Source organism: Rhinoderma darwinii, chromosome 9, assembly GCF_050947455.1.
Source record: "Rhinoderma darwinii isolate aRhiDar2 chromosome 9, aRhiDar2.hap1, whole genome shotgun sequence".
Taxonomy (NCBI): domain Eukaryota; kingdom Metazoa; phylum Chordata; class Amphibia; order Anura; family Rhinodermatidae; genus Rhinoderma; species Rhinoderma darwinii.
In genome coordinates this window covers 69251298-69367372 of record NC_134695.1, presented here as the reverse complement: position 1 = coordinate 69367372, position 116075 = coordinate 69251298, and the positions used below count along the sequence as shown (strand labels likewise).

The following is a 116075-nucleotide window of genomic DNA, read 5'->3' as shown; positions in this document are numbered from 1 at the left end:
CCTCGATTTCTCTGCCATTCCTTTATATCCCAGTAGCTTCCTACACACAATCTGTTCGGATACCACCGCTTCATTTTTCCACCGCCATCCGGTGACGTGTGGAAGCCACATCCATATTAGGATAGATACAAAATCCTACCAAATCTCTGCTATTCTTATATTAAAAAATCAAAAATAAAAGCCTAAGTTATACCAGCACGTTCCAAATCACTGTATACAAGAAGATGTATAACTTATACCAGCTGTACATTTATAATTATACGCAGAAGATACCCAGGTTATACCAGCATGCTCCATATCACTATATACAAGAAGATGTATAACATACCAGCTGTACATATATAATTATATACAGAAGATACGCAGGTTATACCAGCGTACTCCATATCACTATATACAAGAAGATGTATAACTTATACCAGCTGTATATAAATATATAATTATATATAGAAGATACCCAGGTTATACCAGCATGCTCCATATCACTATATACAAGAAGATGTATAACTTATACCAGCTGTACATATATAATTATATACAGAAGATACCCAGGTTATACCAGCACGTTCCAAATCACTGTATACAAGAAGATGTATAACTTATACCAGCTGTACATTTATAATTATACGCAGAAGATACCCAGGTTATACCAGCATGCTCCATATCACTATATACAAGAAGATGTATAACTTATACCAGCTGTACATTTATAATTATACGCAGAAGATACCCAGGTTATACCAGCATGCTCCATATCACTATATACAAGAAGATGTATAACTTATACCAGCTGTACATATATAATTATATACAGGAGATACCCAGGTTATACCAGCATGCTCCATATCACTATATACAAGAAGATGTATAACTTATACCAGCTGTACATATATAATTATATACAGAAGATACCCAGGTTATACCAGCAAGCTTCATATCACTATATACAAGAAGATGTATAACTTATACCAGCTGTACATATATAATTATATACAGAAGATACCCAGGTTATATCAGCATGCTCCATATCACTATATACAAGAAGATGTATAACTTATACCAGCTGTACATATATAATTATATACAGAAGATACCCAGGTTATACCAGCATGCTCCATATCACTATATACAAGAAGATGTATAACTTATACCAGCTGCACATATATAATTATATACAGAAGATACCCGGGTTATACCAGCATGCTCCATATCACTATATACAAGAAGATGTATAACTTATACCAGCTGTACATTTATAATTATACGCAGAAGATACCCAGGTTATACCAGCATGCTCCATATCACTATATACAAGAAGATGTATAACTTATACCAGCTGCACGTCTATATTTATATACAGAAGATACCCAGGTTGTACCAGCATGCTCCATATCACTATATACAAGAAGATGTATAACTTATACCAGCTGTACATATATAATTATATACAGAAGATACCCAGGTTATACCAGCATGTACCATATCACTATATATACAAGAAGACGTATAACTTATACCAGCTGTACATATATAATTATATACAGAAGATACCCAGGTTATACCAGCATGCTCCATATCACTATATACAAGAAGATGTATAACTTATACCAGCTGTACATTTATAATTATACGCAGAAGATACCCAGGTTATACCAGCATGCTCCATATCACTATATACAAGAAGATGTATAACTTATACCAGCTGCACGTCTATATTTATATACAGAAGATACCCAGGTTGTACCAGCATGCTCCAGATCACTGTATACAAGAAGATGTATAACTTATACCAGCTGTACATTTATAATTATACGCAGAAGATACCCAGGTTATACCAGCATGCTCCATATCACTATATACAAGACGATGTATAACTTATACCAGCTGTACATTTATAATTATACGCAGAAGATACTCAGGTTATACCAGCATGCTCCATATCACTATATACAAGAAGATGTATAACTTATACCAGCTGTACATATATAATTATATACAGAAGATACCCAGGTTATACCAGCATGCACCATATCACTATATACAAGAAGATGTATAACTTATACCAGCTGTACATATATAATTATATACAGGAGATACCCAGGTTATACCAGCATGCTCCATATCACTATATACAAGAAGATGTATAACTTATACCAACTGTACATATATAATTATATACAAAACATACCCAGGTTATACCAGCATGCTCCGTATCACTATATACAAGAAGATGAATAACTTATACCAGCTGTACTTATATAATTATATACAGGAGATACCCAGGTTATACCAGCATGCTCCATATCACTATATACAAGAAGATGTATAACTTATACCAGCTGTACATTTATAATTATACGCAGAAGATACCCAGGTTATACCAGCATGCTCCATATCACTATATACAAGAAGATGTATAACTTATACCTGCTGTACATATATAATTATATACAGAAGATACCCAGGTTATACCAGCATGCTCCATATCACTATATACAAGAAGATGTATAACTTATACCAGCTGTGCATATATAATTATATACAGAAGATACCCAAGTTATACCAGCATGCTCCATATCAATATATACAAGAAGATGTATAACTTATACCAGCTGTACATATATAATTATATACAGAATACACCCAGGTTATACCAGCATGCTCCATATCACTATATACAAGAAGATGTATAACTAATACCAGCTGTACATATATAATTATATACAGGAGATACCCAGGTTATACCAGCATGCTCCATATCACTATATACAAGAAGATGTATAACTTATACCAGCTGTGCATATATAATTATATACAGAAGATACCCAAGTTATACCAGCATGCTCCATATCAATATATACAAGAAGATGTATAACTTATACCAGCTGTACATATATAATTATATACAGAATACACCCAGGTTATACCAGCATGCTCCATATCACTATATACAAGAAGATGTATAACTAATACCAGCTGTACATATATAATTATATACAGGAGATACCCAGGTTATACCAGCATGCTCCATATCACTATATACAAGAAGATGTATAACTAATACCAGCTGTACATATATAATTATATATAGAAGATACCCAGGTTATACCAGCATGCTCCATATCACTATATACAAGAAGATGAATAACTTATACCAGCTGTACTTATATAATTATATACAGGAGATACCCAGGTTATACCAGCATGCTCCATATCACTATATACAAGAAGATGTATAACTTATACCAGCTGTACATATATAATTATATACAGAAGATACCCAGGCTATACCAGCGTGCTCCAAATCACTATATACAAGAAGATGTATAACTTATACCAGCCGTACATATATAATTATATACAAAAGATACCCAGGTTATACCAGCATGCTCCATACCACTATATACAAGAAGATGTATAACTTATACCAGCTGTACATATATAATTATACACAGAAGATGCCCAGGTTATACCAGCATGCTCCATGCCACTATATACAGAAGATGCCCGACTTTTTATAGCTTTATCATCCGCCTCGATAGTATGTGCCCATTAACTTGCTATTCTGCACCTGGAGTGATTTTCTTCCAGCATTCTAGGAGGTGGCCAGCAGAGGGAGCCAAACACCCAGTGTTAATATACTGTAGAAGTGCAGGAATTAATATAGGAAAACGAACATTTATTCTGCTTGGAATTTCTTCTTTATCATTTCGGCTTCTCAGAATCTGTCCCAGCAGGAACTTCAATTAAAAATTCCTGCAACTGTTACTAGGGGCATGGGTAAAGGACGGGGTTTAGAGAGCTGTATCTGTGGACCTTCACCTAAATTTGTGGAGATTGATCAATAGTGTGATATGGCGCCAATTGTGCCAAACTTATCACATCGCATATTTGCAGCAGCATGAAACGCATGTTAGACATTTTTCTTAATTGCATGTCATGGTTGCCGTACATTAACACCAATAATTTGGGCAAATAATGGTGCACATAGATGAAATATTTGGCGCATTTTACGACTCTTCTCTTCTGACACAGAGGCAATCATCTGCGAGTTAAACAGCATGGATTCCAGTCTGATACACTTTACCTGCACTGATACATTGTAGCAAACAATCAGGACAGGAGAAAGATTTGAGCTGCCGTTGTACCCAGTTAACAGAGGATTGTGTAGACTGTATACAATTGTAACAAACCCCCAGGATGCAATCCCAGGACCCTCTGGAGACTGAGAATAGATATCAGCATTGATACAAAATTCCTGGTATTGAATAAATAGACATTGACGTTAAAGTTAAAATTGACACCATCCGGCGTGATATTATGTCCCTGTCCCCCAGTAACATCGATCCCCTTCCCTCCCGCACTCCCTCTTCTTCACTTTCAGCATTTGACCCAATAAGGGCCTGTTCACATCAGCGTTGGCTTTCTGTTGAGGGGGTTCCGTCTGAGGTTTCCGGCAGGTTAACCTTCGCTTCCGTTTTCCTCACCATTGATCTCAATGGTGACGGAAACTTTGTTAATGGTTTCCGTTGGTCACCGTTGTGACAGGGTTCAGTTGTTTTGACGGAATTAATAGCGCAGTTGACTGCCCTTACTAAAATCTCCTGGCGGCTAAATCTAATGGTAAATCCTCTCTCCTGATTCTTTTGGATCTCTCTGCAGCCCCTGACACTGTAGACCACCAACTTCTACTTAACATGCTCCACTCTATTGGCCTCCAGGACGCGGCTCTCTCTTGGTTTTCCTCCTATCTCTCTGACCTCTCGTTCAGTGTGTCATTTGCTGGTTCCACTTCTTCTCCTCTTCCCCTTGATATCGGGGTTCCTCAGGGATCAGTCCTAGGTCCACTTCTCTTTTCTCTCTACACAGCTCCTATTGGACAAACCATCAGCAGATTTGGCTTCCAGGACCATCTCTACGCTGATGACACCCAATTATATACCTCTTCCCGTGACATCACCCCTGCTCTAATACAGAACACCAGTGATTGTCTGTCCGCTGTCTCTAACATCATGTCCTCTCTCTATCTGAAACGGAATCTTTCTAAAACTGAGCTCCTTGTGTTCCCACCATCTTGTTCCCACCATCTACTAACCTCCCTAAACCTGATGTCTCCATCTCAGTGTGTGGCACTACCATCACTCCTAAGCAGCACGCCCGCTGTCTCTATCACTTCCATGACTCCTGGGCAGCCGCCCGCTGTCTCTATCACTTCCATGACTCCTGGGCAGCCGCCCGCTGTCTCTATCACTTCCATGACTCCTGGGCAGCACGCCAGCTGTCTCGGGGTTAGCCTTGACTCAGATCTTTCCTTTACTCCTCACATTCAATCACTTTCACGCTCCTGTCATTTTCACCCCAAAAATATCTCCAGAATCCGTCCTTTTCTTACGGAGGAAACCGCCAAAACTCTCATTGTTGCTCTGATTCACTCTCGTCTTGACTACTGTAACTCATTACTAATCCGTCTTCCCCTCACCAAACTCTCCCCTCTCCAATCTATCCTCAATGCAGCAGCCAGGTTCATCTTTATGACCAACCGCTACACCAACGCTTCTACCCTGTGCCAGTCACCTCACCACTACACCAACGTCTCTACCCTGTGCCAGTTACCTCACCCCTACACCAATGCCTCTAACCTGTGCCAGTCACCTCACCACTATACCAATGCCTCTAACCTGTGCCAATCACCTCACCACTACACCAACGCCTCTAACCTGTGCCAGTTACCTCACCACTATACCAATGCCTCTAACCTGTGCCAGTCACCTCACCAGTACACCAACGCCTCTAACCTGTGCCAGTCACCTCACCCCTACACCAATGCCTCTTCCCTGTGCCAGTCACCTCACCCCTACACCAATGCCTCTAACCTGTGCCAGTCACCTCACCACTATACCAATGCCTCTAACCTGTGCCAGTTACCTCACCACTATACCAATGCCTCTAACCTGTGCCAGTCACCTCACCACTACACCAACGCCTCTAACCTGTGCCAGTCACCTCACCACTACACCAATGCCTCTTCCCTGTGCCAGTCACTTCACCCCTACACCAATGCCTCTAATCTGTGCCAGTCACCTCACCCCTACACCAATGCCTCTAACCTGTGCCAGTCACCACCACTACACCAATGCCTCTTCCCTGTGCCAGTCACCTCACCCCTACACCAATGCCTCTAACCTGTGCCAGTCACCTCACCACTATACCAATGCCTCTAACCTGTGCCAGTCACCTCACCACTATACCAATGCCTCTAACCTGTGCCAGTCACCTCACAACTACACCAACGCCTCTAACCTGTGCCAGTCACCTCACCACTCCACCAACGCCTCTACCCTGTGCCAGTTACCTCACCCCTACACCAATACCTCTTCCCTGTGACAGTCACCTCACCACTACACCAACGCCTCTAACCTGTGCCAGTCACCTCACCACTCCACCAACGCCTCTACCCTGTGACAGTCACCTCACCCCTACACCAACGCCTCTACCCTGTTACAGTTACCTCACCACCACACCAACGCCTCTACCCTGTGACAGACACTGCACTGGTTGCCCATTCCCTCCAGAATTAAATTCAAACTTATTACTCTCACCCACAAAGCTTTCCACAGTGCTGCCTACTCGGGCTCTACGTTCTGCCAACGACCTCAGATTAACACCCTCCATAATCCAAACCTCCCGTCTCCAGGATTTCTCTCGTGCTGCTCCGTCCTCTGGAATGTGCTACCCCAGACAATCAGATTAATTCCAAATATCCACAGTTTTAAATGTGCCCTGAAAACACATCTTTTTAGACAGGCCTATAACATTCCCTAATCGGACTCCTTTCCCTGCCTCCCCCCCCAGGGACATTAGTCATCAGAACCTGACCCCCTCATTCAGCAGTATCCCCCACACTCCCTGCACCCTAATACACTTCTTGTCTGTCATACACAGATACTGGCTGGTGACCGGCTCATGCAGCTTTATATTACTACCCTATATATATATATATGATGGCCGGACCGTTGTACTGAACAGGCATTTTTCACATTTTGTGTCTCCCTTATTTGCTCATAGATTGTAAGCTCTTGTGATCAGGGTTCTCACTCCTCTTGTTTGAATTGTAAATTATTTTTGTCACTATGTAATGTCTGATATTGTCTATACAATGTACCCCCTGAATTGTAAAGTGCTGCGGAATATGTTGGCGCTATATAAAGATTATTATTATTATTACATTGACAAATTTGCTTAATTAGCTGAACTTCGGAGAAAAATACTTTATACGCCGTCTACACGTGGATTCTGGAGCAATGTGACATTTCTGTTTCGGCTGGAGGTGCAGTTTAATGTCTGAATATATGAAATGGTAGTCAATTAAAAAAAACAAAGACAAATTTGAGAATTTTTTATGAAAAACTGTAGTCAGATGCTGCGTTATTTCCCAACATTCTAGGTGCAGTACCACTTCTGACCACTTGGTGTGCAAGTAAAGTCTGAACGCTGTCTGCAAAAGTTCTAGAAGGGTTTTGGCGCAGTGTAGAACCAACGTTACTGCAATAAATATCCCCTGTGACGCGGCCCAGGCCCCGCTGCCGGAATTTGACAGATTATAAATTAAACATTTTAACTCTTCGTTACAAATCCAGTGAACAGAAGAGTTTTGTAGCGGACGACAGTCATCGATACCAGACACGAGACAGAAGGTGCATCTGATTGGCCAAGAAATCGCAGTCTAGTTTATTTGCATTTTGTGCATGTAAACTTTTGTCCCTCCCATAACAAGAGCGGGTGTATATAATGGGCGGAGCTCCATCTTGGAGCCGCTTTAGGGTTAATTCACATGTGGCAGATTTGTTACAGAAATTTCAGCGCTGAAAATTTATTCCTTACATCTTTATGAGGCTGTGGGGATGTGCATGGATTTCCGCAAAATCCCATTTAGCTGTATAGGACAGTCACACCCATTTCTGCAAATCTCCTCCACACGCTGCGTAAAAAACCCGCCAAAAAAACATTGATAATCTGACCTGCGGTGCGTTTTTTTTAATCCGCAAGTCAATTTAAGCTTTGGAATTGCTGGTTTTCTGTTGTGGGTTTTGCCTCATTGAATTCAATGGGGAGATAAAACCGCAATAAATAGCAGATGTTATTTTAGCGGCAGAAAAGCTGCGATTCCGCCGCAAAGAGGAAAAAAGGGGGGGTTCAGGGGTTCGGTATATACAGCGATCAGATCAGACAATTATCACCTATCTTGTAGCGGTTTTAGGCCAAACGCACATGATGCGGATTATGTGAACATTTGCCAAGTGTATTTTCCTGCGACAAATCTGCAGCGTAATAAAGTAAATGAGACTTCACATAAGGCCAGATTCACACGAGCATGTGCGTTTTGCGAACGCAAAAAACGCGGCGTTTTGCGCAAAATGGCACTTAATAGCTCCGTGTGTCATCACCATATGATGCGCGGCTGCGGGACTTTCGCGCAGCCGCCATCATTATGACACTCTGTTTTTATGTTTGTAAACATCATTCATTTTACTACTGTAGCGTGCATCACGCGGAAGTGCTTCCGTGTGCCGAGCACGCAACATGGCCAAATATAGGACATGTCGTGAGTTTTACGCAGCGGACATACGCTGCGTGAAATTCACTGACAGTCTGAACGGCCCCATTCACTAACATAGGTCCGTGCGACGCGCATGAAAATCACGCGCGTCGCACGGACGTAAAACACGTTCGTGTGAATAAGGTCTTACAATGTGGCCCAAATTATCCCCTATCAGAATGTTTGCAATGGGCTCGCAACTTTTTTTTCCCCAGAACGGAACAATCAGGGTCATATCATGACCGGCGCAATTCCCTAATATACCGTCACTAGCGATCCGAGCGTCACGTGGGGACAACCTCTGTACAGATGCCCTCTTAGAGCATATAGATGTCATTGGGTCCTCTATTTGGGATCACCCCTCTATGAGAGTCAGCCTCTTTGGCAAAAACTGAGAGAGCCATATATTACATGGACGGCCATTCACCTGAGACGTCTGACTGGCTGCCGCTTCCCTGGACACGCTCGTTGTGGGTGCCAGGCCCCATATAAATGGAGTTGTCGTTGAGGAGACAACCCCTGTAATACAATAAAAAGGTGTTGTCCAGTCTTAACCATTGTATAATGAAAAATTCTGCAACTTTCTAATATATTTTGTGTTTTGAATCCTCCCCATTTTCAAGATCTCTTCTATCTGTCAGTGAATAGAGGCTGAGAGAAGCCCTCCTGGCTTGCTACAATGTATCGGTGTAGGGAAGAGAGATGCAGAACAGGAGAGAGATTTGTGTTGCAGTCTTTCGTTTTTAAGCCTCTGATTGGAAACCAGAATGTTTCTATTCACTGACAGCAAGCTCAAGTTTTGAAAATGTAGAATTAAAACACAATGTAAATTAAGATGTTGCAGAACTTTTCATTCTTCGATGACTTCACTGTATTTATAAACTCTAAGGGAATGTTCACACGGCTTATTTACGGACGTAATTCGGGCGTTTTCCGCCTCGATTTAAGTCTGAAAATGCGGCTCGATAGCGTTGGCAAACATCTGCCCATTCATTTGAATGGGTCTTACGATGTTCTGTTCCGACGGTCATTTTTTTTACGCCCGACTGTCAAAAGGCAGGGCGTAAATAGACGCCCGCGTCAAAGAAGTGGCTGTCACTTCTTCAGACGTAAATGGAGCCGTTTTCCATGGACAAACAGCTCCATTTACGTCCGTAATTGACGCAGCGAAAAAGCGCCTCAACATGCCATGACGGCTGAAATCACGGTGCTGTTTTCTCCTGAAAACAGCACCGTAACTTCAGCCGTAACGGACGCTGCCGTGTGAATATACCCTAAGGTCCATAACTTCAATAGATTCACGAGAGGTGAGGAGCAGAATACACCAGATCTTCCGCCATGACGGAGGTGCAGGAGTCTCGCGGTCATTTCTTAATTATTTCCCATATCTAATAGAAGAAAAATCACCTCTACGCACATCCAGGGGGTAATAATTGGTTAAAATGGCGCCAATTGTATCAAAACGACGCACGTGGTAGAATATATTTTACACAATTCTCTAACCATATTGGACGCACTTCTCTTCCTTCGCCCCATCTACACGTACAACCGTATTTTGTCGGTGAAAGTCTACAATAACTTTGGCGCATTTTGCGACTTCTCAGCCGCACACATTTTTCAAGACACTTCTGAAACCCATCAAGCAGCGTTTCGTACACATAATGCCACCATCATGAAAAACCCCATAGGGAAACGTTGAAGTTAGAGTAACCCCATGTCGCAGCAGGGCCCTAGCCTCATCATCATCATCATCAATATCCATCATCAGGTCACAACAGCCCCTCCACATTGACAGGCAACAGGAGGAATTTAAAGGGATACACTGAGAAACAGCGCCACTGTTGTCTATGGGCTGTGTCTGGTATTGCAGTTCAGTCACATTTACTTGAATACTGCAATACCAGATATACCAAGCTGAATGGGTCAGAGATGCAATATCAGACACAGCCTGTGGACAAGAGTGGTACAGTTCAGTTTCTGGGGGGGGGGGGGGGGGGATAAATAAATCAAGCACCCCCATTACCAAGCTCTCACTCTGTATTGTAAATGGAATGATGGCGGTAACAGGTGAGTATTGAGGAATTGCTATATATGTGATTGTCTAATATACAAACAGGAGCTCCTGCACTGGACAGACATTTCTAATGAACATGAGGATCTGTGCCCCTTCTCTCTGTTATCAGCCACTTAATGAAGTACACCGGATCCCAGCAAAATATGTTGCAATTGTGTTTATTTAAAATAGTTGTAAATATAGAACTTTATACAAATATAAATGTATCAAGAAGAAGAACAACAGTGAAAGTGCAAAAATAAATAGTGTCCATCATTTCCTCTCATCAAAAGTAAATTTAACCCCTTCCTGAAGCGCATATCTGTTAGGAGGGGGGTGGATTACAGAGCAGGTCCATCATCACATATGTCTAACCCCCCACCCCTCCCCAATTCTTGGTATAATCAGCAGCTGATCCAAAACTGGAGACTTAACCCTTCCATATCCAACCTGGATACAACAGACCAAGAAAACTTTTTGGTTAACTCCTTCTGCGCCAAAGAGTTCTGCCAAGTGCAAGTCCTAGTTTACTCGCCAGACCTCATAGTCCATTCTAATAGACAGGAATTCAGTAGATGCCAGTGTCAGTCTATGGAGTCAGGTGCAGGACTGGCCCATACCTGCTGCGCCCTCTAGTGGTCCCCAGCAAAAGTGCACTGAGATGCAGAATCTTCTTGAAGTTGGGGCAGCCTGGAGGGGCAATTCATGAACCATCTGCTTGTCGCTTGGGTAGAGGGGTGGCGCTGGGCACTGGGTCTAGTCACAGTGTGGAGTCAGAGTCACTGGAGTCCAGGCTGTGCCTGAGCTTGGACTTGCAGAGTTGGTCCCTCTGGAGGTGCATGTTGTGGGAGCTTCTCCTGAGACTCTCCAGGGATTGCAGGAAGGATTTTCTGGCTTTCTCCTCCTCAGTGGGGGACAACCCTTCCTCCTCCACCTCCAGGATCTCATCAAAGGTAACCGGCTGGGTCTTGAATCTGCTCTGCCTGGGTCTCCGCAGTTTGCCCTTTCCCCTCAGGGGTCTGGGCTGAATAGGTTGTGGGTATTCCTCTATGGCACCAGTGTAATGTGGCATGACCGCTTTGTAAGTGGAGCACATGCTCAATGGTTCTGCCTGCTTGGCTGACATGACAGCTGAAGACATGATGGAAGTGTGAGGCAGGGGGCTGCTTGATCTGCAGGGGGCACTATGCTGCCAGTGCCACAGGGGAGACCGAATGCCCTGTGCAGGGAGATGAGCTCAGACAATGGGAGGATATCCAGGTATCAGAATGTCCATAGGAGCAGGGCTATGCTGCTAGTCCTGTGTGAGTGCCTCTGTCTCAATGCTCCTGGATGTCTCTCCCCCTCTCCTTTTATAAGTCTTCCCCTCCCCCTCATAGTCCTCCTGATGACACTTTCCTTGTAGAGCTGGGAGTTTGCAGCCTGAATACAATGACGTTTCCTTGCAACTTTTTACAAAACTGGGTGAATTCCCGACCCACAGAGACCCACGGCTTTCCATCCATTACTGAAGACTTGTATCATCCTGTAGGGAATCGCAGCAGGTTCTTTACGAGGGGACGAGCTCCACTTTATACCCAATACCCCTGCTAGAACTTTCTCCTAAAGTTTTTTTTCTTTTTTCAATCAATCAGATTTGACATTCTGGAATCTGGAAAAGCTGGATGACAGCTCCTGTGGAAGTCGTAACAGTGGCTGTATCGATTGTCACCCAGCTCTCCCAGGAACAGATAAAAGTAAGAAACAGCGAAATGGAAATTTGTAACAAATTTTAAAGAAGACAATGTCTTAGCGATTTGTGAAGGGTGGACTGGGAATGGTCTGGGGCCCCGGGCAATAACGATCACGGGCCCTTTACCACCCACCATAGTCCATGGTAATAAGTTGGGAAGGAGCTTTAGTTTGTCTGGGCACAGTGGCAGACTGGAGGGTTTACCAGGTTACTCCCCTTTGACTGCCGGCAAAAAGTCATGGCCACCAGTTTTGCCTCTTAGGGTATGTTCACACGGCGGGGGTCCGTAACGGCTGAAATTACGGGAATGTTTCAGCCTGAAAACATCCCCGTAAATTCAGCCGTACCGGCATGTGCAGGCGCTTGAACGCCGCGTCAATTACGGCCGTAATTAGCGCTGCTATTCATTGGAGTCAATGAATAGCGGCTCCAATTACGGCCAAAGAAGTGACAGGTCACTTCTTTGACGCGGGCGTCTATTTACGCGCCGTCATTTGACAGCGGCGCGTAAATATACGCCTCGTGTGAACAGACAAACGTCTGCCCATTGCTTTCAATGGGCAGATGTTTGTCAGCGCTATTGAGGCGCTATTTTCAGACGTAATTCGGGGCAAAAACGCCCGAATTACGTCCGTAAATAGGCCGTGTGAACATACCCTTAGGGTATGTGCACACACACTAATTACGTCCGTAATTGACGGACGTATTTCGGCCGCAACTCCCGGACCGAACACAGTGCAGGGAGCCGGGCTCCTAGCATCATAGTTATGTACGATGCTAGAAGTCCCTGCCTCGCTGCAGGACAACTGTCCCGTACTGTAAACATGATTACACTACGGGACAGTTGTCCTGCAGCGAGGCAGGGACTCCTAGCATCGTACATAACTGTGATGCTAGGAGCCCGGCTCCCTGCACTATGTTCGGTCCGGGACTTGCGGCCGAAATACGTCCGTCAATTACGGACGTAATTAGTGTGTGTGCACATACCCTTAGTCATTTAAAAAGTATTTGTGCTGCTTTTGATCTATTCGGCTCCCAGAGGATTGTCAGGACTGAAAACAATTGTCTTATCTGTGAGAAGTATTAGGTCTATATAGGTTTTCATCCTCTCAATGTAAGCAATTCACTAACTGCAAGCAGAGATCTTGAAAAACTGATGAATTGTTAGGGTATGTTCACACGGCCTATTTTCAGCTGTTTTTCGGGCTGAAAAACGCCCGAAAAATCGGAAGCAGAACGCCTCCAAATATCTGCCCCTTGATTTCAATGGGAAAAACGGCATTCTGCTCCGACGCGCCGTTTTTTACGTGCCCGTTTTGAAAAGCGGGCGTGTAAAAAAACGGCCGTGAAAAAGAAGTGCAGGTCACTTGTTTGGGACATTTTTGGAGCCGTTTTTTATAGACTCTATTGAAAACCGCTCCAAAAACGGCCGTGAAAAACGCGAGTGGCTTAAAAAACGTCTGAAAATCAGGAGCTGTTTTCCCTTGAAAACCGCACCATATTTTCATTTGTTTTTGAGTTTGCGTGTGAACATAGCCTAACGCTTTGGGGGAAATTTTTTTAAGACTGGAAAATCGTCAGCATGATACAGTAGCCTCAGAGTGGATGAGATTTGAAGATAATTTCATCCACACGCTGCATTAATGGCGAGCGGAAGAATACGCAAAAATTGCTATTCGGAGCGTTTTCTTTTAATCCGCAGCATGCCAATTATATTTGCGTAATCGCTGCTTTTTTGTTGCAGGTTTTCCCCATTGAATTTATTGGGCAGGTAAAACCCGCAACAAATAGCAGATGTTGCGGTTTTTTTTTCCGGTGGAAAAGCAGCGATTCCGCCGCAAAAAATGCAACTACAGAAAAGACAAAAAATCTTTTATTTACCCAGAATTCTGTGTTTCTTGGTCCAGGATTGCCTCCTGGGATGACATTTTATCCCATGTGACGGCTAAAGCCTGTGATAGGCTGGTCTGCAGGACGGCAGAGAGACGCATCGCCACGGCTACGTAAGTATCAAACTTTTTTCTTTACGTCCAGTTTTCCGCAGCGGTAATTCCGGCCGGAAATCCGCACCACAATTTGGAGCGGTTTTTCGGCCAGAATTCCTTGCGGCGCCCAGGGTGGATACGCTGTGTACTTTTACGCAGCGTATGCGCCCTGTGTGAACATAGCCTTATAGTTTCACAGCAGCTGGAGAGCCGCAGGTTGGAGACCACAATGAAACGAACAGAATTTGTCAAAATCACAGAAGCCGGCACATTGTCACGTCAGAGAGCAGCAGTCGTCCCACTCGGTAGCTCATTTTCGGTGATTAGGGCCGCTGCTGTTGTACTGAGCGCTCATTGCCTCAGGTCGGATTGGTGACGTCTTTGGCACTTCTTAACACTTCACTTTACAAAGGATCTTATTTTTCAGAGAAAAACACAGAGAGCCAAGAGGAAAGGAACATAATCACCCGGGGCAGAAATCAGAAAGCTGCTATTCTCCAATATGGGAACCTACCAACTTTCCTGCTGTAAACCTCAAACGTTCCCCTACACGAGGTCACACCGCGGAGCACACGATCTTTAAAGGGGGGTTCCGAGCATGTGGGTGCTGCCCCCTCCCCCAGTATACAGACTGTCTCGGAATTTACTGACAACTGGTAACCCTGGTCAACACATTATATTCCTGGTCAGTTTGGGATATCGCAGGGGTCAGTAGAGGTGGCTCATGTACCTATAATTTTAATATATTTAATCTAAATAGGTTCAGAATTCTTTACAGGTGTCAGAGCTCCATTTTTCTGATACAAAGCTCCAAATCACCTGCTTTCCTTCAGACTGCCATAGTTACATGATAAAATTATATTTGCCTGCAGCCACCACTAGAGGGAGCTCAATGCATAGGGATTTTGACAGCTCTTATTGAACTCTAAAGTCCATATGTAGTGAGCTCCCCCTAGTGGCAGCAGAAAGAATGTATCATTTCCTGAATGGCTTAGAGGGGGTTTCCCTTTCTAGGAGCACCCCTGCCATGATGTCACACAGGTGGTAGTAAGAGAACAGGTTGTGTATACAGATGTTGCAGAGCCTAGTATGTTATTTGAGGCTGGGGCCCGCACACATACTTTTGTACAACTATTGTAGCAGAGTCACATGATGCAAGTCTCGCTCATGCATTTTTTTAACCCCATGTTTTCATTTTTGCTACAGAAAGTATTTAATTGTGTCGGAGAAAAAAAGTTACAGAAAATTAGACACCGGGGTCCCATGAACTGCAACGGTCATGCAGTCAGTGCTACAAGGGTCTATTCACCCATCGTGATCGTGTTGCGGTTTTTACCCCCCAAAAAAACTCAATGGTGCAAACACGTGCATAGACCCTTAAGGGTGCGGCAAAGAGTCTGTGTGTAGCCCAAGCCTATTTTTGGGAGGCTGCATGATTTGTACACCAAAGATACTTCATCTGCAGTCCAATGGAATAGCAGGAATAATATATAGTGATATTACAATAAGTTGAACCAACTGACAAACTCCACTCTGCTGCTCCTGCCACATTATATGATGGTCTGTAATACTACAATATGATAATTGTACACATTATGAGGTCTCCCAGACAGGGAGAAGGGGGATCTGAAGCTGCAAACAGTCAGTTATTCCATCACCATCGGGGTCTATTCACATTTCATGGAGGTATTGCAGCATTTTTCATGAAATCGTGGCAATACCCCTCCCCCCACCCCCCCATATGACTGCAACATGTGAATAGACCCCTAGCAGGACTGAAGCTTATGATGCTGGTGCGGTGGTAGACCTCGCCCCGTTTACAATTACAGCGCTAGTGGGAGGGGGTCACCTATAACACCTTAATGGTGCTCCGACAGGGAGGAGGGGTAGAAGGTAGCAGGAGATGATATTTAGGATTTTTTTTTTTTACGTTTTGGTTGATGCCATTTTGCATTTTCTAGTGGATGACCTTCAGAGCGAGGTGCCGGTCGCTGCAGCGGAGAATCACAGGTCGCCCCTTTGTCTAATAAGATTGCACTGCAAACAAGAAGTTGTTCATTAAAGCAGCTGGTACAGCTCTGCCCTGCAGGTACAGGGCGGGCATTGTGGGTAGAGGCCTTGGGTGTGTATTGTAAGCAAACTGTACACCTTGCCACCGAGCTGTGAATCCGGTTCACACGGCTGTAACTGTATCATGGCCACAACTCCCAGACCTCCCGTGGCTCAACTGAACCAAACCGCCATAGATTTGGTTCAGTGGAATCGGGTTGTATCTTGTATTAAAGTGAATGGGGCTGAGCTGCAATACCACACACAACCTGTGGACAGGGGTGGCGCTGTTTTGGAATGAAACTAGCAATGTTTTTCTAATCCTGGACAACCCCTTTAACTATTCAGCCTCTACCCCTTGCTTCTCTCTATTAGTTATAGTCCACTTCTCGGTGACCGGCACCTTTTCCACCAATGCCCTGCAGAAAAGCGCTCACTGTGGCCCGCACATATAGCATTATGAGCCGCTCAGACACAGCGTCAGATTGGTTGTACATGGAAACGTAAAGGCAGAGCATTGATTTTTTTTTTTAATCCCTAAATTGTGCCTCCTCCCCAATGGCTCCCTAGACAGCCGCCTACTCTGCCTGCATCTCATCTTGACTCTATGGGCAGAATTAGAGCAGTGATGATGCAGAGCTGGGCTGGCGTAAAAGTCAATAGTCACTGGTAGTAAACGTTGCCTTGCTGGGGAGCATTAGTCACTACCTCATTGCCCACATCCTCAGCATGCCCATACATTGAGGGAGTGACTCACTCTTGGCACATGTATGAGAGGTGCCCACTGCTGCCCTCGTCCACCCGAGCTCCAGAGCAGCTGTCAGATGGGAGACACATGAGGATCTGATCTGTACCAGCAGGAATTTATCAGAGACTTTGCAGCTGCTGTGACTCTTTCCGTACAGTGAGGATTTGTGTCATCATCCGCAGATAATGAGATTATAGTTAAAGGGGGTCCTTCAAAATACGACAGCGGTCTCCAACCTGTCCCCCTCCAACTGTTGTAAAACTACTACTCAGTATGCCACGACAGCCGCAGGCTGCAGAACATCATAACACACCTCAGCTGCTGCAGAACATCATAATTCACTTCTCAGTTGCCGCAGAACCTCATAGCACATACCTCAGCTGCTGAACATCATCATTCACCTCAGCTGCTGCAGAACGTCATAGTATGCATCTCAACTGCTGCAGAACATCATCATACACACCCCAGCTGCTGCAGAACATCATCTTACACACCTCAGTGCTGCAGAACATCATAGACACCTCATCTGCTGCAGAACATTATTATACACACCTCAACTGCTGCAGAACATCCTAGTACACATCTCAACTGCTGTACAGCATAATACACACTTCAGCTGCTGCAGTACCTCATAGTACACATCTCTGCTTCTGCAGAACATCATAAAATACATCTTAGCTGCTGCAGAACATCATTATACAGATACACACCTCAGCTGCTCAGAACATCATCATACAGATACACACCTCAGCTGCTGCAGAACATCATCATACAGATACACACCTCAGCTGCTCAGAACATCATCATACAGATACACACCTCAGCTGCTCAGAACATCATCATACAGATACACACCTCAGCTGCTCAGAACATCATCATACAGATACACACCTCAGCTGCTCAGAACATCATCATACAGATGCACACCTCAGCTGCTGCAGACCTTTTTTTTATTTTTAAAGCATGAGGGCGTTTCATTTCAAAAACGTAATACATGGTGACAGGAATTCCCCTCCCCTTTCTCTTTAAAAAGAGGTTCTGAAGCAGCTGATGTGTATTAAGGAATAATGTGCCCTATTGTAAATGATGAGAATGTTCGGTGTCACCTGAGCGTTCCCTGACCTGTATAATATATAAATAAACTCATCCCGCAGCCTCGTGCGTTTTTATGGTCACAGAACTCCTGGGGGGGGGGGGGGGGGGCGACGACATTATATTATATTATTGCATTACACAGATTTATAAAAGTTGGGTGAGTGCTTTTAGGGCAGATGTACGGAGTCGGGTGGGTACAGGCCACCACTACAGGATATACACCATGAATGAATAATTAAAGAGTAAATCCTTAAATCCTCTGTCCTGCAAGAAAATACAAAGTGAGATTCTGGTGAAGATCAACACTAGAGCTGTGACCCTGTCAAGAGGAGAGGACCGGGTACGATGAGGACACTTCCAGGGCACTCTGCTTCTTACCTCTGCTCCATTAGGACACAGCAATAGGAATTTGGGGTAGTTTACAGTCTCACCAGAAGTGCAAGATGATGGTCTGTAGCTCCCATACTTTATACTGCAGCTCTGCTTGTTCAGATTGACAGCTGTGTACAAGAACAAGACCACTACAAACTCACCAGGACATTAGTGTATGGGGACCTGGGTTCACACAGGTCGATAGGGGTGTAAGATCCTAATTTTAACTCTTGTCTTTGGGCTGTGTCTGGTACTGAAGCTCAACCCTATTCATAAAGCCGGAGACTGAGGGTTGTGCTCCTGGCATTCTTTACAATTAGAGTTTCCCCTTTACAAATAAATAGGGGAACATTTACACATCGCTGAGACCCCAGAAATATGTACTGAATCCTACTGGGTGACTGGGAGGAGGGAGCAATGTTACTTCTTTGCTCTGCCTAAAAGGTTCTGAAGTGCTGCATGTCAGGGATTTGAAGCGTATACAGAATCGACTGCCAAAATCTGCACGTAACTGATCTGCATGAACGGCGTCAGGTTTTGCACAGTTGCCATGTGCCCTGTCTGAGGCTGCATTTCCCTAATTCGCTTGAAAATTCCGGTAGCAAATGCAGCTTGTTGTTCATGATGAGGACACACAAAACATTGAGTAAACACATTACATGACTTATCCGTTACTGATCCTGAGTTACATTCTGTATTATACTCCAGAGCTGCACTCACTATTCTGCTGGTGGAGTCACTGTGTACATACATGACATTACTTATCCGTTACTGATCCTGAGTTACATCCTGTATTATACTACAGAGCTGCACTCACTATTCTGCTGGTGGAGTTACTTTGTACATACATTACATGACTTATCCTGTACTGATCCTGAGTTACATCCTGTATTATACTCCAGAGCTGCACTCACTATTCTGCTGGTGGAGTCACTGTGTACATACATTAAATTACTTATCCTGTACTGATCCTGAGTTACATCCTGTATTATACTCCAGAGCTGGACTCACTATTCTGCTGGTGGAGTCACTGTGTACATACATTAAATTACTTATCCTGTACTGATCCTGAGTTACATCCTGTATTCTACTCCAGAGCTGCACTCACTATTCTGCTGGTGGAGTCACTGTGTACATACATTACATTACTTATCCTGTACTGATCCCGAGTTACATCCTGTATTATACTCCAGAGCTGCACTCACTATTCTGCTGGTGGAGTCACTGTGTACATACATTAAATTACTTATCCTGTACTGATCCTGAGTTACATCCTGTATTATACTCCAGAGCTGCACTCACTATGCTGAAATCTCCCAGCATTCCCTGCTTGTTCTGCGTCTGCACACAGCTTACTCTTTTGATTTGCGTTTTGTTGAGTGTTGTCTTTACACCAGAAACTATCTTGTCATCTGATGTAGGAAACATGTACTGCACCCCTGCATTATAGAAGCTCAGCTAAGCTGTAAGGGAAATGTCTATCGACCAGCTTGCTGACTGTTTCCAATAGCAACAAGCAGAATTGTGAATGGATCTCTGGAGTATAATACAGGCTGTAACGTAAGATCGGTATAAGTAATATAATGTATTTATAAAAGCTTCAAGTTACTTTAATAACCCCTCAATTGCTGGGCCCCAAAGGGCCTGGTGCCCTGTAGAGTATCGTTGTGATATCATAAACATTTCCTGTTTACATTTCTTTCTGTAACGTAAACCAAAATATTTTAATTAAGATTTATATGTTGCAAACCCAACCAACGTCTTCCAAGCCACTGTGAGAGACAAGATGGGCATTGTGTACGGAGCGTGGGCTCGGAGTCTGGACTACAATGCAGGTACTGTCCCATCTCAGGACTCACGTAAGCAGGCGCAGATCTCGGGGGGATAGAACCCATCAACAAGCAGGTGTCTACTCAAACCAGAACCCCCTCCGGCTATTGGCAATCCGTTTACACAGCAGCCACCGCCAAAAAAATGGTGGCCGTATTTTCTTGATGTCAACACGTACGTGATTAGTACTCAGCAGCTGAAATCTTAATTAGTTTTCTTTTGCCAGTCTTATCGTTTTGATGGCAATTAAACTGAACGTCTACCTGGATTTTCTCATATTCCTTGTGAATGTTTGCATTCATGCACTGTCGTCACAGTGTCTGACAGTAGCTTCTTATAATTATGCCAAGGAAATGAATGTCACCTTTAAACAGATGAGGAAAAACGAAGGATTAGTCACCTGCGCCAAATCTAAAGCAACTACTACGGTCATCACCCTGCATGAATCGAGGGACAGCTCAATGAAATGTCTGCCTTTACATTCAATGTTTTATTGCTTCAATGCATCTAAACTGAAAAGAATTAGGAAATTTTGCTCCTACCGTTTTAGGTCTACAGCTCCTATGCAGAGCTATGTGTCTCCATGGATACAGACTACGAACAAATCTTGTGTAGTCTGCTCTGGGCAGTCATTCTCCTTTCCATCTGCTCCCTTATGTTTTTGCTTTGCTACTCAATGTTTACTAGCAAGAAGAACGGGACTGCAGAATCCGACTACACACGATTTGTTTGTAGTCTGTAACCATGGAGACACAGTTCTGCATAGTAGTTGTATACATAAAACGGTAGGCGATTTGTCATCAAGACTACTAGCAATGTTGCTTCATTTTTCATTTTGGAACAATAAAAAAAAATATATAGATGGAAAGGTGGACAGATCCTTTAAATATAACCTAACCTGGATACCTCACCAGAAGTAGTCTCCATATGACTTTGTAGGTTTCCAGCTATAAGCTGCTAGACTGAGGTCTATCTAAGAAAAACAATACAGCTCCATATAGTGCCCACTAACAGACTGCTTTGCTTTGTTTTCCCTGCAGGGGGCACTGAAGAGACAACTACAAGGGGCTGTCAAAAAAACTGGACAACCCCTTTAAGTGTCATCATTATAAATAGATTTCTATCCCTTATAATATTCAGAAATTTGATCTGACAGATGGACATACCCGAGCTACACATTTATGAATATATAGTATTAGTATAATAATATCTCATAGTAAAAGGGATTTTCTTCTTTGAAGAATTCAGTAGGTGTGAATAGCTACATGAACTTGTCATCCAGAACAGGACGGATGACCGGTGCAGGATATACGGGGGAATTACTGATGAGAACGCTCAGGGGTTCCTGTCAGTCATTATTAATATCTCTGATGTCATCAGTATAGTCCTGGTTGCTCAGTAACCAGAATATGTCATATAGACCACACTGTACCCTGTGATCGCCTAAGAAGTGTGATTGGAATAAACTGACCTGTAAATGGTGCATCCTTTCTGTCCCAAGATTTCTAAATATAACCCACACTAACTAAATATAACTATAGCACGGACCAAAAGGAGGGAAGGAGATGTAGCGAATTAATACGGCTCAACCAGTTATTATAAATATATTACATATTGTATTATAATTTCATAGTTTGACAGATATGAAGATTCCCTTACCCTTTTTTTTGTACATAGGGTGCAGTATTATAGTAGTTATATTCTTGTATATAGGGAGCAGTATTATAGTAGTTATATTCTTGTATATAGGGAGCAGTATTATAGTAGTTATATTCTTGTATATAGGGGCAGTATTATAGTAGTTATATGCTTGTACATGGGGGCAGTATTATAGTAGTTATATTCTTGAATATAAGGGGCAGTATTATAGTAGTTATATTCTTGTATATAGGGGCAGTATTATAGCAGTTATATTCTTGTATATAGGAGGCAGTATTATAGTAGTTATATTCTTGTATATAGGGAGCAGTATTATAGTAGTTATATTCTTGTATATAGGGAGCAGTATTATAGTAGTTATATTCTTGTATATAGGAGGCAGTATTATAGTAGTTATATTCTTGTATATTGGGGTAGTATTATAGTAGTGATATTCTTGTATATAGGGACAGTATTATAGTAGTTATATTCTTGTATATAGGAGCAGTATTATAGTAGTTATATTCTTGTATATAGGGGGCAGTATTATAGTAGTTATATTCTTGTATATAGGGGCAGTATTATAGCAGTTATATTCTTGTATAGAGGGGCAGTATTATAGTAGTTATATTCTTGTATATTGGGGTAGTATTATAGTAGTGATATTCTTGTATATAGGGACAGTATTATAGTAGTTATATTCTTGTATATAGGAGCAGTATTATAGTAGTTATATTCTTGTATATAGGAGCAGTATTATAGTAGTTATATTCTTGTATATAGGGGCAGTATTATAGTCGTTATATTCTTGTATATAGGAGGTAGTATTATAGTAGTTATATTCTTGTATATAGGGGGCAGTATTATAGTAGTTATATTCTTGTATATAGGGGGCAGTATTATAGTAGTTATATTCTTGTATATAGGGGCAGTATTATAGTAGTTATATTCTTGTATATAGGAGCAGTATTATAGTAGTTATATTCTTGTATATAGGATCAGTATTATAGTAGTTATATTCTTGTATATAGGAGGCAGTATTATAGTAGTTATATTCTTGTATAGAGGGGCAGTATTATAGTAGTTATATTCTTGTATATTGGGGTAGTATTAGGGCGGGTTCACACATAGCGGAATTTCACTTAAATTCCGCTGCGGACACTCCGCAGCGTTAATCCGCAGCGGAGCCGTTTCTCCATTGACTTTCACTTTAATTTAGCAGTGTTCGTTTACACGATGCGTACAATTCCGCTGCGGAGCATAGGCTGCGGAGCGGAATTTGGTGTCCGCAGCATGCTCTGTCTGTTGCGGAGCAGTGGCGGACTCATGGCGGAATTTCTCCATTGACTTCAATGGAGATTCAAAGTTCCGCAATGAAGTCCGCAGCTGTCATGCACATGTCATGTGTGCTGCGGATGCGTCTTGCTTTTTTAACTTGACATTTCTTCATTCTGGCTGGACCTATGTATTTCTAGGTCTACAGCCAGACTGAGGAAGTCAATGGGGCTCCCGTAATGACGGGAGCGTTGCTAGGAGACGTCAGTAAATAGTCACTGTCCAGGGTGCTGAAAGAGTTAAGCGATCGGCAGTAACTGTTTCTGCACCCGGGACAGTGACTACCGATCTCAATATACATGTATCTGTAAAAAAATATATAAGTTCATACTTACCGAGAACTCCCTGGGTCTGTCTCCAGTCCGGCCTCCCAGGATGACGATTCAGTGTAAGTGACGGCTGCAGCCAATCACAGGCCAAGCACAGGCTGCAGCGGTCACATGGACTGGCGCGTCATCCAGGGAGGTCGGGCTGGATGCCGAAAGAGGGACGCGTCACCAAGACAACGGCCGGTAAGTATGAAAGTCGTTTACTTTCACTAGGGAAAGTGCTGTCCCTTCTCTCTATCCTGCACTGATAGGGAGAAGGGAAGCACTTTTCCCGCAGTCCGCAGCAGCTAGTCCGCATCAATGTACTGCACATTTTGTGCAGATCCGCAGCAGAATCTGCAACGCAGATTCTGTGCGGCATGGATGCGGACAGTTGCGGAGGAATTCCGCCATGTGTGGTCATGCCCTTATAGTAGTGATATTCTTGTATATAGGGACAGTATTATAGTAGTTATATTCTTGTATATAGGAGCAGTATTATAGTAGTTATATTCTTGTATATAGGGGGCAGTATTATAGTAGTTATATTCTTGTATATAGGGGCAGTATTATAGCAGTTATATTCTTGTATAGAGGGGCAGTATTATAGTAGTTATATTCTTGTATATTGGGGTAGTATTATAGTAGTGATATTCTTGTATATAGGGACAGTATTATAGTAGTTATATTCTTGTATATAGGAGCAGTATTATAGTAGTTATATTCTTGTATATAGGGGCAGTATTATAGTCGTTATATTCTTGTATATAGGAGGTAGTATTATAGTAGTTATATTCTTGTATATAGGGGGCAGTATTATAGTAGTTATATTCTTGTATATAGGGGGCAGTATTATAGTAGTTATATTCTTGTATATAGGGGCAGTATTATAGTAGTTATATTCTTGTATATAGGAGCAGTATTATAGTAGTTATATTCTTGTATATAGGATCAGTATTATAGTAGTTATATTCTTGTATATAGGGGGCAGTATTATAGTAGTTATATTCTTGTATATAGGGGCAGTATTATAGTAGTTATATTCTTGTATATAGGATCAGTATTATAGTAGTTATATTCTTGTATATAGGGGGCAGTATTATAGTAGTTATATTCTTGTATATAGGGGGCAGTATTATAGTAGTTATATTCTTGTATATAGGGGCAGTATTATAGTAGTTATATTCTTGTATATAGGGAGCAGTATTATAGTAGTTTATATTCTTGTATATAGAGGGCAGTATTATAGTAGTTATATTCTTGTATATAGGAGGCAGTATTATAGTAGTTATATTCTTGTATATATAGGGGCAGTTTTATAGTAGTTATATTCTTGTATATAGGGAGCAGTATTATAGTAGTTTATATTCTTGTATATAGAGGGCAGTATTATAGTAGTTATATTCTTGTATATAGGGAGCAGTATTATAGTAGTTATAGTCTTGTATATAGAGGCAGTATTATAGTAGTTATATTCTTGTATATAGGAGGCAGTATTATAGTAGTTATATTCTTGTATATATAGGGGCAGTATTATAGTAGTTATATTCTTGTATATAGGAGGCAGTATTATAGTAGTTATATTCTTGTATATAGGGGCAGTATTATAGTAGTTATATTCTTGTATATAGGAGGCAGTATTATAGTAGTTATATTCTTGTATAGAGGGAGCAGTATTATAGTAGTTATATTCTTGTATATAGGACCAGAATTATAGTAGTTATATTCTTGTATATAGGGGCGGTATTATAGTAGTTATATTCTTGTATATAGGGGCAGTGTTATAGTAGTTATATTCTTGTATATAGGAGGTAGTATTATAGTAGTTATATTCTTGTATATAGGAGGTAGTATTATAGTAGTTATATTCTTGTATATAGGGGCGGTATTATAGTAGTTATATTCTTGTATATAGGGGCAGTGTTATAGTAGTTATATTCTTGTATATAGGAGGTAGTATTATAGTAGTTATATTCTTGTATATAGGAGGTAGTATTATAGTAGTTATATTCTTGTATATAGGAGGTAGTATTATAGTAGTTATATTCTTGTATGTAGGGGGCAGTATTATAGCAGTTATATTCTTGTATATAGGGGCAGTAGTATAGTAGTTATATTCTTGTATATAGGAGCAGTATTATAGTAGTTATATTCTTGTATATAGGAGCAGTATTATAGTAGTTATATTCTTGTATATAGGGGGCAGTATTATAGTAGTTATATTCCTGTATATAGGGGGCAGTATTATAGTAGTTATATTCTTGTATATAGGGGCCAGTATTATAGTAGTTATATTCTTGTATATAGGAGCAGTATTATAGTAGTTATATTCTTGTATATAGGAGCAGTATTATAGTAGTTATATTCTTGTATATAGGGGCCAGTATTATAGTAGTTATATTCTTGTATATAGGAGCAGTATTATAGTAGTTATATTCTTGTATATAGGGGCCAGTATTATAGTAGTTATATTCTTGTATATAGGAGCAGTATTATAGTAGTTATATTCTTGTACATAGGGGCAGTATTATAGTAGTTATATTCTTGTATATAGGGGCAGTATTATAGTAGTTATATTCTTGTACATAGGGGCAGTATTATAGTAGTTATATTCTTGTATATAGGGGGGCAGTATTATAGTAGTTATATTCTTGTATATAGGAGCAGTATTATAGTAGTTATATTCTTGTACATTTGTATAATACCTATGTACAGACTTCGTAATTACCGTTACATCACTACTGGGTCAGTGAGTTCTACTTGCTCGTAAAGTCCAGAATATAGCAGACATTAGGGATCGCTTCCCCACAAATTGCATCTCTTCTCTTTACATCACATTATCCTTTGCTTTGGGCTCTGCGCAGGTTACACTGTTCTCATCTTCTGTTCCTATTTTTCTTGTCTGTTGATTTATTTCTCTGTATTTTCCATAGATTTATCCATCTTCAAAAATATACACAGACTCTGGGCCCAAAATTGTCTCATTTTATCACTCGGTGGAGTCAGACGTCTGCTCTCTTGTCTGTCTGACATGTACCAGATACACATCTCTGCCTGAGCCAACCGCGGTCCATGCCAATGTATTTCTGGAGCACAGGGGAGAGATGCTGCTGGCAGAACAAGGGTATGGCATACGGGCTCTGTGTGTCTATAGATAGATATGGGGGGGGGGAATCAAATTATCCTGTACTGTTGTGATGCGGGTCGGCACACTGCTCTTTCGGTGGAGCTTCACTTTATTGAGCTCATGCCATGAGGCAGCCAAGTACAGGTACAAACAGTTGTCTATTCCATTGAACTGGGCAACTTCACATGTCTGGGCATTTCTATTGTAAAGACCGGGGGGAAGGAGGTACATAAAGTTTGGGTTCCATCCAAGGGCATATATACCATCGAGTAAGCCCATGCAACTGCTATGGAGCCCCATGAGGAGGGGACCCAACTTTGAGCGGCCACTTCCCCACTTACTTTGGGCCACATTGACCGGCACTGGGCTCCCCTTATCTACAGTGACAGCAATTTTAGGGGGAAAATGGTCAACGTTTAATGCCACCCTCTTCTCCCACAAGGGATGAAATCAGAGTGGGTGAGGAGAACAAGCACCTGCCCGTGTCTCCTGGGATAGGATGAAGTAGTGCCCATTTTGCTGTTTGGCCCTCTACTATGTACACCACTGGTCCCAGTTAATGCCACCCACTTTACCCACCATCTTTGGAAAGGCCGATTGGTACTCATTGGTAGTAAAGACCACTGTCGTTAGGAGCTGGATCTTAGTACAACATGTTGGGTTAGGCTATTAAACGTTGTGATGTGTCATGTGCCCCCGATGTCATCAGACGTCGTTTCTATGACATCCAGGATGTGGTTTGTGTATTTATCCTAATTATAGACTAAGTCCCCCCCCCCCCCCTCGGGTCAGAGTCTTTCCCTCCATCCTTCGTCTTTGCCGGTAACTTGTTTACCTGGGATTATAGGACGACTCATTCTCCGGTCCTCCCGGCCCGTGTTTGTTACCTGAGGTGACCGGGCCCATATTTACTGAAAACGTCAATACCTTAATCTGTTTATGAATCCTACTGAATTCAATTAGATTAAAAATAGCAATGGGCTTTAATAAACAACCAGCGCCTCCGCGAAATTTGGCTCATATCAGTGGAAACCAAAACGTCTGTTTAAGAGTCTATTTATTTATTGTGAGAGATTGTGGATCTTAAAGGGACCTACACCCTAAAGCAAGCCTTCACTTTGCCTATCTACCGTTTTCCTTTGACATAAGATAAAAAGATATTTTTATCAAGAAAATATGTTGATCAAAAAGGGTGTGTGTCTTATATTCCGGGGTCTAGGGGGCCCAGCGGCAGGAGACCCCCCCCCCCTGACTACTTCTATAATGATAAGGCAGGGTGTTGATAAATTGGCTCGATCATAGGAGAACTGTGCGGCTGTACATAGTGCGAATGATCAATGCCGGGAAGAAAAAGAAAACTGAAGAGGAGAGACAGGGCACATGACCAGGCATTAACCCCCTCTAAACCCATTAATCCCTTCACTGCCCGAGACCACCAAGGATGGTGACATTAAAGAGGCTCTGTCACCAGATTTTGCAGCCCCTATCTACTATTGCAGCAGATCGGCGCTGCAATGTAGATTACAGTAATGTTTTTATTTTTAAAAAACGAGCATTTTTGGCCAAGTTATGACCATTTTTATATTTATGCAAATGAGGCTTGCAAAAGTCCAAGTGGGTGTGTTGAAAAGTAAAAGTACAAGTGGGCGTGTATTATGTGCGTACATCGGGGCGTTTTTACTTCTTTGGGTATGTGCACACACACTAATTACGTCCGTAATTGACGGACGTATTTCGGCAGCAAGTCCCGGACCGAACACAGTGCAGGGAGCCGGGCTCCTAGCATCATAGTTATGTACGATGCTAGGAGTCCCTGCCTCGCTGCAGGACCACTGTCACGTACTGAAAACATGATTATACTACGGGAAAGTTGTCCTGCAGCAAGGCAGGGACTCCTAGCGTCGTACATAAGTATGATGCTAGGAGCCCGGCTCCTTGCACTGTGTTCGGTCCGGGACTTGCGGCCGAAATACGTCCGTCAATTACGGACGTAATTAGTGTGTGTGCACATACCCTTTTACTAGCTGGGCGTTCTGACGAGAAGTATCATCCACTTCTCTTCAGAACGCCCAGCTTCTGCCAGATCACGCTGTGACGTCACTTCCCCAGGTCCTGCATCGTGTCAGACGAGCGAGGACACCGGCACCAGAGGCTTCAGATGATTCTGCAGCAGCATCGGCTTTTGCAGGTAAATCGATGTAGCTACTTACCTGCAAACGCTGATGCTGCTGCAGAATCAACTGTAGCCTCTGGTGCCGATGTGGCCGACACGATGCAGGACCTGGGGCAGGAAGTGAGTGACGTCACAGCGTGATCTCTGGAGAACACGGCTGTGTCTGCACTGCCAGAAGCTGGGCGTTCTGAAGAGAAGTGGATGATACTTCTCATCAGAACGCCCAGCTAGTAAAAGAAGTAAAAACGCCCCGATGTACGCACATAATACACGCCCAGTTGTACTTTTACTTTTCAACACGCCCAGTTGTACTTTTACTTTTCAACACGCCCAGTTGTACTTTTGCAAGCCTCATTTGCATAAATACAAAAATGGTCATAACTTGGCCAAAAATGCTCATTTTTTAAATAAAAACGTTACTGTAATCTACATTGCAGCGCCGATCTGCTGCAATAGCAGATAGGGGTTGCAAAATCTGGTGACAGAGCCTACAATGTCCACTGCCCTAGACCACCAGGGGTGCAGGATATAACCCCTACCCCTCGACCACAAGGGTAACCGGCAATAACCCCTCCCCTGCCCTAGACCACCAGGGGCACAGGCAATAACCCCTCCCCTGCCCCAGACCACCAGGGGCACAGGCAATAACCCTGCCCTAGACCACCAGGGAAGACATCAATAATCCCTCCAACAGCTCTCGAACACCAGGGAAGCAGGCAATAACGTCTTCACTACCTTGGTCATCAAGTAAGCTGGCATTAACCACTCCACTACCTTAGCGCATCAGGGTCTGAAAATCATAAAAATGACTTCTCTTCTGTTGTCTGTACTCGGGTAGGTCTTATAGTCCAAAAATATGCAAGTGTGTAAATGTAAAGTCTAGTAAAACCTCCGCAAATCATCTTCATTATCTTGTTTCTGGTTTGTATTTCAGTTCATCTTTACTCCACAATGTCGACAGAAAAGTCTCCAGATAAATGGAAACCGTCAACAAGCTGCTGTTGACTACTGTTATCTTCATTATGTTTTTACATTTAGTACTTTGAGTAGTATGCTGCAGATTAACTGTGGGTCTGGCTCATTTAATAGACAATTTTGTTTTACTTATAAGATATGCTGGTGGTAATGACCCTGGACTGTCCTAAATATCCACAACAGAATACATACACAAATTCTGCTGCTACCTGCAGACAAACCTTGTATGTGTTTAGTAAACAATATATCTAAAAATTGGTATAAATAAACAAACTAAAAATGTATATATGGGGGCATTATACTGGGTATGAGAGAGGGGCTCATATGGTAGTTGCTGAGGGGGCATTATACTATATGGGAGGCATTATACTGTATGGGACAGCTATGGGGGGCTTTATACTGTATGGGGGCATTATATTGTATAGGGCAGCTATGGATGGCAATATACTGTGTGGGCAGCTATGGGGGGCATTGTACTGAGTGTGGGCAGCTATGGGGGACATTATACTGTGGGGTCAGCTATGGGGAGCATTATACTGTGTGGGCAGCTATGGGGGGCATTGTACTGAGTGTGGGCAGCTATGGGGGACATTATACTGTGGGGTCAGCTATGGGGAGCATTATACTGTGGGGTCAGCTATGGGGAGCATTATACTGTGGAGGCATTCATGGGGTCTGTCGGGCAAGGCGGCTGGGCATAGGTGTGTGCAGGGGTCTGGTGGTGATGGTAAACGGGTAGGGGGGGGGGGGACCCAAGTTAAATTTTTGCACCAGGGCCCATGAGCCTTTAGCTACGCCCCTGTATTGACTGATACATTGTAGCAAACTATCTAAACAGAGATTTGTACTGCTGATGCATTTAACTCACAGAGGATTATATAGACTGGATACAACTGTAACAAACCCTTAGCTATGAAAAGTATTAGATTTGTACCGGTTGTACACAAAAAAAGGTTCCTATTCACTGATAGCAAGCAGAGATATTGAAAATGATGAGGAATTGAAACACAAAGTATATGAGAAAGTTGCAGAACTTATTATACATTCTATTTATTCTACGTTCCTTTCAGAATATTCCAAACTCTAAAAGGAACTTTTCCCAATACAATATTTTTTTTATAACGGAATTACTATTGCACTGACAAATTTTACCAAGTGGTTCGAAAGTTGGAGCTTGACTTTAGCAGAAGTTCTGATCCTGTTGTAGTAAGACCCTTTGTATTTGGGGGGGGGGGCTGTGTCACCCCCCGACACTTGTACATGTTGTGAGCCTCATACTGTGCATGCAGAATACGTTGTGTGTTTCTGAGTGGAAGGGGGACGTGGATCTCTACGTGCCAGTGAATAAGCCCACTGTGCTCCAGGCTGTGACTGACACAACTCGGGGAGCAGGAGGAGCAGGGTTTGTTGATGTGACAGCCACCCGGGACTTTTAACCCTTCTTTTGCCTCTGCTGTCCACACATAGGATGCTTTGTTTCTGCAAATTATTTCTATCTATAGAAAGAGACAAGTAGATCTGTGATCAGCAAGCAATACATCAAGTTATATACTCTACCGCTAGGCTTCTCTGCTGTAACTGAAATGTGGTACAGCGCCACCTACAGGACAAGTTTATGCAGAGCATTAATATTATTAAGGGGTATAATTAAGAAAACATTTGACTATTTGAGTTACTGGGGCACGGCTACATTTTTAAAGGAACACTCCAGGAAAAACTGATACACTGTGTTATGTGGACCTGAAGGGGCGGAGCATATCGTCTATCTTTGGTGATCTTTGAATCTCTAGATCTTGCTCCGCCCCTCAGGCACCTCATTATGCATCACTTTTTCTTGGACTATCTTTTTCTTGAAAATTCAGAGTGGGTGTGAATATATAAATGTGCTGAATGATTAATTCGAATGTCCAAATACACATTCCAAAATTTAGCTTTTCTTTATTATACTCCACCGCTCCACTTTATAGTTTTCTGCTTTTTCCAAATTTTTTTTGTTAGAAGGGTCCTTGACGATAAACTGATTACAAAGTGATTGGCGGCTGCAGCGATCAGCTATAATCTGGGGGGGGGGGGAAGCGTCAGGAAGTATTACATTTCTCTGCAGCGCCACCACAGTGGAAATGGAGCATTACACGGTTAATTATTGAAAGCAATGGGTTGTCTATGCAACGTACGGACGTCATGGTCCTCCAGAGTGTGAGACGCTCTGGAGAACATCATGTGACCTAATAGGGCAAATGGACAGCGGTAGTTTTTAAAGGTGAAATTCCACATAATAACATAGGTGGTTGAGCTTTGTATATTAGTCCGGACAGGGTTGCATTTGGGTTTTCCAAAAAACTGGGAAGGGGGGGGGGTTGTATTAGTATTTTCCATTACAGAAATTCTCCTTTTGAGCGCAGTCATAATTTAGACTTCAAGTATTTCTGGATGGATTTATTGTGCAGCGATTGGAGTTTGTTCCATTCCAGTAAATTGATAGATGGAAATGTCAGATTAAGAAGGTCTCGCAAATTTTCCAGTCTGATCTCTGTTGGGGATTTTTTTAATTTTTGGCTCTTAAATGGATTGGAACAATTCCAGAATCATCCGGAAGTCGCCCAAAACTCCAGGGGGGCAAATGGAAAACAAAGACGCTGGTTCCAGAGAAATCACGTCTCCGACTATTTACTCAACTTAATGCAGAGTCGATGTAGAGAAAGATTTGATTGACATTTCTTAACAATCTGCTCATACGTTGGAGGTGGATCTGCCTTCTAATCTTTATTCACTGCCTTCAACAAGATCCACAAATTAATCTCCTGAAATACTCTGTGCTGCTAGATAAACATGCTTTATCTCTACTGCTCTCCACATATAATTTTGTTGCTTCTGCCACTGCCCCCCACAAGATCAGTACACTCCACTCCTGAAATACTTTGTGCTGCTGCTCTCACTATGTGACTCTTAGTCTGTAAGCTCCCACTTGTCTCCATTCCCCCTCACATCATGACACCTCCCCCATTACATGCATAGCATCCCCACATGAGTGGATACGTCACTTTCCCCCACAATATCAGTGCATTCCTCTCCTGAAATACTCTGTGCTATCACAGGCTCCTAGGCTATCCCTGTTTTATCCATTCATGCAAGCACAACAGACCAATGCTGATTGGTTGATTTCTGCAAAACATCAACAATGCCAAAACATCCCTATCACTAGAGCAGCTGTACAGATCCCTCACCCCCGTACTCCACCCCGTACTCCACATATGATCTTCCATCTATAACCAGGGTCAGGCAGCATCGGCAACCATTTAAAATGCTATGGTGAGCTGTTTATAGTCACCCGGTCACTCAGCAAACAAACAAGTGTACACAGACTCTTCCCTGTTCTCCCCTCTGTCCCTCCCTTTGCCTGTCAATCAGGTATTTGCCACTCCCACAGTCACTAAACTTCCCCGATTTTACCGGGAATCACTCTATTTTAACGCTCCCTGACCTGGCAACTCAGTGATATATAGTTTTGACCCGGTTGTCGGGGAGGAAGGCTGAAAATAGGGCGTAGGCACCACAAAAGTTAAAAAAAATCTGCCTGTATACGTGATGTCCTCGTTGCCGGCTCTTGTTCGGCTCTGGGGCGCAAAACATCCTGACACTCGTTTCCGTCAGAACCCAGAACAGCCGCGCCTGGTGCCGATCAAGAGCTAGGAGTGAGGAGGGTCAGTATATCGGGGGTCTGGATCTATTTAAGGGGTCTGTTTTGGGGTCTGAAGTAGGTAAGGGGTCTGAATTTAATATAGGGGGTCGGGATCTATTTAATGGGTCTGGCTTAGGGTCTGAATATATTTAGGGGGTTTGCTCTAGGGTATGAAATTAATATAGAGGGTCTGAATCTATTTAAGGGGTCTAAATATATTCAGGGGTTCTGGTCTGGGGTCTGAAACTGATTTAGGGCTCTAGTCTGGGGTCTAATCTTAATATAAGGGTCTGAATATATTTAGACACGCCCTTTTATAGAAAACACGCCCCATTTAAAGGCCACTGCCATATTTCCCGCGGCCCACTGCTCGAGTATCACCCTGTGAAGGGCTCTCCTACGTTGACATCTCCTTATCGGGAAAGCACTCCCTTTGGTATAGATCACCCACATAAGAGCCCACGTGTACCCTGGGAGCGATACAAACTCCTGTATTATGTTTGCCATTCATTTCAATGTGGGTCTGTCAGGTACAGCCTGGGGCACAGCTCTGCCGGAAGCTTGGAACAAAGATGGATTCAATCTGCCGAATCTGTGACCTGGAACGTGTACTCAGGACTCATTCTTAGGGTATGTGCACACACACTAATTACGTCCGTAATTGACGGACGTATTTCGGCCGCAAGTCCCGGACCGAACACAGTGCAGGGAGCCGGGCTCCTAGCATCATACTTATGTATGATGCTAGGAGTCCCTGCCTCGCTGCAGGACAACTGTCACGTACTGAAAACATGATTACAGTACGGGACAGTTGTCCTGCAGCGAGGCAGGGACTCCTAGCATCGTACATAAGTATGATGCTAGGAGCCCGGCTCCCTGCACGGTGTTCGGTCTGGGACTTGCGGCCGAAATACGTCCTTCAATTACGGACGTAATTAGTGTGTGTGCACATACCCTTAGTAATGTCTCTTCGGAGTTCTTCTTTCTTCCAGGTACTCGTTTTATATCCGAGTCTGCGGGGTTCCTTCTATTGCTATGGTGTGTGCAGAGGGTTGTGTTTTTGCTGGCACCGTATTTGTAGACATTGATTTAATGAATTATTTGTCTTTCCCACAGATCCCGTCTTCTATTAAATTCCTTCACATAGATTCTGGTTGCAGATTTTCTTGGGAGCAATTTCAAGTCTGAATATAAAGTCGACAGAGATTACGCAGATATTTTAGGAAATTATTAGTATCCTCAAACTCAAAAATAGCAGATAAGGGAAGTTCCAACTTTTATACATTTTCTAAAATATCCATATACTGTATTTTTACGTGTATTTTTTTTTTTAACCCTGTGCAGTTTGGAGAAAAAAAATCCTGTTGTGGGAGACCGTCAACAAGCAGGCTGTGTGTGGTTGACAGATCTTATGACGACTGTGCAGAACAATTCATTTCACGGTCACGTGAATATAAATAGTCGAAATAACATATAGATACCAAACATCTGTCCTGTGTATTCATGTGTTCGTGAACGTGGTTTTCTAGAATGAACCTTACCGATTGCACTCCTGTCGACAGTCCTGTGAATCCGCCAAATGTAACGTACTGTGAGAAGTATTGGGTCTGTATGGGTTTTAAGTCTGTAGGTGTAAACACAAATGTTTCCATTCACTGACCGCAAGCAGAGACCTTGAAAATGGAAATAAAGATTTAGAATAATACACAAGGATTACACAAAGCGCTTTTTTTTTTTTAATTAAAACCTAGTTATAGAGTTTTTCACTAGTTGAAGCCCCGGTCGCCTACGAGGGGAATCGGGAAGAAGTCGCCTGCTGGGTTCTGGGAAAAGTTCTGAGTTGTTCTAGCGCCAATCAGCAAGTAAAACCTGGCTCAATCCATGGAAGAACTGATTTATTAGAGTTCAGCTACACACAGTTTTTCATTGACCCCGTGTTCCGCCAAATCATTGCATTGTGCAGTCGGCCGTCCGACTCCTTTATCTCGCTGGATTTATTATTTTCCACTGGATGTGAAAAATCACAAAAAAAAAGATGAAATTCAAGCGATCGTGCTCGGTCTTAAAGGAGTCGAGGTTATATAATAATATCTATATAATGTTATACACTCCTAAGACCAGAGGTCTGTCACCTGGGCCTCTCCACCTGCTGTGAAACTACAACTCCCAGCATGCCTGTCAGGGCTACGGAGTCACAGACCACTGATCGTGAGCCCCAGACCACTGCCTTAGACTGTCACTATCCAAGTAACTATCCGATCAGATCTTGACTGAAAGAAATATCTGCTGGGGGAATATCACAGCACCGATGGCACAGTTTGGGCACTATTTGTCACTTTTGGTGGGAGGCATTAAGTGGGTATTATTGGAAAAATAAAAAAGGGAAACTCATTTAATGCATGAAAGCTACAAAGTTGCACACATAAAATTATCTTAACGGGCAATCAGGTGCAAATCCGGTTCCCAACAAAGTATTCTTCACATCAGGGTAAATGCCCGTGCCCCAATTAGTCTCGTGTTCCCCCTCCCCCAATCAATATATAGTTGAGTTTAAGGGTCTTAGTGACACTGCATGCGAATTATTAGAGCTCCTGTTGAGCTCAATACTAGTAAATCCATATACAGGGAGCTCCCCCTAGTGGTGGCTGCAGGCAGCTGGTATTTTATCATATAACTATGACCATCTTTGGAATAAAGGAATATTTGGAGTGCTATGAAAAACACTGTGTTGACCCTGGAATTGTGGACAGAAAATACGCAGCAGAATACAGTAGCAGCAAAGTGCAACAAACCTCATCCACACGCCGCGTAAAAATTCCGAGCAGAAATTGAACTGCGGTGCGTATCTTTCGTACCGCAACATGTCCATTCCTGCTACGGAAAGTGGACTGAATTGCTCCCATCATTGAGAAAAATGCCGCAAAATCTGCACCATTTTCTGTAGTAAAAAACGCAGGAAATGTTGCATTTTTGACGCAGCGGAATGTCTGCTACTTTAAACGGAATTCTGCAGCAATTCCGTTACGTGTGGACGAGCGCTTATAGTTTATATTTGCGGTGAGCGGCCAGTGCTACAGGCTCGGAGTGCAATTCTATGCAGTATCAATTGGGAGCTGGATGGTGGGGGGGGGGGGGGGGTTTAGCGTGAATATAATACATATCAATGCATTGAGGTCAGCATGTCGGTCACTGCTTTATATTACCCTCAGACAGGGCAGTATAGAAATCTGCCAGATCCGATCTAAGATATTATGTGAAAGTATGGTGGATGCATCTCGCGGAGCTGTCAGGGGGAGGATAGGACCCATTCTGCGTTATGCTATGGGACCTATGATTTCTGTATATACTCCTGGCTGCAGCATGAGCTTCCGCAGGGACAGGATTGAGCTTGTGGTGTGACTTTCAACGGATTCTCTTCCAAAAGCAGATCTGTCTTGCTAAATCCGATGGGTTCATGTGATTTATACTTCAGGGAGGGAAACTGCAGATCCAAACTCGGAGCCAACAATCTTGGAATTGTTTACTCGTATTAAGTCTTCCTTAAAGTGAACCTGTCAGGAGACCGTTGCGCTTTACAAAAGGGACATCTCCTTGATAAACCAGTGTCTGCTGAGAGGAACCAATATACAGCACCCTGAGCTGGAGTTTGGGGTTCTGTATGCAACTCCCACCATCCTCATAAATGCAAAAGGTATAGCAGGAAGAGAGCCCCCCCCCCGCCTGTCAGTGACTCTCCTCCAATCATCATTGGCGACAGCAGGTGCCTGTACAGCAGGTGCTCTCATCGCCCACTGGTTTAACTCTTTAGGGACATTATGAAGATGCCGCTATAATGAGTGCACCTGTCTCTTGACAGGTGCACTTTAAAAATACATTCACATACAGCAATTTTGATGCATTTTCAGTGCACGACCACAACAAAGAGACTCGTTTTTTTAGTTTGTTTTGTATTTTAAATACCTTTTTGTATTCTGAATGTCCCTCTATTCCCGCTATCGGCGATAGCCCCGGATCTAACTGAGAAGATTATGATGGAATTCTAACCAGGACATTTCCAGGACTCCAACCTTCAGATGGGTGAAATATTATATTCACATTTGGCAATTTTGTTGCATTTGTTTTCTGTCAATTGACACTGAAAAATATTAATACCATTTTCATATTCTGAATGTCCCTCCCATCAAGCCTTAGGCCCCATGCACATGAAAGCGCTTTTGCAGCCGCAATTCCCCCGAAAATCCACGGGAGAATTGCGGCCCCATTCATTCCTATGGGGCCATGCACACGACCGTGGTTTCCACGGTCCATGCATGGCCCCGGAGCCCGGACCGCAAAAAGACCGGGCAAATCTTATTACGGCCGTGTTCTGCGGCGATCCGGGCTCATTGAAAATAATGGCCACGGCCATGTGCACAGCCCGCGATACTATAACACTGCCCCCTATATACAAGAATATAACTACTATAATATTGGCTCTATATACAAGAATATAACTACTATAATACTGCTCCTATATACAAGAATATAACTACTATAATACTGCTCCTATATACAAGGATATAACTACTATAATACTGCCCCTATATACAAGAATATAACTACTATAACACTGCCCCCTATATACAAGAATATAACTACTATAATACTGCCTCCTATATACAAGAATATAACTACTGTAATACTGCCCCCTATATACAAGAATATAACTACTATAATACTGCCCCCTATATACAAGAATATAACTACTATAATACTGCTCCTATATACAAGAATATAACTACTATAATACTGCCCCTATATACAAGAATATAACTACTGTAATACTGCCCCCTATATACAAGAATATAACTACTATAATACTGCCCCCTATATACAAGGATATAACTACTATAATACTGCCCCTATATACAAGAATATAACTACTATAACACTGCCCCCTATATACAAGAATATAACTACTATAATACTGCCTCCTATATACAAGAATATAACTACTGTAATACTGCCCCCTATATACAAGAATATAACTACTATAATACTTCCCCCTATATACAAGAATATAACTACTATAATACTGCTCCTATATACAAGAATATAACTACTATAATACTGCCCCTATATACAAGAATATAACTACTGTAATACTGCCCCCTATATACAAGAATATAACTACTGTAATACTGCCCCCTATATACAAGAATATAACTACTATAATACTGCTCCTATATACAAGAATATAACTACTATAATACTGCCCCTATATACAAGAATATAACTACTATAATATTGGCTCTATATACAAGAATATAACTACTATAATACTGCCCCCTATATACAAGAATATAACTACTATAATACTGCTCCTATATACAAGAACATAACTACTATAATACTGCCTCCTATATACAAGAATATAACTACTATAATACTGCCTCCTATATACAAGAATATAACTACTATAATACTGCTCCTATATACAAGAATATAACTACTATAATACTGCCACCTATATACAAGAATATAACTACTATAATACTGCCCCTATATACAAGAATATAACTACTATAATACTGCCCCTATATACAAGAATATAACTATTATAATACTTCTCTATATACAAGAATATAACTACTATAATACTGCCCCCTATATACAAGAATATAACTACTATAATACTGCCCCCTATATACAAGAATATAACTACTATAATACTGCCCCCTATATACAAGAATATAACTACTATAATACTGCCCCTAAATATACAAGAATATAACTACTATAATACTGCCCCCTATATACAAGAATATAACTACTATGATACTGCCCCCTATATACAAGAATATAACTACTATAATACTGCCCCCTATATACAAGAATATAACTACTATAATACCGCCCCTATATACAAGAATATAACTACTATAATACTGCCCCCTATATATAACAATATAACTACTATAATACTGCCCCCTATATACAAGAATATAACTACTATAATACTGCCCCCTATATACAAGAATATAACTACTATAATACTGCCCCCTATATACAAGAATATAACTACTATAATACTGCCCCCTTTATACAAGAATATAACTACTATAATACTGCCTCCTATATACAAGAATCTAACTACTATAATACTGCCCCTATATACAAGAATATAACTACTATAATACTGCCCCCTATATACAAGAATATAACTACTATAATACTGCTCCTATATACAAGAATATAACTACTATAATACTGCTCCTATATACAAGAATATAACTACTATAATAGTGCCCCCTATATACAAGAATATTACTACTATAATACTGCTCCTATATACAAGAATATAACTACTATAATACTGCCCCCTATATACAAGAATATAACTACTATAATACTGCCCCCTATATACAAGAATATAACTACTATAATACTGCCCCCTATATACAAGAATATAACTAATACTGCCCCCTATATACAAGAATATAACTACTATGATACTGCCTCCTATATACAAGAATATAACTACTATGATACTGCCCCCTATATACAAGAATATAACTACTATAATACTGCCCCCTATATACAAGAATATAACTACTATGATACTGCCCCCTATATACAAGAATATAACTACTATGATACTGCCCCCTATATACAAGAATATAACTACTATAATACTGCCCCTATATACAAGAATTTAACTACTATGATACTGCCCCTATATACAAGAATATAACTACTATGATACTGCCCCATATATACAAGAATATAACTACTATGATACTGCCCCCTATATACAAGAATATAACTACTATAATACCGCCCCTATATACAAGAATATAACTACTATAATACTGCCTCCTATATACAAGAATATAACTACTATAATACTGCCCCCTATATACAAGAATATAACTACTATAATACTGCCCCCTATATATAACAATATAACTACTATAATACTGCCCCCTATATACAAGAATATAACTACTATAATACTGCTCCCTATATACAAGAATATAACTACTATAATACTGCCCTCTATATGCAAGAATATATCTACTATAATACTGTCCCTATATACAAGAATATAACGACTATAATACTGCCCCCTATATACAAGAATATAACTACTATAATACTCCCCTCTATATACAAGAATATAACTACTATAATACTATCCCCTATATACAAGAATATAACTACTCTAATACTGCCCCCTATATACAAGAATATAACTACTATAATACTATCCCCTATATACAAGAATATAACTACTATAATACTGCCCCTATATACAAGAATATAACTAGTATAATACTGCCGCTATATACAAGAATATAACTACTATAATACTGCCCCCTATATACAAGAATATAACTACTATAATACTGCCCCCTATATACAAGAATATAACTACTATAATACTGCTCCTATATACAAGAATATAACTACTATAATACTGCCCCCTATATACAGGAATATAACTACTATAATACTGCCCCCTATATACAAGAATATAACTACTATAATACTGCTCCCTATATACAAGAATATAACTACTATAATACTGCTCCTATATACAAGAATATAACTACTATAATACTGCTCCTATATGCAAGAATATAACTACTATAATACTGCCCCCTATATACAAGAATATAACTACTATAACACTGCCCCTATATACAAGAATATAACTACTATAATACTACCCCCTATATACAAGAATATAACTACTATAATACTGCCTCCTATATACAAGAATATAACTACTATAATACTGCCTCCTATATACAAGAATATAACTACTATAATACTGCCCCTATATACAAGAATATAACTACTATAATACTGCTCCTATATACAATAATATAACTACTATAATACTGCCCCTATATACAAGAATATAACTACTATAACACTGCCCCTATATACAAGAATATAACTACTATAATACTACCCCCTATATACAAGAATATAACTACTATGATACTGCCCCCTATATACAAGAATATAACTACTATAATACTGCCCCTATATACAAGAATTTAACTACTATGATACTGCCCCTATATACAAGAATATAACTACTATGATACTGCCCCATATATACAAGAATATAACTACTATGATACTGCCCCCTATATACAAGAATATAACTACTATAATACCGCCCCTATATACAAGAATATAACTACTATAATACTGCCTCCTATATACAAGAATATAACTACTATAATACTGCCCCCTATATACAAGAATATAACTACTATAATACTGCCCCCTATATATAACAATATAACTACTATAATACTGCCCCCTATATACAAGAATATAACTACTATAATACTGCTCCCTATATACAAGAATATAACTACTATAATACTGCCCTCTATATGCAAGAATATATCTACTATAATACTGTCCCTATATACAAGAATATAACGACTATAATACTGCCCCCTATATACAAGAATATAACTACTATAATACTCCCCTCTATATACAAGAATATAACTACTATAATACTATCCCCTATATACAAGAATATAACTACTCTAATACTGCCCCCTATATACAAGAATATAACTACTATAATACTATCCCCTATATACAAGAATATAACTACTATAATACTGCCCCTATATACAAGAATATAACTAGTATAATACTGCCGCTATATACAAGAATATAACTACTATAATACTGCCCCCTATATACAAGAATATAACTACTATAATACTGCCCCCTATATACAAGAATATAACTACTATAATACTGCTCCTATATACAAGAATATAACTACTATAATACTGCCCCCTATATACAGGAATATAACTACTATAATACTGCCCCCTATATACAAGAATATAACTACTATAATACTGCTCCCTATATACAAGAATATAACTACTATAATACTGCTCCTATATACAAGAATATAGCTACTATAATACTGCTCCTATATGCAAGAATATAACTACTATAATACTGCCCCCTATATACAAGAATATAACTACTATAACACTGCCCCTATATACAAGAATATAACTACTATAATACTACCCCCTATATACAAGAATATAACTACTATAATACTGCCTCCTATATACAAGAATATAACTACTATAATACTGCCTCCTATATACAAGAATATAACTACTATAATACTGCCCCTATATACAAGAATATAACTACTATAATACTGCTCCTATATACAATAATATAACTACTATAATACTGCCCCTATATACAAGAATATAACTACTATAACACTGCCCCTATATACAAGAATATAACTACTATAATACTACCCCCTATATACAAGAATATAACTACTATAATACTGCCCCTATATACAAGAATATAACTACTATAATACTGCGCCTATATACAAGAATATAACTACTATAATACTGCCCCCTATATACAAGAATATAACTACTATAACACTGCCCCTATATACAAGAATATAACTACTATAATACTGCCCCCTATATACAAGAATATAACTACTATAATACTCCCCTCTATATACAAGAATATAACTACTATAATACTATCCCCTATATACAAGAATATAACTACTATAATACTGCCCCCTATATACAAGAATATAACTACTATAATACTATCCCCTATATACAAGAATATAACTACTATAATACTGCCCCTATATACAAGAATATAACTAGTATAATACTGCCGCTATATACAAGAATATAACTACTATAATACTGCCCCCTATATACAAGAATATAACTACTATAATACTGCCCCCTATATACAAGAATATAACTACTATAATACTGCCTCCTATATACAAGAATATAACTACTATAATACTGCCTCTATATACAGGAATATAACTACTATAATACTGCCCCTTATATACAAGAATATAACTACTATAATACTGCTCCTATATACAAGAATATAACTACTATAATACTGCCTCCTATATACAAGAATATAACTACTATAATACTGCCTCTATATACAGGAATATAACTACTATAATACTGCCCCTTATATACAAGAATATAACTACTATAATACTGCTCCTATATACAAGAATATAACTACTATAATACTGCCCCCTATATACAAGAATATAACTACTATAATACTGCCCCCTATATACAAGAATATAACTACTATAATACTGCTCCTATATACAAGAATATAACTACTATAATACTGCCCCCTATATACAAGAATATAACTACTATAATACTGCCTCCTATATACAAGAATATAACTACTATAATACTGCCCCTATATACAAGAATATAACTACTATAATACTGCCCCCTATATACAAGAATATAACTACTATAATACTGCCTCCTATATACAAGAATATAACTACTATAATACTGCTCCTATATACAAGAATATAACTACTATAATACTGCTCCCTATATACAAGAATATAACTACTATAATACTGCCCCTATATACAAGACTATAACTACTCTAATACTGCTCCTATATACAAGAATAGAACTACTATAATACTACCCCTATGTACAAGAATATAATTGCTATAATACTGCTCCTATATACAAGAATAGAACTACTATAATACTGCCCCCTATATACAGGAATATAACTACTATGATACTGCCCCCTATATACAATAAAATTCTACTGTAAATCTCGATGTTTGGATAACTTGTAAGAACACTTCTAAATTCAGTGACTGAAGGCATCTTGAGTATAATAATCTATTACAGTTTGGTATACGTCTGATAACGGAGTCTTTATTCTGGTATAAGGACATCGCGTACGTTGTCCTCTTGGGCTCTCCCCGCTATCTTATCGTTGGTCTGGCTCTCGGCCTTGGTGACATTGCATGGAAACACTCCTAGAAATATTTAGACAGAAAATCATTTGTTTTGCCTGGAGAACTCGGAGTCGTTGCCATGGAAATTCACGGGGTTTTTATCAGTTTTCTAACTTATTTTCTTGGCTCGGAGTCGGCGGCTCTTAACCCACTCAGAGAAAGTCTGGGAATACGCAGATGTATGAGTCACGTTAGAGCTCGTGGGGCTCGGGGTAAACAAATAAACACCCGCCGATTACTATACACACGAGAAGCTTCCCATATATAAATATATGATGGTGACACTCATCATTGTCAGGTCTGTTTCGGAGATATGCGCTGACCCCCAGCTAGGCAGCCACAGCCAGCACCATAGCCATGAGCCTGGTGGGGGTCCGCACGAGATTTGCTCCCTCCACTGGATGCCGCTATCATATCTTATGGTGATGCCCCCGCAGTTCATGTCAACAACGCTCTATCGCTAGGGGGACGGCAAACCAGCTTATGGGGGCCACACCAATGAGAAGCTACCATACAGGAGCCTAAGGCTATGTTCACATGGAGGAATTTTTTTAGGCGGAATCTGGTGCGGATTCCACCTGCAAAATTCCGCCTTCCATTAATTTCAACCGGAGGCAGACGCTTCTTTTTCCCGCTAGCTGATTTATTCATATAGCGGACAGTAGAAAGCTTCCTGCCCCATCTTCGGGCGGATTCTGCCCAACCCAACCATTGAAGTTGAGTTGGAATCTTCCTGCTGACGGCAGGAATAATTCCTCGGCGGATTTTGCAGCGGGACCCGCCAAGCAAAATCTGCCATGTGAACAAAGCCTTAATCTTGCACTTGTGCCGCAATTTTCTTAGACGTTAGCCCCACCTATACATAACCTAAGGGGCATCAGTATAAGGGGTGCGGAGGTTGCGTTGGACTCCGGGCCCTAGAGCCGGAGGGGGTGCCAAAGGTTCCTCTGCCCTATTTAAGGAAACCATTGCTATAAATGACTTGTGATACTTGGGGGCCCTGTTACAGATATTGTGTAAGGGTCCTGGTTTTAAGTTACCCCTCTGCCCTCGTCTTTATTACCATGGCCATCCCTCTATAACTATCCCAGCCCTAAACTGTAGATAATATTGTGTTTTCAGTTGGATGCTCCTGAATTGTGCCAAATAAAGTGCCCCTATAATGCCACACATCCTGCCCCGCGCTCTACTCCTCTAACAGGAAGTGACATCTTAGCAGCCAATCAGCAGCTGTTCCCACGTAACGCTCTCTTCCTGCGCCAATCCCTGCAGTCTGACTTCACCACCAGAGAAATCCGTCAGACAGAATGATCTCTGATTGGTCGATACTATAAGAACAGATATGTGGGCAATGCCAGGAATCCAGGACACTTGGGATTGGGGTGTCAGGAACCACAGAAAAGAGGCTGCAATTGACCCTTAGGCCTTACGATGGTCATGGTGGCTCTGTTGTCATATGGACAAGAAGGATCGTCAGCGCTATGTAGATTGCCTCAAGGAAAGTAAGACTTTGCCCTGGGATCGAAGCCAGACTGACAATGTAACTTTGCGTAACAGTGTAGCGGTCCAGTATTGAAATTAAATTAATTGCTGCCTAATCCAGGAATATTCCGCTGGAGCGAGAAAAACACCTCTGGGCTTATTATCCTCCCGCCATGTTAGGCATGAAATATTACAACCCTTACCAACTCTCCCGGACCTTACAGGAGGCAAGTGTCACGGACGACACAGCAACTTCCCGGAAGGCAGCACTCTCTGAAAGTTTCCTCTGCCTGGCGTTGGGAAGCTGCGTTTTCAGACCCTGCCCCAGCATCCAGGCGCACGTTCAGAGGGCAGCGTCACGCTACACTACGTAGCGACAGCAGCCGGAACGGTCTTCCTACCTGCCACTCTGGAAGAAAATTACTTCTATTCTGACACATGGACTTTCGAAGTTACAGGCCCAAAGCCTGAGGCTGCACTACTGAGAGATTCTGAGGACTCGATCTGGTGCAGCGTTGTGTTAAAGAGCTGGTGTGGTTTTAAATCATCATCTATGTCCCCACATATATTCACATTGCTGCCACTCATCAAGCCAGGTAGTAATGGCAGCTACTGGACATCCGGGAGAGTCCAAAAATGTGAACAAAAAGGTTTTCCTTATGCTCCGCCCATTTATATAAGACATGCCCCCAACCTACAGCATTTAAATCCCAAATATTACGCATGACCCCATTCATCACACCCCAAAATGAATACAGACCATATACCAACCCTTAATAAAGATATAGATACCATCCGAATCCAACCCACTATACAGACCCAGCCCAGCCCTTCACACAGACACCATTACCCCTGTATACAGACCGCAGGCCAGAGCACCCTGTTTACAGACCCCAGACCCCAAAATGCCCCTTTACAGACCTCAAACGTTCAGTTTCTCACCTCTCCCGGTTCCTGCACTTCTGTGACGGCACCCAGGAGCGGAGGGAAGTGCAGGATCGGGAAGACCTGAGTATCGGGAGCGACCTGGAGATTCTTCCAAGAGTTGGGAGATCTCCCCCTTAACCCAGACATTTCTAGAGAGTTGGCAAATATGGGTGGTTTGTAGATATTGACATGGACGGTGATTTGAATATACTCAAGATCCCCATGACAACACTTCACGTGTGTGGTGCCTCTGGAGAGGGAGATCCCTCTGAAGCTTCCCACCATTTATTGGTAAGAAGAATATGTCCAGTGGGCCCCACCCCCCGTTCACGGGTCGCATATAGTCGGCCTGTAAGAACATCACACCCTTGTATGGAACTTTGCGTTAACTTGGGTTCTGGTGGACTCCTGACCGCTACCAGGAACATCATTGTTGTTAATTCACAGATAGACATTGGGACTGCGATCAGATTTTGGCCGAATAACTAAAGCTTCCATTTGTCTTGTGATCTAAGTCCAGAACCTCAAGAGCTTAAGATGAATGAGGACTGGGATTATCTGCCTGTCAGGAGCCGGTGATGGTGTTTCTTCATCTCTTCCTTACACGGTCAATCTTTTGCACGTAGAACATAAGGGCGATAGAAACCTCGAAGTACAACAGGTCTATAGGGGATTTATAATGGGGAAAGGGGGGTATTTGTGTTCTAAACTCTATACTGGGTCCCACCACCTCCCCACCTGTGACCTCATTATGATATTGTAGATAAATCCTGTAATGAAATGTCAGCACATGAAGTGTTTAATGATCTGACTTCCTATAGTGTATTTGCTTATTGGCCCCTAGATATAAGGGCCCGACGACAATTGCAACCCCTAAAAGTATCCCATATAATTGTCCTACACTGTGAAACTCACTGTATCTACAACACTAAACTCCGGGACCACCGGCCAATCAGCTCCTAACACAGCAGGTACATATTTCATGTTGTTGCCCTTTAATTGGCACTGGCTGAAACCACTTTGGCAATAAAATGTTATTTTCTAACATGCCCGACTCACACATGGGTATCAACCAGTAGATCAAGCAGAGGCGCGAGGATATAGCACAGCTAGTATCTCTACTTTTTCTCTTTTTTTTTTAACGGGTTTTGTTGCGATAAAATCAATTTGAAGCGAAGGAGCGTATTATGACTCCATACAACTATCGTAAGAGGGCATACCATCGATTACATACAGGGGTATACAGACTACACCCCACAGGAGAGCTGACAGATCCTCTATACTACACCACACAGGAGAGCTGACAGCGCCTCTATACTACACCACACAGGACAGATGACAGATCCTCTATACTACACCACACAGGAGAGCTGACAGCTCCTCTATACTACACCACACAGGAGAACTGACAGCTCCTCTATACTACACCACACAGGAGAACTGACAGATCCTCTATACTACACCACACAGGAGAGCTGACAGATCCTCTATACTACACCACACAGGAGAACTGACAGATCCTCTATACTACACCACACAGGAGAGCTGACAGCTCCTCTATACTACACCACACAGGAGAACTGGCAGCTCCTCTATACTACACCACACAGGAGAGCTGACAGATCCTCTATACTACACCACACAGGAGAACTGACAGATCCTCTATACTACACCACACAGGAGAGCTGACAGCTCCTCTATACTACACCACACAGGAGAACTGACAGATCCTCTATACTACACCACACAGGAGAACTGACAGATCCTCTATACTACACCACACAGGAGAGCTGACAGCTCCTCTATACCTCACCACACAGGAGAGCTGACAGATCCTCTATACTACACCACACAGGAGAGCTGACAGCTCCTCTATACTACACCACACAGGAGAGCTGACAGCTCCTCTATACTACACCACACAGGAGAACTGACAGATCCTCTATACTACACCACACAGGAGAGCTGACAGATCCTCTATACTACACCACACAGGAGAACTGACAGATCCTCTATACTACACCACACAGGAGAGCTGACAGCTCCTCTATACTACACCATACAGGAGAACTGACAGATCCTCTATACTACACCACACAGGAGAGCTGACAGATCCTCTATACTACACCACACAGGAGAACTGACAGATCCTCTATACTACACCACACAGGAGAGCTGACAGATCCTCTATACTACACCACACAGGAGAGCTGACAGATCCTCTATACTACACCACACAGGAGAGCAGACAGCTCCTCTATACTACACCACACTGGAGAGCTGACAGATCCTCTATACTACACCACACAGGAGAGCTGATAGATCCTCTATACTACACCACACAGGAGAACAGACAGATCCTCTATACTACACCACACCACACAGGAGAGCTGACTGATCCTCTATACTACACCACACAGGAGAGCTGACAGATCCTCTATACTACACCACACAGGAGAGGTGACAGATCCTCTATACTACACCACACAGGAGAACTGACAGATCCTCTATACCACACCACACAGGAGAGCTGACAGATCCTCTATACTACACCACACAGGAGAACTGACAGATCCTCTATACTACACCACACAGGAGAGCTGACAGATCCTCTATACTACACCACACAGGAGAGCTGACAGATCCTCTATACTACACCACACAGGAGAACTGACAGATCCTCTATACTACACCACACAGGAGAACAGACAGATCCTCTATACTACACCACACAGGAGAACTGACAGATCCTCTATACTACACCACACAGGAGAGCTGACAGATCCTCTATACTACACCACACAGGAGAACTGACAGATCCTCTATACTACACCACACAGGAGAGCTGACAGATCCTCTATACTACACCACACAGGAGAGCTGACAGATCCTCTATACTACACCACACAGGAGAGCTGACGCTCCTCTATACTACACCACACAGGAGAGCTGACAGATCCTCTATACTACACCACACAGGAGAACTGACAGATCCTCTATACTACACCACACAGGAGAGCTGACAGCTCCTCTTTACCTGTTAGTCAGCTATAGATTCATGGGATGTCGGACAGTATTTGTTTCCTAGTGTTTTGACGCACCTCTGCTGATGTTGGCATATGGTCTGCATATGAAAATTTATTGCAATCTCCATAAAATAACCAGTGTTTCAGAATTTTTTCCATACCCGTGTGGTCCTCAGGATGCTAAATAAAAATAAGTGAACTTGCAAGAATGGAAGGCAAGTGGTAGGACCTGTACTGAATGGACTTATTAACACCATCATAATATCATAGGTATAAATATATCTGACTATTACATTAGAGATGATGCCAGTAAGGTGGGAGAGCTACAATCTGGGCTCCTGCTATTTGATTTTCAAAAAAGTATTAATGGTATTGACTTCACTGTATGTTCCTTTAGCCTCAATGAAAATCATAGAGCTCGACCCCACAGTGTTTCAAAACATAAAAACCTGTAACAGAAGACTTACTGCTGTAGAGGAAATGAACAGAAACACATTATAACTAGGAATTGCCTCATCAGTAAATATCCGTGCTCAACACCAGAATTGATGACACTGGCCCTTTAAATTTCCTTGTAGATGAGTGAAATCCTTCCAGACAGGGTCATCGTTCACAAATATTATGGGTTATTTTGCTGAGAATTTGGGAAGTCGTGCGGAACAGTTTCCATTGACCAGCAGGGGTCCTGAAGGCAAGATGGGGGGGGGGGGGGGAAGAGGTTGCAGCTCCTCGACAAGGGTCTACTGGAAGATTACTGGTAATGACTCCAATAACTTACATAGTCACAACATTTTGCAATTGAATGACAACTGCAGAGCAATGACAGGTTTCTTATTTCCAGGACAGAAAGTCTAATATCTAGAAATGATGGAATTTCAAAAAGAAAAAAATTCCAAATTCCAAAAATATCCCGACTTTGGTTCTTTATCTTTCCGATCCAGCTAATTACTGGTACATTGCAACAAAATATCAAGACAAAAGAGAGATGTGTACTTCTGATGTATCTAGTCTAGACAATCTTCTTTGAGTTAAATACAATAGTAGCAAACCCTCAGCTGTGAGAAGTATGAGGTCCCCACAAGTTTTCAGCCTCCAGACGTAAATGAGAATATTCCTATTCACTGGATAAACATTGGCTAAACTTTTTTTTTTATTAATGTTTGTTTTAAGGGTAATATTTATTTGTATCTGGTAACAGGGCGACCGCTGAGACCGCTGGTGCCCGGTAAGTAAGATGTCAGCAGGATGAACAGACCCCGGCGGTCTAATCTGATGTTAACTTGCTTTAAAATCATTCTCTGGATCTGATTTAATCTGTATAGATGTCGGAGAGCTGACTTTGTCCTTTAACACCTTGGGGCGATATCGTAATAGTGCAGTCCTATGTAAACACATGACAATGTGATAACTCGGCTCTGCTACATCTGTGTATTGGCTTCACGGGTTCTGATCTTAGGGCCTGTGAGGGGTTAAGGGGAGATGGAGCAGCTCTCGTTGGGATGTGTAAACATATTCTTGGCAGGATAAAGGTTTGGTTTTGAAATGTGCTGCCCGGCAAAGCTTCAGACGTAGAGAGAAATCCATCTTCTCTTCGCTGCAAATCCAATTACCAAATACAGCCAGCCAGGTCACACTATTCCAGCGCTACTGGAACGGCACAGCGAAGTCCGCTGCCATCAACATCAAATACGCTTGGCCTTAGGGGGTGCGGTAATTATACACAACCGTCACCACTGCGAATCTTTTCCCCCAGCACACACTGTTACCTAATGCATTGGCTGATCTTTGGTGAATTTCTGCTCATATTTTAGGGAATTACATGATAAGCAATTGCCCGATACATGAAATGTCTCCCGTTACAAGTGGAACCGTTATATAAAGGTCCATTTCAGCCAGACGTAATAAGGCGACTCCTTAGGGTGCGTATTATGGCTGCAAACATTGGCGTAACTAGGAAAGATTGGGCCCCATAGCAAACTTTTGACTGAGCCCCCCCCCCCTATCCTGGGTGCCACACAACTCCCCGCCTTGTAGATAGTGCCCCCCTGTAGATTCTCCCACACAGCGCCCATTGTAGATAGTGTCACACCCACTTGTAGATAGCGCCATACAACCTGCCCTGTAGATATCGCGATACAGCCCCCATAGATAGCACCATTCATCCTCCACCTGTAGATAGCGTCATACAGCCCCCCAACCTGTAGATATCGCCATAAGCCCCCCAACCTGTAGATAGCGCCATACAGCCCCCCTCCTGTAGATAGCGCCATACATCCTCCACCTGTAGATAGCGCCATACATCCTCCACCTGTAGATAGCGCCATACAGGCCCCCAACCTGTAGATAGCGCCATACAGCCCCCCCTCCCTGTAGTTAGCGCCATACAGCCCCCTTCCTGTAGATGGCGCCATACAGCCCCCTTCCTGTAGATAGCGCCATATAGCCCCCCTCCTGTAGACAGCGCCATACAGCCCCACCTCCTGTAGATAGCGCAATACAGCCCCCTTCCTGTAGATAGCGCCATATAGCCCCCCTCCTGTAGACAGCGCCATACAGCCCCACCTCCTGTAGATAGCGCAATACAGCCCCCCCCCCCCAAAAAAAAAAATAGCCTGTAGCATGGTTAAGCCAGGGTCACAGGATAGGGGATACATGTGTGATCGCTTGTCCAGCTGATGGGACCCCCAGCCATAAGGAGAACAGAGAACCAAAAGTTCCCCGTAGTGCTCTATGAGAAGCACGCATCCGCACAAGCGCTCCATTCATTTCTATGGAGCTGCCGGACACACAAGCCGGACACAAACCCCGGAAGTCCCATGCTTCTCATTGAGCACTTCGGGGGACTTTGTTTCCTTATCGCTGCAAAACCTGGACCCTACAGTGGCTCTACTCATCTGGACTTCGATTAATATAGGGTTCTCTGCTGGTCCAAGGTCACGTTGTTGCAGCCATAATAAGACCCTAAAGAGCAGTTTTATTATTGGCATCTGAAATGGACCCTAAACAGTCTGCAGTATGCTCCAAAGCTCCCCCTAGTGGTGGCTGCAGCCAGACCAAATTTTATATGTAACTATGTTTATGCAGGGGATTTGCAGATAATACCGCCATTACAATGCCTAAATAGTAAAGGGGTTAATAGTAAGTTCCTTGGTGGTCCAGGGCAGTGAAAGTTTACATGCTCCACTTTTAGGTTGTTCCTGGGGGTCCAGTCCTTGGGGACCCTCTAGGAAACTTTGGCCTAGGGTAATTGCCCAGTTTGCCAACCCTTTAAAGAGAACCTGCCGCCAGTCTTATATATGTCAAAGTTTCATACTATACAGTGTGCAAAACAAAAACAAAACACCCAACTTGGGACCCCCCTCTATTAAACAGCGTGCTCAGCAGTAACAAAGATGGTCTTTCTGCATGTCCATGCGTTATATAGACCGTTCATTGATTTCAATGAGATCGGTGCAATGCCCAAAGGGGTTGTCCGGGATCAATTTAAAAAAAACGGGAAAATGTCATAAAATAATAAAAGAACAATTACTTACCCGCCACGCCGCCGCTCCAGTTGGTCCTTTTTCACAGTGCTGCGGCAGTGTACAGCAAGAGACCACTGAGGCCAGTGATTGGCCGCAGTGGTGACGAGTTTTGACGGGAACGTCATCGATGTATCGCAGTAAGAAAAGGCCGTCACGGAGCAGAGGCGCTAAAGCCACCTGTGATGGCGCTGCAAGAAAGCAGAACACGCTGGATGTCATTGGGACCCTCCAAGGCGGACCATATCTTTAATAAGTGCCGCTTCTTATTGAGCAGCTATGGACCCCCCTGTGGCCATGGGTCCTCATTCACTACCCAAAGAGTCAGTCTGCCCCATTACATTAGTTGGGCTATTCACAGTATGGACTATGTTGATGCCGGGTGGCTGTGGACTACATAGCGGCTTAGAACATTCAACATGGTGGCGATCATTATCCTTGGCTAGTAGTAGTTGTAACATGGTAACCGGCCCGGTTCAAAGTAGCATTAATGCCAGCAGATCTAGTTTTAGGGTAACCAGCGTAGAGCCAGAACTAGGGCAAGGAAGCCACCTCGGGCACATCGAGATCTCAACGGTCAACATAACCGCCATTGATGTCCATGGAGAGGCTGGCGTACACGTGTGCGCCCCCTGTAGACGGAGATGTGACCGGGTACATCTTGTACAGCTCTGCTGAATATATCAGTGCTACTTATATATAATAGTCGGTGAACAATATATCACAAGATGTTTCTCAGCAGCGCCCTGGCTCCTGCCTGGTACACAAGTGGAGACACTTCTTTTTCTTTTGAGATGCATTAAATGGGCACAAGGCGTTCCACTCAGATTAAAGCTTGTGCTGATTGTATAATCTGCGGACGTCACCCGTCTTGTTGTTTAGACTCCTACATATACACGGACGTCAGCGCGAAGCGGAGAACAAATACCGTTCAGGTAGAGATCACTGCCCCCTCTGCTGGAGAAAGAGCGGAACTTCAATCAATGCTCTTAGGAAGTTTGAAAAACTTTTTAAACACTTCAATTGATTAACCCGTTCATGATACAGCTTATTTAGGGTTAAAGGGGTTGTCCAGGATTAGAAAAAAACATGGCTACTTTATTCTAAACGCAATGCTACACCGGTCTACAGGTTGTGTGTGGTTTTGCAGCTGAATGGAGCTGACCTGCAATACCTGATGCAGCCTATGGACAGGTGTGGCGCTGTTTCTGGAAGAAAGCAGCTAAGTGTCTTTGAGGTTATTTTTTTCTACAGTCTTCACTTCACCACAAGGCCCCCTTCACACAGGCTATTTTCTTACCCCTTGAGAAAGCTGACGGCGAAACGCGCGTTGGGGGCGTTTAGCATGGAGATATTCTGTGTGTGATCCACCATACAATCCACTGGTTTGTACAGCTCTTTCAGCCCTTGATGTAGGGCCATCCTTGTTTAAACGTATGCATTCTATTAGTGCATTTCACGCTACAGTTTGTGTACAATTGTGCGCTTTTGATCAGGTGTGGAGTCCATTTAGGGCTCTTTTCTTACAATATGGTCTGTGATATATAATTGTTTGGATGTAGATTTCTGTACCTTACCGCATCACATGATGTTTGTACTGTGTTAGCATGTTATTTGGATGGTTTACGCCGTATCTCCTCACTATCCGTTTAAATTGTATGTACTACTGTTTTTATCATTTGATGGCCAATATGTTGTTATGTGTGTTATAATAAAGCTCGTTTTATATTCTCATGGTACATAATTGGTGCTGTGTGTGGTTTATTCTCTGGATATACTATTTGTCCTCACATTTTGTTATAGGTATTGTATTTTCTTAGAACGCCAGTTTTTTTTGAAACAACATTACATTATTTTTTTTCGGCGTTTTAACATGCGTTTTTGTTGCCTTTTTTATTTTGTAACATTCTGAACATCGATTAGGCCCCATTCACATCACGTTTTGGCCTTCCGTCTAAAGTATCAGGAAGACTCCCGATGTATACCTCCGACAAAATGCCAAAACGTATCCAACTTAATGGCATACAGTGGTATACGGCCCCCGGCCCTGGAAAACTCCTGACGTTACTGTCCATATATATATATATATACTAATGTCGGGAGCTCCCCAAGGTATAGGCTTAACGTAGACCCGTGACGGATGCCATACATCACCCATACATTTGTTTTCTTTGTGGGATCCCTCAGGATGGAATGGCGTAGTCTACAAGACTATTCCATCCCTATAAAACCCCCCCAAAAAACCAATGTACACCAGCCTGATGCAGACCAAAAGGCCACCGTTGGGATAATGGAGCCCAGTAAATACGCTTTCCGGACGTACGCGATAAATGTAGGGCAATAACGTGATGTGAAGAGGGCTTTGGGCTGTGTTCACACCTGGGAGTCTTTCTGCTTCGTTAGAGGAGCAGAACAAGGGAAAAACGGAAGTGACGGTTCTGTAGCACCACAGACACCAACGTCGACCGACGGAACCCATTGATTATAATCGGCTTTGCATCGGGGTGTCCATGGATTTGCGTTATTGTTTCCGGTAATCGCGTCCTGATCTGCGACAGAGGCAACTAACGGAGCAGAAGAACGCAGATGTGAACAGGGTCTTATTCTGGCATTTATTTATTTTTTAAACGCTGTTAAAGAATGAAAATGCCACGAAAAACACCGCAAAATGCTCATCTGTGCTTGTTCCCTGCGGTGGTGGTACTACAACTCTCAGCATGTCCGGACAGCCTGCGCTTCCTACTCATGCCGCTGTAGTACCATCCTCTGACCACACGAGGGCGCCAGCACACACGCTTGCTGGGAGGGGGAGGTTGTCTCAGTCCCTCCCGGCCGCACAATGACTGACACGGACCAAAGTTATCCCGGAATAATGGCAGCACGCATGTGCATGGACCCGGATGTGATCCACCCCGCCCGGAGCCGCGTCCCCGCAGCCAGACCGGACCGAGCTGTGCCGGACCGTGCCGAGCCAAGACAACCCCAAGCGGGTCACATCCAGACCAAGAGCTCCCCCACCGGGGTGACCCGGAGAGGACAAGCTGGAGAATGCCAAACCCGAGATAGAAATATATAATAATAAATAACTGCAAATTATAACCGCAGCCGGCAATTATAATAACCAGACAACTATTATAAGATCCAGGTGAAATGATGAGAGGAGCAAATATAATAATCGGAGCCGGCAATATTAAGGGCACGTTATAATATCCAGACCCTGCAGTTATAATATCCAGACCCTGCAGTTATAATATCCAGACCCTGCAGTTATAATATCCAGACCCTGCAGTTATAATATCCAGACCCTGCAGTTATAATATCCAGACCCTGCAGTTATAATATCCAGACCCTGCAGTTATAATATCCAGATCCTGCAGTTATAATATCCAGACCCTGCAGTTATAATATCCAGACCCTGCAGTTATAATATCCAGACCCTGCAGTTATAATATCCAGACCCTGCAGTTATAATATCCAGACCCTGCAGTTATAATATCCAGACCCTGCAGTTATAATATCCAGACCCTGCAGTTCTAATAACCAGACCCTGCAGTTATAATATCCAGACCCTGCAGTTATAATATCCAGATCCTGCAGTTATAATATCCAGACCCTGCAGTTATAATATCCAGACCCTGCAGTTATAATATCCAGATCCTGCAGTTATAATATCCAGACCGGGCCGTTCATAATCATCAGACTGGACCATTATAACAATATTGCGTTACAATTACCAAATCTTGTAATACAATAATTATAATAACCAGACCCGGCAGTTATAAGAGGATCCCGGTGATTATAGAATTATATAGTTATAATAACCAGGCTGAACAATCGTAATAAGAACGAGTTATAATAACCAGATCTAATTTTAAGAAGAACCAGTGATCATAATAAGATCTCGTTATAATAATCAGACCCGGCAGTTCTAATAACATCTAGCTATAATATCCTGGTCATTATAATAATCTCCGCTTATAATAACTACATCTATTGATTGAACATTTTCCGGGACCTGAAGTTTCCTTTCATTCCAGAATCTATCGGATTATTAGCTAGCGCTATATTCAGATTATATATCGGACGTCCGGAGACGTTCCACTTCATAGAGTCACGTGACTTCTCGCTTTGCAGCAGCTTTGGTGGTGTTTGGAGGATGGCGATGTGTTGGCTGCTGCTCCGGCGTCCTGTAGTGTAGTCCGTGCGCTGCCGTTTTCTTTCCGTATTTTGGCGTCCCGTTCTTAGAATATGGATTTCCGTGGGAAAAAATACGAGCGAGGCAGCAACTGGTCGGACCCGGAGGTGGTGGAGCTCCTTCAGCTCTGGGGCAACGAGTCGGTGCAGATGGAACTGGAGAGCTGTCTGAGGAACCAGCACGTCTTCAACCGCATAGCGGACGTGTTGCGGGAGAAGGGGATCCACCGGACGGGCGATCAGTGCCGAGAGAAGATCAAGAAGATGAAGCTGGAGTACCGGAGGCTGAAGGACAACAGTAAGACCCTGCGCGGTGGGAGAGCCTGGAAGTTTTATGAGGTCATGGACCGGGTGCTGACCCACCGGCCAACCATCTCCTATGGAGCCATGGGCCCTGGTGGGGTGCTGGGGCCCCCGATCCTGCAGAGTCCCCTCCCGGAGGGGTTTCACGGTCACTTCCCTCAGTATAGTCATACCCAACACCCGGAGCTGATGGAGATCAAATGTGAGGAGGTGCAATCTGATGAACAATGTCTGACCCCCGAGCCCCCGTCCATGACCTATATACATGACTCTGGTGCGGAGCAGGAGGAGGAGCAAAGCATGATGGACAGGGGCCCGCCGGAGTCCCCTATATCAAGAGTGGAAGTGACCGGAGATGCCAGTGCGTCCCCCTCAGGTAAGGAAGCTGCAGTGACCCCATTGTGGGGTTGAATAGAACTCTTAAAGGGGCCGTGTACCTTTTTTGTAACACATATATATATATATAGCTTTTATATGCATGTTTAGCTAAAAAAAAAGGGTGTTCTGCTCAGGGCCCCCACTAATAGCCACGGCCGAGAGCCACGTCCAACACATTTAAGACAAATCCACAACATTAACCGTCTGCCGTGAATCCCCGGCCTAATACAAAAACAGTAAAACTAGATTTCCACCTAATATATAGCAGAAAACAGACAAACTCCACGCCGGTATCAGCCCTGGTTGGATTTGAAGCCCAGGACCTCAATACTATGTTCACACGGCTTATTTTCAGTCGCAAACGCAACGAAAAAACGGCTAAAAATGCGGGGCTGAACACCTCCAAACATCTGCCCATTGATTTCAATGGGAGAAATGGCGTTCCGTTCTCACAGGGAAGTTTTTACCCAGCCGTTTTTAAAAACGGCCGCATAAAAAAAAAAACACCTCGAGCATGTCACTGACTCAATAGAAAAACAGCTCCAAAAACGGCCGTAAAAAAACGCAAGTTGCTTAATAACAGTTGTTTTTTGTTAAGCGTATGAACATAGCCTTAGGCCTCATTCACACGAGTGTATCAGATTCACGTGAATCTGGTCCGGGTGTGTTGCGTTATGCATCAGTGGGCTTTGCGAGTAGCGTGCGTTATTCACACAGCACACGGACGTGATTCACGCTCGTGCGAATGAGGCCTAACCGTGGCAAATAACCGTCCACACTGCACGTAGTAGAGCAGCAGAGTGAGGGCGGTGGCAGACGATCCTAATATGGAAGTTTATTATGGTCCATATTTCACCCGCCACCACCGCGGCTATACTGAACCAATCTCGGTTCACCATAGAACCACACGGGCGTCCAAGTGTCATTATGTTATTATGAATAGTTAAATACGGATGAGATGCGCCCGTCTGACACCGGCCTTACGGTACGTTCACGTGTACTAGGAGCGGTTCGGCAATAAAGCTTTAATAGTACCGCAATGGCAAAAATATGTGTTAAAGGGGATGTAAAATGGAAAGTCCTACAACTAAGGCCCTGTTCACATCTGCATCGTGGCTTCCGTCTATAACAGAAGCCGCAACACCGACGGATTCAAGCAGCGCACGACGGACACCATTGAATTATAATAGTGCTGCATGTGAACATAGTCTAACAGAAAAACTGTCAGTTACCCATAGCAGCCAATCACAGTGCAGCTTTTATTTTTCCAGAGCAGTTTAAGAAATGAAAGCTCTGCTCTGATTGGTTGCTATGGGTAACAAGACCACGTTTTCTCTGCTATGGGTAACAAGACCACGTTTTCTCTGCTATGGGTAACGACCATGTTTTCTGTGCTATGGGTAACAAGACCACGTTTTCTGTCAGTTTTGATAATTTAGGCCCATTGGAGGATTTTTTAAAACTAGTACAAGAGAAAGATGGAGCAGTTGCCCATAGCAGCCAATCAGGGAGCATCTCTTTGGAAAATTAAAGCACCGACCTGATTGGTTTCTATGGGCAACTGCTTCACTTTTCCCTTGCGCTAATTTTCATACATTGAAATCTGCGTTAAAAAAATCTGCAACTAATCCACGACATAATTGACAGGCTGCGGAATTGAAAATCCATAGTATTACCTCAGTTCTGCGTGAATTTTTCTCCTACATGTGGATGGGGATTTGAAAACTGTATTCTACTTTACTACGGAATCGCACCGCAAATCCACAGCAAAATCGCTTCTTCTGATCTTGACCTAGTACTTTTCACAGCTGGGGGTTTGCTACAATTGTATCCAATGAATCTACACAATTCTCTGGCCTAAAAGTCTTAGGGTATGTTCACACGACAGCGTCCGTAACGGCTGAAATTACGGGGATGTTTTCAGGAGAAAACATCCCCGTAATTTCAGCCGTAACGGCATGTGCAGGCGCTTGAACGCCGCGTCCATTACGGACGTAATTGGTGCTGCTTTTCATTGGAGTCAATGAATAACGGCTCCAATTACGCCCCAAGAAGTGACAGGCTTCTATTTACGCCTCGTGTGAACAGACAAACGTCAGCCCATTGCTTTCAATGGGCAGATGTTTGTCAACGCTTTTAAGCCGTAATTTCGGACGTAATTCGGGGGTTAATACGCCCGATTTACGTCCGTAATTAGTGTGTGTGAACATACCCTTAGGCCTTCTTCAGCCTGTGTATTCGACGCGTTTTTGCCACGTTTAACGCGCTGAAAAACGCGTCAAAAACGCTTGCTTTAAGCTTCCCATTGACATCAATAGGAAAACGCACACAACGCGTTTTCTTTACACTCGCGTGTTTAAAAAACGCGTCGTGTAAAAAAAGAAGCGTCGGGACAATTTTTGGCAGGTAAAATGCGCCAGAAATGCGCCTAATTCCCATTATCAATGTGAGTCCTAATTACGCGCCCAAAAACACGGCGAAAAACACCTGTACTTTAAAAAGCGCTTTGCAAAAACGCTAGCATTTTTTAAGCGTTTACACGTTTGTTTTTTTGAGTGCAGTGTGAACATGGTCTTAGTCTACTTGTTCCGGGGGAGTCCTATTTTTGTACATCGTAGCCGGGGAGTGTCAGTAGTATGGCGTGAGCTCAGTCCCGCCTGCTCCATAGGCTGCGGGTGTCAGCTGTCATACACAGCAACTTCAATCACGACCGTTTAACCACTTAGATCCCACGGTCAATAGCGACTTCATCATCTATTATGCAATCCGCTAAGTTGCTGATGGTTTTTCACGGCAGCCTGGGGCCTAGTGAAGGCCCCAGGTCTGCCATATTGGTCCTCCTATTAAAGGGGGGAGCACTATATAGGGGAAAGGGTGTTGTAACGACATCTATAAAGAAGTTACATGACTGAAAAATCAACGCACAATTCCCCCAGCGCCGCGGTCACAAGTGTCACTGAGGCGGGACTTGATGTGCAACTAGTCCTTGGCCCTCCTCACCGCACGCTGCAAGTCCCGCCCCTCCGCTCTTAGTGACGTCTCTAGCGGTCTCCTTATTGGCCACTAGAGCTGTCACTCAGAGCATAGAGTGGCACTTGCGACTTCCGCGCCAGGGAAATGAAACATCGGTTTTTCAGTCATGCAATTTTCATGACCGACACAAAAGATAACGCTGCGCTGCCCTCCCCTATATCGCTCTGTCGGCAGTTTTGAGGCCTCAAATTTGCTGACCGATTCCCCTTGCGCCCTGCCGGAGTCATCACTTCATAGGGAACCGTTAAAACGACAACTGCAGTAAAATACTGTAAACAATAAAAAAAAACACATTGGTATCGTCGCGTCCGTAAAAGCGTCAATATAACGTTATTTATCCTGCACAGTGAACTTTGTAGCAAAAATATATATATTTGGTATCGCGGTAATCGTATTGATCCGCAGAACAAATTTAACATGTCGTTTTTACCGCACAGTAAACCCGTAAACACAAAATTGCTGTTTTTTTTCTTTTCATATAATTAGTGATTGCCAATACGCCTTTTCACGGTGGTCACTGAGGGGCCTTAGGCTAGGCCAGCGCCACCTTTTTACGGCAGCCTAGTCGATGTCCAGCACGGGTCTCCCGGGCAGGCAGGAGCGGGGGCTCGGCTGTCTGATGACAGCCGGGCTCCTGCTCCAACGGTAGCGATCAAAGTTTATTTAGATTGCGGCAGTTTAACCCCTTAAATGCTGCGGTCAACAGCGACCGCTGCATTTAAGTCGTTTGCAGAGGGAGGGAGCTCGGAGCTCCCTCTGTCGCCCATCGGCGGCCCGCAAATGCGATTGCGGGACTCCGATGGCAGCCGGGAGAGCCTAATAAAGACCCCCAGATTTGCCCTGGCTATATGCCTATCAGGCCGTGCCAGATACTAAGCATACGAAAGCATTATATCCGCGATCTAAAGATCGCATAGTCAAGTCCACTAAAAAAATAAATAATAATAAATGTTAAATAAAAATTACAGTTAAAACGAAATGCCATTTTTTTTCCGTTAAAAGGTGTTTTTATTTAGTAAAAGTGTAAAAAATAAATAAAAGTACACACCTATAATACCGCCGCGACCGTAATGAACCAAACCATAAAGTTAACATACGCAAGAAACGATGGCAGAATTGCTGTTATTTTTCCGTTGCCCCCCCAATAAGTCATAATAGCTAATCAGTAAGTCCCATGAAGCCCCAAAAAGAACCAATGAAAACGACGTCTCGTCACGCAAAAAACAAGCCCTCATATCACTACATTGACGGAAAAATAAAAAGTTGCGGCTCTGGGTAATCGACGATGCAAAAACAAATAATTTTAGTTCGAAAGTGTTTTTATTGTGCGAAAGTCGTAAAACATAAAAAAATCGACATATGTGGTATCGTCGTAATCGTACCGACCCACGGAATACAGGTAACGTGTTATTTACGCCGCACGGTGTAAGAACAATTAAAACGTATGGAACAATGGCGGAACTGCTTTCTTTACTATTCCTCCCAAAAAAAGTTAATGGAAAAATGATATGTACCCCAAAATGGTGCCATTCAAAAATACAACTAGTCCCGCAAAAAAAAAAAAAAAAAAAAGGTCCTCACACAGCGATGTCGACGAGAACATAAAAAAAGTTCTAGCTCTTTAAATGCGACGATGGAAAAAGGAAAAAAAAATTGCTTGGTCATTAAGGCCTAAAATAGGCAGGTCACTAAGGGGTTAAACTACAACTCGTCCCACAAAAAGCAAACACTCATACGGCTAAGTCAACGGAAACATAAAACCGGTACATCTAGTGGAAGGCGGGGAGGAGAAAAGGAAAAATGTCTGGCGGCAAGGGGTTAAACTGTGTATTTTTGTGCAAAGTCCTGCAGTTTTATAACGCACCCAGTCATGACGCGCTCACAGTGGGCGCATTCGCACGGTCGGTTATCACACAGAGCGCCGTTGTCTTCTGTGTAAACGTGTCTTGAGAGAGCCGTTGATTCCACTGGAGGAAAGGTCCGGCCCTGGGGGGTCAGATGTGCAGAGGGAGCTCTGTGCCTAAAACGTGAGAGTGGATTTATTTTAAAGCCGATCGGACACGTAAACCCACAGCGGTGGCGCCCTATAGAACGTAATTTGAGGTAAGACGATGGGATTTTCGATTTAGTGCAATTATTTTTTTTCTCTATGTCTGGCTAATCCAGCAAGAAAAATGGCGCAAAAAGAGAAATGCCGTCAGTGGGTAAGACAAGAGCTTAGCAAGTCTGGCGAATTTGTGCGCCGCCTTCTATATGAAGCAGCAGGGAATATATATCTCTGCTCATCCTGAGCCTCCTGGTTCATAAATATATCAGGACTATTTTGGCAATTGCAAAAGGGGAGAGATTTCATTAGGGAGCAGGTAGGGGTAGTCATGTAGCGCTGCTTCACAATGTCATTCAGGGTCTGTGGAAAGCTGGGTAATGGCTGCCAGTACTGGTTGCCCACGGTTAGTGGTGACAGTGGATGGCATGCTGATGGGTTATATTATCTAATACCTACCTATTAACTAGTAGGGCATATGGAAAGTGGGGGTCTAAAGTGGACAGTCCCTTTAACACCACCTAAAATCTCCAGCAAATTTTCTGGGAAAGCTGGGTGACCGTCAATATGACCCCCGAAATAGCTACTATAGATGCTGCTTTCCCAGAGTCCTGAATGTGATACTTGTCCAGTTATACTGCCCATGCTCACTTTGGAACAAGTTGGATTTGCCCTTCAGGATTCTGGAAAAGCTGGGTGGAAGCGTTAATGTTGGTCAAGTTACTCATACGTTTTGTGTTTTTTGTCTTTTTAGGCTTTAGTGAGTCCAACATGGCCGGATCGTCAGGACAGAGCGGTCGGCAGAGGTTCTGGAGAAAGCGGAAGGGCCGGGAACCGCTGAGCGAGCTGATCTCCCAGATGCTGGTGTCTCAGAGGGCGTCCGAAGAACGTTTCCTCCAGATGGAAGAACGGAGGATGGAGCAGGAGCAGGAGGCCGAGGAACGGAGGCTGCGTCTGGAAGAGCGGAGGCTGCAGCTGGACCGCCAGCACGAGCTGCGCATGTTCACCGTTTTTGCTCAGATGTTGGGCATGATTCGCCAGGGTGGGGGTGGAGGAGAGGCCGTGCCCCCCACAGACGCCAGCTTTACTCAAGAGGGCGACATTGTTAGCAAAGGAGAAACGGGCAAAGTGCAGGAGTCCATGCTGGGAGACGTCTACAACTGTAATCCGTGCTCCAGCCCGTATCTCTCCACCCGGGGGAACATCCTGAGCGGGTTCCATGGCTCCTCCGAGGAGGGGTACAGAGCTTACCATGAAGACAAGTACGACGAAGACAAGAACCCCAACGTGAGTCGCCACCAAACCTATCAAACTGTAATCATAGGGCGAGAACGCCCTGCAGGGGGCTCCATATTCATATAATGTACGGGCGTCATGTTTTTTCTATTTTTAATCATGCATGGCCATTTTCATATTAGAGGTGGGTGAAAATGCCGCAGACGTGCACCTCACGCACCAGTCACATTTTCTAGGCCAACTATGACAGCAGAGGGTTTGTTACAATGTATCCGTGTAGGTAAGGGGGATTCGTATTGTTACTGCGAAGATTGACTAGACTCCATGTATCAAGCCCATCAGTGGGATGAGCAGGACTAGATCAGAATGGATATTTCAGCAGATGAATGTTTCCATTCACTGACAGCAATGTTTTTTTCACTGTCTTGATTTGTGATTTTATTATTCGGATAGGTTGCCGGGGGTAGGATATAAAACATGGTGGGAAAAAACCCTTTAAACTTGTAAATGTACAACATTTGATAATTATGCTTTATGTTTTTTTAGGGAATCATCAATTTCGGCACAAGTGAGAATAAACTTTGCTTCGATCTGATGTCTAAGCGGGTAAGTTCTAATGGAAGGTGAACTAAAGGGAGGGGCTAAGTACTCGCGGTGTTGCGGCTCTGTATTATTCCGTTATGCCAGTTATGAGCGCCAAAGAAATGCCATACATGTAAAACCGGTAACCCTTATTCTTTATTTAAAGAGACCCTGTCCCCTCTCCTGACGGGTCTGTATTAGTAAATACTTGTATTCCGCGTGACCTAATGATGCTGGAGCTTCTTGTCTTAGAACTCTGCATTGTGCCGTTCCTCTGTTATTATTCCTGGAAATGTATGCATAAATCAGTAGCGCTACGGAAAGGTGTCCGCGGCAAATAGAACCGAATGGGTCCGTAAAACCGCAGACCGTGGTACGGTCCGCGGTTTTACGGTCGTATGCATAGGGCCTTACAGTGCTAGCACAGATTATACAGCGTCAGTGTGTAGGGACACACCCCATTGACAAGAGGAATGGTAACACCCAGTTGTCAATTTATTCCTACATTTCCAGGAAGAACGATAGAGGAACGACACAATGTACAGTTCTAAGAAAAGAAGCTCCCGAATTGTTTTCACATGTGACAGATTCTCTAACTGTAGCTTGTAACTTCAAGGGATTATATCTCATCATAGACCATGACATAGACCTCACCGTAACTTTTTCACTTTCCTCTAAATCAAATTTCTTCATAAAGGCCCCTCCCCTAATTGTCCATTTGCAATGTAAAAATAAATAACTCATTCTGATTGGTTACATTTCTGCAGCTGACGCAGAGTGACATGAATGTGATTGAGCCGCCGCTGCTGCAGTACCCGGACTGGAAGGGACATAACTTGTGAGTATAACACGGCTCAACCATTGACCAGGGACCATTTACACCAATCATAGTCCAGATCCAAATCATTACAAGCAACGAGAATTAAAGGGGTTTTCCCATGAGGGACATTTATGACATCCACAGAATAGGCCATAAATGCCAGATGGATGCAGGTTCCACCTCTGGGACCCGCACCTATCTCTAGAACGGGGCCCCCTAAATACCGTTCTAGCTTTTTGTGCTCACGCTGCCCCCGGCCACTTACGGATTACATGGTCGAGAGTTACAAAAACTGTGTATCTCGCATGCTACGCTGATTCCGTAACTGTCATTCACTACTATGGGAGTTACGGAAACAGCATAGCGGCAGAAATGTCTCTGGTAGTTTGCTACAATGTATCAGTCTGGATTCCAGGTTGTTTAGCTCACAGAGCATTGTCTAGACTGGATACAACTGTATCCGCTTCTCGGTTGAGAGCAGGACTAGGTAGTACAGGTTTCCACAGGGTATGTCATAAATGTCCGATAGATACGGGGCCCCCTAAACCCTGTTCTACCTTTCTCGGTTCCCGCTGCTTCCAGGGCCACTTTGTAATTTCTGACCATGTAATCTGGAAAACAGCGCAGCTCGCTTTGTAAATGGCATTTACGGAACCAGCGTATCATGCGAGCTACACTGTTTCCGTAACTGACATTCACTAATATGGGACTCGCAGAAACAGCTTTCGTAATTTCTGATCATATAACCAGGAAGAGGCCGGGAGGCAGCGAGGACTGAGAAAGCTAGAAAGCGGTTTAGGGGACCCCCGTTCTAGAGACAAGTGCGGTCCCAGAGGTGGGACCCGCATCTCTCTGACATATATGGCATATCCTGTGGATGTCATAAATATCCCTGATGGGAAAAACCCTTTACTATAATAATCTTATAATCCTTGTGTTAGACTTTTTATCTTTCTTATTTCTTTCAGTTTAAGGGAGGAGGTGGCGCGTTTCTTGACGTATTACTGTCAAGCACCTGCGCCTTTAAGTCCTGAAAATGTAAGTAATTCGGACATTATTCAGACTGATGAGAAATCTTGTGTCCGGCTGCTGACGTTCCTGTTCTGTCCCGTGTCTCATGTAGGTTGTTATCTTGAATGGATGCGGCTCCCTGTTCTCTGCCCTGGCTGCTGTTCTGTGCGATCAAGGAGGTACGTCTACTAGGTTGAAGGGGGGGGGGGGACTCCACCTCAATGTATGGTTGTCCTATAATGCCGTCTCATGCTTTGCTCTCAGTTCAGTGAAATTTTGCCTGGACCTGAGTAATCCAGACAGACTGGTTGCTATGTATGGGCTGCCTGACAACCCTATTGAAAAGACTGTAACTGTTAGGCATTCTGCCCATAGCAACCAGACTGTCAGATGTGACTAATTGTGATGACCGCAGAGATGAGGAAAAGCAGCTTGTCAAGGAACCTCTTTGATTCTAAAGCTTCCTTTCCTCCCTTATTTTTCCATTATTCAATGTAGAAAGAGCAGTTTGTCAGGAAACCATCAACAAGCATGCTAGCTGCTGTTTATAGATCTTAATACAGGATGTTTCTCTTGTGTCCTGCTGTGATTGGCTCATTAACTCATTAAGTAATGAGGTCATTTGTACAATACATACCATACACCCCTGTGCACTCAAAGTACATAGAGACGTAAGCCATAATCCAATACAAAATGCACAATAAGATCTCTCCGCAACAGGTGTAGCCTTCTTGCTGATGGTTTTCAGAAATAAACTGAATTTCTCCTACACTGCAAAGTCAATGAAAGTGGCAAACAGAACTTTTATTATAAAGATCCCGGATTAATCATTTGTTAATGTAACTTAAAGCTTCACCTAAAGACATTATGGCCATTATAGTGCAGATAAGGGTTTGACGCTCTCCTTTGATCATGTGATTATAATTTTGCAGATGCGGTTCTTATTGCCACCCCCTTCTATGGAGGAATCACACAGAGTATCTTCCTGTACAGTGGCATTAAACTGGTCTATGTGCATCTAGAGAGCAAGGTGAGGAATAATGCCATGTGTGGAGGGTGCAGGGCTTGGCGGCACAGGGTCCTGCAAGACGTGATAGAGCTGGGATGGCAGAGACCTAAGGTTCCCATTCATGCTGGGTCTATGGACGGCATCTGTCCGTATTGTTTTGCTTTGAACCTCAGGGTAAAGCTGCATTCACATGATTGTTGGGTCTCCATGTTTCTCAGGTCACCTCTCCAGGAACCCGTCCATTTCAGCTGACCGTGTCGAAACTGGAATCAACCATGCAGTCCGCTAAGGAGGAGGTGAGGCTTCCCACGGACTAATATGACATCATATCCGAATGCGACCAATAGCGACAGGATCATATATAGGAGGTTGGGGGGCAGTGAAATGGGTTTTTATTCACTGACATCAAGCAGAGATCTTGACAGCGGTGAGCAATTGAAGCGCAAAGTATATTAGAAAGTTGCAGAGCATAAAACCCCTTTTTAGTTTATATTAACGCAGTGCACTGCAGACTCTTCTTTTTCTTCTGAACCTGCACTATGTCCAACGCTTCTTCTAGGGCATCATTGTAAAGGCCATGATCCTGATAAATCCGCACAACCCCCTGGGTGACATATATTCTGCTGCTGAAATGATGGAGTTCTTAGAGTTTGCCAAAAGGTAGGTGAAGTTTTTCTAGTATGTCGTTCTCTTTATATTTGTGCCGTTGCATAGTGCGGGTGCCGCGGCTTAGCATAGTGCGGGTGCCGCGGCTTAGCATAGTGCAGGTGCCGCGCCTTAGCATAGTGCGGGTGCCGCGGCTTAGCATAGTGCGGGTGCCGCGGCTTAGCATAGTGCAGGTGCCGCGCCTTAGCATAGTGCGGGTGCCGCTGCATAAAGCAGGTGCCGTGACTTAGTGCGGGTGCTGGCGGTCCCCTCACCAGGTGGGACGGGGTATGGCGACCCCGTGCTCTCGACATGGGTGCCGGTCCCAGAGCTGGGATCCACGTATATATTAGACATTTATGGCATATCCTGTGGACATCGCAAAAATGTCTGTGTTGGGAATAACCCTTTAAATCCTGCATCTGACAGCCCAGAAGTTCTGATGCTTCTAAATACATTGCACCTACTTTTGTTATTACTTCTCATAATCCAGAACATTTGGTAATCCAGCAGCTATTAGGTGCCTTTGATATTGGATGAAGTAATGTTACTGTGCTAGGTCATTCTCTCCCCTCATGTTGCGTCTACATTACATTACTTCTCTTGTACTGATTGTGTGTCACAGATTGTATTATAGACCAGAGCTGCATTCCCAATTCTGCAGGTTTAAGAGCTGAACTCTCCCAGCATGCCCTGCTTCTTCAGTGTCTGGTGATTTGCGTTCTGGAAAGTGTTTTTAGATCAGACTCTGCACAGTAATCTGATGGTGTCCTATACACCCTATGTAGGAGAAAAAGTTGTGACCTCCTGTGTGCTACATTAATGGAAAGCATTTTGGACGACTCAAGTATCTCCTCCCACTCCTCATCTGTTATAGTCCCCACATCCTCTTCCCATTTGCGTCTGATCTCCCCCAGCGGATCTCCAAGGAATTTGGAAAGTAATGTACCATAGATCACAGAGATAATCCCTTTAGTGTCCTTTGCCCCCAATACCTGTTCCATCACTCCCATAGTGGAGCAGCTCAAGTCCACCGACCTACCCTGGGCCTGCGCCGCGTGACGTAATTGGAGGTATTGATAGAACATCCGATGTGGGAGTCCAAACTCCTCCTGCAATTGTGAGAACAATTTGAGACTTCTTCCCTCATATAACTGGTATACATATCTGACCCCAGCTTGTTCCCATTCCTGAAAACCGTCCAAGATACTAAATTCCCATAGGTATGGATTGTCCCATAGAGGCATATAGTTGGAGCACCCTGTAACGCCCAATATTTTCTTGCATTCCCACCAGACCCTATCAATAGCAAAGTCGGTTTCCCTGTCGCCTCCCTCCGCAATTTATGAGACTCCATGGCCTCTAGTATATCAATTGATGGTGTTTAACAATTGATAATATCACCTTATGGTGATGGGGTAACAAACACACACAGACCAGGCCACATAATGCTCTTTCATTGGTTTCCTCTTTGTCTTGTAGGAATTCTTTGCACGTCATAGTCGATGAGATTTATATGCTGTCCGTGTTTGACGAGTCTACGACATTTCAGAGTGTGCTGAGCCTGGACAAGTAAGATTACGTTCTGATTATATATTGGGTAAGGGGGTTGTCTCAAATTCGGACATTCCCTAAAAGTGTGATCGCAGTGTTTGCTGTGGGATGTTCTTCACAGAGGCCTAGAATATACCCAGGACTGATGGGGACTGGCGGTGAGCTGCAGGGCTGGACAGGAGGAGACGGGACTGAATTACCGCAGGTTTCTGGTGCCGAATATGAACCGCAAATCTGCCGTAATTTACAGAATATATGTGGAGGGGGTTATAAAATACCAAGTATAATGTTGTGCGCCACTTGGGCGTAGTTATTGACGCACCTCGGTTTTAGACAAGGTTAAAATCTGAAATTTTCCCCATTGCTCTGTGTGTTTTTAGGCTTCCTGATCCCCAGAGGACTCACTTTATGTGGGGGATTAGTAAGGTGAGTAAGAATGATTTATCTATTGGTTGCCTTTCCTCTTTTTCTCACGTTATTTAACAAAAGACCACCCTTGTTAAAATGGAGCTGGCCGGTACGCTGTTCTCACCAGGGGAAGCCGCGTCTCCGCACACATTTCCCCCACTCCGTTCCGGCACGTAGAGAGGGTTTCCCCTCTATGATCCCGAGACAACCCCTTTGAGGACACCTGACCTCATTTATTAAAACTCTGTAACATAAACGCTGCCCATTGCAACCAATCAGAGCGCAGCTTTCATTTGTTAGGCGGTTTTGGTAAATGTGGCCCCTACTGTCTGCATTTGCTCTTAAAGTGATAGAGCCCTTAAAAGGCTTTTCTATTATATACATTTATCACCTATCCACAGGATGATCGCTGGGACCCCCATCGATCACTAGAATTGAGGAGGAAAGGTGCGGCTTCTGACGCTCCCATAGTCTTAACTGCTGCTCCATTCATACTGCTCTTCCATGGTCATGTGGGTGAGGAGGATCGGGGGGACTCGGGGTCCCCTATTGTAGTGATCAGGGGGGCTCCCAGTGATCATACAGTTATCATGTATCCTGGATAGGTGATAAATGTTCTGTATATGGTTGGAAAACCCCTTATTGTTAGTTTTGCTGTATATTATATCTGATTCTGGGCAAGCTGGATGACCACAAATTTATCCACAATTAAAGATACCACAGGGGTTATCACCCAGCTTTCCCCTTATCCTGAATGACAAATCTGCCTAGTAATTCAGTAAAACTTTCCATGCTTCTGGATTGCTGCATAACTAGGCAGATATGACGTTCAGTAAGCCAGGAAAGCTGGGTGACAACCTCCTTGGTGGACAATAAGGGCCATTTTGGTGGCCATCTTGCTTTTCCCACGTCTCAGAAAGAGATAAGTTTTATCTTCCACCTTGACAGAAGAGAACATCTCCAGGGCTCAGACTCACTCCGGACTTTTATTTTCTGCAGGACTTTGCTGTCTCGGGAGTCCGGTTTGGAACGCTCTACTCCCAGAATCAGGATGTCTGCGATGGCGTGGCCTCTCTCTGCTACTTCCACGGGGTCTGTGGCCCCATGCAATTCAAGATAGCTCAACTAATGCGTGACCGAGGTGAGATCATAGGTCTCATGCAATACATAAGTCATGTCCCCCCTGGAGTGCCCCACAGGACCCCCCTTTATTCACTAGGCCGAGAGCAGTTGCCAGCAGAAGCCTTTTCTCTGGAGGACCTGCCACGTCTATATACAACACCTATTGATTGCAGGACCCCAACAAGGATGTCCAATGTGAACAACGCCATAAGCAAAGCCTTTTATTTGGCCAGTATGTGCTACTCCCACTAGTGTTGGTTCTCTCTTACTGATCACTCTTTGTTTTAATTCAATGTCTAGATTGGATTAACCAAGTTTACCTGCGAGTGAATCGTTCCCGCTTACGTGCGGCTCAGGCGTATGTGGCAGATGAGCTCCGCGCCATCGGCGTTCCCTTTCTCAACCGTGGCGCAGGATTCTTCATCTGGATTGACTTCCGTAAGGTGAGAAGCTGAAGGTGGTAACTTTACTATATGAGTGTTGTACACATTGTTACCTTAATGATTTCTAGATATTTCCAGAGAAGAGTTTTTCACGCTTTTGACATACACAACTACACAAAAATTGTACGAAATCATATTATGCCCCCTACCTATGTATGGGGGTATTACACCTAGCACTGTTCACTTAGGGGCGCCTTCATGCCATTTTGCATCTAAGCGTGTGAAAAAATTAGAAAGACGCCATGTTTGTTGCTAGTCGATGTTTTAGTCGATGACGTATTACGTGGAATGGTTAAATCCCACAGTCCTCATAGTAAGGAAGATTGAATCACACACGACTGCTAATCTGTTTATATACGATTTTATTTGCCAAAGTCTCGCTAGGGATTTGTCAGAAGATCAGATTTGCGCAGTCCATAAGCTACGATCTTCGCCAATTTCCCAAAAATTTAAAGCGCCGAAACCCCCTACGTTCCATCATTGGAAAACTATGACACAACATTGTAAATAAAGAGCCATTCATCGGGACAGTGATTACAATATTGTGTATTTCAGTAACTCTGCACAGTGGGTGCTGTATATATTTGTTCTGGAGGTCTGAGCTCGTGAACGTCAGTGATGTGATCTGATCTTCTCCTGACCTGTACTTATGTGATTACAAAAGATTTTTGGTTAGATTTCCCCTTAAAAGGGGTTGTACGTGATTAGAAAACAGCGCCACACCTGTCCCTGGGTTGTGTATGGTATTGCAGCTCAGCTCCATTAAAGGGAATAAGGCTGAGCTGCAATACCACACACAACCTGCGGACAAGTGTGGTGCTGGTTTTGGAAGAAAGCAGCCATGTTTTTCTAATTCTATACGACCCCTATAATAGGGGTTTAAAAAAAAAAACTATTTCCATTGACTTTTAATAATAATTTTTATTTTTCTGCAGTACTTGAAAGCTCCAACCTTTGAGGAAGAAGTTACCCTATGGAGAGACTTTCTGGATGATAAGGTTCTTCTGTCCTGCGGGAAAGCCTTTGAATGTTCGGAGCCCGGCTGGTTCAGAGTCATATTCTCAGACAAGACCCACCGGCTGCAGTTAGGTAAGCGCTTGGACTCTCTTTGGGGCAGTAATGGAAGGTGTATGGGCTCGGACTATTTGCCTCATAATCAGGAGACCGTTATAGGAACACAAAACCTAGAAAGTAAAGAGTAAATAAAAACATATCGCAGGCGCGCCAGCATTCACTTCTGCGAGCTCCAGAAACATGGCAGCTTGCATTGCGACGTTTTTGGGCTGATGGTTTGGAAAGGGGTGGAGCCTAATTAAGGGGAGGAGTCCGTTTTTCTTGGTGACACTTGCAATCACCACCTCCTGGCTGACATACTCTACACCAATATTGTGTGCCAAAAGAATGGCGTGCGCCGTTAATAAATCTGGTGCGTTTTACGACTCTGAGCCGCAGCCCTTTTTTTAGGGCATCGAGTGAGGTGTAAAAAGCGTCTCAAACTCATAGTAATACGGCATGTACGCCAGGTTTTTGGCTCAATTTAAGGCAGAATTCTGGCCAGTAAAACTTAAATGTTCCTTAAAGGTAGGGGATGGGGTGGAAGAAGGAATACAGTTGATCCTAGGCCGCCTCTATCAAACGATATGTCCTGACCAAATGAGCAGGCTTAAAGGGGTATCCCCATCCCTGACCCCCGTTCTACTTTCTGTCGCTGGGCTCCGGCCACTGAGTTACGAGGTGGCCGGGTTTTCCAGCTGTTTCCGTAACTCCCATAGAAGTGAATGTGGTTTCCAGCTCCAGAAACAGCGTAGCAAAATGCGCTTGGCTGTTTCAGGAAACCGTAGCCAGAGCCCAACGTCCATGGCAGAAGGTAGGAACGGGGGCCAGAGGGTCCCTTTCCAAAGATCGATACGGGTCCCAGAGGTGGGGCCCGCATCTATTGGACATTTATGAAATATTTGGAACTCAATGTGCGAAAAGTGGGGCTCCAACCGCTATAAAGTTGTGGTACAAAATGACAATTTAACAAAGATTTGTTGGAGCTCTCAGTAGGGAGTGGGGCCCTCGCCCGCTTATGACTCTCTCTAAAAATCCAAGATCATTCTTTCCCCTTCTCAGGGATGCAGCGGATCCGCAAGGTGCTGGAAAGGAGGGAGAAGGAGCTGCAGATGGATGAGCAGCACGGCGTGGAAGAAGGAGGTAAAGCGGACAGCACGGACGAGGTCATCTACGTGTCCAGTCACCACGAACCTTCAAGTTCCAACCTGAGCGATCTCATTGTTCAGCTCCAGAATCAGATGCGTTCGTCCGACTGGCTGCAGCGTAACACGGCCGATAACTTCGCTCAGCAGAACCCGGAAGTTTTTCAAGTGTTCAGCAAATATGTTGGGAAGCAATGAGGGGGATGGGGTCGGGGGGCCGTCTCCTTGACTCATATTCACAAGAGCACAAAGTCCCTGTCAGTATGGACTGCGTTGGAGCTTTCATCTTATATGGTGCATTTTGGGAGGGAACCAGTGTACGAAAAAACCATGACACAATGGCTCCGCTCCAGTAGCTGCTTCCAAACTATGGCTGACGTACTATAGAATGATGGGCAATACCGACACAGCAGTACAATAATCCTGCATAGGTTACGGGGCCTCCGATTTATCAAAGGGACCAAATAACTGGAATTGTCACCAAAAAGACTCAGTAGCACTTTTATGAAATACGGAATGTTTTGCACATTTTGATGTCTTATTTTTTTCTGGTATGACCCCGACTTGTGCTAAGCAGGATATGCACCTGCGTTCAGTCTGTTTGGTTCTTCTTAGACTTCATCAGGTCAGGATAAGATCATTAGAATCATGAGGGACATTTTTGAGGTTTCTCGGCCGTACCATTGTAGCAGAAAAGACCTAAATATGTGTTTTATGTTTCCAAAAAAGTGAGACTCGGTCCTGTATATCGGAGTATATCAGATATGTCACATCGAGGTTCAGTGTGGGTAACGTAAGATGCATTTGTCAGTTACAAACTTGCTTACGAGAAGCCGACCACTGTCTAAACCAGTTATATACTGATCACAGACTTAGCCGTAGTGCACAGTGTCAATCTGCTGCTTGTAAAGCCGTCACAATAGTATCATGAATTAAAATGGCAGCAATTCCAGAGTGACGGGTATCTTTTTGTTCCTTTATATAGTTTTGTTGAGGATTCAAAATTGGTCACCAATTCTTAGGGTATCCCGGAGCCTAGGGAGGAGTTTAAGAAAAGCAGCGAATGAATAAATGAAGTGTATGGAAGATCTCGGTTATGGGGAAGAAGTGTAAATATGATTGATTTACATTGCAGACGATGTTCATCTGCACATTTGAGGTTGTGATGTTGAAGTTGACCGTCTTTTGACGTGTTCAATGTTAACTGGTGCTATAAACATCAACTATAAATTAGTGTCTGTCCACCATAGAGAGAATAGGCCTCGATCCCATTCAACGCTTAGGGCTTGGACCACGAGTCTCCCTGAGATCTTCAGCTCAAATTTGCTACCAACATGTCCATTAAAATTCCTTCAAGGATCAAGTTTTCTTTTTGGAACGACTCTTGAGGACATGAAGAATGATGAGACTGCTGACAAGTTGCTTCTCTTCTGCCAGCACAGCGACAATCCGGCTTTGACATGAACAGCGAAGTCCTTATAGATCGGGATTTACTGCCTAGGAACCACAATCTTAACTATGGAGTTGTCAGCAGCAAGTCCCTAGCAACAAGTTTTTCTCCGATTACTAATGTCTTCACCCTGAGGCAAAATTGGTCGGAGCCACTCGATTTTCCAGCAATGCACATTGATAGGCCATCAATTTGTCATCAGTGGAGGTCCTACCCCTGGGACCCTCAGTAGAATATCTGGACTGTGACGCCTTCAATGTTTTTCCAGGCACGGTAATTCATCTACGGCAGTGCAGCGAAGCCCCGCGGCCCCTTCGTCCTGCTGATCGACGACCCTCACCTATCACACATTGGGGGCCCATCCTAACTATAGCCCATTAATGTGTCTTTCTGGAAAGCCCCTTTAAGCTGTGATTTGGATCTTTACACCCCGCGCATCACGCCGGAGATTTGTCAATGTTACTAAGCAAGACAACCTGCTGGATTTTTTAATCGTTTATTTAGGTTGCAGTACCGGACGGATAAAATTGTGACGTTACTACAGACACCTCTTTACCGGTGACTTGTATCTGCTCCATAAAATCCTGTGTGTTTTTCCATCTGTGACACGGATATCGTGCAGTTCTGTCAATTTCCCGACTTCTATGTAACGTAAATGAACTGAACTTGCAGAAACTTTATCACATTCTGAACACATTATTTTGTATGTTCCATATATCATGCAGTAATGTTTCCTTATATTTGCGTACAGACTATCAGATGAAATCGTCCCATACACCATAACACTTTGTTTTTCCTTCTCTGTCACTTTAACACTGTGACCCTGTAGTTTTACTTTAATTTTTTTTATCTGCATTGTCCGTTTTAAGAATTTACTGGAAAAATATATATTCTTGTTATGGTGCTTCTTCTAGTAGTTATGAGTCTGTTGTTAAAGCGGTCTGCAAAACGCCCCATTATTTAAAGGAGTATTATGGAAATAAAGCTTAAAGGGGGTGTCCGCTACCAAACAACTCATCGATGACCTATCCACCGGATGTCATTGCACAGTATACAATGTACGGGGCCGGAAATGGTTGCATAGCGCCCGTGCGGCAGAACTGCAGCTCTGCACCTATTCACTTGAATACTGCAGCTCGACTGCTATTCCTTAACCCCTTAAGGACGCAGCCTTGTTTTGGCCTTAAGGCTCGGAGCCCATTTTTTAAATCTGACACATTTCACTTTATGTGGTAATAACGTCGGAATGCTTAAACCTACCCAAGCGATTCTGAGATTGTTTTCTCGTGACACATTGGGCTTTATGTTAGTGGTAAAATTTGGTCAATATATTCAGTGTTTATTTGTAAAAAACTGCAAAATTTAGAGAAAATGTTGAAAAAAATTGAATTTTTCTGAATTTAAAGAGGCTCTGTCACCAGATTCTCAAATCCCTATCTCCTATTGCATGTGATCGGCGCTGCAATGTAGAGAACAGTAACGTTTTTGTTTTTTTTTTAAGCTATTTTATGAGCTATTTTACATACATGTTTTTTTTCGTATGTCCAACTGGGCGTGTTTACTTGTTTTACTAACTGGGCGTTGTGAATAGAAGTGTATGATGCTGACGAATCAGTGACCAATCAGCATCATGCACTCCTCTCCATTCATTTACACAGCAGCATCACGTTCTTACTAGAACGATGTGCAGCCACATACACAAGTGTCCTGATAATGAATATACATGACCTCCAGCCAGGACGTCATGTGTATTCACAATCCTGACACTTCTGAATCTTTTCTGTGAGATTTCTAGCAAGGGAAACTAAATCTCGTTTACCTTGTAATCTCGCGAGATTACGTGTGGTTTGCTGGAATCTCACAGAAAAGATTCAGAAGTGTCAGGATTTTGAAATCACATCCCGTCCAGGCTGGATTTCATGTGTATTCATTATCAGGACACTTGATTAACGTTAATCTCTGTGTATGTGGCTGCACATCGCTGCTGTGTAAATGAATGGAGAGGAGTGTATGACGCTGACTGGTCACTGATTGGTCAGCGTCATACACGTAAACACGCCCAGTTAAAAACACAATACACGCCCAGTTGGACATACGAAAAAAAACACGCCCAGTTGTCCATTTCAAACCTCATTTGCATATATATAAAATAGCTCATAACTTGGCCAAAAATGAAAGTTTTTCCCAAAAAAAAAAACCTTTACTGTTCTCTACATTGCAGCGCCGATCACATGCAATAGGAGATAGGGATTTGAGAATCTGGTGACAGAGCCTCTTTAAACGTATCTGCTTGTAAAACAGACGGTTATACCACCCAAAATAGTTACTAGTTCACATTTCCCATATGTCTACTTCAGATTGGCATCGTTTTTTGAACATTCTTTTATTTTTCTTGGACGTTACAAGGCTTAGAACATAAACAGCAATTTCTCATATTTTTAAGAAAAAAAACCCTTTTTTTTAAGGTACCTCTTGAGTTCTGAAGTGGCTTTGAGGGGCCTATGTATTAGACACCCCCATAAAACACCCAATTTTAAAAGCTAGACCCCTCAAAGTATTCAAAACAGCATTTAGAAAGTTTTTTTTAACCCTTTAGGCATTTCACAGGAATGAAGTTGAGGTGAAGTTGAAGTTTGCAAATTTCATTTTTCTTGCTGAATTTAAATTTTATTCCATTTTTCTTTTCTGTAACACAGAATCTTTTACCAGAGAAACACTACTAAATATGTATTGTCCAGATTCTGCAGTTTTTAGAAATGTCCCACATGTGGCTCTACTGCGCTTGTGGAATAAAACACAAGCCCCAGAAGCAAAGAAGCACCAAGTCCACCCCTCCCATGTACCTATTGTAGTCCAGGATGCAGTCTGGTTTGGGGGTCTCTGTACTGGTACCTCGTACTGGTACGTGGGTACTGGTGGGGCATTTCTCTTGTCTTGTACTTGACACACAATATGTTGCTGCTGGATTGTGCCCTGCTCTCACCCCTTCTGAGTGTTTGCCCCGCAGAGTCTTAGGGAGGCCTCTCAGATTTCTTCTAGCAGTGCCGCATGCCGCAGGACTTCTGGGAGCGAGGCAGTTGAAGAGCGGGACGCCGGTATAAAAATTATCCAGGTAGAGGTGGTGACCCTGGTCCAGCAGTGGGTGCACCAAATCCCACACAATTTTTGCATTAACTCCCAGTAAGGGGGGGCATTCTGGGGGCTGAATACTGCTGTCCTTCCCTTCATATGTCCTAAATCTGTAGGTATACCCTGATGCACTCTCACAGCTTATACATCTTCACGCCATACCTTGCAAGCCCTCTTACCCGGCAGGTACTGGCAGAATTGAGCCTTCCCTTTAAAATGTACCAGGGACTCATCAATAGAAATACACTTCTCGGGGGTGAATGCTGGGAAAACCGGGCACTGAAACGGTCTAATAGGGGTCTCCGTTTATACAAGCGGTCAAAACTGGGGCCATCTCGGGGTGGGCACGGCTCATTATCAGTATAATGTAAGAAGCGAAGTATTGCCTCATTTATTTATTTTTAGGTTCCAGTTCAGTTCTGAAGTTGCTTTGAGGGGCCCATATATTAGAAACCCCTATCAAACACCCCATTTTAGAAACTAGGCCCCTCAAAGTATTCACAACAGCATTTAGATAGTTTATGAACCCTTTAGGTGTTTCACAGAAATTTAGAGCAAAGTAGAGGTGAAATTGACATATTTCTTTTTTTTTTGTCAGAAAATTCTTTTTATTCCATTTTTTCCTGTAAAACAGAAGGTTTTTCCGAGAGAAACGCAACTCAATACTTATTGCCCTGATTCTGCAGTTTTGAGAAATATCCCACATGTGGCCCTAGTGCGGTAATGGACTGAAGCACCGGCCTCCGAAACAAAGGAGCACCTAGTGGATTATGAGGCCTCCTTTTTATTAGGCACCATGTCCGGTTTGAAGAGGTCTTGTGGTGCCAAAACAGTGGAAACCCCCCCCCCCCCAAAAGTGACCCTATTTTGGAAACTAGACCCCTTGAGGAATACATTGTAGTTTTCTTGGGGTGCATGCGGCTTTTTGATCTGTTTTTATTCTATTTTTAAGTGGCGTGGTGACTAAAAAACAGCAATTCTACTCTTGTTTTTTTATAGTATTTTTTTTTTTACAGCGTTCACCGTGCGCTATAAATGACATATTCACTTTATTCTGCGGGGCGATACGATTACGGCGATACCAGATGTTTATAGTTTTTTTTTATGTCTTATGGCGTTTGCACAATAAAATACATTTTCTTTTTGTGTTCCCTTATTCTAAGAGCCAGAACTCTTTTATTTTTCCATCAATAAAGCCGTGCGAGGACTTGTTTTTTGCGTAACGAACTGTAGTTTCGATCAGGACCATTTTTAGGTACGTGCGACTTTTTGATCTCTTTTTATTTCATTTTTTGGGAGGTGAAGTGACAAAAAAATAGTAATTCTGGTTTATTGTTTTTTTCTTATATGGCGTTCACCACGCGGGATAAATAACAAAATAATTTTGTAGTTCAGGCCGTTACGGACGCGGCGATACCAATTATGTATAGTTTATTTGTTTATTTGTTTATTTTTATTAATAAAGGACTGATAAAGGAAAAGGGGGATTTTTACTTTTATTACTTTTAAAACTTTTATTTTCTTATTTTTACATAACTTTTTTTTTTCCTTTTTTTTTTCCTTTTTTTACTTTGTCCCACTAGGGAACATGAGGGCAGGAGGCCCTGGTCGCTATTCTAATACACTGCACTACATGCGCAGTGCAGTGTATTAGAGCTGTCAGCTACTCACTGACAGCAAGCATAGTGGGTCCTGACTTTGTCAGGACCCACTAGGCTTCCATCGATGGCATAGCCGGACGCCATTGTTATGCGTCCGGTTGCCATAGCCACCATCGCCGCCCGCTATCGCGTAGCGGGCCGTCGACGGTGGTTTAACCCCTAAAAAGCCGCGATCGCTATTGAACGCGGCTTTTAAGGGGTTTAATCAGCGGGGACACAGTGATCGGTCCCAGCTGTAGGAACTGCGGCAACTGCTGTACGAGACAGCACCTGTCACAGCTCCTGCATGTCGGGAAGACGGCCGAAATGGCCGTTACTCCAGTGATGTACTATTAGGTCATACAGCTACCATGACCTAATAGTACGTCCAGGAGCGGGAAGGGGTTAAGATATATTAACAAATTATTCAGCACAGAATTTTAGACCTAAAAACTTCTTACTCCATCTTATTCTGAAATACCCATTTTATTAATTTGTTTCCATTTGTCCAATATAATTTACTCCAGCGTGACTCCGCTACCCAGCACCCCCGTTTTTGAGAACACTGAGTGTCCAAGTAATCAGTCCCTAACCATGTTATAGAGCAGGAAAAGCTAAGCAGGCTTTTGAGGCTAAATTCTTGAGTTAAATTCATGCCTGATGAGTCCAGTGGGCGGTCCTTACTCAATGATTGACAGCCTTCCCTGTGAGATTGTGCATACAGACAGAGCAGTCAATCTTTGAGTAGGACCGCCCACTGGACTCATGAGGGAGCAGTATGTGAACAGTCTAATAAGGTGTGTGAAGATGTGCGACATCTGAATGGAAACCATGGGACACAACCAATTTGGAGAGACCAGTTTATTGATGACGTTCGTTGTTATAGATATTGGCGCGCTGTCTGATGTTATAGGAGAGGTCCGTGCCGGTCACTGATCAGTGTCAGCTCCGCTATTGATGGTTTATTTCAGTCTCTCCCGCTCTCTCCTCAGCCGCCATGTTGTCCTGCAATAAAAACAGGTTTAGTTATAGAGCAGAAGAATTTGTGTATTAGACAGAAGATAAAGACACGTGAGGAGGTTATAGCAACGCTTTATATAGAGAGGACGAGGAGGGCGATGAACCAGGAATAAATCCGCTCTTAGGCCCCATGCACACGAACATATTTTTTTCCTCCCGTAAATACTGGCGTAAATACAGGTCCTTTGTCACCAGTATTCCACCGGTATTTACGGATCCGTTTTCTCTGCACTAATCGGCAGCCCCTTCTCTCTATCAGTGCTGGATAGAGAGAAGGGGCAGCCCTTTCGGGCAGTGTTTCCGCGGCGATTGAAAGTAAAAGAAATTCATACGTACCCCGGCCGTGGTCTTGGTGACGCATCCCTCTTTTGACATCCAGTCCGACCTCCCTGGCTGATGCGGCAGTCCATGTGACCGCTGCTGCCTGTGATTGGCCTGTGATTGGCTGCAGCAGTCACATGAGATGAAACGGCATCCCGGGAGGCCGGACTGGAGGAAGAAGCAGGGAGTTCTGGGTAAGTTAATTTTTAATACTATTCACTCCAGCGGTAGTCACTGTCCCGGGTGCTTAAAGAGTTACTGCCGATCCGTTAACTCTTTCCGAACCCTGGACAGTGAATATCCCCTGACGTCGCCTAGCAACGCTCCCATAATTACGGGTGCACACACGTAGCCACACATAATTACAGGAGCCCCATAGTCTTTTATGGGCCTGCCCGTGCCGTTATTACAGCCTGAAATCTGACATTTTTCATATTTTTCAACTGCACGGGCACCTTCCTGTAAGCAAACGGGGAGTTACCTGTGGCCAATAGAAGTCTATGGGCCCGTAATTATGGGTGTTTTTACGTTCGTGTGCATGGGGCCTTACAATGTCTTATATTGAGGTTCAGTATCTGCCCACAAGAGGACAACACTTACCTGATGAGGAACAGGACGGGACTGTGAAGAAGTCCTGGTGTTATATAAGAAGCTCTGGGCACTTGTCTCCAGACATAGAGATCTGTAATACAGCAGATAAGGGACAGTATGAGGAGGGGGTGTAAGATGTCGGCTGTTTGGCCCCCATTGGGGGTGAAATCTGTGATGTAATAAGGTATAAATATCACCTGGAGCGTCCACAGAGTACGCCGTTCCCACATCTCCCATAGACCTGCCAGCCGGATGGATTATGGGGCAGCAGTAGGGGGTGCAGGCGGCAATGCTCTCTGACATGGATCCTATAGAGTGGATGGTAGGACTCCAGGAACAAGAGAGCGATGGTAAAATCCTGGCACAAGGAGCGGAGCTGATGGTCTTGGAGAAGGAAGTAGATGACGATGTTACTGAAATGTGGAGGACATATATTTAGCATGGAATAATCAGACAATGTCATGGGTGAAGGTTTGAGGTAATAATCTGGTGATGCTGGAAATGTGGTAAATACCTGAGAGTCGGAGGATGGAATCGCTGGATGTTCTGGGGAAACAGATGATGGTTCTGGGGAGACGATGACATTTTGGGGAGAAGCATTTCTGATGTTATTTGTGGTGGTGATACAGGAGGTGTCTGGCTGAGCTGATGGATCTTCAGATGGTCTTAGGGAAGGTGTGATGGTCCAGGGAGGGGATATGTATTGGCCTTGCTGTTTTTTTATGGCGGCTTCTGAAGGCTCTTCCACTTGTCGCTGACATAAGAGAAGCCGCAGAACAACTTCTCATCCTCTGTTGTTATTGGAGGTTTTCGAGCTTCAGTGCTGGACATCACCTGGTGGAATTCAATACGTTCACTGGTGACCATAACTGGGGCCTAGAAATAGGAAACATAAAAATCACTTATAATCAATCAAGCAATCAAACTATTTATTAACCAATTAATTCAAATTAGTCATCCGTTGCAGAATTTGAATCTTATACGCTGTAATTCAATCTATTTACCACTAGGGGGAGACTGTAAAGACAAGGGTAACATGACGGTATGACTGCTGTGTACTTACAGGTGACATTTGAAATGGCGGACGTGATCTTCCCGCCTCTAATTCCACCCAGTTAATGGGCCAGAAGAACGGATGTCTCTTTAAGTTGCCGCACACGACCTGTCTCATCTTGGGGGACTTACACAAGAGCTGTGAATAAATAATAACCAGGACATTATTGACTGAGAGAAGCAGAAAACAAGAGGTCTATGACTGTGAACACACATGACGGAGTTTATCACTGGTCAGGAGATGGTTTTTGGTGGAGTTCCCCTGTAATATACGGCGTATCATGTCCGCTCCGTGTATGATCTCCCTGCCCCCCAGCTATAAGTCTGTATATACTCACTCTATCAATCATGTCCCGGATGTTAGCATCGATGTTCTTGGGATAATGAGGTTTGTCATAGATCACCGACCTCTTGATCTTCAGAGACTCTTGGCCGGCATAAAACGGGTAGGACCCTGTGGCCATTTGATAAAATACTACCCCGAAAGAGAACAGGTCGACTGTGGAGTTGTAATATTGTTTACGAAGGATCTGTGGAAATATCAGATTAGAAGGATCAGAGGAATGTTCTGACGGGTCTGCGATGCCACTAACTCCATGACCGTGAGCGAGGTCAAGAATGCTCCGCAGTTGGAGGAGGATTAGTGTAACTATAGGGGGCTCTGATAGAGGAGAGAGGAGAAGTCAGTGGACACGTAGTCTGCGCTCACCTCAGGGGCCATGTAGCCCAGAGTACCGGCAAACTCCCAGATCTTCTGAAAGCCAATGACGTTCGTAGCACCGAGGCCGAAATCCGCAATCTTGGCGTGTCCATCGCTATCCAGGAGGATGTTGTCTGGTTTAATATCCCTGTGAAGAGAGAGTGTCAGCTCTGTGGGTCAGACATGGATCAGCCCTGGTGCTTAGATTGCTGTGGGGGAGGCTGCACAGAGACCACCACTAAACACTAAGGAGAAACAGTCAATGATTTCTTACCGGTGAATAATCCCCTTGCTGTGGAGAAACTGCAGACCACTTAGGATTTCTGCTGCAAGGAACCTGAGGATGAAGAAAGGAAAGAGTGTAAACCCTGAAGACATGCGGACTGTGAGGAGACGTTATAGTCAGGGGGGGGGGCAGGTATACATTGTATATGGAGACTGTACGACCACCATCACTATAGAGGAAGGATCATGTAATACTCTCATCTATAAGGACTAATAGTGGGATAATCACCTACACACAATACCGCACCTCATCATCGTCTTACCTGGTAGTATGGATGTCAAGTGGGGCTCTGTCATTTATAAATTCGTTCAGGTCTCCACCGCTCAGGTATTCCATGACATAGAAGGCAAAGTCCTGTGTGATAGCAGAGAACAGGATCAGTAAACAGCATCTCCATTGTGTCCCATTCTGTAACATGGTAGCTGGGAGATATGTGGATGGGTCATGGATGGAAGCTGAGGAGCCTCTTACCGCAGTCTGGAAGGTGCCATAGGCATGGGTGAAGAATGTGCTCCCTCCAGTGATCTCCAAGATTTCTCTCTCTATGCGGATGGCGTCTCTTGCCTCCAGTAGTTCTCTCTTTCTGACCATCTTGACTGCCAGACGATGTCCGCTGACAGTATGTGTCGCCAGCATTACCTTTCCATAACTGCCCTCTCCAAGTTTCTGATGGAAGGTGAAGTTCTCCAGGGCCAGAGAGTCGGTCGCAATGTCTGAGGGGGCGGCTGTCTGGGTCCCACTGACTCCTGAAAGAGAAATCAGATTTATTACCTCCAAATAAACCTGAAATGTCTCCTCTAAATGCTTATAATATTTCTAGACAATCACGACACAAGAATCGTCCAGTATAATAAAGTGTAGACTTCAACGGAACCGATTTATGTTGTCAAAATCAATGTATAAAACATATGGACTTCTATAGAAATAAAAAACATAAATTGCAACCTTCATCAGGACTTTGTCTCCAGCAGTGCCCAGGATTCGAGGACTGCAGAAGCGAGGAAAGGTAATTTATCAGGACATGGGGCACCCTGGAAATTTGGCTGCTCTTCTGGGAGTCCAGGAGATCTCCCCGTTTTCCGGGAGTCTCAGATACTTTCCAGGAGAGTTGGCAAGTAAAGTTTATACACTGCTCTATACCTAACCCTCTAGATTTCCATTCTATGGTGACTTACCTGGTGTTTCTTGAGAAGAGGGTTCACAACCCTCAAGCCTTCTTCTGCTGGTGGCCTCAGTGTCAGATGTTTTCTGTCTTTTTAGATCTTCTTTATCGCTGTGTTGCTCACCAGATCTTTTCTTCCCCCTCTGAGCAGATAGATGTTTGGAGATGGATGGTTGAGGCTCCACCTCAGGTTTGGTGGTCGGGCTGGACCCCTCGCCTGCACTGCTGCTCTTTTTTGGTCTTTTCTTATTGACCTCGTTGACTTTGCTCTCATTCGTTTCCTCTCTGGGTCTCTTGGACACCACAGGTTTGGAGGTGACGTCCTTTCTACTCTCACCTTCCACCATTCTCCCCCTCTTATTTGGGGCCTCATCTTCGTTCTTAGATGAGGTCTTCCCTCTTTTTGTCCCCTTTTTCTCAGTTTCCTTCACAGGAAGCCCGGCAGATGTCACGCAGGGCTCTTCTCTCTCCTGAGCAGGTTCCTTCTGTACGATGTTCTGAGGAACTTCACCGCTCTCGGATGGAGGTTCCTCCATACGTCTCCTTTTACTACTCTTCTCATTCTCCTTACCACGCTTCATCTTCCTTTTTCGTCCCATGACTTCAATATATATCAATTATCAGTAATATCAGTCAGTAATTCGCTAAGTAATCACTAGTCGCCTTTACTCTTCAACAGGTGAAGAACAAGTGATGAAATTGAGGTTTCTGAGCCCCTAAGCTTAGAACCCTGTGACATCACAAAGCAGCATGACATCATCAGATTCCACAGGGCACCCTAAGCAGCATTGTGACATCATCAGCCTCACTGTCAGTTTATCTGCCCAGTATTTGGGAAAATTAATCAACATATGAAAGTATCTTAGAAATAAAATTAAACTTCATCCATTATCCCAATGGTGTATGGTTGGAAATTTGGATTTCTTCATCCCTCCAGTTGTGGGGTGATGGATGTATCTCCCCATCATCCACAATCATGCGTGATACAGTCTCAGAGAACCACGCAGCTCTTCCTGCCCTGCCATATAATGTTACTGAAGTTCCTTATAGAATAGTCTATGTACCTAAGACTATTACATATGATACCATACCTCCCAAGTCTCTGAAAAAGGACGTTTCTAAACTTTAAGCCCTCCCTAGTAACGGCCATGAGTATATATGAATATACTGCTATATTGCCATGTTGAGTCCATATAAACAGTCCATACATTGCCATAAGGCACCCACTTACTGTATACAATGTGTGGATAGTATACACAGTCCCAGGTTCGTGGCATACATTTTACAGATACAAACGGCATACTAAATTGCTGGGGTGCCAAACTTTTACCAGATAGAGTCATGAAGTCCCAAACAGTGCGCACACATACTTTGTCCACATAGAGTAAAATGGGGCCCACATATAGGTATATTGTATAGTGTCCGGATATGTTGCCCACTTAGACATACAGTGCCCGCATATTGCCATACTATGCTCACAGAGTGCCATATTAGTCCAAAATAGTAAACATATATCTAAACCTATTTTGTGTCATACTCTCTGCTGAGCCAATGTATCTAATCCTATCATGTATGATACTGTATACTGAGCCGCTGTGCATAAGCCTATCATGTGTGTTACTGCAGTGTCCCTGATACACTGCAGCAATGTACTGTGATTTCTGACATTGTATGGAAAAATATGTGTTTAAAACTGTTCCTTTAAGGCTGGACTGAGGGGAGGTGTCATGGCGGATCCTTGTAGTTTTGAATCAGGCAGTTAGTTAGAGCTGAGAGAGCCCAGTAACGGGTGGAGTGAGGAGCAGTTCCTGTGTAGGAGAAACCCTGCATCTCTGAGGAGAAAATCCAGTTTAGAGATCTTGGATCAAACCTGGAGAAACACACACGAGTAATCCAGCTGTGTAATTACCACAGAGAGCAAATCCAGCTCATGAGAGAATCAAAGGAGGAAATTCAGAAGGAATCTTCTGCCTTGTCTCCTCACCTGCCAGCCTGCAGCCATTGTATCTGTACCCTGCCAAACCTGAAGTAAAGGACCGGAAGTTACTATTTACAAGTTATTCAAACGTCTCCCGTGTATTCACTCTGCACCCACATTACCAACAAGGGCACCCCAAATACCATCATACCAGGAGGCTGTACAACAGGGTGTGCCCCAGGGGGAAACTACAACTACCACCATCTACATTCACCCTACAGTGCAGACCCCCTCCATTTTCCCTGTAACGGCTCCGCAGGGAGTGCTTGAAGGCCCAGCCACCGTGTCCCTATACCGCCTCGCACTACCCCATCACTACCGTGTCCCCATACCGCCTCGCACTACCCCACCACCACCGTGTCCCTATACCGCCTCGCACTACCCCACCACCACCGTGTCCCTATACCGCCTCGCACTACCCCACCACCACCGTGTCCCTATACCGCCTCGCACTACCCCACCACCACCGTGTCCCTATACCGCCTCGCACTACCCCACCACCACCGTGTCCCTATACCGCCTCGCACTACCCCATCAGCAGCGGGCCGTTGCATTAACCCTTTATGTGTTTCATAGGAATTTAGAGCAAAGTAGAGGTGAAATTGACATATTTCTTTTTTTTTTGTCAGAAAATTCTTTTTATTCCATTTTTTTCTGTAAAACTGAAGGTTTTACCAGAGAAACGCAACTCAATACTTATTGCCCAGATTCTGCAGTTTTGAGAAATATCCCACATGTGGCCCTAGTGCGGTAATGGACTGAAGCACCGGCCTCCGAAGCAAAGGAGCACCTAGTGGATTATGAGGCCTCCTTTTTATTAGGCACCATGTCCGGTTTGAAGAGGTCTTGTGGTGCCAAAACAGTGGAAACCCCCAAAAGTGACCCTATTTTGGAAACTAGTCCCCTTGAGGAATTCATTGTAGTTTTCTTGGGGTGCATGCGGCTTTTTGATCAGTTTTTATTCTATTTTTAAGTGGCGTGGTGACTAAAAAACAGCAATTCTACTATTGTTTTTTATAGTATTTTTTTTTTTTTTACAGCGTTCACCGTGAGCTATAAATGACATATTCACTTTATTCTGCGGGGCGATACGATTACGGCGATACCAGATGTTTATAGTTTTTTTTTATGTCTTATGGCGTTTGCACAATAAAATACTTGTAAAAAATCATTTACTTTTTATGTTTCCTTTTTCTAAGAGCCAGAACTTTTTTATTTTTCCATCAATAAAGCCGTGCGAGGACTTGTTTTTTGCGTAACGAACTGTAGTTTCGATCAGGACCATTTTTAGGTACGTGCGACTTTTTGATCTCTTTTTATTTCATTTTTTGGGAGGTGAAGTGACAAAAAAATTGTAATTCTGTAATGACGGGGGTAGGGAAACGGACAAGTGAGCCCTAATCTACCCGCCACTCTGTCCCTGCCTATTTGCAACGACCTGCCCTAGGCGACGGGGTACAACTTGGCGGCGGTCCCTACACTCAGTAAGTGCACGAGACACACAGACAAGGGAACACAAAGCAAAGGGAAAGGGGCAGTTGCCCATGGCGACACCGTGAGCAACAAGAATGGTGAACGAGCTGAGTCAAAACCAGGAGTGCACGAGGTACCAAACGCAGAGCAGAAGAGTAGTCAGTAAGCCAGGGTCAGTATGGAGCAGGATCAAATAGTCAGAAGCTGTAGCTGGGCCAGGAAACCACATGAGAAGAATCACAAGCAAAGGAGGAACAGGAAAGGCAGGTATAAATAGACAGGGCGGGAGCTAGCTCCGTCTGGCCAGGCTGCGATAGGCTCTCCCACTCCTAAGCCTGCCATCCTGAGTGGTGGAAGATGGAGTCAGTCTCAGAGACACAGACTCAGGTGCAGAGTGATTACCTATGGGAGTATACACAGAAGTTGTGCCTGGAAGATCCTTTACAGTACCCCCCTTTTATGAGGGGCCACCGAACCCTTTCTAAGTGGACCTGGTTTATTGGGGAAACGAAAGTGGAACTTCCTGATCAATACCCCAGCGTGAACATCCCGGGCGGGTACCCAAGTCCTCTCTTCAGGCCCGTATCCTCTCCAATGGACCAGGTACTGGAGGGAGCCTTGGACCATCCTGCTGTCCACAATCTTGGCCACCTCGAATTTCACCCCCTCAGGGGTGAGAACGGGAACAAGAGGTTTCCTCGAGGGAGCCAAGGACGGGGAGCAGCATTTAAGGAGGAAGGCATGAAACACGTCGTGTATTCGAAAAGATGGGGGCAACTCCAGTCGGAAGGAGACAGGATTGAGGACTTCAATGACCTTATACGGCCCAATAAACCGGGGAGCTAACTTCTTGGACGGGACCTTAAGGCGCAAGTTCCTAAACGATAACCACACCAGATCCCCGACCATAAACAAGGGGTTAGCAGAACGTCTTCTATCAGCCTGAGTTTTTTGTACGCTCTGGGACGCCTCTAGGTTCTTCTGAACCTGGGCTCAGACTGTGCACAGTTCCCGATGAACGACCTCTACCTCGGGATTGTTGGAACTACCAGGTGAAACGGAGGAGAACCGTGGATTAAACCCAAAATTACAGAAAAAGGGGGAGACCCCTGACGAGTTACTGACCCGGTTATTAAGGGAAAATTCGGCGAGGGGAATGAATGAGACCCAATCATATTGACAGTCAGAGATGAAACACCTTAAATATTGTTCTAGAGATTGATTAGGGCCATTAGTTTCAGGATGGAAGGCAGAGGAAAAGGACAGATCAATCTCCAACTTTTTACAGAAGGCTCTCCAAAACAAGGAAACAAATTGTACCCCTCTGTCCGAAACAATATTGACAGGGACCCCATGGAGACGCAGGATGTGTTTGACAAACAAGGTAGCTAACGTCTTGGCGTTGGGTAGTTTCTTGAGGGGCACAAAGTGGCACATCTTACTGAAGCAGTCTACTACCACCCACACCACCGACTTGCCTTGAGATGGAGGCAAATCGGTGATAAAATCCATGGAGATATGGGTCCAAGGTCTCTGGGGAATGGGCAAAGAACGTAGTAAGCCCGCTGGTCGGGACCTGGGAGTCTTGGACCTAGCACAAACCTCACAAGCGGCGACGTAGGCCTTAACGTCTTTAGGCAACCCAGGCCACCAATAGTTTCTGGCAATGAGGTGTTTGGTACCCAGGATGCCTGGATGACCAGATAGTGCGGAGTCATGATTTTCCCTAAGTACCCTTAGCCGGTATTGCAGGGGAACAAACAGCTTGTCCTCAGGAAGGTTCCCGGGAGCTGAACCTTGATCAGCTGCAATTTCAGAGACTAAATCAGAATCAATGGAAGAAATGATTATACCAGGAGGCAAAATACAAGCAGGTTCTTCCTCCGAAGGAGGGCTGGCCATGAAGCTACGCGACAGTGCATCGGCCTTAATATTTTTAGACCCAGCCCTATAGGTAACCAAAAAGTTGAATCTGGTAAAAAATAGCGCCCATCTGGCTTGTCTCGGGTTGAGCCTCCGAGCAGATTCTAGGAAAACCAGATTCTTGTGGTCGGTAAGGACCGTTACCTGGTGCTTAGCCCCCTCCAGGAAGTGGCGCCACTCTTCAAATGCCCATTTAATGGCTAAGAGTTCGCGGTTGCCAATATAATAGTTAATCTCAGTGGGCGAAAACTTCCTGGAGAAGTAGGCACAGGGGCAGAGATGGGTGAGGGAACTGGTACCCTGGGACAAGACAGCCCCCACTCCCACCTCTGATGCGTCAACTTCCACGATAAATGGCTCCATTTGGTTGGGCTGAACCAGCACAGGGGCCGAGATAAAGCACTTCTTAAGGACCTCAAAAGCCTGGACAGCCTCAGGAGGCCAGTGGAGGAGATCAGCACCTTTGCGAGTGAGGTCCGTAAGAGGCTTAGCGATGACCGAGAAGTTAGCAATAAATCTCCTGTAATAATTAGCGAACCCCAAAAAACACTGTAACGCCTTCAGGGAGGCAGGTTGGACCCATTCCGCCACAGCCTGGACCTTGGCGGGGACCATGCGGAATTCATGAGGAGTGAGGATTTGACCCAAAAATGGTATCTCCTGTACCCCAAACACACATTTTTCGGTTTTCGCAAACAGTTTGTTTTCCCGAAGGACCTGGAGCACCTTTCTGACATGCTCAATGTGGGAGGACCAGTCCTTGGAAAACACCAGAATGTCATCAAGGTACACTACAAGAAATACCCCCAGGTAATCTCTAAAAATCTCATTTATGAAATTCTGGAAGACCGCAGGAGCATTATACAACCCAAAGGGCATGACGAGGTATTCGAAATGACCTTCGGGCGTGTTAAACGCAGTCTTCCACTCATCCTCCTCTTTGATGCGGATAAGGTTATACGCCCCCGGTAGATCAAACTTAGAGAACCATTGGGCCCCCTGAACCTGATTAAAGAGGTCAGGAATCAAAGGAAGGGGATACTGGTTCCTTACAGTGACCTTATTCAAGTTACGGTAGTCAATGCATGGCCTAAGACCACCATCCTTCTTCCCTACGAAGAGGAAGCCAGCACCTACCGGAAAAGTAGAGGGGCGAATGTAACCCTTGGCCAGGCATTCCTGGATATACTCTCTCATGGCTTCACGTTCGGGACAAGAGAGATTAAATATTCTACCCTTAGGGAGCTTAGCTCCTGGTACCAATTCAATTGCGCAATCGTATTCTCTATGAGGCGGTAACACTTCGGAGGCCTCCTTAGAGAAAACATCCGCGAAGTCCTGAACAAACTCAGGTAGCGTGTTCACCTCCTCAGGGGGAGAAATGGAATTAACAGAAAAACATGACGTCAAGCATTCATTACCCCATTTGGTAAGCTCCCCAGTATTCCAGTCAAACGTGGGATTATGCAACTGCAACCAGGGAAGGCCTAAAACCAAATCGGAAGATAATCCCATCATCAACAGTACAGAGCACTGCTCCAAATGCATGGAGCCAACAAGGAGTTCGAAAACAGGGGTATGCTGTGTAAAATAACCATTAGCAAGAGGATTGGAGTCGATACCCAGTACCGGGACAGGTTTAGGCAAATCAATCAAAGTCATAGCTAGAGACATAGCAAATTCGACAGACATAATATTAGCAGAAGACCCTGAATCCACGAAGGCACTGCTGGTAGCAGACCTACCACCAAAAGAGACCTGAAAGGGAAGCAAAATTTTATTACGTTTCATATTTACGGGAAATACCTGTGCGCCCAAGTGACCTCCCCGATGATCACTTAGGCGCGGAAGTTTTCCGGCTGCTTATTCTTACGCCTAGGACAGGTGTTCACTTGATGCTTGTCATCCCCACAATAGAAGCAGAGACCATTCTTCCTGCGGAACTCTCTACGTTGTCGGGGGGACACGGAGGCCCCGAGTTGCATAGGTACCTCCGAGTCTTCCGTGGAAGAGCGAAGCAACGGGACCTCGGGAGGCATCATGGGGGAGTCAGAGGGGAAAACACAAAAACGTTCAAGCTGTCGTTCCCTGAGACGTCGGTCAAGTCGTACCGCTAAAGCCATAACCTGGTCTAGGGAGTCAGAAGAGTGATAGCTAACTAGCAGGTCTTTCAGGGCGTTCGACAGACCCAACCTAAACTGGCACCTTAAGGCAGGGTCATTCCACCGAGAAGCTACGCACCACTTCCTAAAGTCAGAACAATACTCCTCAATAGGTCTCTTACCCTGACGTAAGGTCACCAGCTGACTCTCGGCAAAGGCAGTCCTGTCAGTCTAGTCATAAATGAGTCCGAGAGCAGAAAAGAAATGATCAACAGAGGAAAGTTCAGGGGCGTCGGGAGCCAAGGAGAAGGCCCACTCTTGGGGCCCTTCCTGGAGCCGGGACATAATTATACCCACCCGCTGGCTCTCAGAACCTGAGGAATGAGGCTTTAAGCGGAAGTAAAGCCTACAACTCTCCCGAAAGGAGAGAAAAGTCCTCCAGTCCCCTGAGAACCGGTCAGGCAACTTGAGGTGGGGTTCAAGAGGTGAGGTGAGGGGCACTACCATGGTAGCGTCAGGCTGGTTGACCCTCTGAGCCAGGGCCTGGACCTGTAGGGAGAGACCCTGCATTTGCTGGGTCAGGGTCTCAAGGGGCTCCATAGTAGTGTCAGGGAGCAGGGTAGACTAGGTATATGGGCTTGTGATTATGTAATGACGGGGTAGGGAAACGGACAAGTGAGCCCTAATTTACCCGCCACTCTGTCCCTGCCTACTTGCAACGACCCGCCCTAGGCGACGGGGTACAACTTGGCAGCGTTCCCTACACTCAGTAAGTGCACGAGACAAACAGACAAGGGAACACAAAGCAAAGGGAAAGGGGCAGTTGCCCACGGCGACACCGTGAGCAACAAGAATGGTGAACGAGCCGAGTCAAAACCAGGAGTGCACGAGGTACCAAACGCAGAGCAGAAGAGTAGTCAGTAAGCCAGGGTCAGTATGGAGCAGGATCAAATAGTCAGAAGCTGTAGCTGGGCCAGGAAACCACACGAGAAGAATCACAAGCAAAGGAGGAACAGGAAAGGCAGGTATAAATAGACAGGGCGGGAGCTAGCTCCGTCTGGCCAGGCTGCGATAGGCTCTCCCACTCCTAAGCCTGCCATCCTGAGTGGTGGAAGATGGAGTCAGTCTCAGAGACACAGACTCAGGTGCAGACTGATTACCTATGGGAGTATACACAGAAGTTGTGCCTGGCAGATCCTTTACAAATTCTGATTTATTGTTTTTTTCTTATATGGCGTTCACCACGCGGGATAAATAACAAAATAATTTTGTAGTTCAGGCCGTTACGGACGCGGCGATACCAATTATGTATAGTTTATTTGTTTATTTTTATTAATAAAGGACTGATAAAGGAAAAGGGGGATTTTTACTTTTATTACTTTTAAAACTTTTATTTTCTTATTTTTACACAACTTTTTTTTTCCCTTTTTTACTTTGTCCCACTAGGGAACATGAGGGCAGGAGGCCCTGGTCGCTATTCTAATACACTGCACTACATGCGTAGTGCAGTGTATTAGAGCTGTCAGCTACTCACTGACAGCAAGCATAGTGGGTCCTGACTTTGACTTTGTCAGGACCACTAGGCTTCCATCGATGGCATAGCCGGACGCCATTGTTATGCATCCGGTTGCCATAGCCACCATCGCCGCCCACTGACAGAGCAGTCAATCTTTGAGTAGGACCGCCCACTGGACTCATGAGGGAGCAGTATGTGAACAGTCTAATAAGGTGTGTGAAGATGTGCGACATCTGAATGGAAACCATGGGACACAACCAATTTGGAGAGACCAGTTTATTGATGACGTTCGTTGTTATAGATGGATTGGCGCGCTGTCTGATGTTATAGGAGAGGTCCGTGCCGGTCATTGATCAGTGTCAGCTCCGCTATTGATGGTTTATTTCAGTCTCTCCCGCTCTCTCCTCAGCCGCTATGTTGTCCTGCAATGAAAACAGGTTTAGTTATAGAGCAGAAGAATTTGTGTATTAGACAGAAGATAAAGACACGTGAGGAGGTTATAGCAACGCTTTATATAGAGAGGACGAGGAGGGCGATGAACCAGGAATAAATCCGCTCTTAGACCCCATGCACACGAACGTATTTTTTTCCTCCTGTAAATACGGGTCCTTTGTCACACGCATTCGACCCGTATTCCACCAGTATTTACGGACCCGTGCCTGTAAATACGGGTCCGTTGTCGACAGTATTCCACCCGTATTTACGGACCCGTTTTTTCTGCACTCAGTGCTGGATAGAGAGAAGGGGCAGCCCTTTCGGGCAGTGTTTCCGCAGCAATTGAAAGTAAAAGAAATTCATACGTACCCCGGCCGTTGTCTTGGTGACGCATCCCTCTTTTGACATCCAGTCCGACCTCCCTGGATGACGTGGCAGTCCATGTGACCGCTGCAGCCTGTGATTGGCCTGTGATTGGCTGCAGCAGTCACATGAGATGAAACATCATCCCGGGAGGCCGGACTGGAGGAAGAAGCAGGGAGTTCTGGGTAAGTTAAATTTTAATACTATTAACTCCAGCGGTAGTCACTGTCTCGGGTGCTTAAAGAGTTACTGCCGATCCGTTAACTCTTTCAGCACTCTGGACAGTGACTATCCCCTGACGTCGCCTCGCAACGCTCCCGTAATTATGGGTGCACACACGTAGCCACCCGTAGTTACGGGAGCCCCATAGACTTCTATGGGCCTGCCCGTGCCGTAATTACTGCCTGAAATAGGACATGTTCCATATTTTTCAACGGCACGGGCACCTTCCTGTAAGCAAACGGGGAGTTACCTGTGGCCAATAGAAGTCTATGGGCCCTTAATTAGGGGCGTTTTTACGTTCGTGTGCATGGGGCCTTACAATGTCTTATATTGAGGTTCAGTATCTGCCCACAAGAGGACAACACTTACCTGATGAGGAACAGGACGGGACTGTGAAGAAGTCCTGGTGTTATATAAGAAGCTCTGGGCACTTGTCTCCAGACATAGAGATCTGTAATACAGCAGATAAGGGACAGTATGAGGAGGGGGTGTAAGATGTCGGCTGTTTGGCCCCCATTGGGGGGTGAAATCTGTGATGTAATAAGGTATAAATATCACCTGGAGCGTCCACAGAGTACGCCGTTCCCACTTCTCCCATAGGCCTGCCAGCCGGATGGATTATGGGGCAGCAGAAGGGGGTGCAGGCGGCAATGCTCTCGGACATGGATCCTATAGAGTGGATGGTAGGACTCCAGGAACAAGAGAGCGATGGTGAAATCCGGGCACAAGGAGCAGAGCTAATGGTCTTGGAGAAGGAAGTAGATGACGATGTCACTGAAATGTGGAGGACATATATTTAGCATGGAATAATCAGACAATGTCATGGGTGAAGGTTTGAGGTAATAATCTGGTGATGCTGGAAATGTGGTAAATACCTGAGAGTCGGAGGATGGAATCGCTGGATGTTCTGGGGAAACAGATGATGGTTCTGGGGAGATGATGACATTTTGGGGAGAAGCATTTCTGATGTTATTTGTGGTGGTGATACAGGAGGTGTCTGGCTGAGCTGATGGATCTTCAGATGGTCTTAGGGAAGGTGTGATGGTCCAGGGAGGGGATATGTATTGGCCTTGCTGTTTTTTATGGCGGCTTCTGAAGGCTCTTCCACCTGTCGCTGACATAAGAGAAGCCGCAGAACAACTTCTCATCCTCTGTTGTTATTGGAGGTTTTCGAGCTTCAGTGCTGGACATCACCTGGTGGAATTCAATACGTTCACTGGTGACCATAACTGGGGCCTAGAAATAGGAAACAGAAAAATCATTTATAATCAATCAAGCAATCAAACTATTAATTAACCAATTAACTCAAATTAGTCATCAGTTGCAGAATTTGAATCTTACTCACTGTAATTCCATCTATTTACCACTAGGGGGGAGACTGTAAAGACAAGGGTAACATGACGGTATGACTGCTGTGTACTTACAGGTGACATTTGAAATGGCGGACGTGATCTTCCCGCCTCTAATTCCACCCAGTTAATGGGCCAGAAGAACGGATGTCTCTTTAAGTTGCCGCACACGACCTGTCTCATCTTGGGGGACTTACACAAGAGCTGTGAATAAATAATAACCAGGACATTATTGACTGAGAGAAGCAGAAAACAAGAGGTCTATGACTGTGAACACACATGACGGAGTTTATCACTGGCCAGGAGATGGTTTTTGGTGGAGTTCCCCTGTAATATACGGCGTATCATGTCCGCTCCGTGTATGATCTCCCTGCCCCCCAGCTATAAGTCGGTATATACTCACTCTATCAATCATGTCCCGGATGTTAGCATCGATGTTCTTGGGATAATGAGGTTTGTCATAGATCACCGACCTCTTGATCTTCAGAGACTCTTGGCCGGCATAAAACGGGAAGGACCCTGTGGCCATTTGATAAAATACTACCCCGAAAGAGAACAGGTCGACTGTGGAGTTGTAATATTGTTTACGAAGGATCTGTGGAAATATCAGGTTAGAAGGATCAGAGGAATGATCTGACGGGTCTGCGATGCCACTAACTCCATGACCGTGAGCGAGGTCAAGAACGCTCCGCAGTTGGAGGAGGATTAGTGTAACTATAGGGGGCTCTGATAGAGGAGAGAGGAGAAGTCAGTGGACACGTAGTCTGCGCTCACCTCAGGGGCCATGTAGCCCAGAGTACCGGCAAACTCCCAGATCTTCTGAAAGCCAATGACGTTCGTAGCACCGAGGCCAAAATCCGCAATCTTGGCATGTCCATTGCTATCCAGGAGGATGTTGTCTGGTTTAATATCCCTGTGAAGAGAGAGTGTCAGCTCTGTGGGTCAGACATGGATCAGCCCTGGTGCTTAGATTGCTGTGGGGGAGGCTGCACAGAGACCACCACTAAACACTAAGGAGAAACAGTCAATGATTTCTTACCGGTGAATAATCCCCTTGCTGTGGAGAAACTGCAGACCACTTAGGATTTCTGCTGCAAGGAACCTGAGGATGAAGAAAGGAAAGAGTGTAAACCCTGAAGACATGCGGACTGTGAGGAGACGTTATAGTCAGGGGGGGGGGGCAGGTATACATTGTATGTGGAGACTGTACGACCACCATCACTATATAGGAAGGATCATGTAATACTCTCATCTATAAGGACTAATAGTGGGATAATCACCTACACACAATACCGCACCTCATCATTGTCTTACCTGGTAGTATGGATGTCAAGTGGGGCTCTGTCATTTATAAATTCGTTCAGGTCTCCACCGCTCAGGTATTCCATCACATAGAAGGCAAAGTCCTGTGTGATAGCAGAGAACAGGATCAGTAAACAGCATCTCCATCATGTCCCATTCTGTAACATGGTAGCTGGGAGATATGTGGATGGGTCATGGATGGAAGCTGAGGAGCCTCTTACCGCAGTCTGGAAGGTGCCATAGGCATGGGTGAAGAATGTGCTCCCTCCAGTGATCTCCAAGATTTCTCTCTCTATGCGGATGGCATCTCTTGCCTCCAGTAGTTCTCTCTTTCTGACCATCTTGACTGCCAGGCGATGTCCGCTGACAGTATGTGTCGCCAGCATTACCTTCCCATAACTGCCCTCTCCAAGTTTCTGATGGAAGGTGAAGTTCTCCAGGGCCAGAGAGGCGGTCGCAATGTCTGAGGGGGCGGCTGTCTGGGTCCCACTGACTCCTGAAAGAGAAATCAGATTTATTACCTCCAAATAAACCTGAAATGTCTCCTCTTAATCCTTATAATATTTCTAGACAATCACGACACAAGAATCGTCCAGTATAATAAAGTGTAAACTTCAACGGAACCGATTTATGTTGTCAAAATCAATGTATAAAACATATGGACTTCTATAGAAATAAAAAACATAAATTGCAACCTTCATCAGGACTTTGTCTCCAGCAGTGCCCAGGAGTCGAGGACTGCAGAAGCGAGGAAAGGTAATTTATCAGGACATGGGGCACCCTGGAAATTTGGCTGCTCTTCTGGGAGTCCAGGAGATCTCCCCGTTTTCCGGGAGTCTCCGATACTTTCCAGGAGAGTTGGCAAGAAAAGTTTATACACTGCTCTATACCTAACCCTCTAGATTTCCATTCTATGGTGACTTACCTGGTGTTTCTTGAGAAGAGGGGTCACAACCCTCAAGCCTTCTTCTGCTGGTGGCCTCAGTGTCAGATGTTTTCTGTCTTTTTAGATCTTCTTTATCGCTGTGTTGCTCACCAGATCTTTTCTTCCCCCTCTGAGCAGATAGATGTTTGGAGATGGATGGTTGAGGCTCCACCTCAGGTTTGGTGGTCGGGCTGGACCCCTCGCCTGCACTGCTGCTCTTTCTTGGTCTTTTCTTGTTGACCTCGTTGACTTTGCTCTCATCCGTTTCCTCTCTGGGTCTCTTGGACGCCACAGGTTTGGAGGTGACGTCCTTTCTACTCTCACCTTCCACCATTCTCCCCCTCTTATTTGGGGCCTCATCTTCATTCTTAGATGAGGTCTTCCCTCTTTTTGTCCCCTTTTTCTCAGTTTCCTTCACAGGAAGCCCGGCAGATGTCACGCAGGGCTCTTCTCTCTCCTGAGCAGGTTCCTCCTGTACGATGTTCTGAGGAACTTCACCGCTCTCGGATTGAGGTTCCTCCATACGTCTCCTTTTACTACTCTTCTCATTTTCCTTACCACGCTTCATCTTCCTTTTTCGTCCCATGATTTCAATATATATCAATTATCAGTAATATCAGTCAGTAATTCGCTAAGTAATCACTAGTCGCCTTTACTCTTCAACAGGTGAAGAACAAGTGATGAAATTGAGGTTTCTGAGCCCCTAAGCTTAGAACCCTGTGACATCACAAAGCAGCATGACATCATCAGATTCCACAGGGCACCCTAAGCAGCATTGTGACATCATCAGCCTCACTGTCAGTTTATCTGCCCAGTATTTGGGAAAATTAATCAACATATGAAAGTATCTTAGAAATAAAATTAAACTTCATCCATTATTCCAATGGTGTATGGTTGGAAATTTGGATTTCTTCATCCCTCCAGTTGTGGGGTGATGGATGTATCTCCCCATCATCCACCATCATGCGTGATACAGTCTCAGAGAACCACACAGCTCTTCCTGCCCTGTCATATAATGTTACTGAAGTTCCTTATAGAATAGTCTATGTACCTAAGACTATTACATATGATGCCATACCTCCCAAGTCTCTGAAAAAGGACGTTTCTAAACTTTAAGCCCTCCCTAGTAACGGCCATGAGTATATATGAATATATTGCCATGTTGAGTCCATATAAACAGTCCATACATTGCCATAAAGCACCCACTTACTGTATACAATGTGTGAATAGTATACACAGTCCCAGGTTCGTGGCATACATTTTACAGATACAAACGGCATACTAAATTGCTGGGGTGCCAAACTTTTACCAGATAGAGTCATGAAGTCCCAAACAGTGCGCACACATACTTTGTCCACATAGAGTAAAATGGGGCCCACATATAGGTATATTGTATAGTGTCCGGATACGTTGCCCACTTAGACATACAGTGCCCGCATATTGCTATACTATGCTCACAGAGTGCCATATTAGTCCAAAATAGTAAACATATATCTAAACCTATTTTGTGTCATACTGTCTGCTGAGCCAATGTATCTAATCCTATCATGTATGATACTGTATACTGAGCCGCTGTGCATAAGCCTATCATGTGTGTTACTGCAGTGTCCCTGATACACTGCAGCAATGTACTGTGATTTCTGACATTGTATGGAAAAATATGTTTTTAAAACTGTTCCTTTAAGGCTGGACTGAGGGGAGGTGTCATGGCGGATCCTTGTAGTTTTGAATCAGGCAGTTAGTTAGAGCTGAGAGAGCCCAGTAACGGGTGGAGTGAGGAGCAGTTCCTGTGCAGGGGAAACCCTGCATCTCTGAGGAGAAAATCCAGTTTAGAGATCTTGGATCAAACCTGGAGAAACACACACGAGTAATCCAGCTGTGTAATTACCACAGAGAGCAAATCCAGCTCATGAGAGAATCAAAGGAGGAAATTCAGAAGGAATCCTCTGCCTTGTCTCCTCACCTGCCAGCCTGCAGCCATTGTATCTGTACCCTGCCAAACCTGAAGTAAAGGACCGGAAGTTACTATTTACAAGTTATTCAACCGTCTCCCGTGTATTCACTCTGCACCCACATTACCAACAAGGGCACCCCAAATACCATCATACCGGGAGGCTGTACAACAGGGTGTGCCCCAGGGGGAAACTACAACTACCACCATCTACATTCACCCTACAGTGCAGACCCCCTCCATTTTCCCTGTAACGGCTCCGCAGGGAGTGCTTGAAGGCCCAGCCACCGTGTCCCTATACCGCCTCGCACTACCCCATCACTACCGTGTCCCTATACCGCCTCGCACTACCCCACCACCACCGTGTCCCTATACCGCCTCGCACTACCCCACCACCACCGTGTCCCTATACCGCCTCGCACTACCCCACCACCACCGTGTCCCTATACTGCCTCGCACTACCGCACCACCACCGTGTCCCTATACCGCCTCGCACTACCCCACCACCACCGTGTCCCTATACCGCCTCGCACTACCCCACCACCACCGTGTCCCTATACCACCTCGCACTACCCCACCACCACCGTGTCCCTATACCGCCTCGCACTACCCCACCACCACCGTGTCCCTATACCGCCTCGCACTACCCCACCACCACCTTGTCCCTATACTGCCTCGCACTACACCATCAGCACCGGGCCGTTGCATTAACCCTTTATGTGTTTCATAGGAATTTATCGCAAAGTAGAGGTGAAATTGACATATTTCTTTTTTTTTTTTGTCAGAAAATTCTTTTTATTCCATTTTTTTCTGTAAAACTGAAGTTTTTACCAGAGAAACGCAACTCAATACTTATTGCCCTGATTCTGCAGTTTTGAGAAATATCCCACATGTGGCCCTAGTGCGGTAATGGACTGAAGCACCGGCCTCTGAAGCAAAGGAGCACCTAGTGGATTATGAGGCCTCCTTTTTATTAGGCACCATGTCCGGTTTGAAGAGGTCTTGTGGTGCCAAAACAGTGGAAACCCCCAAAAGTGACCCTATTTTGGAAACTAGTCCCCTTGAGGAATTCATTGTAGTTTTCTTGCATGCGGCTTTTTGATTAGTTTTTATTCTATTTTTAAGTGGCGTGGTGACTAAAAAACAGCAATTCTACTATTGTTTTTTATAGTATTTTATTTTTTTTTTACAGCGTTCACCGTGCGCTATAAATGACATATTCACTTTATTCTGCGGGGCGATACGATTACGGTGATACCAGATGTTTATAGTTTTTTTTATGTCTTATGGCGTTTGCACAATAAAATACTTGTAAAAAATCATTTACTTTTTATGTTACCTTATTCTAAGAGCCAGAACTTTTTTATTTTTCCATCAATAAAGCCGTGCGAGGACTTGTTTTTTGCGTAACGAACTGTAGTTTCGATCAAGACCATTTTTAGGTACGTGCGACTTTTTGATCTCTTTTTATTTAATTTTTTGGGAGGTGAAGTGACAAAAAAATTGTAATTTTGTAGTTCAGGCCGTTACGGACGCGGCGATACCAATTATGTATAGTTTATTTATTTGTTTATTTTTATTAATAAAGGACTGATAAAGGAAAAGGGGGATTTTTACTTTTATTACTTTTAAAACTTTTATTTTCTTATTTTTACATAACTTTTTTTTTCCTTTTTTTTTTTAGCTTTTTTACTTTGTCCCACTAGGGAACATGAGGGCAGGAGGCCCTGGTCGCTATTCTAATACACTGCACTACATGCGTAGTGCAGTGTATTAGAGCTGTCAGCTACTCACTGACAGCAAGCATAGTGGGTCCTGACTTTGTCAGGACCACTAGGCTTCCATCGATGGCATAGCCGGACGCCATTGTTATGCATCCAGTTGCCATAGCCACCATTGCCGCCCACTGACAGAGCAGTCAAACTTTGAGTAGGACCGCCCACTGGACTCATGAGGGACCAGTATGTGAACAGTCTAATAAGGTGTGTGAAGATGTGCGACATCTCAATGGAAACCATGGGACACAACCAATTTGGAGAGACCAGTTTATTGATGACGTTCGTTATAGATGGATTGGCGCGCTGTCTGATGTTATAGGAGAGGTCCGTGTCGGTCACTGATCAGTGTCAGCTCCGCTATTGATGGTTTATTTCAGTCTCTCCCGCTCTCTCCTCAGCCGCTATGTTGTCCTGCAATGAAAACAGGTTTAGTTATAGAGCAGAAGAATTTGTGTATTAGACAGAAGATAAAGACACGTGAGGAGGTTATAGCAACACTTTATATAGAGAGGACGATGAGGGCGATGAACCAGGAATAAATCCGCTCTTAGACCCCATGCACACTAACGTATTTTTTTCCTCCTGTAAATACGGGTCCTTTGTCACACGCATTCGACCCGTATTCCACCAGTATTTACGGACCCGTGCCTGTAAATACGGGTCCGTTGTCGACAGTATTCCACCCGTATTTACAGACCCGTTTTCTCTGCACTCAGTGCTGGATAGAGAGAAGGGGCAGCCCTTTCGGGCAGTGTTTCCGCAGCAATTGAAAGTAAAAGAAATTCATACGTACCCCGGCCGTTGTCTTGGTGACGCATCCCTCTTTTGACATCCAGTCCGACCTCCCTGGATGACGTGGCAGTCCATGTGACCAGTGCAGCCTGTGATTGGCCTGTGATTGGCTGCAGCAGTCACATGAGATGAAACATCATCCCGGGAGGCCGGACTGGAGGAAGAAGCAGGGAGTTCTGGGTAAGTTAACTTTTAATACTATTAACTCCAGCGGTAGTCACTGTCTCGGGTGCTTAAAGAGGTACTGCCGATCCGTTAACTCTTTCAGCACCCTGGACAGTGATTATCTCCTGACCTCGCCTCGCAACGCTCCCGTAAGTATGGGTGCACACACATAGCCACCCGTAGTTACGGGAGCCCCATAGACTTCTATGGGCCTGCCTGTGCCGTAATTACTGCCTGAAATAGGACATGTTCCATATTTTTCAACGGCACGGGCACCTTCCTGTAAGCAAACGGGGAGTTACCTGTGGCCAATAGAAGTCTAGGGGCCCGTAATTACGGGTGTTGTTACGTTCGTGTGCATGGGGCCTTACAATGTCTTATATTGAGGTTCGGTATCTGCCCACAAGAGGACAACACTTACCTGATGAGGAACAGGACGGGACTGTGAAGAAGTCCTGGTGTTATATAAGAAGCTCTGGGCACTTGTCTCCAGACATAGAGATCTGTAATACAGCAGATATGGGACAGTATGAGGAGGGGGTGTAAGATGTCGGCTGTTTGCCCCCCATTGGGGTGAAATCTGTGATGTAATAAGGTATAAATATCACCTGGAGCGTCCACAGAGTACGCCGTTCCCACATCTCCCATAGACCTGCCAGCCGGATGGATTATGGGGCAGCAGTAGGGGGTGCAGGCGGCAATGCTCTCTGACATGGATCCTATAGAGTGGATGGTAGGACTCCAGGAACAAGAGAGCGATGGTGAAATCCGGGTACAAGGAGCGGAGCTGATGGTCTTGGAGAAGGAAGTAGATGACGATGTCACTGAAATGTGGAGGACATATATTTAGCATGGAATAATCAGACAATGTCATGGGTGAAGGTTTGAGGTAATAATCTGGTGATGCTGGAAATGTGGTAAATACCTGAGAGTCGGAGGATGGAATCGCTGGATGTTCTGGGGAAACAGATGATGGTTCTGGGGAGATGATGACATTTTGGGGAGAAGCATTTCTGATGTTATTTGTGGTGGTGATACAGGAGGTGTCTGGCTGAGCTGATGGATCTTCAGATGGTCTTAGGGAAGGTGTGATGGTCCAGGGAGGGGATATGTATTGGCCTTGCTGTTTTTTATGGCGGCTTCTGAAGGCTCTTCCACCTGTCGCTGACATAAGAGAAGCCGCAGAACAACTTCTCATCCTCTGTTGTTATTGGAGGTTTTCGAGCTTCAGTGCTGGACATCACCTGGTGGAATTCAATACGTTCACTGGTGACCATAACTGGGGCCTAGAAATAGGAAACATAAAAATCATTAATTATCAATCAAGCAATCAAACTATTAATTAACCAATTAACTCAAATTAGTCATCAGTTGCAGAATTTGAATCTTACTCACTGTAATTCCATCTATTTACCACTAGGGGGGAGACTGTAAAGACAAGGGTAACATGACGGTATGACTGCTGTGTACTTACAGGTGACATTTGAAATGGCGGACGTGATCTTCCCGCCTCTATTTCCACCCAGTTAATGGGCCAGAAGAACGGATGTCTCTTTAAGTTGCCGCACACGACCTGTCTCATCTTGGGGGACTTACACAAGAGCTGTGAATAAATAATAACCAGGACATTATTGACTGAGAGAAGCAGAAAACAAGAGGTCTATGACTGTGAACACACATGACGGAGTTTATCACTGGTCAGGAGATGGTTTTTGGTGGAGTTCCCCTGTAATATACGGCGTATCATGTCCGCTCCGTGTATGATCTCCCTGCCCCCCAGCTATAAGTCGGTATATACTCACTCTATCAATCATGTCCCGGATGTTAGCATCGATGTTCTTGGGATAATGAGGTTTGTCATAGATCACCGACCTCTTGATCTTCAGAGACTCTTGGCCGGCATAAAATGGGAAGGACCCTGTGGCCATTTGATAAAATACTACCCCGAAAGAGAACAGGTCGACTGTGGAGTTGTAATATTGTTTACGAAGGATCTGTGGAAATATCAGGTTAGAAGGATCAGAGGAATGTTCTGACGGGTCTGCGATGCCACTAACTCCATGACCGTGAGCGAGGTCAAGAACGCTCCGCAGTTGGAGGAGGATTAGTGTAACTATAGGGGGCTCTGATAGAGGAGAGAGGAGAAGTCAGTGGACACGTAGTCTGCGCTCACCTCAGGGGCCATGTAGCCCAGAGTACCGGCAAACTCCCAGATCTTCTGAAAGCCAATGACGTTCGTAGCACCGAGGCCGAAATCCGCAATCTTGGCGTGTCCATCGCTATCCAGGAGGATGTTGTCTGGTTTAATATCCCTGTGAAGAGAGAGTGTCAGCTCTGTGGGTCAGACATGGATCAGCCCTGGTGCTTAGATTGCTGTGGGGGAGGCTGCACAGAGACCACCACTAAACACTAAGGAGAAACAGTCAATGATTTCTTACCGGTGAATAATCCCCTTGCTGTGGAGAAACTGCAGACCACTTAGGATTTCTGCTGCAAGGAACCTGAGGATGAAGAAAGGAAAGAGTGTAAACCCTGAAGACATGCGAACTGTGAGGAGACGTTATAGTCAGGGGGGGGGGGGGCAGGTATACATTGTATGTGGAGACTGTACGACCACCATCACTATATAGGAAGGATCATGTAATACTCTCATCTATAAGGACTAATAGTGGGATAATCACCTACACACAATACCGCACCTCATCATTGTCTTACCTGGTAGTATGGATGTCAAGTGGGGCTCTGTCATTTATAAATTCGTTCAGGTCTCCACCGCTCAGGTATTCCATCACATAGAAGGCAAAGTCCTGTGTGATAGCAGAGAACAGGATCAGTAAACAGCATCTCCATCATGTCCCATTCTGTAACATGGTAGCTGGGAGATATGTGGATGGGTCATGGATGGAAGCTGAGGAGCCTCTTACCGCAGTCTGGAAGGTGCCATAGGCATGGGTGAAGAATGTGCTCCCTCCAGTGATCTCCAAGATTTCTCTCTCTATGCGGATGGCATCTCTTGCCTCCAGTAGTTCTCTCTTTCTGACCATCTTGACTGCCAGACGATGTCCGCTGACAGTATGTGTCGCCAGCATTACCTTCCCATAACTGCCCTCTCCAAGTTTCTGATGGAAGGTGAAGTTCTCCAGGGCCAGAGAGTCGGTCGCAATGTCTGAGGGGGCGGCTGTCTGGGTCCCACTGACTCCTGAAAGAGAAATCAGATTTATTACCTCCAAATAAACCTGAAATGTCTCCTCTTAATCCTTATAATATTTCTAGACAATCACGACACAAGAATCGTCCAGTATAATAAAGTGTAAACTTCAACGGAACCGATTTATGTTGTCAAAATCAATGTATAAAACATATGGACTTCTATAGAAATAAAAAACATAAATTGCAACCTTCATCAGGACTTTGTCTCCAGCAGTGCCCAGGAGTCGAGGACTGCAGAAGCGAGGAAAGGTAATTTATCAGGACATGGGGCACCCTGGAAATTTGGCTGCTCTTCTGGGAGTCCAGGAGATCTCCCCGATTTCCGGGAGTCTCCGATACTTTCCAGGAGAGTTGGCAAGTAAAGTTTATACACTGCTCTATACCTAACCCTCTAGATTTCCATTCTATGGTGACTTACCTGGTGTTTCTTGAGAAGAGGGGTCACAACCCTCAAGCCTTCTTCTGCTGGTGGCCTCAGTGTCAGATGTTTTCTGTCTTTTTAGATCTTCTTTATCGCTGTGTTGCTCACCAGATCTTTTCTTCCCCCTCTGAGCAGATAGATGTTTGGAGATGGATGGTTGAGGCTCCACCTCAGGTTTTGTGGTCGGGCTGGACCCCTCGCCTGCACTGCTGCTCTTTCTTGGTCTTTTCTTGTTGACCTCGTTGACTTTGCTCTCATCCGTTTCCTCTCTGGGTCTCTTGGACGCCACAGGTTTGGAGGTGACGTCCTTTCTACTCTCACCTTCCACCATTCTCCCCCTCTTATTTGGGGCCTCATCTTCGTTCTTAGATGAAGTCTTCCCTCTTTTTGTCCCCTTTTTCTCAGTTTCCTTCACAGGAAGCCCGGCAGATGTCACGCAGGGCTCTTCTCTCTCCTGAGCAGGTTCCTCCTGTACGATGTTCTGAGGAACTTCACCGCTCTCGGATGGAGGTTCCTCCATACGTCTCCTTTTACTACTTTTCTCATTTTCCTTACCACGCTTCATCTTCCTTTTTCGTCCCATGATTTCAATATATATCAATTATCAGTAATATCAGTCAGTAATTCGCTAAGTAATCACTAGTCGCCTTTACTCTTCAACAGGTGAAGAACAAGTGATGAAATTGAGGTTTCTGAGCCCCTAAGCTTAGAACCCTGTGACATCACAAAGCAGCATGACATCATCAGATTCCACAGGGCACCCTAAGCAGCATTGTGACATCATCAGCCTCACTGTCAGTTTATCTGCCCAGTATTTGGGAAAATTAATCAACAAATGAAAGTATCTTAGAAATAAAATTAAACTTCATCCATTATCCCAATGGTGTATGGTTGGAAATTTGGATTTCTTCATCCCTCCAGTTGTGGGGTGATGGATGTATCTCCCCATCATCCACCATCATGCGTGATACAGTCTCAGAGAACCACACAGCTCTTCCTGCCCTGTCATATAATGTTACTGAAGTTCCTTATAGAATAGTCTATGTACCTAAGACTATTACATATGATGCCATACCTCACAAGTCTCTGAAAAAGGACGTTTCTAAACTTTAAGCCCTCCCTAGTAACGGCCATGAGTATATATGAATATATTGCCATGTTGAGTCCATATAAACAGTCCATACATTGCCATAAGGCACCCACTTACTGTATACAATGTGTGGATAGTATACACAGTCCCAGGTTCGTGGCATACATTTTACAGATACAAACGGCATACTAAATTGCTGGGGTGCCAAACTTTTACCAGATAGAGTCATGAAGTCCCAAACAGTGCGCACACATACTTTGTCCACATAGAGTAAAATGGGGCCCACATATAGGTATATTGTATAGTGTCCGGATACGTTGCCCACTTAGACATACAGTGCCCGCATATTGCTATACTATGCTCACAGAGTGCCATATTAGTCCAAAATAGTAAACATATATCTAAACCTATTTTGTGTCATACTGTCTGCTGAGCCAATGTATCTAATCCTATCATGTATGATACTGTATACTGAGCCGCTGTGCATAAGCCTATCATGTGTGTTACTGCAGTGTCCCTGATACACTGCAGCAATGTACTGTGATTTCTGACATTGTATGGAAAAATATGTGTTTAAAACTGTTCCTTTAAGGCTGGACTGAGGGGAGGTGTCATGGCGGATCCTTGTAGTTTTGAATCAGGCAGTTAGTTAGAGCTGAGAGAGCCCAGTAACGGGTGGAGTGAGGAGCAGTTCCTGTGCAGGGGAAACCCTGCATCTCTGAGGAGAAAATCCAGTTTAGAGATCTTGGATCAAACCTGGAGAAACACACACGAGTAATCCAGCTGTGTAATTACCACAGAGAGCAAATCCAGCTCATGAGAGAATCAAAGGAGGAAATTCAGAAGGAATCCTCTGCCTTGTCTCCTCACCTGCCAGCCTGCAGCCATTGTATCTGTACCCTGCCAAACCTGAAGTAAAGGACCGGAAGTTACTATTTACAAGTTATTCAACCGTCTCCCGTGTATTCACTCTGCACCCACTTTACCAACAAGGGCACCCCAAATACCATCATACCGGGAGGCTGTACAACAGGGTGTGCCCCAGGGGGAAACTACAACTACCACCATCTACATTCACCCTACAGTGCAGACCCCCTCCATTTTCCCTGTAACAGCTCCGCAGGGAGTGCTTGAAGGCCCAGCCACCGTGTCCCTATACCGCCTCGCACTACCACATCACTACCGTGTCCCTATACCGCCTCGCACTACCCCACCACCACCGTGCCCCTATACTGCCTCGCACTACCCCACCACCTCCGTGTCCCTATACCGCCTCGCACTACCCCACCACCGCCGTGTCCCTATACCGCCTCGCACTACCCCACCACCACCGTGTCCCTATACCGCCTCGCACTACCCCACCACCACCGTGTCCCTATACCGCCTCGCACTACCCCACCACCACCGTGTCCCTATACTGCCTCGCACTACCCCACCACCACCGTGTCCCTATACCGCCTCGCACTACCCCACCACCACCGTGTCCCTATACTGCCTCGCACTACCCCACCACCACCGTGTCCCTATACCGCCTCGCACTACCCCACCACCACCGTGTCCCTATACCGCCTCACACTACCCCACCACCACCGTGTCCCTATACCGCCTCGCACTACCCCACCACCACCGTGTCCCTATACTGCCTCGCACTACCCCATCAGCACCGGGCCGTTGCATTAACCCTTTATGTGTTTCATAGGAATTTGGAGCAAAGTAGAGGTGAAATTGACATATTTCTTTTTTTTTTTGTCAGAAAATTCTTTTTATTCCATTTTTTTCTGTAAAACTGAAGTTTTTACCAGAGAAACGCAACTCAATACTTATTGCCCAGATTCTGCAGTTTTGAGAAATATCCCACATGTGGCCCTAGTGCGGTAATGGACTGAAGCACCGGCCTCCGAAGCAAAGGAGCACCTAGTGGATTATGAGGCCTCCTTTTTATTAGGCACCATGTCCGGTTTGAAGAGGTCTTGTGGTGCCAAAACAGTGGAAACCCCCAAAAGTGACCCTATTTTGGAAACTAGTCCCCTTGAGGAATTCATTGTAGTTTTCTTGGGGTGCATGCGGCTTTTTGATCAGTTTTTATTCTATTTTTAAGTGGCGTGGTGACTAAAAAACAGCAATTCTACTATTGTTTTTTATAGTATTTTTTTTTTTTTTTACAGCGTTCACCGTGCGCTATAAATGACATATTCACTTTATTCTGCGGGGCGATACGATTACGGTGATACCAGATGTTTATAGTTTTTTTTATGTCTTATGGCGTTTGCACAATAAAATACTTGTAAAAAATCATTTACTTTTTATGTTACCTTATTCTAAGAGCCAGAACTTTTTTATTTTTCCATCAATAAAGCCGTGCGAGGACTTGTTTTTTGCGTAACGAACTGTAGTTTCGATCAGGACCATTTTTAGGTACGTGCGACTTTTTGATCTCTTTTTATTTCATTTTTTGGGAGGTGAAGTGACAAAAAAATTGTAATTTTGTAGTTCAGGCCGTTACGGACGCGGCGATACCAATTATGTATAGTTTATTTGTTTATTTGTTTATTTTTATTAATAAAGGACTGATAAAGGAAAAGGGGGATTTTTACTTTTATTACTTTTAAAACTTTTATTTTCTTATTTTTACATAACTTTTTTTTTCCTTTTTTTTTTTAGCTTTTTTACTTTGTCCCACTAGGGAACATGAGGGCAGGAGGCCCTGGTCGCTATTCTAATACACTGCACTACATGCGTAGTGCAGTGTATTAGAGCTGTCAGCTACTCACTGACAGCAAGCATAGTGGGTCCTGACTTTGTCAGGACCACTAGGCTTCCATCGATGGCATAGCCGGACGCCATTGTTATGCATCCGGTTGCCATAGCCACCATCGCCGCCCACTGACAGAGCAGTCAAACTTTGAGTAGGACCGCCCACTGGACTCATGAGGGAGCAGTATGTGAACAGTCTAATAAGGTGTGTGAAGATGTGTGACATCTGAATGGAAACCATGGGACACAACCAATTTGGAGAGACCAGTTTATTGATGACGTTCGTTGTTATAGATGGATTGGCGCGCTGTCTGATGTTATAGGAGAGGTCCGTGTCGGTCACTGATCAGTGTCAGCTCCGCTATTGATGGTTTATTTCAGTCTCTCCCGCTCTCTCCTCAGCCGCTATGTTGTCCTGCAATGAAAACAGGTTTAGTTATAGAGCAGAAGAATTTGTGTATTAGACAGAAGATAAAGACACGTGAGGAGGTTATAGCAACGCTTTATATAGAGAGGACGAGGAGGGCGATGAACCTGGAATAAATCCGCTCTTAGACCCCATGCACACGAACGTATTTTTTTCCTCCTGTAAATACGGGTCCTTTGTCACACGCATTCGACCCGTATTCCACCAGTATTTACGGACCCGTGCCTGTAAATACGGGTCCGTTGTCGACAGTATTCCACCCGTATTTACAGACCCGTTTTCTCTGCACTCAGTGCTGGATAGAGAGAAGGGGCAGCCCTTTCGGGCAGTGTTTCCGCAGCAATTGAAAGTAAAAGAAATTCATACGTACCCCGGCCGTTGTCTTGGTGACGCATCCCTCTTTTGACATCCAGTCCGACCTCCCTGGATGACGTGGCAGTCCATGTGACCGCTGCAGCCTGTGATTGGCCTGTGATTGGCTGCAGCAGTCACATGAGATGAAACATCATCCCGGGAGGCCGGACTGGAGGAAGAAGCAGGGAGTTCTGGGTAAGTTAACTTTTAATACTATTAACTCCAGCGGTAGTCACTGTCTCGGGTGCTTAAAGAGGTACTGCCGATCCGTTAACTCTTTCAGCACCCTGGACAGTGATTATCCCCTGACCTCGCCTCGCAACGCTCCCGTAATTATGGGTGCACACACATATCCACCCGTAGTTACGGGAGCCCCATAGACTTCTATGGGCCTGCCTGTGCCGTAATTACTGCCTGAAATAGGACATGTTCCATATTTTTCAACGGCACGGGCACCTTCCTGTAAGCAAACGGGGAGTTACCTGTGGCCAATAGAAGTCTAGGGGCCCGTAATTACGGGTGTTGTTACGTTCTTGTGCATGGGGCCTTACAATGTCTTATATTGAGGTTCGGTATCTGCCCACAAGAGGACAACACTTACCTGATGAGGAACAGGACGGGACTGTGAAGAAGTCCTGGTGTTATATAAGAAGCTCTGGGCACTTGTCTCCAGACATAGAGATCTGTAATACAGCAGATATGGGACAGTATGAGGAGGGGGTGTAAGATGTCGGCTGTTTGCTCCCCATTGGGGTGAAATCTGTGATGTAATAAGGTATAAATATCACCTGGAGCGTCCACAGAGTACGCCGTTCCCACATCTCCCATAGACCTGCCAGCCGGATGGATTATGGGGCAGCAGTAGGGGGTGCAGGCGGCAATGCTCTCTGACATGGATCCTATAGAGTGGATGGTAGGACTCCAGGAACAAGAGAGCGATGGTGAAATCCGGGCACAAGGAGCGGATCTGATGGTCTTGGAGAAGGAAGTAGATGACGATGTCACTGAAATGTGGAGGACATATATTTAGCATGGAATAATCAGACAATGTCATGGGTGAAGGTTTGAGGTAATAATCTGGTGATGCTGGAAATGTGGTAAATACCTGAGAGTCGGAGGATGGAATCGCTGGATGTTCTGGGGAAACAGATGATGGTTCTGGGGAGATGATGACATTTTGGGGAGAAGCATTTCTGATGTTATTTGTGGTGGTGATACAGGAGGTGTCTGGCTGAGCTGATGGATCTTCAGATGGTCTTAGGGAAGGTGTGATGGTCCAGGGAGGGGATATGTATTGGCCTTGCTGTTTTTTATGGCGGCTTCTGAAGGCTCTTCCACCTGTCGCTGACATAAGAGAAGCCGCAGAACAACTTCTCATCCTCTGTTGTTATTGGAGGTTTTCGAGCTTCAGTGCTGGACATCACCTGGTGGAATTCAATACGTTCACTGGTGACCATAACTGGGGCCTAGAAATAGGAAACATAAAAATCATTTATAATCAATCAAGCAATCAAACTATTAATTAACCAATTAACTCAAATTAGTCATCAGTTGCAGAATTTGAATCTTACTCACTGTAATTCCATCTATTTACCACTAGGGGGGAGACTGTAAAGACAAGGGTAACATGACGGTATGACTGCTGTGTACTTACAGGTGACATTTGAAATGGCGGACGTGATCTTCCCGCCTCTAATTCCACCCAGTTAATGGGCCAGAAGAACGGATGTCTCTTTAAGTTGCCGCACACGACCTGTCTCATCTTGGGGGACTTACACAAGAGCTGTGAATAAATAATAACCAGGACATTATTGACTGAGAGAAGCAGAAAACAAGAGGTCTATGACTGTGAACACACATGACGGAGTTTATCACTGGTCAGGAGATGGTTTTTGGTGGAGTTCCCCTGTAATATACGGCGTATCATGTCCGCTCCGTGTATGATCTCCCTGCCAATCATGTCCCGGATGTTAGCATCGATGTTCTTGGGATAATGAGGTTTGTCATAGATCACCGACCTCTTGATCTTCAGAGACTCTTGGCCGGCATAAAACGGGAAGGACCCTGTGGCCATTTGATAAAATACTACCCCGAAAGAGAACAGGTCGACTGTGGAGTTGTAATATTGTTTACGAAGGATCTGTGGAAATATCAGGTTAGAAGGATCAGAGGAATGTTCTGACGGGTCTGCGATGCCACTAACTCCATGACCGTGAGTGAGGTCAAGAACGCTCCGCAGTTGGAGGAGGATTAGTGTAACTATAGGGGGCTCTGATAGAGGAGAGAGGAGAAGTCAGTGGACACGTAGTCTGCGCTCACCTCAGGGGCCATGTAGCCCAGAGTACCGGCAAACTCCCAGATCTTCTGAAAGCCAATGACGTTCGTAGCACCGAGGCCGAAATCCGCAATCTTGGCGTGTCCATCGCTATCCAGGAGGATGTTGTCTGGTTTAATATCCCTGTGAAGAGAGAGTGTCAGCTCTGTGGGTCAGACATGGATCAGCCCTGGTGCTTAGATTGCTGTGGGGGAGGCTGCACAGAGACCACCACTAAACACTAAGGAGAAACAGTCAATGATTTCTTACCGGTGAATAATCCCCTTGCTGTGGAGAAACTGCAGACCACTTAGGATTTCTGCTGCAAGGAACCTGAGGATGAAGAAAGGAAAGAGTGTAGAAACCCTGAAGACATGCGGACTGTGAGGAGACGTTATAGTCAGGGGGGGGGGGGCAGGTATACATTGTATATGGAGACTGTACGACCACCATCACTATATAGGAAGGATCATGTAATACTCTCATCTATAAGGACTAATAGTGGGATAATCACCTACACACAATACCGCACCTCATCATTGTCTTACCTGGTAGTATGGATGTCAAGTGGGGCTCTGTCATTTATAAATTCGTTCAGGTCTCCACCGCTCAGGTATTCCATCACATAGAAGGCAAAGTCCTGTGTGATAGCAGAGAACAGGATCAGTAAACAGCATCTCCATCATGTCCCATTCTGTAACATGGTAGCTGGGAGATATGTGGATGGGTCATGGATGGAAGCTGAGGAGCCTCTTACCGCAGTCTGGAAGGTGCCATAGGCATGGGTGAAGAATGTGCTCCCTCCAGTGATCTCCAAGATTTCTCTCTCTATGCGGATGGCATCTCTTGCCTCCAGTAGTTCTCTCTTTCTGACCATCTTGACTGCCAGACGATGTCCGCTGACAGTATGTGTCGCCAGCATTACCTTCCCATAACTGCCCTCTCCAAGTTTCTGATGGAAGGTGAAGTTCTCCAGGGCCAGAGAGTCGGTCGCAATGTCTGAGGGGGCGGCTGTCTGGGTCCCACTGAGTCCTGAAAGAGAAATCAGATTTATTACCTCCAAATAAACCTGAAATGTCTCCTCTTAATCCTTATAATATTTCTAGACAATCACGACACAAGAATCGTCCAGTATAATAAAGTGTAAACTTCAACGGAACCAATTTATGTTGTCAAAATCAATGTATAAAACATATGGACTTCTATAGAAATAAAAAACATAAATTGCAACCTTCATCAGGACTTTGTCTCCAGCAGTGCCCAGGATTCGAGGACTGCAGAAGCGAGGAAAGGTAATTTATCAGGACATGGGGCACCCTGGAAATTTGGCTGCTCTTCTGGGAGTCCAGGAGATCTCCCCGTTTTCCGGGAGTCTCCGATACTTTCCAGGAGAGTTGGC

At 44.2% G+C, this 116075-nt stretch overlaps 2 protein-coding genes and 3 long non-coding RNA genes across 7 annotated transcripts; 2 read left to right on the top strand and 3 right to left on the bottom strand.

The window, feature by feature from the left end:
- Positions 1 to 10821: 10821 nt before the first annotated feature.
- Positions 10822 to 11982, bottom strand: LOC142660439 (uncharacterized protein C11orf96-like). Its single transcript, XM_075837054.1, has one exon. The coding sequence runs from the start codon at positions 11788 to 11790 to the stop codon at positions 11410 to 11412; it is 381 nt and encodes a 126-aa protein (XP_075693169.1). The 5' UTR covers positions 11791 to 11982; the 3' UTR covers positions 10822 to 11409.
- A 55-nt stretch (positions 11983 to 12037) lies between these two features.
- Positions 12038 to 35374, top strand: LOC142660946 (uncharacterized). The gene is made up of 3 exons (XR_012850589.1): positions 12038 to 12385; positions 14289 to 14384; positions 34812 to 35374. It is a non-coding gene; the product is annotated as an uncharacterized LOC142660946 (long non-coding RNA).
- On the bottom strand, positions 34665 to 37744 carry LOC142660945 (uncharacterized). The gene is made up of 3 exons (XR_012850588.1): positions 37656 to 37744; positions 35237 to 35319; positions 34665 to 34879 (listed from the first exon to the last, which is right to left on the bottom strand). It is a non-coding gene; the product is annotated as an uncharacterized LOC142660945 (long non-coding RNA).
- On the top strand, positions 37657 to 76834 carry ACCS (1-aminocyclopropane-1-carboxylate synthase homolog (inactive)). Of its 3 annotated transcripts, none has more exons than XM_075838052.1 (15): positions 37657 to 37772; positions 64207 to 64739; positions 65235 to 65294; positions 66038 to 66108; positions 67059 to 67128; positions 67214 to 67280; positions 68034 to 68131; positions 68329 to 68406; positions 68670 to 68770; positions 70238 to 70327; positions 70690 to 70735; positions 71717 to 71858; positions 72140 to 72282; positions 73218 to 73371; positions 74398 to 76834. In XM_075838052.1, exons 1-15 carry the CDS (start codon positions 37769 to 37771, stop codon positions 74676 to 74678), a joined length of 1938 nt encoding a protein of 645 aa, XP_075694167.1. In that variant the 5' UTR covers positions 37657 to 37768; the 3' UTR covers positions 74679 to 76834. The 3 variants fall into 3 exon arrangements, with proteins under 3 accessions (XP_075694167.1, XP_075694166.1, XP_075694168.1); XM_075838051.1 differs by lacking the exon at positions 37657 to 37772 and adding an exon at positions 56516 to 58373; XM_075838053.1 differs by lacking the exon at positions 37657 to 37772 and adding an exon at positions 62428 to 63511.
- A 4730-nt stretch (positions 76835 to 81564) lies between these two features.
- Positions 81565 to 83346, bottom strand: LOC142660438 (uncharacterized). The gene is made up of 3 exons (XR_012850485.1): positions 83146 to 83346; positions 82641 to 83044; positions 81565 to 81704 (listed from the first exon to the last, which is right to left on the bottom strand). It is a non-coding gene; the product is annotated as an uncharacterized LOC142660438 (long non-coding RNA).
- Positions 83347 to 116075: the final 32729 nt, after the last annotated feature.

Coding starts and splice junctions, on each gene's coding strand:
- LOC142660439 (XM_075837054.1), bottom strand. CDS start 11,790: ATGTCTTCAGCTGTCATGTCAGCCAAGCAGGCAGAACCATTGAGCATG.
- ACCS (XM_075838051.1), top strand. CDS start 57,749: ATGGATTTCCGTGGGAAAAAATACGAGCGAGGCAGCAACTGGTCGGAC. Junction 68,771..70,237: donor TTCTTAGAGTTTGCCAAAAG/GTAGGTGAAGTT, acceptor TTTGTCTTGTAG/GAATTCTTTGCACGTCATAG. Junction 71,859..72,139: donor TCAACTAATGCGTGACCGAG/GTGAGATCATAG, acceptor TTCAATGTCTAG/ATTGGATTAACCAAGTTTAC.